Genomic DNA, 144179 nt, shown 5'->3' on the forward strand with positions numbered 1-144179 from the left:
AGTGACGTGGTCAACATTACCTTGTACAGCAGCAACTTCTCTGACACTGAGATTAGGGTTATCGTCAACTGCATGAAGAATTGCCTCGTCCATTGCAGGTGTCCTCGTCGTTCTAGGTCTTCCCCAGTTGCGAGTTATAGGCTGGAATGTTCCATGCTCCCTGAGACGGCGATCAATTGCTTCGAACGTCTTCCTGTCGGGACACCTTCATTCTGGAAATCTGTCTCGATACAAACATACCGCGCCACGGCTATTGCCCCGTGCTAATCCATACATCAAATGGGCATCTGACAACTCCGCATTTGTAAACACTGCACTGACTGCAAAACCACGTTCATGATGACACTAACCTGTTGATGCTACGTACTGATGTGCTTGATGCTAGTACTGTAGAGCAATGAGTCGCATGTCAACACAATCACTGAAGTCAACATTACCTTCCTTCAATATATATACAAAGATGATGTGACTTACCGAACGAAAGTGCTGGCAGGACGATAGACACACAAACAAACACAAACATACACACGAAATTCAAGCTTTCGTAACAAACGGTTGCTTCATCAGGAAAGAGAGAAGCAGAGGGAAAGACAAAAGGATGTGGGTTTTAAGGGAGAGGGTAAGGAGTCATTCCAATCCCGGGAGCGGAAAGACTTACCTTAGGGGGAAAAAAGGACAGGTATACACTCGCGCGCACACACACACATATCCATCCGCACATACACAGACACAAGCAGACATTTGTAAAGGCAAAGAGTTTGGGCGCCCAATATGCAAGCAGAATATGTCTGCTTGTGTGTGTGTGTGTGTGTGTGTGTGTGTGTGTGTGTGTGTGTGTGTGTGTGTGTGTGCGCGCGCACGCGCGCGCAAGTGTATACCCGTCCTTTTTTTCCCCCTAAGGTAAGTCTTTCCGCTCCCGGGATTGGAATAACTCCTTACCCTCTCCCTTAAAACCCACATCCTTTCGTCTTTCCCTCTCCTTCCCTCTTTCCTGACGAAGCAACCGTGGGTTGCGAAAGCTAGAATTTTGTGTTAGTTTGTGTGTCTATCGACCTGCCAGCACTTTCGTTTGGTAAGTCACACATCATCTTTGTTTTTAGATTATATGTGTGTGTTTCTTTTTCTGATGAAGGCTTTGGTCAAAAGCTAATGTGTATGTGTCTATTCGTTGTGACTGTCTGCAACTCCACATGTCATCTTTATGGTGAGTAGCGGTCTATCTTTTCCTTACATTGGACATTGATACGAGTTTCTATACTGTGCTAATGACAAGTACACCTCTGTTGTGTGTTAATTAAAATTGCTTTCAATGCATTCAATTATGCAGCCACTAACTCAGGTTTTTGCATTAAGGCACAGTGATTTAAAAAGATAGCCAGAGTGAGCAAAGCACTTGCAACACTCGTTAGGCAGGGTGGCAGATGTGAGTGGCTGTGGAGGATTGATGTGAAGGAGCTGTGGCTCACACAGTGTAATGTGGTGTTGCATGTTGAGAGATGGTGAGGCACGGCATTCAACAATAGAGCGGCACACTGGAGAGCAGCCTGGCCATTGACAAGAGTTCAGGTGGCACCTAAAGAAGCCGTTGGGAGGGGGAGAATTCGGCCGTTGGCTAGATGCCTTCAGTGAGTGTGGAAATCAACCTTACCAGCTGACAATAGCAGGTGTGGGCCAGCTATCAGCAGCCTGCTGAGTAACAGCTAGATAACAAAGTGATACACTCAGGTAGCATGCGAGGAAATTGAGTTTACAGCACATCGCAACGATTAAGTGTTGCCGTGTGTGCGGCTCCTGTTTTGATATCCCAGTAGTGATTCCTTGAGCATTTATCTATGCAATGTAAAATGTGCTCATAAATACGCGATATAATTTTTTACTTGTGGTATTTTTTCTTTTTCTCTTTGCAGTGAAGTTTACTGAATTTCAAAAGCTTCTCTGTAACATGGGACTGGGTAAAGATTTTTTTTTTTTTTTAAGGGAGACGAAAATTTAATAGTTATGGGTGGCTGGAATTCAATAGTAGGAACAGGGAGAGAAGGAAACGTAGTAGGTGAATATGGATTGGGGGTAAGAAATGAAAGAGGAAGCTAACTTAATCACAGATAGCACTTGGTTCAAGAATCATGAAAGAAGGTTGTATACATGGAAGAAGCCTGGAGATACTAGAAGGTATCAGATAGGTTATATAATGGTGAGACAGAGATTTAGGAACCAGGTTTTAAATTGCAAGACGTTTCCAGGGGCAGATGTGGACTCTGACCACAACCTATTGGTTATGAACTGTACATTAAAACTGAAGAAACTGCAAAAATGTGGGAATTTAAGGAGATGGGACCTGGATAAACTGACTAACCCAGAGGTTATACAGAGTTTCAGGGAGAGCATTAGGGAACAATTGACAGGAATGGGGGAAAGAAATACAGCAGAAGAAGAATGGGTAACTTTGAGGGATGAAGTAGTGAGGGCAGCAGAGGATCAAGTACGTAAGTAGGTAAAGACAAGGGTTAGTAGAACTCCTTGGTTAACAGAAGAAATATTGAATTGAATTGATGAAAGGAGAAAATATAAAAATGCAGTAAATGAAGCAGGCAAAAAGGAATACAAACATCTCAAAAATGAGATCAACAGCAAGTGCAAAATGGCTAAGCAAGGATGGCTAGAGGACAAATGTAAGGATGTAGAGGCTTATCTCACTAGGGGTAAAATAGATACTGCCTACAGGAAAATTAAAGAGACCTTTGGAGAAAAGAGAACCACTTGTATGAATATCAAGAGCTCAGATGGAAACCCAGTTCTAAGCAAAGAAGGGAAAGCAGAAAGGTGGAAGGAGTATATAGAGGGTCTATACAAGGGCAATGTACTGGAAGACAATATTATGGAAATGGAAGAGGATGTAGATGAAGATGAAATGGGAGATATGATACTGAGTGAAGAGTTTGACAGAACACTGAAAGGCCTGAGTCGAAACAAGGCCCCGGGAGTAGAAAAAATTCCATTAGAGCTACTGACAGTGTTGGGAGAGCCAATCCTGACAAAACTCTACCATCTGGTGAGCAAGATGTATGAGACAGGCGAAATACCCTCAGACTTCAAGAAGAATACAATAATTTCAATCCCAAAGGAAGCAGGTGTTGACAGATGTGAAAATTACCAAACTATCAATTTAATAAATCATGGCTACAAAATACTAACATGAATTCTTTACAGATGAATGGAAAAACTTGTAGAAACAGACCTCGGGGAACATCAGTTTGGATTCTGTAGAAATGTTGGAACACGTGAGGTAATACTGACCCTACGACTCATATTAGAAGATAGATTAAGGAAAGGCAAACCTACGTTTCTAGCATTTGTAGACTTAGAGAAAGCTTTTGACAATGTTGACTGGAATTCTTTCTTTCAAATTCTGAAGGTGGCAGGGGTAAAACACAGGGAGCAAAAGGTTATTTACAATTTGTAAATAAGAGTCAAGGGAAATGAAAGGGCAGCAGTGGTTTGGAAGGGAGTGAGACAGGGTTGTAGCCTCTCCCCGATGTTATTCAATCTGTATATTGAGCAAGCAATAAAGGAAACAAAAGAAAAATTCGGAGTAGGTATTAAAATCCATGGAGAAGAAATAAAAACTTTGAGGTTTGCCTATGACATTGTAATTCTGTCAGAGACAGGAAAGGACTTGGAAGAGCAGTTGAACTGAATGGACAATGTCTTGAAAGGAGGATATAAGACAAACATCAACAAAAGCAAAATGAGTGTAATGGAATGTAGTCGAATTAAATCAGGTGATGCTGAGGGAATTAGATTAGGGAATGAGACACTTATAGTAGTAAAGGAGTTTTGCTATATGGGGAGCAAAATAACTGATGATGGTCGAAGTGACTGGCAATGGCAAGGAAAGCGTTTCTGAAGAAGAGAAATTTGTTAACATCGAGTATAGATATAAGTGTCAGGAAGTCATTTCTGAAAGTATTTGTATGGAGTGTAGCCATCTATGGAAGTAAAACATGGACAATAAATAGTTTGGACAAAAAGAGAATAGAAGCTTTCGAAATGTGGTGCTACAGAAGAATGCTGAAGATTAGATGGGTAGATCACATAACTAATGAGGAGGTATTGAATAGAATTGGGGAGAAGAGGAGTTTGTGGCACAACTTCACAAGAAGAAGGGATCTGTTGGTAGGACATGTTCTGAGGCATCGAGGGATCACAAATTCAGCATTGGAGGGCAGCGCGCAGGGTAAAAATCGTAGAGGGAGACCAAGAGATGAATACACTAAGCAGATTCAGAAGGATGCAGGTTGCAGTAGGTACTGGGAGATGAAGAGGCTTGCACAGGTTAGAGTAGCATGGAGAGCTGCATCAAACCAGTCTCAGGACCGAAGACCACAACAACAACAGATTTTTTTTGGTCATACAAAAACTTTTGTCACTTAAAATAGTTACCTTATCTGGACTATATGGTTAAAGTCAATAACAAAATGTAGGGTGAAAAATTTTGAGAGATATGTTTCTGTGTATTTTTCTTTCAGCATGAACTTTGATATTTCTGCATTTTGAGATGGATTGAATCAACATATAATTAACTGTGTTGTAGCAAGAACAAACATCATTTATGGAACACAGTACTTTATGGAGCAACACGTAAGATGCAGGTTGTGTACGTAGTATTGAACACATTGACTGGACAACAGTAATACAGTGTTAAGAATAGGCTGAGCACTCGTTTGTGAGTGCTTAAATAATGTTGTTTCTTTGCCAGCTCACAAGATCATGTGAGGGGGCCAACCCAGGTGGCCTGTGAACTGTATGGATGCACATACTCTGAAATCGTGCGTCTCATGGACGAAGCTACATCACTCCTTCCTTCTAGGAATGGGAAAACCACATACATACATAAAAGAGCTAGGTTCAGAAAAATGCATGGTACAGAATAAGAAGCACTGGCACTAAAAAATCACTGGTACCGAAGGGGGAAGGGGGGGACTGATCTCACAAGGCACTGATATTATGAGTCACGAAAAACACCAATGATGGTGCTGACGTCCATTTCATTCCACGATGATGGTGGCTGCTGTAGCATGGTGGGCAGGCACCTGTGAGTAGGGGCAGAAGTGGTGCGCGACCAGGGATGGCATCTCTATAGTAACATCCTCGTTGAAGTCAGTGGTTGGCACTGGAGGCGTCAACGGGGGTGTTGGAAAGATGACGGCTGCACTAGACCCAGCAACGGAGGCAGTGGTGGCATAAGGTGCAGCAGTGACTGCACGGATATGACAGTTGAGGACTGGGTGCAGAGGCAGGAACCCCAGACGGTGATCTGTCATGCAGTGATTCCCTCTGCAGCATGAACTGGACTGTCTGCAATAGAGTAGGCGTCGCTAGCATTGGGGGCGGGGAAGGTGGGGGGGGGCTCCAGAACAGACCCCACCACATGTGGCCACAACTGGTGGAAATGATGGAACATCAGTCCATCAGGAGAGCAGATGATGTACAGGCACCGGTTCTGGTGAAGAGCAATGCTGGCAGGAACCCGGTTTGGCTGGCGGCTAAAACCTCGAGCCCAGACAGGCACACCCAGTGGGAACTGTCGCGGAACCAATGTCACTGGTGGATGTGGCATAGGATGCAGCTGATGAACGCAGGTCCAGGATTGGTATCCACGTAGCAGCTCCCTGGGCTCTCCCCCCCCCCCCCCCCCCCCCCCCAACAGAGTGAAATGGTACAAACTCAAAAAGCAGTCTAAAGCAACTTCAGAGGACCTGCCATATACATACTTCCACATCTGAGTTTTAAACATCCAAACTATTTGTTTGGCCTCACCATTATACTGAAGATGAAATGGGTGAGCTGTGAGATGGCGTACACCATTAGCCTGGTAAGAAGATGCAAATTATTGAGTAACAAACTTGAGGTCATTATCAGTAATCATGGTCTATGGAAATCCCTCAGTTGCGAAAGTCTTACGAGACGGCACGACTGTGGGGTCGGGGATTTGTCCGAAATTTTGTGTGGCGAAAGAGGACCCCTAACACCTCACGTGGTTAAAATATTAGGACGCAGTACCCGGAAACTTCTGGGAAAAATCGATCCAAAGTTTCTTAGGTGCCTTATGAGTATAAAATGTTAGTCCTTTGCCGAGCTTCCATCTCGCCTAGATGGTTCAGTCGGCTCTCAGCTGTGGCAGCGTGCGGACAGCCCCGGGCGTTGGCCAGTGCTCCGCTGCAGGCGTTGTTTACTTCCGCGTCGTAGCTTGAAGGCTTGTGTCCGCCCACCGTGAACAACATCTCGAGCGCTTACCGCCGCGCGACCCTTAAAGTTTCCTTCCCAGCTGAACATGCGCGACCTAGTGCACATGAAGCTGAAACGTTCATACATGAAGAAGTTCGTTTAGATCCTAACCACGTTATCGGAATCCATTTTTCGATCATGAGTAGTGTCGTTTATATTAAGGTGACAAACACCGAGGTGTGTGAAGATGTTATTCGCCACCATGCCAATGGACTTAAGTTCAAATACTATGATGGTCACGTTGGAGCTGTAACACTTGAACTCACAGAGTATGGTCAACGCACGATTAGTGTGTTTGAACTACCATTTGAAGTGCCGAAGGACGAAGTTGTCTCTGCGTTACAACCATACGGTAACGTCATCGGTTACGTAGAGGAAAAATGGCAAACCTTCACGACCTACCATGTCCTTAATGGTGTGTGTCAGGTCAAAATTGAACTGAAAAAACATATACCATCATACCTGACAATTGGTGGGGTGCGAGCCATTGTCATGTACGACGGCCAACCCCGAACATGTGCGGGTTGTGGACAAGAAGACCACGTCAGATCCACCTGCATGCGACGCTGCCTGATCCAGACGCCGGTCGGTGAGGAAGCGTCCCCAGCGGTGATCACTCAGATCCCTGTCACATATTCCAAGGTTGCCAAGGAAGGTAGCACCTCTACACAGGGTCTTCCGGCTCCATTGACGTCGTCTGATGAGGTAGATGCCACCGCTACTGAGATTCCTTCTGAGGTGCCGCAGACGCCAGGTCCTGACCTGCCGAATCTTCGCAGCACTGTGAATGAAACTGCTACTTAGATGGACGTTGATTCGGGAGTGGTACCTACTTCTGCTTTCCTTCAGACTGGTCCAGAGTCAGACAAAAGCCATCCGCAATCAGACTCTGAACGACATGTTCGAAAATAAGGGTCGACACGAAAGAGAAAGAAACGTAGCTGTACACTCCCTGATGAATCCATTCTACGGATGGATACCAGGAATGCAGACCCGAAGATGGACAACAAAACGATCTTTGATGACCAAAAGTCTGATGCGAACGACCCGCCACAGGCGACCACTGGCAACGAACACCCCTCCTTACTGGCGCCGTCACCCCCACAGATCGACGTTGAAGAGAGCCTATCCACTGAGCCGAAAATTATGTCTCCTCTCCACGTGGATGATGTGCACAGCCGATGCCCTCCCACATTATCAGTCTCCTGGGCGGACGACGTGGAGATTGAAGGGACTGGGGTGGATGGTGCTGATGATGGGGTGCCCCCATCGGTTGCGCCCGCGCCCACAAACTATACACAATAGCAACCTCTTCAGTGGCCTGGCAAGATTGACGACCTCTTGCTCCTGAAGAAGGAGCCCCACCCGTGCCTGTGGGACTCCAACACCAGCATTATCGTGTCGCAACAATTAACCTCGCGACCATTCGTGCACCCCACAAACTAACGCTGCTCCGCGATATGATTTATGATGCGGACATAGATATTGCGCTTTTTCAGGAAGTGCATGTCGCCAATTTTTCACCTCCATATGGCTTCACGGCGCATCTTTCGCCTGCTTCGGACACTGGTAGTGGTGTTGCCATCATCTTACGAGAAGGTCTTCCTGCTGAAGATGTCCTATACCTCCTCAACAGCACAGGTATGGCTCTTACTCTCTTTGGTGTACGCATCGTCAACATTTATGCACCGTCGGGCTCCAGCTACCGTCGTGAACGCAATGCCTTCTTCGCGAATGAAGTGACACCCCTTTTTATGGGACCACACGATGAGTGGGTCATGGGTGGAGACTTCAACTGCACCCAGCGACCTCAGGATCAATTGCCGCATCACTCACCATGCGCAGCTCTGGAAACGTGGCTACAATTTGTCGATACGTGGAGACATGTTCACGGTGATCTTATGGGCTTTACGTACTACACTGCGCACTCCTCTAGCCGACTGGATCGCATCTACATCTCGCAATCCCTAATTCAACACACTTGACAGGCTGAAATCTGGCCTGTTGCTTTCTCAGATCATGAGGCTTATTTCTGTGATATTGTTCTCACAAGACAGGCAGTATGGCACGGACGTGGTTTATGGAAACTGAACACGGCACTTCTTAATTCACCTGACTGTCGACTTCTAATAGAAGACACTTGAATCACATATAATAGACACCGTCCCACGTATCCGTCTACCATATCCTGGTGGATCCAGTGGGAAAAACCTGCTCTTCGAAAAACTTTGATCCGGTATGGCAAAGATGTTGTAGCCTGGAGGAAGAGCACTATGGACTTTTACTACAGGATCCTACGAGAATGCTCCACGATGCCAGCCTCCCCTGAGTACCGTACAAGGATGAACCATGCTCCAATCTCATGCGGAGGCATTTGGAAGGAGCGATGGTACGATCTCGTGCTGCTGATCACATGCCTCATGAACATCCATCGATGTACCATATCATCCAAGAACGCTAAAATCGCCGCCGAAAATTGATTCACGTCCTAACAGACCAAGAAGGGTGTCGCTACGTAACCCAATCTGCAATAGGGAATGTGCTTCACGCCCACTACCAGCAGCTCTATGCCGCAATTACACATTCCCCAGAGTTGATTGAGGAAGTCTCACAGCTCAACTTCGGTGGTATCCCAGGAGATGCGGCAATTGACTTGATGTCAGAGGTGACTGATGAAGTCCGCAATGCGATCCGGGCAGGAACCATCAATCGCTCCCCAGGACCCGATGGTCTTCCCCTCGAATTTTATCGCACCTTCCGTGATTTGTTAGAGTCCACCTTCACCTCCATCTGTTGGGAACTGATGTCTCCGGAAGTACCTGTGCCAGACGCTTTCATGGAAGGAATTATTATTCCTGTACATAAACCACATGGTGGCAACAATATCAGTGATTATCGGCCCATCACCCTCCTTAACAGTGATATGAAAATCTTTACTCGCCTTTTGGCGGCACGAGTGAAAAACGTTGCCCGATATGTTGTGTCGCCAGACCAAGCATCTTTGGGAGGGGATAATAATATCCGCACAGCTTTATGCCACTACAGGGATATGATCGCCGTTACCAAGGCACAACGCCTGTCTGGGGCAATTGCGTCTTTGAACTTTAGTCAAGCTTTTGATAGGGTTGACCATTCATTCCTTACGGTCGTTCTCCACCATATGGGTTTCCCAGTCGCCGTTATCACGGTAGTGATTCGCCTTCTGCGGGGTGCCTCATCTAGGATTATGTACAATGGCAGAGTCACTCCTCCGATAAAAATAGGTCAATCCGTACGTCAAGGTTGCCCTCTGTCAGCGATTTTGTACGCCTTTTCCTTGTAATCCTTGCTATGTGGACTAAGACAACGTTTGGTAGGGCTGTCCATAGATCGCTATCGATTCTGTTGCATGGCCTATGCTGACGATGTAGTCATCTGTTTACGTAATGCCGACGAGGTTCGAGCTGTTTTGACGTGGGTAGCGACTTATGGTGAGGCATCGGGTAGCTCTTTAAACGTAAGTCACAAGTTATGTTCATTGGCACGGGACTTCCCGTGGAGTGCATTACACCTCTCACCACCGTTGATACCATTCGCTGTTTGGGAACAGATTTTTCATCTGATCTCCGGCGTTTAGCCACCATCAACTGCCGACGCCTCCTTTTAATGATCAGAGCAGGTCTTATGGACCATCACCTTCGATCCCTAGATATTCTCCAACGAGCTCGATATGTAAATATATATATCGCATCCAGAGTTCCGCATGTAGCACATGTTCTACCTTTTCCGCTTACTGTGGCACGTCGCATGTTGGCAGCGATGGCATCTTTTGTCAGTTCTGGGCTGTTGTTCAAAGTTAACTATGCAACCCTTACTCTTCCCCGTGAACGAGGTGGGATAGGTCTGTTTCACGTGCCGGAAAGAGCTCGTGCCCTATTTGTCAGCTCCCAGATGACGGTATGGACACGTTGCCCAACGAGCCTCACTGGTCTCCTCCTGTCGGGATATTCGCCGGTCTCACTGTCAGCCCCAGTGATGATCTCGGATGTTCCGGCCCAGTTCCATTATATACGATACTTCTTTCTTGAACTCAGTTATCTATGCCTCGCCTTACCAAGACAACTTTTACTCAAGACAAAGGCAGTATACAATGTCCTCCAATTAGGTCGTCCACCTAACCCGACTGAACAAAAGTTCCACCAGGTTGACTGGCGTCATGTATGGCGCACGGTGTTCGACTGTTACCTTGACACGAATGTTCAATCTGTCTGGTACCTAACTGTCAATGGTAAGCAAATCAACCAATTTCGCCTTCATCGTATCCACCTCGCCCAATCACCTCTATGTTCCAAGTGTGGAGTGCCAGACAATGATGAACATCGGTTTGTTTGTGGACCGGCGGCAGAGGTTTGGCACTTGGTTCGTCGTATTGTGGCTTTTCTAACGCGGGACATTCCGGATCGGATTACTCCCCTTTCATTATTATTTCCGGAACGTGACTATTTTCCTCAGACAAAGACCAATGCTGTGAATTGGATTCGCGGACATGCCATTCACTGCCTATTTGGACAAACTGTAGACTCTGTACTCGATTTTTGGACATACCTCAATGACCGTCATTATGTCGTTGTCCGTCACCCAAAATACAGACAATTTTTCTCAAACTTCCTTGGGAGTGCTTTCCACGAACCGCCTCGCAGCTGGAATGTGTTAAGCCAAGAGAGAAGAAGGTTTCCTGTTTGTACCAATGAACATTTCTGAACAATTTAACAGAACACATCAGTTTCGAGAAGACGTGACTCAACATATTACCAGCGGGGCACAGAAGGCCTCTGATCAATAACAAACAGAAAAAAAGGAAAGGAAAAGACAAAAAATAAAATAAAAATAAAAACAATAAAAATAGAAATAAAATTCAGGAAAAGGAAGATTTTGTTTTGTTTGTAAGGATAGCCCTAACCTTGATTTCCTATATTTCCCCTGGTATATAGGTAGCTCTCTGGAGTAGGTTTAGTCAGGAGCCAACGCCTGAAGCGGACCAGACTTTTTTTTTTGTTACAGGATGAAAAGTGGCGGTGGCACTTAAAGATTTTTTTTGTAGTTCAAAAAAAAAAAAATTAAAAATAAATAAAAAAAATTGGTTAGCACTTGGACTCTTATGCCACAGGTCTTGGGATCGATTACTCCTCTGGCATTTTTTTTTCTTCTGTTTCATTTTCTTTTGTTATTCCACCAATTATTCAGAAAGTTTCCCAAACCTAAATTATCTTTAACAAATTAGCTACATTATTGAATAAAAATTATTTTCTTTTTGTCCAACAACACAATTCATGGCTGTGGGTTTTCCATTTTTCATTGTAAAGTATAAGAGGAGAAACATTGGGTTTTTAATCAGAGTAACAAAGTCGATTGGGAAACATTCGTCGATTGGGAAACATTCAATTTTTATACATATAATAATTATAAACAAGAACCGCAGTGGTAATTATCGTAAAAACAAACAAACCAATAATTTTTGTGACATCTTGCGCAACATATAAAAGCGGAATTTTTACAATCAAAGAGCGATAGTAATACATCTGTACAAAAACATGACCCATTAACATTTACGAAAATGTTTCGAGTTTCTGATAATTTTGAGGCAAACCAGGCATACTGAATCATGTCTTGGAATGTTGGTGACGGTAATTGATGGTGAACGTCGGTACCGGTTTGAATTACCGCGATCGACGGTTTAACATCTGCATGTGCTTGTAGGCTGAATAAGAGAAGTAGGCTTGTCTCAGCTTAATGGAATAATTTATTTACGAAACCCTGCGGTCGGAACAGACAATATTACACTGCAACCGATAACTCGTGCGAATGCATGAGAGAAGTTCAGTACGGTAAATTATTCCGTATCTAACACACTTGGATTCACGCTTTCGTCACGGAGTAGAAAGTGAAACAGAAATCAACAATCAAAGAATAAAACACAGAACAAATGTTGCTTGTGTATAGCGTCTCTGGCGTCCAGCGGGAAGGTTTCACAGCACTGTAATTTCAAACACCCGAGCATGTTATGGCGCTGGACGATGACAGAAGACGCCACAGTGAATTATAGAATTAATTTTTATACAGTCTTCCCGGGAATTAATTTCACAATTCTCCTGTAACAATGCGCTGCAATTTTGCAAGCGCTTTATGAAATTTTTAAGTTGCCTGTAAAAGTAAACATCACAAGGTTGCACCAAAGAAGTGCATTTTGGAGGTATGACTTTTACAGACCAAGTTGGCATATTTTCGTCATCTTGAAAAATTGCATCATATATCTCCAGATTCGTTTGACCTCCCCAAGAGTGAATGAGAAGTGAATATTTATTCTCCCCGATGTAAGATTTTAAACATTTCCAGAGAAAATCCATGTATAAAACTGTTGTTAATTTTCCAGACTTCGATGATGTTACGATGACGTTCGTAAAAGTATTGGCATAGCCATCTATTAATTTGTGAATACGAGGTCCGAAATGATTGGTCGCTTCTTGTAAACATATGAAGACATGTGGCAGCAGTTTTCCGGATAATGTTATTGAATATTGTGCGGTGTACGAATGCGTCACTTTATTCAAATCCGACTTTTTCACGAAAACTGTTTTACTTCCCTTTTAAGTGAGAGTCCTGTTGAAAACAGCTTGATATTGGCATCCTGAAACAATAGTATTTTTAATATTAAACAATATTCGAATGTGTATGTAAATATCTTTTTCTATAATTAAATTTTAATTGATATATTTTACACTGGTAAAAACATTTTGTACGCAGAAAACATGTATTTACCTGTTTGCTCAATATTTATCACATAATCCTCATGGTATTGAGGGATTAAACAGCACGTCTGCCAACGAAAGGTCTCCGCAGACGCCTGGATGTCGTCTTCCATTGACGCCGCTTCTTTTTTCGAAACCAGTTTCGTGATCTTGCATTGTGAAATTCTTTGCTTCTGTTTAAATGCCGTGACCCTTCGATCAGACGCCTTGAATTTGAAATCGACGAATTGTGCAGCCACAGCCAATGCCCTAAATTTCTTGTCGTGACTTGCTGATATTGCTGTCTTGCTTCCACAAAAAGGTCGTAGGAACATGAATCTATCGCCTCAAATTTATCCATTCGCGTACAACCACTTTTAATATCTTTGACCATGTGGGATGCGCTTTAGCAATATTCACGACTTTGACTTTGTAGGCAATGGGAATCATGTCACTTTTAAATCTTTTCGGTGACTGTTTATATTCGTCTGGAGACGAATCACTTTGTGGCACTTCGAGCTGTTCGTCGTTCTCCTCACATTCTTCGCAATCCTCATGAGCGTGAATTATTTCCTCTTCGGCTACGAATGTTTTTTCACTCAAAAGTTCAAGTGTATTATTACAAAGTTCTCCGGCCAATAACAGTGCATCGCGAGAGATTTCTTCCGAAGATGTCGATGCAATTAAATTATTTTCCGTCAACAGCTTTTCATAATACACCACTGCGTCCTTCAATCGTAATTTTGATAGGTCACTATGAATGGATTCTTCAGGAATTTCTTCTCCTATTCCAGATGAGCCAGCAACTTCTTCGGTCGACATGTTTAACCTCGGATCGGAATAAAACGTCGAAATTTGAAACAGGCACGTCTGTTCACGACGAAATCGAAAAACAAACTGCCGTTTAATTCTCACGGCTCGCGAACAGTCCTATGCGCAGATGGCCGTTATAATCCCAAGGGGACCATTACAAAGTCCCCTGAAATCCCATAAAACGAAATAGAACAACGAGCACGAATATTTTTCAGTGAATGAAAAGCTTTACGTTCTTGAGCTAAAATAATGTTTTAAAAATAATGTAGGTTTGAGAAACTTTTTGAATAATTGGTGGAATAACAAAAGAAAATTAAACAAAAGAAAAAAAAGTTCCAGAGGAGGAATCGATCCCGAGACCTCTGACGTAAGTGTCCGAGCCCTAACCACCTAGGCCAGACGGCGGTTCGGCGATGGGCTAACATTTTATACTCATAGGCGCCTAAGAAACTTTGGGTCGATTTTTCTCTGGATTTTCCGTGTAGTGCGTCCTAATATTTTAACCACGTGAGGTGTTAGGGGTCCTCTTTCACCACATAAAATTTCGGATAAATCCGCGACCCCATGGTCGTGCCGTCTCCTTGTTAGTCAGGGCCAAAACGGTGGCTGCCGTGTACATGGACAGACAATGTGCCACATAGGGAAGCTTGGGATAAGTGTCCACTACAATGATCCAATACTGATTTACAAAGAGCCCAGTAAAATCCACTTCTAGACACTCCCACGGGTGGAGTGGCGTTGGCAAGGGGGGAAAAAGATACCCGTGGGTCTGCCTGTTACTGAACACAGTGAATGCAAGTGATGATAAGCCATGTAATGTCCCCATTTATGCCGGGCCAATACATATGCCGGCAGGCAAAAGCTTTGGTGTGAGAGGTCCCCCTATGATGGACACACAAAAGCCGCAATACATTACAGGGTAAGGAAGCAGGAATCACAACCTGGGGTGCAGCATCCTCCGTAGCTAACAAGAGAAACCCATCAAACACAGAAAGGCGGTGATGGAGGGATAAGTAATTACGCAAGGGTTCTGAGGAATAGCCTGGGAGTTTTTCCAGCCGACTAGGCTGCGCAAAAGAGAGGACTCGACTAAGTACAGGATATGTAGCTGATGATATCATGGCACTGGTGATGGGAAAATCATCAACTGCATTCTAGTTCTCAATATCTACAAATAAAGCAACTCATCCTGATCAAACGCTGGGTCCAGACTGATTGGAAGGTGAGATAAGGCATTGGCGCTGGCATGTTGCACCGCCACCCTGTAATGGATCTGATATTGATAACAGGAGATGAAGTGAGCCCACCATTGCACACATTGCATTGCATTGTCCAGCATGGTAGCTGAAGGGTTAAAAAGAGCAACCAATGGCTTGTGATCCAGGTTTAAATGGAACTTGGAACCATAAAAGTAGGGCCAACAACATTGTTAAGGCCTACTTTCCAATCTGAGGATACTGCTGCTGAGCGGGCATTAAAGTCTTAAAGCATAAGCAATGGACTTTTCAGACCCATCCATGTACTGTACACCAACACCACCACCCCAAGACCGTGCTGATGGGCATCTGCAGCCAAAACGAGATGCTGAGCTGACTGAAAAGGAGCCAGACACAGGCAGATTGATGCTTAGATTTAAGCAAAGCAAACACTCAGTCACAAACTGGGGACCACAAAAAAAGCACATTTTTATGCAAAAGCACATGTAGTGGTTGAGCAACAGTGAATGTGTCTGGTAAAAACTTATGGTAGTAGGTAAAAACTTATGGTAGTACACAACTTTACACAGAAACACCTGCAGTCCCTTAACGGGGGTCGGCCGTAGCAAAGCTGCAATCACATCAACATGGTGAGGCAACTGTTGGGAAATCTCGAAGCCTAGGTACTCAATTGAAACTGAAAAAACTGAGATTTGGCAAGATTGCACATGAGACCTGCAGACTGCAAAGCAGAAAACAACAATCAGATATTGCTAAGGTGGTCTTCTGTAGAAAGAACAGCCAGACAACGATATTGTCTTTGTAAGAGATGCAGCCAGGTACAGAGGGTGTCAGCTGCTCTAAAAAACACTGAAAAATTGTGGGTGCACTAGCGACGCCAAAAGGCATGTGCTGGTATTGGTATAGGCCGAAAAGTGTATTGACAACGAGAAAGCACTTAGTGTCCTCATAGAAGAGGAGTTGGACGTACGCTTCCGACAAATCAGTCTTTGAAAAATAGTGGCCCCTGTCAATTTTGCGAGCAACCCATCAGGGTGGGGCAAAGCATGTGTATCTATCAAGGACTGCATTAATCGTGACACTGAAGTTGCCACGGAGGCAAAGCTTATTTGTTGGCTTGTTAATAATGACCATCGGTGGAGCCCATTCACTGGGAGAGATAGGCCAAATGACACCAAGTGACATCAAATGGTCTGATTCAGCCTTGACAAAGTCGCGCAACGCAACAGGCATCTGTCGGGAGGGGGGGGGGGTGTCAGGTGGACTCTTTCATGGTAATGGTAATGTGGGCATGTAAATCAATAATGTAACCTCACCCATGGGAAAACGGAGACGAAAACGCAGAGCAGAGGGACTCCAGTTGTTGATATGGAACTTGATCTGACATTAAACTTACCTCAACAATAATGGAATAACAAGAAAGGCGAGAGAGCGAACAACAGATTTTTAAGAGAGGGGAACAGAGAACTGAGCTAGGATTAGAATCTCCTGCTTACTGTAGCTAACCAACTTCCGTGAAACCTGTGTAAGGAGAGGGCAGCCCAAGACCATGTTCATTTACTGAAGTCACTGCAGCTCCTGTGTCCATTTGCATTTTTTGCAGTTTATTAAACACACAAGCCAATAAACAATTTGTTTGGGGGAAACAGTCAATGTCCATCAGTATTCCTCGGTTCAGCACATTTGAAGAGGAGTTACACACCGATGCGATGTGGCCTTTCTTTCGACATTTGTTGCAAACCGCCCAATGTTTGGGGCATGCAGCACGCTTGTGTTGGATGCAGCAGTACAATCAAGACAGGAGGGGGCTGTTGTGACGTGGCCTACTGCTGTTATGGCTGTAACTGACACTGCTCAATGCGATGCTGAGTTGAAGGCTGCACTGCTGCAACAGCTTCCCTGTCATCCCAAACACTTGCAGCTTGCCTAACATAGGTTGACTGAGCAATTTCTGATACATCCCTCATGCATCCATATGATTGCCTGTGAACCGTGACACTTCAAAGGACTCTGCTACACTGAGCACTTCCATAAGCATCTGATTCTCACACTGAAGATCTTTTTTGTGGACTTCCCTATCCAGGGCAAGACTAATAATAATATCATACACCATGTCATCAGCATAGGATTCGCAATGGTACTAGTGACAAATTTATAACAATAGCTCAACCCGTGTAATTCTGCAGCCCAAGCTTTTTCAAATTGGTTCAGGCATTCCTCACTAAAGTAAAATTCTACACACACTGCAATGAAATGCATTCTGTCACAGTAATAGGTTGAGAGAAGCTTGCACATTTCATCAAATGGTAAGCTGGCTGGTTCTTGCAAAGGCGCAAGTTGGCACAACAACTGATAGATTCACAGTGAAAGCCAGGAAAGAAAGAAAGCCCTACACAGCTTTGCATCACCCATGCAGAAAGCCAATAAATGTTGGCATAACCATGTATGGTACAAGCCCCAGTCTTCAGACAATTCATCAGATGCCGGAAAGAGTGACAGTTGCACTGACGGGAGAGTAGCCTGCCGCGAACATGCAGATGCCACTTGATTGAGAGCGGTGGTGAGAGTCTGCTGTCATTCCATAAAAGCTTGCTGATGGGCAATGAGGTGTTGGAGTATTTCTTCCATCAAGATGTTTGTCAGGTGACTTAGCACTGACACTAACGCATGGAGAAAATGTAACGCCGACTCCTCACCAGGTTTGTCATAGCAAGAACAAACACTATTTATGGAACACAGTGCTTTATAGAGCAACATGTAAGATAAAGGTTGTGTGTAATACTGAACTCACTGACTGGACAGCATTAACACAGTATAAAGAATAGGCCAAGCACTTGTTTGTGAATGCTTTCTTTGATGATTCACCAGAGGGCCAACCCAGGTGGCCTCTGTAGGCGGTCTTGTGAACTGATGCACGCACGTTCTCTGAAATTGCATCGTGACTGAAAGTACATCAAACTGTAATTTTCAATGTGATCTTGTGGTGTGAAGAATTTTGGAAAATGTGTTTTTCTGTAATTTTCTTTCAGCATGGGCTTTAATATTTTGTAAATTTTGAAATGGACTGAAACAAAATGTAACTATAATCTCCAGTTGGATATTGTGGTGTGAAAAATTTGGAAAGATGTGTTGGTACATATTTCTCTCTCAGCACGAACTTTTATATTACAAAAATTTGGAAACAGATTGGAACAACAGATAACTGTAACCTTCAATTTAATCCTGTGATGTGAAAGTTTTTCAAAATTGTTTTGCTATGAATTTATCTTTCAGTGCCTCTTTATCATCCAGGCGCCCAGGTATTCTGCCGTCTTCTCAGGACTATGACAATAGCGGTTCTCGCCTCTGCCGAGGTGTCAATGGAGGACTTCCATGCCCTGCACCATTAAGCATGACACAGTCTGACATATTCAGAGTGGAGCAGCCATGTTGGGCCGGTATGCCATGGACTAGGAAATGCGAGATTCTCCTTGAGGCAGCTGTCACAAGAGAGGTGCACACTCAGTGCTAACACCCACCAAAAGAGGACGGTGACTTGTATTACCTTCACTTGCCATCAATGCTAGCAGCTTCAGAGTCCAATAATTGTAAACAAACAGTACTAAAAAGTTCTTGTAACTACAAACTGTCTTCTCCTGCTGCTCCTACAGCAATCTTTGGCAGATAACTCTGTCATAATTAACGTCAAAAATATATCTCATCCTGCTGAAGATGAAGGCTTAGAATCAGGTACGGATGTCCTACACAGCAATATGAAGACATGCCTAATTTAAAGTTTTTTAAGCCTCTATGATTGTTTCCCTTATCCTTTCTCCTCCCTTTTCATTTTATTTTGGTCTAATGCAAACTTCTTTCAGTGGTAAGTAGGCGATATGGATAAATACATTTTGGCTCAAGATGCTATTCAGCATCTGATAGATCAAGTAGCTCAATTGCAGACAGGAGGAGGAGGACTAAGGGAGAAAAGGAGGTAAAGGTCACCATCCTAGTGCACCTATCCTTGATATTAAACACCTCTTTTAGTCATTCCATTTTCTGGGTAATCAGGAGACGATGTCAGAGTATTTTGATAATCTGGATACAGCCGTTAGATTGGGAAATTGGATTAATGAACAATTACAAGTTCAGCTACAACAAAGTTAATGAGACACACTAAGCCATATGTAAAGTGCCATGAGAAATTAAGAGAAGCACAGTCATTTGATGATCTTAGGACAGGGTTGGTAGAAAAATAATAGTTACATTATATACTACTATGAGCAGATTAAAGGGATACCCCAGAATCACGGGAAATCAGTAGTTTTCTGAAGTACATTCACAAGATTAATATCAATATATATGTGCTCAATGAGAATGATAATGCAAATAAGAGCATATTACAGGAAGCTGGGCGGAGAACACCTGATACATTTTTACAGGGTTTACATCCAGACATGTCACTTAAGGTTCATATGGAATTCCCAAAGACTATGAGTGAAGCAGTAGAAACTGTGATACTACCTGAAATTAATGTAGTCAACATGGAAAGTGCCTGTATTGGCATGGAAGTATGGAGAGAGGCACAGAGTACTGACTGTGAGTGAGCAGTTGGTTTGCTAAACAACCACAATTCAGCATGGAGGATGGAGTTCAATTCTAGCTGGACATGGTGGTCACAGAGCAACAATATGCAGAGTGGTGCAGAATTACTAGCAGATGACGCACAAAAAGGATGTCAAACATTATGTAAAGAATTGAGTCCCATGCACTCAAAGAGTGGAACTCTGTCATCAAAAGATTACACTGAAGAGGTTAACAGATGCAGATAAACCTTTTCAGATGATCGGTACAGATATACTCGAACCGTATGCTCAAACACCAGCAGAAACCTTTATGTGCTAATGATAATAGATCATTTTTCAGATTTTGTGTCCACAGTAGCAATGCCTAGCCAGCAGGCAGAAACAGTGGTTTAAGTGATGGTTAACAAATGACACTAAAGTTTGTAATACCTTATCTGTTACATTTTACAAAGGACCCTATCAAGTGATAAAAATGATATCACCTGTTAATGTTAAACTGTGCTTCCTACTTGAGCCATGGTAGTTCAAGTATGTCATATACAACCTTTTAAAAGAATTCCTGAAGCAGTTTCTCCATTGCCAGCAGCATCTTCAGAAGGAGGTTGGGAAGCACCTAGAAAGAAGGAAACGAAGACTAAAATTAGGCAATAAATGTAAGATACTCCTACAGTCAATCTGGCACATTGCTATGAACTCAGGCCATGAACAGGAATAATCAGCTAATAAGAGGATTGGAAGATAACTGATGATGCAATGCGTTTGTGAATTTTGTGTGCATATGTTATGTTTATGTTTCTGTTGGCTGCCTCAGTATCTGGGTGCCCGAGCACTCTGCCACCTTCTAAGGACCATCAACGTAGGGGGACCAGTCATCCCCGCCTCTGTTGAGATATCAACGGAGGACTGGACTCATTGCAGTCCGATGTATTCACAGTGGAACAGCCATGTTGGGCCAGTACACAACAGGCTAGGAAACCTGAGTTTCCTCTTGATGTAGCAGAGGTGTACACTCAGCACTATCACCTAAGGACACCAGGCCTAAGACACTGTGATGTTTATTAGTCTCGCTCACCATCAACACTAGCAGCTGTTAAGTCCAATGATTGTAAATGAACAGTAATAAGAAGTTCTTGTATCTACAAACTGTCCTTTCCTGCATCCATCTTTCGCAGAGAACCACTGCCCACACCCAACCATCCTAGAAATTCCAATGTAATTGACAACAGAACTGTTCTCGTTCTGCTATGCCCATTTTAAAATATTTTCAGATACAGGATTAGATACAGACCTTTCACCAACAAAAAAAGTACTAATTAAAGATGTCTTGACTGACACCAATGTCTAGGGGTGGCGTGGGAGTGCGAGGTGAGGGGAGAGAAAAAATAAAGAAAGAAAGATGGAATTTCTATAACTTCACTTCAAGTGTGTGTGTGTGTGTGTGTGTGTGTGTGTGTGTGCGCGCGCGCACAGTGCACCAAACACTCCTAATGATGGGTGTCTGCAGTGAGTGATCCATGCATGCGCCAATGGCACACATCATCAGCAACTATGATTGGAAGGGCACATGACCATCAGTACTGGAAATTTGCGCAGTGGCACAGCGCTGCATGGTCTGATGAATCTCGATACATTCATCATGCTGATGGGAGGACGCAAATCTGTTGTCTTCCAGGGTACAGCTCCTTGACACTGCAGGACAGAGACAAGCTCCGCAGTGGCTCTATTGTGCTCTGGGTAATATTTATGTGGGCATCTATGGGTCCAGTGGAGTTTGCACAAGGCACCATGATAGCCAAGGAGTATCATACACTGATTGCAGATCACATACACTTGTTCATTATGATCATATTCCCCAACGGCAGTGATATTTTTCAACAAGATAACCATAGACCTTGCTGATGGTGGGGAGGCTTGCATGTCTCAGCGATATAGACGTACTGCAGGTGCAACCACAATGGAGGGGTATCTGTTGAGAGGCCAGACAAACTTGTGGTTCCTGAAGAGGGGCAGCAGCATTTTCAGTAGTTGCAGCAGCAACAGTCTGGATGATGACTGATCTGGCTTGTAACAACAACCAAAACAACCTCGCTGTGCTGGTACTGTGAACAGCTAAAAGCAATGGGAAACTACAGCCGTAACTTTTCTCGAGGGTGTGCAACTTTACTGTATGGTTAAATGGTGATGGCGTCCTCTTGGGTAAAATATTCCAGAGGTAAAATAGTTCCCCATCTGGATCTCCGGGTGGGGACTACTCAGGAGGATGTCATTATCAGCAGACACAAACCTGGCATTCTACAGAAAGGACTGTAGAATGTCAGATCCCTTAATTGGGCAGGTAGGTTAGAAAATTTAAAAAGAAAACTGGATAGGTTAAAGTTAGATATAGTGGGAATTAGTGAAGTTCAGTGGCAGGAGGGACAAGACTTCTGGTCGGGTGAATACAGGGTTATAAATATAAAATCAAATATGGGTAATGCAGGAATAGGTTTAATAATGAATAATAAAAAATACAAACGCAGATAAGTTACTACAAACAGCATAGTAAACTCATTATTGTAGACAAGATGACCACAGTAGTATGAGTTTACATGCCAACTAGCTCTGCAGATGAAGAGATTGAAGAAATGTACGATAAGATGAAAGAAATTATTCAGATAGTTAGGGGAGACGAATACTCAATAGTAGGAAAAGGAAGGGAAGGAAAAGTCATAGGTGAATATGGACTGGGTGAGGAATTAAAGAGGAAGCCGCCTGATAGAATTTTGCACAGTGCACACCTTAATCATTGCTAACACTTGGTTTAAGAATCATGAAAGAAGGTTATATATGTGGAAGAGACCTGGGGGCACTGGAAGGTTTCAGATAAATTATATAATGGTAAGACAGAGATTTAGGAACCAGGTTTTAAACTGTAAGTCATTTCCAGGGGCAGATGTGGACTATGACCACAATTTATTGTTTATGAACAGGATATTAAAACTGAAGAAACTGCAAGAAGGTAGCAATTTAAGGAGATAGGACCTGGATAAACTGAAAGAACCAGAGGTTGTACAGAATTTCAGAGAGAGCGTTAGGAAACAACTGACAAGAAAAGGGGAAGAAATACCGTAGAAAAGGAATGAGTAGCTTTGAGAGATGAAATAGTGAAAGCAACAGAGGATCAAGTAGATAAAAAGATGAGGGCTAGTAGAAATCCTTGAGTAACAGAAAAGATATTGAATTTAATTGATGAAAGAAGAAAATGTAAAACTGAAGTAAATGAAGCAGGCGAAAAGGAATACAAATGTCTCAAAAATGAAATGGCTAAGCTGGGATGGCTGGAGGGCAAATGTGTGGATGAAGAAGCATGTATCATTAGGGGTAAAATAGATACTGCCTACATCTGGTGAGCAAGATGTATGAGACAGGAGAAATACCCTCAGACTTCAAAAAGAATATAATAATTCCAATCTCAAAGAAAGCAAGCATTCACAACTATCAGTTTAATAAGTCACGGTTGCAAAATACTAACACAAATTCTTTACAGACAAACAGAAAAACTGGTAGAAGCTGACCTTGGGGAAGATCAATTTGGATTCCGTAGAAATGTTGGAACACGCGAGGCAATACTGACCCTACGACTCATCGTAGAAGGTATGTTAAGGAAAGGCAAATCTACTTTTCTAGCATTGGTAGACTTTGAGAAAGCTTTGGACAATGTTGACTGGAATTCTCTCTTTCAAATTCTGAAGGTGGTAGGGGTAAAATACAGGGAGCAAAAGGATATTCACAATTTGTACAGAAACCAGATGACAGAAGAGTCGAGGGGCACGAAAGAGAAGCAGTGGTTGAGAAGGGAAAGAGGGACGGTTGTAGCCTATCTCTGATGTTATTCAATCTGTGTGTATATATATATATATATATATATATATATATATATATATATATATATATATATATATATATATAAAAAAAAAAGAGATAGAGGAGGAGTTAAAATCCATGGAGAAGAAATAAAAACTCTGATGTTTGCTGACGACATTGTAATTCTGTCAGAGACAGCAAAGGACCTGGAAGAGCAGCTGAACAGAATGGACAGTGTCTTGAAAGGAGGATATAAGATGAACATCAACAAAAGCAAAACGAGTGTAATGGAATGTAGTCTAATTAAATCGGGTGATGCTGAGGGAATTAGATTAGGAAATGAGACACTTAAAGTAGTAAATGAGTTTTGCTATTTGGGAAGCAAAATAACTGATGACTGTCATAGTAGGGAGGATATAAAATGTAGAGTGGCTATGGCAAGGAAAGTGTTTCTGAAGAAGAGAAATTTGTTTACATTGAGTATAGATTTAAGTGTCAGTAAGTCCTTTCTGAAAGTATTTGTATGGAGTGTAGCCAACTATGGAAGTGAAACATGGACGATAACTAGTTCAGACAAGACGAGAATAGAAGCTTTTGAAATGAGGTGCTACAGAAGAATCCCGAAGAGTAGACGGGTAGATCACATAAATAATGAGGTGGTACTGAATAGAATTGGGGGGAAGAGGAACTTGTAGCACAACTTGACTAAAGGAAAAGAATGGTCAGCAGGACACGTTCTGAGGCATCAATGGGTGACCAATTTAGTATTAGTGGGAAGCGTGGAGGACAAAAATCGTAGAGGGACACCAAGAGGTGAGTACACTAACAGATTCAGAAGGATGTAGGTTGCAGTACTTACTCGGAGATGAAGATGCTTGCACAGGATAGAGTAGCATGTAGAGCAAACCAGTCTCTGGACTGACCACCACCACAACCAACAACAACAACAATAATGCGACATGTCACCAAGGCCAGGAGTGTGATGGAGTGGTTCGAGGAATGCAGTGGTGAGTTCCAACTGATGTACTGCCCCCCCCCCCCCCCATTTCAACTGCCAGATCTGATTCCAATCAAACACATCTGGTAAGTGGTTGAACATGGCATCAGTGCTCCTTGTCCCCACTGGAATTTAAGAGAATTGGGTGACTTGCACGTACAGTAATGGTGCAAACTCCCTTCAGCGGTCTATCAGGGCCTCTTTGCTTCCACTCCGTGACATGTTGCCACAGTTATCTGTGCCAAAAGGTGGACATACTATTAGTTAGGTGGTCACAATGTTTTGGCTGATTGGTATCTTTGACACATTGCAATGTACCACACACTGTTTTTGTCCTCTTATTGCAATTATTTTACCAGCACCAATGAGCAAAGTGCAAACCATCAACAGTAGTCCAGAACTGATACCAATATATCTTATCATCAAGTGATGTATTCGCTGGTTCATATAATTTTGTCTGGGGGCTCATTATCAGATCGGCTTATATGCTCTGTTCAAGAAAATTAAGATATTAACACTTCCCCAGTCACCTGTCTGAAACCCACAAAAGTCATACACTTTGGATTCACCTAATATGGCTCGAATTTCGCCAGTAAAAAGAAGAAACACTCTGTGACAGTGTGTAAAGCTAATGGTAATATGACATTTTTATTATATAATCTGCTCCAGAACTTAATCTGAGACACTGATGGAAATGAGTATACACCAATAACTTAAGTCCCTAGATGCAGAATTGTGCGTATGGAAGTTACAAGGGTGGTTTGAAAAGTTCTCGGAACGGAATAGAAAAACGTACTTACATCACTGAAAGGCTTTTTATTTTTCAATGTAGTCTCCTAGTAGATTAATGCACTTGTCGAACAATGTTCCCATCTCAAAAATGAGTTTCCTCCAGGTCTGCAAAATAGTTGTCAACACCAGCTATCAGTTCTTCTTTTGAAGTGGATCTCCATACACCAAGAAAAAAATTTCAGTTTTGGGAAGAGATGGAAGTCTGACAGGGCCATATTAGGTGACTAAGGCAGATACCAAACACCCGCTTGGTCTTCAGTCCGTCAGTCAAGTAAGAATCCACCTGAAGTTAAGCGGTATAAACCAGAAATTCGATCGAATTGTAATACTATGAAGGTATGGTACAACTGAGACATTCAAAAGAATATTGAAGTCACAGTAGAGAACTAGTTTAAAGAGAGAGCAGTGAAAGCTTATGAGTTGGTGGGTTGGGTTGGTATGTCAATAAGAGAGCAGACAAGGGCTCCCTCATTGCTCACCTGTGGTGATGGGAACCCCCCCCCCCCCCATCCCACCCCAACTAGATACAGGACTAAGACAGTAACAGAATAAATAATGCCTCCTAGCTGGGAGCCTCATAATATTAAAAGTGTGGAGGCTAAAAATGTAATGATCATCAGTTGGACTGACAATAGTTAAATAAGGTAAGAGGTGAATAGGTGGAGGGAAGGCAGATCAAGGGGAGGGTTGGCAATTGTCACCTCGTCACCTGCAGCTCAGTGTGCTCTCTTAAATAACGGTCCCACCCATGACCTGTTATCATAAAAGCGTTAAACATGTGAACAGAACACACTCTTTTGGAAGAAGTAAAAACTTATTGATCGTTACTCTATAGCGGAGATGTTGAGTCGCAGACTTTTTCTAATTCAGAAGGCCTTTTGGATTACTTGTTTGGCAGTCTTTTTATTATTCCTCAACACAGTTATATGGTCACCAGCAATTTATCCTTTTCATAATATTGTCATTATTCCATCCAGGATTTTCCATTCTTTAAAAACCTATTGAACTACTCTTTAGGCAACTAGTATCAACGATAAGGTATTGTTAAGGTCTTGCCTTCACTGGAGTGCTACGCCTAAAAAATTAAATAGGGTGCTGCAGAAAAAAGGGCAAATTAAATCTAAAATACAATTAAAATATAATACTGGGAGGACAACCACAGCAGCTGGCAGAGGAGGTATGGTTAAGGGTTTCCTGGGTGCAGCATACTGCAGGAGACATCCCATTCCCAACCTTCCTGTCTCTGCCCCTAAAGCAGCTTAAAACATTATATACGAGAATGAAAACTACTTTTTCAGAGGGAATGGAAAATCAGTTCAACTATCAACATCTAGTCTACCAGTATTAGAAAGCCATGCTCAGCATACAGCCAGTAGGATGGGGCATTCACCCATCATCTGAGCTACTGCCTGTAAGGTCCTTCAATCACAATATGGGAAGCAGCTCACAACACAAAATAAAACTACGGGTCACTCTGGTATCCTGAATGCAGAGGCAATATAGGATGGTTGATTGCTTCCGGGAGGAATGGGACAGCCATGCAGCCAAGGACTGCTTTATCCCACATTACAGAGAAGCTTTCGAAATACAATAAACATAAACAAAATATAAATTAAATAAAGTTCACTGCAAACGGAAAAAGAAAAAATACCACAAATAAAAAAATGCCTGGAGATACTGGCAGATTTCAGATAGATTATATAATGATAAGACAGATTTAGGAACCAGGTTTTAAATTGTAAGACATTTCCAGGGGCAGATGTGGACTCTGACCACAATCTATTGGTTATGAACTGTAGATTGAAACTGAAGAAACTGCAAAAAGGTGGGAAGTTAAGGAGATGGGACCTGGATAAACTGAAAGAACCAGAGGTTGTAGAGAGTTTCAGGGAGAGCGTAAGGGAACAAATGACAGGAATGGGGGAAAGAAATACAGTAGAAGAAGAATGGGTAGCTTTGAGGGATGAAGTAGTGAAGGCAGCAGAGGATCAAGTAGGTAAAAAGACGAGGGCTAGTAGAAATCCTTGGGTAACAGAAGAAATATTGAATTTAATTGATGAAAGGAGAAAATATAAAAATGCAGTAAATGAAGCAGGCAAAAAGGAATACAAACGTCTCAAAAATGAGATCGACAGGAAGTGCAAAATGGCTAAGCAGGGATGGCTAGAGGACAAATGTAAGGATGTAGAGGCTTATCTCACTCGGGGTAAGATAGATACTGCCTACAGGAAAATTAGAGAGACCTTTGGAGAAAATAGAACCACTCGTATGAATATCAAGAGCTCAGATGGAAACCCAGTTCTAAGCAAAGAAGGGAAAGCAGAAAGGTGGAAGGAGTATATAGAGGGTCTATACAAGGGCGATGTACTTGAGGACAATATTATGGAAATGGAAGAGGAGGTAGATGAAGATGAAATGGGAGATACGATACTGCGTGAAGAATTTGACAGAGCACTGAAAGACCTGAGTCGAAACAAGGCCCCGGGAGTAGACAACATTCCATTAGAACTACTGACGGCCTTGGGAGAGCCAGTCCTGACAAAACTCTACCATCTGGTGAGCAAGATGTATGAGACAGGGGAAATACCCTCAGACTTCAAGAAGAATATAATAATTCCAATCCCAAAGAAAGCAGGTGTGAAAATTACCGAACCATCAGTTTAATAAGTCACAGCTGCAAAATACTAACACGAATTCTTTACAGACGAATGGAAGAACTAGTAGAAGCCGACCTCGGGGAAGATCAGTTTGGATTCCATAGAAATATTGGAACACGTGAGGCAATACTGACCCTACGGCTTATCTTAGAAGCTAGGTTAAGGAAAGGCAAACCTAGGTTTCTAGCATTTGTAGACTTAGAGAAAGCTTTTGACAATGTTGACTGGAATACTCTCTTTCAAATTCTGAAGGTGGCAGGGGTAAAATATAGGGAGCGAAAGGCTATTTACAATTTGTACAGAAACCAGATGGCAGTTATAAGAGTCGAGGGACATGAAAGGGAAGCAGCGGTTGGGAAGGGAGTGAGATAGGGTTGTAGCCTCTCCCCGATGTTATTCAATCTGTATATTGAGCAAGCAGTGAAGGAAACAATAGAAAAATTCGGAGTAGGTATTAAAATCCATGGAGAAGAAATAAAAACTTTGAGGTTCGCTGATTGTAATTCTGTCAGAGACAGCAAAGGACTTGGAAGAGCAGTTGAACGGAATGGATAGTGTCTTGAAAGGAGGATATAAGATGAACATCAACAAATGCAAAACGAGGATAATGGAATGTAGTCGAATTAAGTCGGGTGATGTTGAGGGTATTAGATTAGGAAATGAGACACTTAAAGTAGTAAACGAGTTTTGCTATTTGGATTTGGGGAGCAAAATAACTGATGATGGTCGAAGTAGAGATGATATAAAATGTAGACTGGCAATGGGAATGAAAGCGTTTCTGAAGAAGAGAAATTTGTTAACATCGAGTATAGATATAAGTGTCAGGAAGTAGTTTCTGAAAGTATTTGTATGGAGTGTAGCCATGTATGGAAGTGAAACATGGACGATAAATAGTTTAGACAAGAAGAGAATAGAAGCTTTTGAAATGTGGTGCTACACAAGAATGCTGAAGATTAGATGGGTAGATCACGTAACTAATGAAGAGGTATTGAATAGAATTGGGGAAAAGAGGAGTTTGTGGAACAACTTGACTAGAAGAAGGGATCGGTTCGTAGGACATGTTCTGAGGCATCAAGGGATCACCAATTTAGTATTGGAGGGCAGTGTGGAGGGTAAAAATCGTAGAGGGAGACCAAGAGATGAATACACCAAGCAGATTCAGAAGGATGTAGGTTGCAGTAGGTACTGGGAGATGAAGAAGCTTGCACAGTATAGAGTAGCATGGAGAGCTGCATCAAACCAGTCTCAGGACTGAAGACCACAACAACAACAATCATATATTTATGAGCACATCTTTACATTGTGTAGATGAATGCACAGGGAGGCACTACTGGGATATCAAAATAGGACCAATATATACGCCAATACTTAATTGTTGCTATGTGACGTAAACTCACTTTCCCTCCACTCTGCCAGGGTGTATTGCTGCATTATCTAGCAATGACTCAGCAGGCTGCTGATAGCTGGCTCACACCTGCTATTGTCAGCTGGTGAGGTTGATGTTCACACTCGCTGAAGGCATCTGGCCAGTGGCTGAATTCCTCCCCTATCCATCGGCTCCTTTAGAAGCTGGGGTGACCACAGTTAATATGGACGTTGCAAACACATTGACGGCGATGTGGAAGAGTTAATATTCAGCACAGAGCCCTGAGGGGTGGCATTATCTCAGACCAGTGGGGAGCTGAGCAATGCACCACCTCCAGCTCAACGCAAGTGTTGCGATAAAAACTGACAAAAATCTATAGTAAGTCTCGAAAGCCCCAGGCATGGCGCATAAGTAATATATGATGCCAAGCAGTGTCATATGCCTTATGTGGGACAAAATGGACTGTAATGGAATGTTGGTGTTTAGAAACAGCCTGTCAGATTTCTGTTTCTAACCTAACCAGATGGCAGTTGTAGCTCATCCCTCCAGGATACAACACAGATACGGGGATAAAAGGGCCAAGGGTTTAATAACTCATCACAATCGTTGGTCTAACAACCCATAAGAGTATCTGCATGGTTTCAGGACTAGGATGATAACACTGTCTCCCCAATGCGAAGAGAAAACAACTTCTAGCCAAATATGGTTGAAAACCCTGAGTAGATGAGTCTTGAGTCTCACTCAGATGATAGATCATTGATTATCAATCCAATCAGGGCCTGGAGTGAAGAGCCTGAAACTGTTCCAAGTCAGTGACAGGTTCATTATACACTCCTGGAAATTGAAATAAGAACACTGTGAATTCATTGTCCCAGGAAGGGGAAACTTTATTGACACATTCCTGGGGTCAGATACATCACATGATCACACTGACAGAACCACAGGCACATAGACACAGGCAACAGAGCATGCACAGTGTCGGCACTAGTACAGTGTATATCCACCTTTCGCAGCAATGCAGGCTGCTATTCTCCCATGGAGACGATCGTAGAGATGCTGGATGTAGTCCTGTGGAACGGCTTGCCATGCCATTTTCACCTGGCGCCTCAGTTGGACCAGCGTTCGTGCTGGACGTGCCGACCGCGTGAGACGACGCTTCATCCAGTCCCAAACATGCTCAATGGGGGACAGATCCGGAGATCTTGCTGGCCAGGGTAGTTGACTTACACCTTCTAGAGCACGTTGGGTGGCACGGGATACATGCGGACGTGCATTGTCCTGTTGGAACAGCAAGTTCCCTTGCCAGTCTAGGAATGGTAGAACGATGGGTTCGATGACAGTTTGGATGTACCGTGCACTATTCAGTGTCCCCTCGACGATCACCAGTGGTGTACGGCCAGTGTAGGAGATCGCTCCCCACACCATGATGCCGGGTGTTGGCCCTGTGTGCCTCGGTCGTATGCAGTCCTGATTGTGGCGCTCACCTGCACGGCGCCAAACACGCATACGACCATCATTGGCACCAAGGCAGAAGTGACTCTCATCGCTGAAGGCGACACGTCTCCATTCACGCCTGTCGCGACACCACTGGAGGCGGGCTGCACGATGTTGGGGCGTGAGCGGAAGACGGCCTAACGGTGTGCGGGACCGTAGCCCAACTTCATGGAGACGGTTGCGAATGGTCCTCGCCGATACCCCAGGAGCAACAGTGTCCCTAATTTGCTGGGAAGTGGCGGTGCGGTCCCCTACGGCACTGCGTAGGATCCTACGGTCTTGGCGTGCATCCGTGCCCGAGAGAGAGAGAGAGAGAGAGAGAGAGAGAGAGAGAGAGAGAGAAATACTGACCTGAAGGAGGAGATCCAGAGACTTGTTCATCTTTGGTAGCCCAGTATACCATGGAGCTGGGCTCACACCTTGGATGAAATGCCATACATTTCCTAGGAGGAGACACTCACCCCCAAAGTTCCTTCTTATGGCATTTAATAGAACTGTGTGCACGAATGACACTGTATGACCCATTTTGACATTTTGTAGAATCGCTTGGAGTAATGTTGTATATGGCAGTCTGCATCGCCTATTGTAATAATTGACCTGTTTACCATCCAAGGGCAGCACTACACAGTGAGGAGCGAGAGACAGTTTTCCCGTCTCTGTGCGAAAAATGCTGTATGCTACAAGAATGGCAGAGTGTAACAAAGTGACGCTTACTGCAAGTGGTTTGACTCATGCAAATACTGCACGGAAAAGGAAAATTAACTTTGGTAATTTGCAGGATATTAAGAGGAAAAGACTTCATGATGCTGGATTGGAACATAAATCACAAAAAGGAAAATAGTTCTTGCAAAACAGCCTCCAGTGCAGGCAAGTGGGATAGCGCTGTATCAGTTTTGTACAGAGGCATATGTCTTTAGAGTAGCATGTGTGTTCCGAACAGCAGCGTATGTGCCCTGTAGAGGAGTACATAGCTTTAATGATGTACGTTACGTGTATCTGCTGAAAACATTACAGAAAAAATTTGTAATGTCAATAAAGTTAACTATAGTTTTGTCATTATCATCAACAAAAAAGTATACTACACACACTGAGCACTGCTACACTATGTGATCAAATGTATCTGGACACCTGGCTGAAAATTACTTACAAGTTTGTGGCGCCCTCCATCAGTAATGCTGGAATTCAATATGGTATTGGCCCACCCTTAGCCTTGATGACAGCCTCCACTCTTGCATGCATACGTTCAATCAGGTGCTGGAAGGTTTCTTGGGGAATAGCAGCCCATTCTTCATGGAGTGCTGCACAGGGAGAGGTATTGATGTCGGTCGGTGAGGCCTGGCACGAAGTCGGCATTCCAAAACCTCTCAAAGGTATTCTATAGGATTCAGGTCAGGAATCTGTGCAGGCCAGTCGATTAAAGGGACAAAATTATTGTGTAACGACTCTGCCACAGGCTGTGCATTATGAAGAGGTAATCAACTGTGTTGAAAGATGCAGTCGTCATCCCTGAATTGCTCTTCAACAATGGGAAGCAAAAACATCAATGTAGGCCTGTGCTGTGATGGTGCCATGCAAAACAAGGGGTGCAAGCCCCCTTCATGAAAAACACGACTACATCATAACACCACCACCTCTGAATTTTACTATTGGCCTACACAAGCTGGCAGATGATGTTCACCGGGCATTTGCCATACCCACACCCTGGCATCGGATCACCATATTGTGTACTGTGAGTCACCACTCCACACAACGTTTCTCCAATGTTCAGTTGTCCAATGTTTGTGCTCCTTACACAAGCGAAGCATCATTTGGAATTTATCAGCGTGATGTGTGGCTTACGAGAAGCCGCTCGACCATTAAATCCAAGTTTTCTGACCTCCCACCTAACTGTCATAGTACTTGCAGTGGACCCTGACGCAGTTTGGAATTCCTGTGTAATGGTCTGGATTGATGTCTGCCTATTACACATTACAACCCTCTTCAACCGTCGGCGGTCTCTGTCCGTCAACAGACGAGGTCGGCCTGTACGCTTATGTGTTGTACATGTTCCTTCACGTTTCCGCTTCACTTTCACATTAGAAACAGTGGACCTAGGGATGTTTAGGATAGTGGAAATCTTGCTTACAGATGTATGACACAAGTGACACCCAATCACCTGACCACAATCCGCAGAGTGCCCCTTTCTGCTCTCTCACGATGTCTAATGACTACTGAGGTTTCTGATATGTAGTACCTGGCAGTAGGTGGCAGCACAATGCACCTAAAGGACACTTTTGATCACATAGTGTATATTATTAAAACAGAATGTGAAATGTGATAATTCAGTTGAGTATTAGGTAGTAATATTGACTGCCTGATTTAGGATCATGTATGTAATGCAGAATTGTGTTCAAAAGACCAACGCAAGGACAGAAAACTAGAAATTAAGTTCAAGCTGTACAAAGAATATCATGCCTTGACGCATGATGAGAAGTTCATTTACTTGTCAAACTCCACAGAAATAGGTGTGCCAGCCAGACGAAAGGAAGGTTAGACAGACGAACAAGCTACTTTCAAATACAAAGTCCAGTGAAAAACCATTGCTTGACATATTCTGCATCACCCAGCAACTAATACAGACTCTTCAATGTAAACTGAAAGGTGGAATGACCACTCATAAAGACAGTCAAGGAATACATTTCAGTAGGTAATATGCCATATCAAATGACGACAGAGCTCTGATTTGGGAACACATTTCAAGTTTCCCAAAGAAGATGAGCCATTACAGCAGGAATAAATCCTCAAAAGAATGTCTGTACCCCAATCTCAGCCTCTGCAGAAGGTATTGATTGTTTATAATTGCAGTTTCAGACAAAACAGAAGTGCTTAACATCGAACTTGAGAGTCAGTTGCATCATGTAAAAGCTGACAGAGGATACAAAGTGCTAAAAAATGTTTCGGAAATGACTAAAAGGAACAACAATATACATGTTACGCGTGTTGACCTACAACAGGTTTTACTTTGTTCTACATTGACGCATTCTACTGTACTCTGCCAGAGACAGCTGTCGTCATATAATTTCATGGTTCATAGCTTTGTTGCTGGAAACAAAGCACTAAATTTGTGGGACGAATTCACTGCAAGGAGAGGTTCAGCCAAAATAATTTCCTGTCTGCTTAAATTTGTCACACTTGAAGAAGGTATGGTAAATAAACTGATTGTATAATCTGACTGCTGTGTCAGGTAGAACAATAACTGGGGAGTTTTAGTGTTTTATTTCTATCTGGTCAGCTGTAAGTAATTTAAAGAAGTATATCTTCGCAAACATGAAGAAAACAAAGAGAGAGTCAATAAGGGTCCTTTACAATGGAAGCATGTTATTGCTTATGCCTTTGTTGATTCTCAAAACTGACCAGTCAGGAGATGATGATAGAAGACTTCAAGGGCGTAGGTTCCACCGAGTTTGGTTTTCAAAACATCACCTGCTTTGAAAGTTACTAGTGTGCTCTGGATGAAGCTACGTAGTGATGATCCTTAAGGCATAAGCATGTGTTGTAATCACAGTGTGCTGCATCCATGGGAAAGACATTGTATTGTGAAACATTAAGTAAAATAATTTCAGTTGCCTTCTGGTTTTTGGTTGCTCTACAGTGGGGCACTGAAACTTCATAAGGAGAAGAAAAGCAATCTATTGGATATGACGAAATACATGGAGCCAAAATACAGGCATTTTTACGAAAACCTGCAGTGTGACAACTGAGTTTGAGGTACCAGATATGTCTATCAACTTGATAGCAAACTCATGTTCTATTACCTTTTTAAGACCAAAGAAACCCGTTTACAATAAATATTAATTTGTATCTTATTATAGCTTTCTTACTTACAACTTTTGGATTCTAGGCCACCTTATAATTACAGCAGAGAACAGAGTGATCTGGAACAATGCTGTATATCCATTGCCATATAGCATTTTTCCATTTTAATACTTAGCTATTTACAAACAAAAATTATGCACAACCAAGTATTTTCAACGTCTGTATGCACAAAGAAATACATATCTGTTATTACATTACTATTTTGCAATAAAATCTCTGGAATTAACAGTTTTCGTCAAATTCCCAAAAACTGCAAAATGTGCCGTACAGCATTATTCGTCCACCAGCCTCAATTACACAGCAACAAGCCTTTGCACAGAGCCACTTACAAGTGAAAAGGTTTGTCTGTGAAGGTGTCGTCTGACACATTGCTGGAACTTTCAACACTTTTGAATAATTGTTTACATGTCTTTGGACCATGGTGATACTGGCTGGTGGCAGTGTGGTACTTCCCTACAGGAAGTGCACTGAAATCCCTAAGCAGAACACTTTTTACTTTCAAGACTGTTCTCACATTACTTTTGTCGTCATCTGGCAATGGTTTTAAGTTCTTCGTTTTCCTCTTGCGCCTATAATCATGAGCCTATTCCCAGAGACTGTGGTGTTACACCTCAGCTGCCCACTGCACCCACTAACAAAGGGAACACAATAAAGGTGATGCTACATCATGCAACCTTGGAAATGTTGGACTCAAACCTATTTGCAGGTATGAATCAAGCAGTCACTTTGAATAAAGCTAATCACAGCAATGTAGCTGAGCAGGAAGGGCTGCACCACAATTTTAACCATGGGAAAAGACCAAATCAGACTTCTTGATTGCTATATATTCTGCATTCACAATTTACAAAGCAACAGGAAATTAAATACTGAAATTGGCAGGAAAGAGCGCACTAGTGTTCAACATGAAATTTAGATGTTATCCAGAATCAGATAAAATAAAATTACAAAAATGTAGTCATGAAACCCCTAAAAGGTTGAGACGAGTGAGACAAATGCAAGCAAAGAGGCCACTGCATCTCATCATATTGTGCTGACAGTGACTGGCGGTTGTCCACGAGTTCCTCTGTGAAAGAGGCAGACACTACATGTCGACTGCTCCAGAACACCGGCAATACTGAAACATAGTGACCCTGATGGAATCTATTTAAAAACTTTATCCCAGCAAGAAAACACCAGATGATTGTGCCACCCTAAGTGGCCACTACTACAAAAGTTTTGTCTATGAGGGTAATCCCAAAAGTAAGGTCTCCTATTTTTTTTTATAAATACTTAGACCTATTTATTTCTACAATGGTTTACATCAGTTTACAGTTTCAACGTTTAGCTATTTTTCGACATAATCACCATTTCTGTCGATTCATTTTTGTAGATGCTGTGGCAGTTTTTGTATGATCATGTCAAACCAGCTTTCCACCATGCTGTTCAGAAATTTATGAACTACTTCTTTCATCTCGTCGTCAGAGATGAATTGCTTTCCAGCCAAATATTCTTTTAACCTAGGGAACAGGTGATAGTCACTGGGCACCAAGTCAGGACTATAGGGTGGGTTGCCGCATGTGGTCCTCAATCAGCATACGTGGCACCTATCTTGGGCACACCTTCCGGTAGTTCAATGTTTCAGTTAAAATTCTGTGAGCGGTGCTTTGGGAAACCTCAGGAACCAATGTGAAAAGATCATCTAGGATGATCCACTGATCTTCACGCATGCTTTGCTCATTCTTCAACACTGTCTCCTCAGAAATTGACGGTCTCCCGTTCCCTCGTTCGTCGTAAATTTCGATCTGACCAGCTGCAAACTCTCTACATCACTTATGAACATTTTTGACATCCATGCACGATTCACCACAAACTTCCATCAAGTGGCGATGGATTTAAATTGGCGCAGTGCCTTTTACATTCAAAAACCGAATAACCACGCACAATTCGCACTTTGCAGTAACATCTAACGGGAGTTCCATTCTCTACGGCTGCCAAGCCAAGACTGAGTGCCTCAGCGCGGTGTGCGCATGTTTACACACAGTGTGTGAAACACTCTTCATAACAGTGTGACCAACTGCCACACAAACAGAGTACTGTATGTATAAAAAAAATAGGAGACCTTACTTTTGGGATTACCCTCGTATCTTACCAGAGTATTCTGAGGGAGCTCTCAGTTCTGCTAGGCTGCCATTACTTGGCTGGTCCCAGCCACTTACAACCTCCCAGGAACGTATTCCTGCAATGCTGGTGTCATCCTTCAAACCATGAAGCTTCTTTAAAATTTACCTGACCTAAAATTCCTCCTGTACAGACGGAATAATATTAATTAACTTCCATCTCACTCTCATCTCTGGACACACAGAAAATTGGGAGACAGTTTTTTTTTCTCTGTTTAATTTTGATTATAGTTTAATTTCCTAATACAATAAATGTAGTATCACACAAAACACTACATTTCTGCACTTACATTCTTGAAGATTTTATTACCAGACTGATAACTAAAGTATAGTTGTGCAATGTCAACTGTCATAAATGTCTCTGAAAATAATGTAAAAAAACTTTCTGTAAAATAACTACACTCACTGTTGTCAAAAATTTACAAAACATTTTATTTTTCTGCTGCATAGTACATAATACAGAAACAAAGGTCACTTAAAAATTACTCATTTTGAAACTAGTTGTTGAAGAACTTGGATTAGAGTCTCTTGATTGGAACACATTTTTTCAAAAAAGATTGTAACATTTGAAGCAAGGTTATCCACTGAAGCAGCTATCTTATTCAATGCTTCCAATTGTTGTTCTTGATAATGGCTCTGGATGTCATCCCTGTATAACATAGAAAACGGAAAGCTGCAGTAAATATAATTTGTGTGTTTCAGTAAGTCAGTTAGAGCAGTGAAATTAAGTCTTAAATATTTTCCCCTACACACGCTGAACCAAAATTTAGAGAGCCCGAACTTATTTTAACAAAACAAAGTTTATATCATCTTGTCCAAATCAATATCTTTCTTTAAATAAGCGCTGTCAACAGAATAATGATTGGTTAATATTTTCCGTTTTCCTATCATTTAGTTTCTTAACATTTCTGAGCTAAGATACAGCTGGCTGGATACAGCTCTCCACACTACTCTATCCCGTGTGAGTCTCTTCATCTCCAAATAGCTACTGCAACCTACATCCTTCTGAATCTGCTTATTGTATTCCTGTCTTGGTCTCCCTCTATAATTTTTATCCCCCACACTTCCCTCCGGTATTAAATTGATGATCCCTTGATGTCTCAGTATGTGTTCTGTCAACCAATCCCTTCTTTTGGTTAAGATGTGCCACAAATTTCTTATCTCCTCAATTCTCTTCAGTACCTCCTCATTAGTTATGTGATCTAACCATCTAATCTTCAACATTCTTCTGTAGTATCATATTTCAAAAGCTTCTATTCTCTTCTCGTCTAAACTGTTTACGCCCACATTTGTATGCTACAGAATTGTGACTTTTGAACTACACAGCTCCAAGGTATGAAACTCTCATTCATAAATATGAGTGATTATGCTTTTCATATATGTGTTATACTCTTAACTAGTAGACATCTACATCTTCGTGATTACTCTTCTATTCACAATTAATGTCCCTGGACTATGTTGGTTGAACTAAAACTTTCTGTATTCTTTTGGTTCGATATGACATTGTCAAATCGTTGGCTACACCACAAATCCCACAAGACTTCAATTATCTGGAAGAATATTGTGATTCACACAATCAAATGCCTTAGACAGGTCACAGAAAATACCAAACAGTGCTATTTCATTAATGTTTGGAAAATCTGGCAAGTGAACAAGTAGACAGCATTCTCTGAAACACAAACTATGATTTACTATTTGCTAAGGATATTATTGTTGCTAAGGTGGGATACTATTCTACAATACATCACTTTCTCAAAAATTTTGTCAGCAGTGAAACAGGCTGGCAGTTCCTGACATCTCTCTTATCACATTTCTAAAAAAGGGGTTCAAAAATGGCCTATTTCAGTCTCTGGAAAAATGCACTGAGTTAGTGATGCATTACATACTTTGGATACTGCTGGAATTATTGTATGATAACAAATCTTTAGTACTATATGGGAAACACCATCAAAACCAGATGAGCTTTTATTTTTGAGAGAATGTATAATTTTCTTAATTTCAGACGGAGAAGCTGGTGCTACATTCATATGATTGAATTTTATGAGAGTTACCTTTTCAACATACTGCTGTGATTTTTCTCTTGAATTCTTTGTCCCTATGCTTTCTATTACATTTAAGAAATGATTATTAAATCCGTTTGCTACCTGTCACCATTTATAGCCCTTCCAGCCAGTTCAATATTGACATCTTGTTCTGTGTCTGGTTGCCCTGTCTCTCATTTCACTATGTTCCACAAGGCCTTAAGTCTCTTGTCAAAATTTCCGATTTCTGACATTACGTACATGTTTTCTGATTTTTTTAGTAACCCTTCTTGCTAACTTTAAGTAGTTTTTGTAGTGTGCAAATACTGTAGGATCCCTACTTTTACTTGCCAAAAGATACATTTCCCTCTTCCTTTCACCAGAAAAGACTGGACTAGACAGGGCTTTCACTCACACTCACTCACTGGTCATACCGGACCTGAGAGTTCATTACCACAGCAACATATTTTCGCCATATGTCCCTGTCTTGGGCTATTTCCTTCCATTCATCTTCAATACCTAGGCTCCTCAAATCAGCTTTCACATTGTCCTCCCATCTCCGCGCTGCCCTGCCCTCATCCATTCGAGCTATGTGACCCACCCATCGCAGCCTACATTATTTAATAATACTGATTATGTCAGGGCTTGAATAGAGTTCGTGAACCTCTTCGTTATGCAGTTTTCTCCATTCTCTGCTGATGTCATCCCTTTTTGCTCCGAAAATTTTCCTCAAAATTTTGTTTTCAAATACTCGAAACGGCTTTTCATTTTGCACAGTGAGAGACCAAGTCTCACACCCATACAGCATAACTGGTAGAATAACAGTTTTGTATATTCTAATCTTTAAATTCCTAGACAATATCCATGATGAAAGTAATCTATTCAGTGAGAAGTAGCATGCATTTCCCACCCGTAATCTCTTCTTCAGTACGGATTTAATCTCATTTCTTGAAATGATGTCCACGCCTAGATACTTAAACGTGTTCACTTTTTCAAACTGCATGTCTCCAACTCTTAACATTTCCTAATCTGCTGCTGTTGACATTCTAGTAGTAATCATGTATTTAGTTTTGTCTTCACTTATCCTTAGACCTACATCTTCGCTAGCCTTGATTAACGCATTCGCATTTGCTGTTAGAGATGCTTTCCTATCGCTAATGATGTTTAGATCATCTGCATACCCTAATATCTTAATATTTCCATTTAAATCCACACCCTCTGAATTATCTGCTGCTATTCATACAATATATTCTAAGACTAAATTAAGAAGTAGCAGAGACAGGGCACCTCCCTGCTTAAGTCCGTTCTTTATTACAAAGTCTTCTGACTCCAATTTCCCCACACGTACTCTGCCTTTTGTGTTTTTCAAACTCGCTTCTATAAGTCTAACATACTTATTTGGTATTCCAAGTTCCAAAAGAATTCTGTACCATTTTGATTGCAATACTGAATCATATGCTTTTGTAAAATCTATGAAAAGATTATGAACAGGTTTATTGTATTCCCATTTCATTTCCAAAATTTGATGCAGGGTGAATATTTGGTCTATAGTTGATCTGTTCCTCTGAAAGCCAGCTTGGTAATCCCCCACAATATCATCTGCATATGGTGTAAGACTGCTTAGCAGAATATTCGAGAAAATTTCGGAACATACGTGTAACAGCGCTATCCCTCTATAATTACTACAATCCATTTTGTCGCCCTTCTTAAAAATTGGGATCAGAATCGGCTCCTGCCATTCTTCAGGTATCATCTCTGAGTTCCATACTTTCACCAATTTCTGTCCCCCATTTTTAACTAATTCTGCAGTTATGCAATCTGATCCTGGTGCTTTATGGGTTTTCAATTTGTTGATTGCATCTCTTACTTCCTTTAACGTGGGCTCAGGTATCTGGGGTTCTGCTGTATGTATTTCGTACACCCGCTCATTTCCTGCCTCTACAGCAACATCAGGGTGTCACAATGCAGAACTTGTTAGGTTCGACACTGACAAGCTAAATGATGAAAAATTTAGAAGATGTACATCACAGAAATTTCAAATAGGTATGATGCTCTCAGGACACACGAAGATCAAGGCGAGAATGTAAATAAACAGTGGATCACTGTGAGGAATAATATCAAAGAGGCAGCGAAGGTCACAATAGGTACAATTAAGAAGAACAGGAGGAAATCGTGGTTTGATAAGGAATGCAAGAAATTGGTAGAGGAAAGGAGAAAAGCGCAGTTAGATTAGGGTAGAATGGGAGACAGAAAACGAGAGGAGTTCTTGAACATCAGAAGGGAAGTTGGTCGTAGGCTACGGGCAAAGAAGAGGGATTATTTGAACAGTCAAATTAAAACAAAAAACATTAGGGAACTTTACCTAGACATAAATGTGTATAGGAAGGGGTTCAAGGCTAGGACAAATGCACTTCGAGGGGATGCTGGGGGAATACTGACAGACCCCAGTGCTATATTAAGTAAATAGAGGGCATATTTTGAGCATCTATTAAATGTACACCAGACAGGGCTTTGTTTCTCCTAAATCTTTTATGCTCAAAGTGCTCATCATCATTCCCGATGCAACTTGTCTTTCGCCATACTATTACCAAAAAAAGGTACACGAATCTTATATATAAAAATTAACAACTGCAAGATTTTCACCTGACCTTTTAATGAACTGACAATCTTCATCAGTATTTACAACATAACCTAGGCTTGAAGTACACTTTTTTGCCTTCTCATTCCACTGTCTAACTGACTGTTTTTAACATAAATGGTCTTGGTTAGCTTATAGAATTTACCTTCATTACAAAACCATCTGATTGCTGTATGAAAATGGTTTCCTCCAAGATCCCACATAGAAAAACAGTTTTAGTATAAAGATGATTAAACTTTACATAAAGATTTGCAGCTAAACTATAGAGAGATCATAGAGTACTATCTCCCACACGTGGAGAAAAGGTTTCATCACAGTCTATACAAAACTTTGGAGTAAATCCCTTATCAACAATTCTAACAAGATAGAGTGCTGTATCATTTGCATCCCTTTCCAACTACAACATCCACTTATTGCCAAAGATACTTTTACACTTTGGTGGGTCCAAAAGTTCCCAAACACCATTATTCTGGAACCACCATTTCCTCTTCCATTGCCTTCATCCAGTTTCTCTGTCACTCCTTAACATGGCATCTACCAGGTTCACAGGATCTTTGCCCAAACTGGAAACATCACTTACCAAAACAGTGACCATCTCGGTACTCCTTGTGTTTGAGTACATGGGCTGGCCTTCTGACTGGCTGGTCATCATCTGGAGCATCAGGGTCCCTCGGCAGCATCTCAGTCTACCCTATGTCTACCACTGACTGAGCATCCACGATATAGTCTAGGTGTTGATTGGTGTCTGCACTGTCACTCCCAGCAGAGCTGACTTCCACTACTTCCTCTTCCTCATATGAGATCTTCATATCCAGGTAATGTCAGTCTTGCACTCATTCTCCAGATAAACGACACTCCAGCCTTTCACAATATTCTTAGCTTTTTGTGGATCACTTACTATGTAGCCTTTAATCATTTCATCAAACCCTACAAAAATGAGTTTCTTAGCCTTTGCATCCCACTCTGTTCTATTTTGATCTGGTATGTGGATACGGACTTGACCACCAAGTACTTTTAAATTTTTCAAAGAAGATACTTTATCCTTTGGAGTCTTACAATTAAGTGTTCTGTGAAGAGCGTGTTTCTTTATGTGAGCAGCTGTACTGCGTGCTTCCACCCAATACTGCTTAGGTAGATCAGATTCAAATAACATGCAGTGTGTCACTTCACAAATTGATTGTCCTTTCCACTATGCCACTCTGTTCTTAACTACAGGTCATGCTAATCTAATGCTCACTCCAGTTCTCTCTGAAAATTGAATCAATTTTAGAGTGCACAAAATCACTGCCATTGTCTGATCTAACAGCTTTGATTTTTGCATCAACCCCATTTTCTACCCAAGTTATAAACTCACAGTAAAAATTAAGTGTTTGAGTTTTATTCTGGAGAAAAGAACAGAAGTCCTACTGGAATAATCATCAACTAGTACATACATGCACTTAGCCCTGCATCTGCTCCATGGGGACACATCTATATGTAACAAGCCCAAGCATCTTATGAACACTATCCTTCAGCCTCAGGAAATGGAAATTTAAACAACTTACCTAGCACACGATTTATACTTCACAAGTTCAGAATAACAACACTCCAGCTTTATGCCTCTACTCTGTAAACATAACCTAAGTCCACTATCAGCTCTAACATCAAGTTTAGATGGCGTAAGTGCTCCATGTTAGAAAAATTTGTAAAAGCTACAGCATTCTCCATAACACAGGTTCAACATGTTTTTAGTTTATAAATACCATTTTACTTTGATCCAGAACAAAGCAGCTCATGCCTTTTACATTCATCATTTTTAAAAACAACATTTATGCTGTCTCTTTTTTTTAGGTGCAACTGATTACAATTATACTTACAAGTGTTCTGCAGAGTTGTTTCCATTTTATTTACAGTATTTTGATGACCAACTCAGTAGTCTTCTTCAGATGCAGTGAGTTTTGCTGTACATGTACTCACTGCCTGGACCCCAGCCATACAACTATTGCTGATATCACACTGCTATTTACAACCAAGTTCGATTCTCAATGCTGATTATCTCCAGTAAGAGGAAGATAGTGGATCCACTAACTCTAACAGCTCATGATAATGGAAAGGTTCGTCTCGGGATAGATAAACATTACATAGTCATCCAAACTGACAGGCAGACACTAACGGCCACAGCCTCTAGTTCAGAGGTAAGGGGGACCTGCTCACTGAAAATATTAGAGTTACGAGGGTACAAACCCCACCGGACGATCTCTTGTCATTAATGCGATTCATACAGTAGGGCTTGTAGTTTTTCCAGAACAGGGAGATGTGTCGCCGTAAACCATTTTTCCTGAAGTGCTAAGCTAATTACAGAATAAGTAGACAGTAAATGACTGAGTTCGATCAGATGGTGATAGTAGCCGTTACAGTTCCATTGAAGGAGTGTTTGCATCACGTTTGAGAAAGTGGCCAGTTGAAAAGATGGGTGTGATTACTTCGCTACCAGGTCACAGTCTGCCTGATTGAGAGCTACATTGTCAAGGTGCATTGGCTCAATCTTTGCAGGAGTGAGGAGCAGAACTTCCGAAGCCTCAGAAAGTAGTTTATCTTTCTACTTATCCTTCTTATCCTTGTGAGACTTTGATTAACGTGAAGATTTCGCTATTTTATCTTCCAAGACTGAAAAGGACCATACTTTTCTCCAACCTGCAGCCTGTGGCTGCTGGTCCTTGTCTTGAGAGAGGGCACCTTAACAGGTAACCTCCTCCCTGATGATGCCGGAGGATGACTAGGTAACTCTGGCCACAGAGATTGTGTGGGAACCAGCGGTGCAACATGGATAGGGGGTGGGGGAGCTGACACTCCCTCCCCCAACAATGGGGCAGGCCCTGGAATACGACCTTGGTCAGGATGTGTCGTGCCAGACCATTTCATCATGTGAGGTGTAGATTGTGACACAACAGTCGCAAAATTTGAGACCTTGTCAGTCAGATGAAGTCTTTCAAACTTTTTCTTTGCATCTTGGTAAGACAGATGGTCAAGTGTTTTATACTCTTGAATTTTCTTCTCCCTCTTAAGCAGTGAGCATTGCGGTGAATGAGGAGGGTCCACTTCCAGACTTTTGGCACACTGAGAGGGATGGTCACAAGGGCTGCCTTCGTGGGACATCTATCCACATGTCTGAAAGATAGCCTCATTAGAACAGTGGGAGGACATGTCCGAACCTGTGGCACCTAAAACATTTCAATGGAAGAGGAAAATAAGGCCTGGCATAACACTTACAAGACATCACCTTAACCTTGTCAGGCAAAATGTTGCAGTCGAAGGCCAGGACGAAAGCGCCAGTGTCCCCTCTATTATCCTTAGGTCCTTCTAGATGTGACAAACAAAATGGACTCGATGCCATGCCACATTAAGTATGCAACTCTTCATCAGTCTGTAGCATTATCTCCCGATGGAAGTTAAAACCTCTAATTCTTCTGAGCGTGTTATGCGAAAAATGGTGACTGGTTGGCATGCGATGTTTTGATCAGCAAAGATCCATTTCTCATCTTTTCTATTGTTAAAATCTCCCTAAACTGAACTCAATATTTTCATTGAAAAACAGTGGCTTCTTTGAAACGCAAGATCCTCTGTCAGTTTGGGAACAAACCAAGAATTCACTAAACTGTCTACTTCCATTTCTCCTTACCCAAGTTTTGTCTTGAGGCATGGTCAAGATGGAAGTGCATAGGATTGTACGCCTCTTCATCACAACCATTTTTCCTGACTATTGAGACGGCCATGTTGGCACAGCCACTGTTAAGTTTGAACCGTTTCATTGCAAATCATCTGCCACTCACTTTAATTGGAGGCTCTCCCTGTGGGCACCACTTCACCAAGGTAAAAGCCACCTGGCACAGTAACTGTTGCCCAGAGTCCCAGTACCCAGAAGTATATAGGCACCTACTTCTTGACGGACACAGGGAGGTTACAGCACAAGCACCGGCAGTGCACTTCCTGCGCTGTCGGGGAGGGAGGGGCTATCACAGAGGGTACATGACAACCCCACAATGATGGACTGGCTACCACACTGGATTTCGGCTCCAGGGGTAGAGCCACTTGATTGGTAGGTGGGAAATATAACAGTGCACAGGGAAAGTTAATGCACCCTTCCCCAGATGGCCTGCACTTCTGTAAAATTTGGAAAGCAGAGGTCAAACCCAAAATGTGGACCACAATTTAAAAAGCCAAAAAAGATGAGGGGAAAAAATGTAAAAAAAGTGAAAATAGCAAAAACCTTCGAGAATCCAAAGTATAATAAAAATACCAAGGTAAAAAAGTGGCAAAATAAAGAGATTCCTATCAGTCCCCTTTAGGACAGACAAGGAAGGGCCGCAGGTCTATTCTAGCCCCTGACACCACAGATGGGCATAATTAAAATTATACTGAAATAAGGACATCAGAAAATCTAATAAACAGGGATAATGGTTTCAATTCAAATAATGCTTGAGGTCTGGTGCTCAATTTACTGGATCTTACCGGCCATCACATGCACGACAGCTGGAAGATATTGATAGCATCTCCGTTTCAAAGAACATCAGTGACAGCTCTGAAAAGTGAAAAGGCATCAAAGAGAAGGTTGGGTATCAGGAATCAAGAACTCTGCTATAAATAGTGGCCTGAGACCAACAATAGTTCACAGTGTGGTTGAAGTCCACACAACAAGTACATGTAACAGCAAAACAGCAGCACCTGAAGAAGAGGGCTATGTCAGTCACCAAGAAGCTCACTATGAAACATTTGTGCCTTTCTTAATGAAACCAGAAACTACTATTTTGGCATTGTCCACAAACACTAGAGATGGTGTCAGCAAATTTAAGGGTTTGCCATAAGGTGGCCAAATTAGGGAAATCCAGTAGGATGTGGACCATAGACATGCATCACACCAACAATGGGATGGATCCTAGCATCGCAGGATGTGGCCTTGGGTCAGCCGATAGAGAATGGTAGATTCTCTGTGAGAAGCATGAAAGGGGGGGGGGGGGTCTGCCACATGTTCATGGTCCCCTTTATTGCTCAAAGTTGGTTCAGAGAGATCAGGAAACACCAATCTGCTTTCCAAACCTCCAATGACTGACACCACAGCTTCAACCGAAGATCCAGTTCTGGTGCCCCCACCTCCAAAGTAGGATTCCTGGTAGCCAACTTGCCCAACTGACCAGCATGTTTGCTCCATGGGACCTCAATGTGGCCTGGGGTACAAAGAAGATGACTGACTGTCCAGCTGGATGCAGGTCGGAAAGAAGATCATGGATAGTCACAATCAATGGGTGTCGTGGCTAGCACTGGTCAAGAGTCTGAAGACTACTCAGGGAATCGCTGCCGATTATGAATGTTTTGCTGGTGCAAGAAAGAATATGACAGAGGACTCTAGCAGTAGCCACCAATTCTGCAGTGAGTACACTGCATCTGTTCGACAGGAAGTGTAGTTCACTGCACCTGGCATGTAGGCAAAACTGGACCGTCCATCAACCATAAAGCCATCTCTGTATACCACTTCCAAACCAGGAAATACATCAAGGATGGCTAAGAATGGGCAGCAAAAAAACATGGGGTCAACAGAGTCATTCAGTCCAAAGGCTAGATCTAAGGATGGGGTGCACATGATGGGGGGCATAAGTGATTGCTCCTTGACAAGAGACAACAGTGGGGGAAGTTGAATTGCAGAGCATAGACACTGTATGCGAACTGCAATCATGCTCCAGTCCTGAGCCTCTGTTGAGAGAGGTGCGTCTCCCTACAGGGAAAAAGGACACTGTAGCTTAAATGCTCATGGGAGTAGCAAATGTGTATCACGTAGTTGAGCAGGGATTATTGATGCCCGATTGGTAGTGGAGAGACTGCACTTTCCACAAACACGCTTTCCACTGGGCTGGTTCAAAAGGCACCTGTCACAAGTCAGACTCCACGACAGTATATAATGTCCAGCATCCACAGTGCTGATGGTGATGTCGAGCTATATGCCAGATACCCATAATCAGACAGGACAAGATCAGAGCTTTGTAAAGCCACAGAAGTGTAGAGTGGTCTGCACTCCAGCTGGTGTTGCTAAGGCAGCAAAGAGTATTATGGTGCGATCAGCACTTTCACTCCAGTTGGCAAAGATGAGAAAGCCATGTCAACCAGACATCTAAGATAAGTCCCAAAAAGTGATAAGACTCCACCACATTGTGCACCTTGCCACTGAGGTAGAGTTCTGGTCATGGATGGACAGTATGATAGTGACAGAAGTGAATGACGCATGTCTTGAGAGCTGAAAGCTGGAAGCCATGACACCCAGTAGTCAGAATTCAGCAACACCTGCAGTGGAGGAGTTGTTTAAAAGCGAAAATCTTCATCATATAGGGAGGGTGACACTGCAGCTAGACCAATGATAGCCACTAGAAAAAAGGGCACACTCAATACAGAGCCCTACGGGAATCCATTATCTTGTATGTAGTGGGTGCTAAGGGTAACACCAAGTTGGACCCAGAAAGAAGGGTGTGCCCCGTTAGCTGCAGAAGATAGGTGTTTGCAATGCTGGGAACCAAGTTTCCTGGAGGGCAATGCAGAAAACTTGAGAAAAGTGTAACAGACATCTTAGCTCAGCCAGGTAGTGGTAAAAACCTCTATAGTTCCACTGGAGGATCCCACTTTCTGTATCCTGTGGAGGTGTCGAGGGACCAAGGAAGCAGGTCATGCCCCAGGGTTGCCTGGTGGCATAAATACAAAGCAGTTCTGAAGTAGGTTATGTGGAGGGACCCAGTGTCACAGGAGCGATTAGGATCTCTACTTCAAGTACAGAGTTGGATCATGTGAGGTTTGGTAGCATGGGGGCCACTTGAACCTTTTCCGTCTTTAAGGTCTTCTTTTTGTTCCTCTTCTTCTTGGATGATTTAGAGGTCTGTGAGGGCTTGTATACCCTAGTTTCAGAGACAGAGGAGGAATGCAAAGCCCTATGACCAGCAAATTATGGCTTTTTCGGCCACTGGCTGGTATCCATTGCAGATCAGAGAAGACTGGGAGAGGAGTGTTCCAAGGAACCTCTTCCTAGTGACAGGCTGGGGAAGGGTTTCACTTCTCTGGCTGGTGGTTGGGGATCGCCATCCCTGGTGTGTTGGGAGACAACACTCCAGAAGTGGTTGTGGGGGAAACAGTAGGAGGGCACCCAACCACCAGGGAACAGGGATTGAGGGGCCCCAAGGGCAGGACACAGAAGGCATGAAGAACAAGGGTACTGTCACTAGAGAGGATAACACTATCACAGCCACAGCAAACGTCACTGACAAATGTACAGGACACAAACGATCATATTTCTTCTTAGCCTCCAGAATAATTCGAGAGTCTTCTATCTTTGGATTTTCATTTCTGGTGAACACAGAAAATTGTGCTCTCCACAGGTGACAAAGAAGGGGGAGGGGCACGAAGAGAGTTTGTGTACAACTGACATCCACAACCCTGACAGGCAGGTCTGGCATTACAACACCAAGATTTGTCCGAATAGTGTGGATTTGAGGTAAGGCATGAGAAAGGGGACACATCATATTAAAACACAATCACCTTTACCAACGAGTTGCCTTCAAAGGCCAAGATGAAGGCCCAAATATCAACCCTACTGTCCTTTGGTCCCTCGCTAAAGACGACAGGCAAAACACAAACCCCATTGTTCCAAACTGGCACAGGGGAGAAGGGGGAGGGTGGTGGTGGTGGTGGTGGTGGTGGTGGTGGTGGTGGTGGTGGTGAGAGGGGGGGAGGGGGGTGCCAGACAAATTCATTGGAAGTGTCCTCACGACATGTGGTCTACCCACTAAGGACATACCTTACAAAACCTTTGTTCAATTGACAAGTGAGTACTGCTCAACAGTGCGGGATCCTTACCAGATGGGAAACCAACAAAAGAGCAGCACATTTTGTCAAGGTTTTTTTAAGTCTGGAAGACTAGTGAGTCGTGAAGTGTCATGAAGTTGCTTACCTAACTTCCAGTGGTGGATCCAACAAGAAAGGCATGGTTTATCGCATTGTGGTTTGCTATTAAAACCCAGAGAGTGTAAGTTTGTCAAAGGGTTGACTAACATATTACTGCCTTCTAAAAGCATCTTGCAAAAAACCATGAGAGTAAAATTAGAAAGAATCAATGTCATACAGAGTCTTACAACAATAGTTCTTGCAGCACATCGTTTGTGACTGGAAGAGAAAAGGGGGGGGGGGGGGAGAGACTGACAGGAGTACATGTAAATGAAGTACCTTGTATCACACATTGTAAGATGGCTTGTTGAACATAAGATGTCCATGTAATCAGGGAACATAATAAGTTTTGAAGTACATCTGAAGTACTAACAGAATGTATAATTAACACACATGAAAAAAACTTGTTCAAGTTAATAAGGAAGTCACCAAACCAGTTGACAACTTTATGTAACTACTGCAGCTGAAGACAGTGACTGGACAGGCAGCAAGAAAAATTAGTATAGGTGGAAAAATGTGCAGGATTGCTTTTTAGAAAAATAAACAGTTTCAAAAACTAAGCTTCTGCTCTGTGTGTGCGGGAAGTTCACTATCAGTTCTCATTATGGCAATGAGAAATATTTTTAACGTGAATGTTGTTAAAAAACTGATGGTTGCTTAGTAAGTAACAGCATGATATATATTGCGAATTACTATTTATATAAAATCAACAATAGCCATTCAACATCAACTGTTGGCTTGAGGCTGTCTACAAATTTCGCACTGCATTACCACCTCGAGCTGTACATGTTGTCTACTAACACCGTATTAGTCCTGGACAGGGTGAATATGTGGACTCCAGCATCTAATTTCCTCCAGCCATCTATCATCAATTCACCTGGCTACATGTCATGCACACCACCATTTAATAACCCTCCCTCTTCACACACCATAAATTTTAATTGCTAAAATATAACAGTGGTCGAAAGAAATACTCTTTTACAATGCAAAAATACATATCTTTTAAATCCTCTTCAAATTGAAATGAAATGATGTTTGCAATGTGTATGGCATTTCCACTGTATGTGCACTTGATTGTTTATTGTTGGATCCTATGATTGCTGCCACTGGTAGATAATCATTGGATTTGGTAGCCAATGATTTCACGGTTATTCTTTTCATAACAGCTATTGTATAGGTCAATGGTTTTTAAAGTGTGTGCCAAGGCGCACTGTTGTGCTCTAGAACATTTACGGGTGCACGCTGTAATATTTTAGGAAAACATATTGCCAAATATAAAAGAACATATAGCTCCTCAATTTTACCAATTTTACGACAGGTATAATATGGAACGAGTCCTTAAGCTTTGTTGAATAGTTCAGTTTGGTTAAGAAAATAAGATGGCTTATTCTCCTTGTAGTGTCGACAGTGTTCAGAATGTTTGATACTGACTGTCTTCTCTCTTCCAGTGCTGCTAATCTTAGCTATCCAAAAGTAGTGGCTATTTGGGAACTGGGCAAATATATTTCAAAATAATGAGTGATGATAAAGTCATTGCTGGTCCATTGAGGAACATCCCTTACACCACCGAGAAGTGTAAGGAATTCTAGGGAAAGTGTAACTCGCAGTGGGACAAGAAAAATAATTATTGGTATGGCAGAATGCTGCGGCCTATGGCAGAATGCTATGGCCTGGAGAAACAGAATGGTGAGATAACTGTCACATTGCTACAATCATGACAATATGCAATGGTGGGTGTGATTAATTCATTTAACAATAAATGTATCTGTATTTATAAATGTAACACTTTATCCATGATAAAGTTTGGTGTGGTCAACACAGAAACTTATTTGATATGTTGTAAAAAACTTGCAGTCCAAGACTGCAACCATGGACTGTAAGTTTCTTACAAGATAATGCTTCATGGTCATCCATAATTAATAAATGCCTCAAATGCCATTTTCTTCAACTCCTTGCACTGGAACTCCATTACAACAGTCCTACCTTAATTTCACAAGTTTTGATAAAAATAATGTGGTTTTAGCGAACCATTTTTACTTTTGTGTATAAAACATAGCTATCTTAGTCACTGGTCAGTACCAAGAACATAGGCATCCGTGGATGACTGACACTGGTTTTGAAATTTTCCTAACCATCCCCTCCTCTCGCCACCCTTCACCCTGTAGGTGCATGCAAATTCCTTTCGCATGCCTCATCTCATGCCTTCTTTCTGTAACCAAACGGTACGACACTTGTGTCACTCTTTGAGTTTGTAAATAAACACTGAGCTAATCCACAGTGTTATCAAGCATTAATGACATTCTGATCAGATCCAAACGTTCAGAATCAGGAGAAAACGGTGAAAAAATATTTGACGACTGACAGACTTTTACAACGGAAACACTTACGGATATTATCTGACCGTGTCATGCTTTTATTTCGCGGTTGATTTGCCTATGGACATTTTACTTTTATGATGGTAGCCATGCTGAAATTGAGCCTTGTGCACTATGCATGTGATCACAACTTGTCCATAGAATTCTAAAGGTTTCCCAATGATTACATATCTATTCCACCTAACTCTGAGTGGCGCTGCAACAGCACGTAGGAAGTGAATTGCATATCATCATCATCATCATCATCATCATTATTATTATTATTCTTTACTTTCTCAGATGTTAAGTCTGGTTAAAAATGGAACGTGACGCGGACCTTGCTCAAGCGTCACTTCCTTTTAACTGTATGGTATGTGTTATATTGCATTTAGGAACTTTCGGGTAATTGAACATGTATCAATAATTACGGATTTCTGTAGTTGTATATATAAGTTTGGATGTAGCTGTATTCAATTGATGTACTGGTGGATATTGTGTGGTATGACTCCTGTAGTTGATAGTATAATTGGTATAATGTCAACTTTATCCTGATGCCACATATCCTTGACTTCCTCAGCCAGTTGGGTGTATTTTTCAATTTTTTCTCCTGTTTTCTTCTGTATATTTGTTGTATTGGGTATGGATATTTCGATTAGTTGTGTTAATTTCTTCTTTTTATTGGTGAGTATGATGTCAGGTTTGTTATGTGGTGGTGTTTTATCGGTTATAATGGTTCTGTTCCAGTATAATTTGAATTCATCATTCTCCAGTACACTTTGTGGTGCATACTTGTATGTGGGAACGTGTTGTTTTATAAGTTTATGTTGTAAGGCAAGCTGTTGATGTATTATTTTTGCTACATTTTCATGTCTTCTGGGGTATTCTGTATTTGCTAGTATTGTACATCCGCTTGTGATGTGATCTACTGTTTCTATTTGTTGTTTGCAAAGTCTGCATTTATCTGTTGTGGTATTGGGATATTTAATAATATGCTTGCTGTAATATCTGGTGTTTATTGTTTGATCCTGTATTGCAATCATGAATCCTTCCGTCTCACTGTATATATTGCCTTTTCTTAGCCATGTGTTGGATGCGTCTTGATCGATGTGTGGCTGTGTTAAATGATACGGGTGCTTGCCATGTAGTGTTTTCTTTTTCCAATTTATTTTCTTCGTATCTGTTGATGTTATGTGATCTAAAGGGTTGTAGAAGTGGTTATGAAATTGCAATGGTGTAGCCGATGTATTTATATGAGTGATTGCTTTGTGTATTTTGCTAGTTTCTGCTCGTTCTATAAAGAATTTTCTTAAATTGTCTACCTGTCCATAATATAGGTTTTTTATGTCGATAAATCCCCTTCCTCCTTCCTTTCTGCTTAATGTGAATTTTTCTGTTGCTGAATGTATGTGATGTATTCTATATTTGTGGCATTGTGATCGTGTAAGTGTATTGAGCGCTTCTAGGTCTGTGTTACTCCATTTCACTACTCCAAATGAGTAGGTCAATATTGGTATAGCGTAAGTATTTATAGCTTTTGTCTTGTTTCTTGCTGTCAATTCTGTTTTCAGTATTTTTGTTAGTCTTCGTCTATATTTTTCTTTTAGTTCTTCTTTAATATTTGTATTATCTATTCCTATTTTTTGTCTGTATCCTAGATATTTATAGGCATCTGTTTTTTCCATTGCTTCTATGCAGTCGCTGTGGTTATCCAATATGTAATCTTCTTGTTTAGTGTGTTTTCCCTTGACTATGCTATTTTTCTTACATTTGTCTGTTCCAAAAGCCATATTTATATCATTGCTGAATACTTCTGTTATCTTTAGTAATTGGTTGAGTTGTTGATTTGTTGCTGCCAGTAGTTTTAGATCATCCATGCATAGCAAATGTGTGATTTTGTGTGGGTATGTTCCAGTAATATTGTATCCATAATTTGTATTATTTAGCATGTTGGATAGTGGGTTCAGGGCAAGGCAGAACCAGAAAGGACTTAATGAGTCTCCTTGGTATATTCCACGCTTAATCTGTCTGTATTGGCTGTGATGTGATATTATTTGAATTTGTTTGGATATTAAGTGTGGTTTTCCAATATTTCATTACTATGTTTAGGAACTGTATCAATTTAGGATCTACTTTGTATATTTCCAATATTTGTAGTAACCATGAGTGGGGTACACTATCAAAAGCTTTTTGGTAATCAATGTGTGCATAGTGTAGTGACCTTTGTTTAGTTTTAGCTTGATATGTCACCTCTGCATCTATTATCAGTTGCTCTTTACATCCTCGTGCTCCTTTGCAGCAGCCTTTTTGTTCTTCATTTATAATTTTGTTCTGTGTTGTATGTGTCATTAATTTCTGTGTAATGACTGAAGTTAATATTTTGTATATTGTTGGTAGGCATGTTATGGGGCGATATTTTGCTGGGTTTGCTGTGTCTGCTTGATCTTTAGGTTTCAGATAAGTTATTCCATGAGTAAGTGTATCAGGGAATGTGTATGGGTCTGCAATGTAACTGTTAAATAATTTAGTTAGATGTGAATGTGTTGAGGTGAACTTCTTTAGCCAGAAATTTGCTATTTCATCTTTTCCACGGGCTTTCCAATTGTGATTAGAATTAATTGCTTGGGTGACTTCATGTTGCAAAATTATCACTTCAGGCATTTGTGGTATCATCTTGTATGTGTGTGTTTCTGCTTGTATCCACCGTGCATGCCTGTTATGTTGTACCGGGTTTGACCATATGTTGCTCCAGAAGTGTTCCATGTCTGTTATGTTTGGTGGATTGTCTATTTTAATGTGTGTGTTATCTATTGTCTGGTAAAATTTCTTTTGGTTTGTGTTGAATGTTTGGTTTTGTTTCCTTCTATTTTCACTTTTTTTGTATCTTCTAAGTCGTTTGGCCAATGCTTGTAATTTCTGTTTCTTTTCATCTAATTGCTCTATCGCTTCTTGTTGTGAGATTTTACCTAACCTTTTTCGTTTTTTGTCTGATATTTCATTTCTTATAAATTGTGTTAGCTGTCCGATGTCTTTTCTCAGTTTTTCTATTCTGATCTGTAGCCTGTGTTGCCATGCTGGTTTTGTGGGTTTCTTCTGTGTGTTGGTTGGTTCTGATCTCTGCCTAGTGTGTATATTTAGTGTAGTGAGTGCTCCTATATAAACCAGTAGTTGTAACTCTTCCATGGTTGTATTTTCATTTATTTTGTTGTGTATGATTGTGTTGATAGTTTTTATTGTTGTTTCGACTTGTGGGTTATTTGGTGGTCTATGCAAGAATGGTCTAATGTCTGTATTTGTGTCTTTGTATTCTATATATGTCAGCTGAAATTTTTCTTCTGTATCTAACATGTGTGTCACTTCGTGTTCTATTTGTGCTTGTTCTGGTGGCTGTCTTAAGATTTCGTTTTATTATTATTATTATTATTATTATTATTATTATTATTATTATTAGCCATTATGACCTATTTAGGCACCACAACAGTATATCAAAAAATTATAAATAACATCCGCAACCAGTCACTTTTTAATATTTTATCAAAAATGCTTACCTTTCTGTTGTCAGTAAAATATTATGGAAAAGAGAAACAGAGAGAGGAAAGTATCTACAGGGTGGTCCAAAAGTATGGAAACAGTCTGATAAAATCCAAATGGAGTAGCAAACATGGAAACAGAGTTCCTACACACGAGGAACGGGAAGGGGGAAACTTTATAGGCTATTCCACCAACATGGCGGCCACCTTGAAAGCCGCCATCTTGGATTCAACTTCAAAATTTCAAATGGGAATGTGGTCATGTGACATATCAAACAGATAGAGAATTTCACCAGAAAAACAATGCCGTTGTTATTTCAAACATAGCTCTGTTCATTCTCGGGTTATAGCCAATTACTTTCGGCAGCAGTGGGACGCTCGGCAGCGTGAGTATTACGTACTGAGAAGTCATAAAATTGAGTCTGAAACGGTGTAAAGTGACTATCCCATGTGTTTAACTGTTAGGTATCATTTACTCATGCTGACCTTTTAATCATTGTTTCCTTATTTACAGGCTACAAAATGTCCTTAACACATGAAGAACGCATTGAAATCATCTTGATATCAGGAGAAAGAAGCACACAGGTCATTGCTGAGGATTTCAACAGTCGTCACCCAACCAGACAGCCCATCACTCACAGCGCAGTTGCCAAGCTTTTGCCCAAATTCTGAGCAACAGGTTCTGTCGCAGATAAACCTAAGGTTGGAAGACCAAAGTCCGCCACCGATGAAGCAACAACAGTGAGCGTGTTGGCACCATTTAGCAAGAGTCTGCAACGGAGTACTCGTCGCCTGTCACAAGAATGTGGGGTTAGCCGTACCTCCATACTGCGAATTTTATCGCAGCACAAATGGCACCCGTACAAAATTCAGCTGCTCCCAACACCTGAACGAGGATGACCCAGACCGTCGGGCACAGTTCGCAGAATGGGTGACAAAGCAGCTGCAGATAAACCCACGTTTCCCCTATCAGGTGCTGTTCAGTGATGGAGCCAATTTCTTTATCAATGGTGAAGTGAACAAGCAGAATCACAGATACTGGTCCGACACAAATCCGCACTGGATTGATGCTTCCAAAACAGTCGACTCATAAAAAGTGATGGTCTCGTGTGGGGTGCGGGGTACCAAAGTCGTTGGACCTTTTTTATTGATGGTACGTTAACAGCAAACGGTTATCTGAGGTTATTGGATGAAGAAGTGTTCTCCTCGTTGTTAATGGAGGACGGGACATTTACGACATCTTCCAGCATGATGTAGCCCCACCACATTATGGGCACAATATGCGAGCATACCTGCAGGTGCAGTTCCCTCAGAAGCGGATTGGTCGTAAGGGTGCTGTGGAGTGCTGGAGTGCCCACCGTGTTAACCGGATTTGACTCCTTTGGTTTTTTATCTTTGGGGTCATGTCAAAGCACTGGTTTATTCTGTGCAAATACGGGATTTGCATCATATAAAGCAGCGCATTGTTGATTGCGTGTGGTCAAATTCAGCCAGATGTGTTGGTCAAACAAAGTTCATCAGGACTGGGTTCGGAGGATAGCATTAACAATACAACATAATGGACAACATATCGAGCCATCCCTATGACTGTTGGTGGTCTCTCAGGACTGTGCAACATCGGCGTAATGTTTCTTCGGCACATTACACACATGCTGCCGAGCGTCCCACCACTGCCAAATGTAACTGGCTATAACCAGAGAATGAATAAAGCTATGTTTAAGATAACAACGGCATTGTTTTTCTGGTGAAATTCTCTATCTGTTTGATATGTCACATGACCACATTCCCATTTGAAATTTTGAAGTTGAATCCAAGATGGCGGCTTTTAAGATGGCCGCCATGTTGGTGGCATAACCTATAAAGTTTGCCCCTTCCCGTTCCTCGTGTGTAGGGACTCTATTTCCTTGTTTGCTACTCCATTTGAATTTTATGGGGGTGTTTCCGGACTTTTGGACCACCCTGTATACGAGCTGCTTATTGTTTGAACTTGAGCTGTCTGTGACTAAAAGAATTTCATTTCATGTTCTTTGCTACAGATGAGCAGCACAAGTGAATATGATCGTCATTGTTCATGAAGCCTTGCTACTTCTGAACATCAATTCCATTGCAGTTTAGTGATCCAGCAGATTCATTACAGAAGCTTCCAGCAAGGTTAACGGAACTTGAAAATTTGTCGTTGGCAGCACTGTTAACCCATGGAGGCACAAGAATCCAGGACCAGAAGTAAAACGTGTTTCCATCGTTGTGCGCTTGACATTATCGCAGAGCTTTTCAGGTGATATGTCAGAGAGGAATTGTTAGCGTTTGTGGGGCTCGTGTGTTGTGTACAGCGTACAGCTTATTTAAAAAAGTGCTATAAGTGAATCTCGTATGCAAAATACAATTGAATAAAATGGACAGATATCTGAAAGACAAGCATGCCATCAAAGAATCCGATTCTGGAAGTGAACAAATGCTAAGTGCAAGAAAAAAAGCAAAACAGCGGCCTAATCGTGAGTACAGTGAAAGCTATTTCTTTTTAAAGCTATGGTTTCACTTGGACTGGGAGTGAAAATTATCCTTTCCCACTATGCTTAGTGTGTGGGTATAAAATGGCAAATGAATTTCTGCTTCCTAGTAAGCTGAGCAAACATTTTAAAACAATGCATTCCCATTTGCAAGATAAACCTGTAAGCTATTTCCAGAGACTGTCGGAACAGCAAACAAGGGCATTCTTTTAAAAGTGTAATGTCAGTTTCTGATAAAGTTCTGATTGCTACCTACCAAGTCCCTGAACTAATAGCAAAGAGTATAAAAGCTCATACTACAGGTGAGTCACTTATTTTGCCCACTTGAAGGGAAAAAAGGGGGGGGGGGTCATAACAATGCTAGGAAATGAAGCAGCTATGAAAATAAGCTAGATTCCTTTGTCCAATGATACAGTTCACAGGCACATTAATGTCTACTGATATTGAAAAAATGTAGGCAGTAATAAACTCAAGCAGTCTTTCGCATTGCAAGTTAATGATTCAACAGACATTACCAACCAATCACAACTCTCAGCACTTGTCTGTTTCATTGATCAAGATCAAACATTATATCAGTTACTTTTTTGCAAAGAATTAAGTGTGTGTACTAAAGGTGAGGACGTTTTCAACAATTTAAATGATTATCTCATGTCTCAATAAGTGGCAGTTAACGATCACTGCTTTCTTCATAGGGAGGCATAACAGCAAAAACACTGGGAGAAAAATTGAGAGAAGTCTCAGAGCAAGTTGTTCAGACGGTAAATTTTATTAAAACAAGACCTGTCAAAATCCTTTTATTTGAAAAACTTTGCATCAATATGGAGGCAGAATGCAGATGGTTGCTTTTACACACAAAAGTCAGGTGACTGTTGAGGGTGAAAGTACTTACCCATGTGCACGAGGTATGACAAGAACTTCTCATGTTTTTTCAAAGACATGAAACATTTACATTTTTGCAACCTCCTCCAGAGTGAATTTTGGAGTGCCAGACTGCAGTATTTGGCCGATACAGTTCAGCAGTTTAATATTTTGAACATTAGCATACAAGGGAAAGAAGAAAATATCCTCACATCCACTGACAAAATTAAAGCATTTCACAGGAAACCACAAATATGGAAAAGAAAAGCTGTTCAATGTAACTTGAAAATACTCCCGTTGGTAAGGAGCGCGTGCATAAATGAAATACTTCCAATTGTAGTAGATCATTTAATAAGTTTAGAAGAGAAACAGAGTTCATATTTTCCATCCTTCAACACCAAACAGTACAATTGGATTTGAAACCCATTCATGGAAACTTCAGGCGATTTTAACTTAACATTAACAGAAGAAGAACTGGCAGCTATATCTACTGATCGTAGACTGACGATTAAGCATAAGGAATTGTCTCTTGAAGCCCTTTGAATTTCTGCAAAAGAAGAATGTGTGTCAATACCTAAGAAGGCTCTGAACATTTTACTTCAACTTTCGACGTCATATGTATGTGAATTAGGATTTTCTGCCCTCAACAAAATTAAATATAGAAAGAGAGGAACAGTTCAACGTATTAACGAGGAAATGAGAGTTTGTCTTTCACATATATCTCCAAACACTGAAGAAATCGTGAGGACACATCAGGCTCATGTTTCTCATAAACACTAGAAGGAGTGGACACAAGGCATCTTTCATTTGTTTCGCATTATTACTTTTCTCTATAATTTGAATTAATGGTTAGTTCTATCACATTATTTCATTTCAATACATTTCACTTAACAGTTTCTCTTACCCTTCGTCTTGGCAGGGTAGGAGGCAACACGGCACTTGGCTGTCGCATTTGGGTGACAATCGTGCTTGATGAATCTCTCTCTCACTTTTTATACAAAAATTATTTCTTCATATTGTGATAATGTATGTTTTTTATCAATGTAAGTTGTATTTTCTGTAGTCTGGATGTGAAATTCAAAATAAAATGACTTAACTGTTATTTTATCACAGCATTTATTTCCTGTTTTGACTGTTGTAAAATATTCCTCAGAAATGTGTAATAGCGTGTCCACAATTATTTGCGACCTTTTAAATGCACCTGAAGCTCAAAAGTTTGAGAACTGCTGGTATAGGTAGTAGAATTCATCTGCATGACAAGATGAATATTTAGAGAATACATAAAGTAGGAGAAATGATGAGAAAGTGGACGCTATGACCAATTTGAGCGTTAGATGAATCTCTGTGTGTCAGTAGGATGGCCACTAACCCGTAACTATTTGATGGCTCTGAGCACTATGGGACTTAACAGCTATGGTCATCAGTCCCCTAGAACTTAGAACTACTTAAACCTAACTAACCTAAGGACAGCACACAACACCCAGTCATCACGAGGCAGAGAAAATCCCTAACCCCGCCGGGAATCGAACCCAGAAACCTGGACGTGGGAAGCGAGAACGCTACCACACGACCACAAGCTGCGGACAACTATTTGATATTGGAACTTATTAAATAATGAATTTCCAATTTCTTAACAGTCACAGTACACTTAACAATTTTCTTTTTCAAATGTAAAGAAGGACAGCAATCAGTCGCAGATCTAGATTTCGACTAGAACATAGTCATCACCAATGCATTACCAGAAGAGTCATACAGGCATAACCATGCCACGGCATGAACATGTGACAATTGACACTAGTGTTTACACAGGAGAAATTACAGTTTTCTGTGACTGACTGCTGTCCTTTACATTTGACTATTCAATGGTCACTGTGCACCATCGGTATCCAATGGATTCTAATTTAGTTAATTTTCTTTTTCACCGAACATGACATTTCTCACACACTATATGCTCTAAGGCACAGGCTGAAGTGTTTCTTATATGGATATCAGACAAACTAAACCATATTCTCCTGGAATATTGCCTCTTCTTGGTTCTTATTTTATTGCTTCAAATTATTTTTGGAAATTTCACACTATTTTCCTCAGCTGAAATTCCAAATTTCTCTCAAATTATTTTTGTTTTGTTCTTAGTTACAAGTAAATTATTCTGTTGCCATACCACTTTTTGATTGTCATGTTTAAGCTAGGGGTGAAAATGAGATATAGAGCAATGAGGAGTGTGCAAAAATTGGACTAAAAGTGTGTTTGATTGAAATTCTTGATGGTTCCACACGTTTAACATGTAACAGTGCATCATTACAAAACTTTTTCACTACTTATCCCTCTTGCATTTAAGTTTGAATTTATTTTTCCTCATTTCGTTGATGATTTGCTTTATATGAGGAATTATGGTCATTATCCTGTTACAGTATTTGGATTCTCCAACTATCTAACTGAACAAAAACTGAGGAGGATATTAATGTGTACATAATGAATACTCTCCGCAGTTGAGCTCAGGCGCAATGATACTCATTGCTACTCCGTGCAAGAAGGAGCATGCCGTGTTCCTTGTGATGGGGTCACATGGAATTTCCACACCCAATACAGCTAGGCAGCACCAGTGAAGCCTTTGATTGTCCTCCGACTGCAGCATACACCAGAGATAGAGAGGGCAGCCAGCACTTGTGTGGCCTACTGGTTGTGGCACGATGTCCTTGGGTTAGAATTCTAGTGTGGACAAAGTGTTATTTTCACTGGAAGTGTTAGTCTAGCCTGCACTATATTTATTAATCAATAAAACTGTTTTCCGAGGTGTTTTGGATGATAAGGAGAGAAGGGACTTTTCTGTAATTGTTCCTAATTCAAGATTTTATCCTGGTTACCAGCTTATACCATTGAGAAGTCATTTGTGTATCTGTCTTAATGTATAAATTGACTGTGCTTCTCTGTCTGTTTAAGAAGCCCGCACATTATTGTGTATTCTTAGAAATTTTTTAGTGCAGGGTGTGGGCTAACTGGTGGTTGGGAGCACCAACAGCCTGAAAATATTGACACTAGCCCAGTAAAACTGAGCATGCACCAGTTTACAGAACATCCCTCATGCTCTGCGTTGCCAAGTCTGGGTAAAAATTATTGGTTGTATTCATATTCCATGCAGTTGTCTTGAACGGAGGTGTTAGTACTTTGTTAAGTTCTGTTATTACAACTGGTTTCCTCAAAAGACTCAATTTGTAAGCCTCTGATGAAGGTACTGGCAGAAGTAAAGTTGTGAGAATGGGGTGTAAGTCGTGCTTGGGTAGCTCAGATGGTAGAGCACTTGCCCGTGAAAGGCAAAGGTCCCGAGTTTGAGTCTTGGTCCGGCACACAGTTTTAATCTGCCAGGAAGTTTCTCTGGTAAAGGCTCACAACCTTGCAAATTTTTGAGAATGAATGCTGTGAGTCCATTAGCTCTGGCAGCCAAACTGTTTTACTGAAAATGTGTCAAGTTTTGTTAATGGCTCACTGCTGTAAACTCTGATTTGGTGCTCTTGGAGAAATTATGTTTACTGAACCTGGTAGGTTTTAGAACCTTTAAGTGGGGAACGACCCATGAAAAAGTAAAGTAAATTACAGAACAAGTTATTTGTTGCTTAATGGGGTAGAATCCTACAAGTCTGTTTAAAACAATTATGCTCAGATTAAAGTGGGCAAGAACATCCACAGTAATGTAATTTATAGATAAAGTTCTCAATAATTCTAAGGGCAAGTAAGCAACACAACTGGCAACTTCCTGTCCAATACATTAGCCTTCCACAAATTCAATACTCCTAAAACCAGGATACACCCTACCTCATCAAAGGGAAGGCCATCTATGAAATCAATTATGTTATCTAACAATTTTACTGTAAATATTCCACCACATTTTTATGTATGATCAACAAGTAAGTGTACATCCAATGAACGAGCTACCTAACTGTGGCCAACAGTTTGCTTGGCTTCTTTATGGAAGCATTCTGCTCAGCCTAAATAATTGACTTTAAGGCATGGCTTAGCAATGTCTGCCAGCTGGATCCACCAGGATTTTTTAACTCCCCACTTATTATTTGGTTCATTTTCTTCCAACTTTTGCTGTTTCCTGTCCTGAAGCTATCTCTACCCCATTCCTGTTTCCATGTCAGCTCACACTCTGCCTCCTGCATAAGTGCTACGTACTTCTCCTGTAAATACATTCCACATACATACTATGATGTGTCTGAGCTGAGTCTACTTTGGTGCCAATATCTGTTGAGTTTTCTTTGTTCTGTGACATGTGGTAAATAGATGGTGGATCTGAAACTAATTATGGCTAATTCATTCACATGAAATGATGTGCGCAGTATATTATAAATGATCCTGGTGTATGTGTAGCACCACTTATTTTGTTGAGTCGGAGTTGCAAATGACAATACGCTTAATTTTGTACTGTGACTATACTAAAAAGCAGAATTGTGCTATTACATGCCCCAAAATAGTATGTGCACGAAAGAAATCTCTTTGGAGTCAGTCATATGAAGTGCACGTAAATGTAAATATTCAGAAAATTACTTTAAAAATTTGGCACTCCTATGTTTAAGAAAGATGAATAAGTAACAGCTACACTTACTTAATACTGAGTACTGACTAATTCAAAAACATCTGGGTCATTCCATGTCAATTCAACCAATTTGAGAAAATGTTCCAGCTGATAGTCGCAGATTTGGCTGAAATTTAGTGCACCAATGCTACCAAGTGCGGAGCACTCATGTACAAAATTTTAAGCTCCCCTGCCAATTAGTTCCAGAATTATGGCTTGTGAAAGAAAGTGGTGTGACCCGGAAATTGCAACCCGCATCTGGCAATCTATCTTTAGACCCGACTTCAGGTCTTAATAACTTTGGAACTATTCCGCAAGGTCCAGTGAAATTTTTATAACCCAGTAACATCCACTTAGAGAACACACTCCATGAATCAAAACACCAACAACATATTTCTGAGGGAAAATAAAAAATTCCAAAATGTGATTTAAAAAATGTAATACGTTAAAAGGTACATATTGTAGGTGCCCTCTATGCCAAATATAATTCACTCAAAAAGGGTATACATTTTTTTGGTGGTAACCTTAATGTGGCCTAAACACACACAGAACACATCTTGCCCATATCAGTCACACAAACAGAGTTACATGCACATGAAAATACAAAAATTTGAAAAATTACCTGAAAAACATGGATTTTCTAAGTGTGGTAGCACAAAAGGGACAAGTGATATCCAAGTCAAATTTCAAACACTGCATAAGTAGACCATAATATCATATGTGGCAAAATTTCAACTTGTTAATGCAAGGCATTTGTGTACAATAAAAGTTAACAGAGATGTATTTGGTTACATTTCTTTTAACACAATTTAGCAAGTAATAGTGATGATGCAGACAGCTTGTTTCAGATAAAGCTGCAGCAATTGTTGGGAACAATTAGGCAACAGAAAGTTAAACAATGGTAGTTTTCAGGGACAGAATGAGTCATTGTTAGGCAGGAACAACAAAGAAAACAAGCAACAATTACAGGTTACTCATGTTTTTAAGATTCTAGTTCAGAATGGTCAGTACTGTGGTGGAAAGTCAGTATGGAGGCAGAAGAGTGTACTAGTGGTGCTTTTGTTCAAACAAGTTGCAGTATTGGTAGAGCACAAGCATCTGAATGTCATAAAACAACATATGGAACAAAATGTGGCATTCGCTTTGTACTGTATGATCTGGATGAATCGGACCAAGATTTGTTGCTATGGAGATCCGGGATACACCCTGTGGGCACAAGAAGTACAGTTCCAGGAAACTTTCGTGTTTGTTATCATCATATGAAAGTGTTTATGGATAAGTATTCTTTCCTTCAAAGAAGTTGTTTTGATCCATTTCAGATTCATAAGAAGACAGTGAAGTGTAGCCTCAGAGAAATTGATATAAAATTAGTACTGAAAGTGAATCAGTGCATGGGACTTAACATGAAACTTGGACAAAAGTTATGTTCCAGGTGTTTTACACTGCTAAAAAATGAAGAATATTCTGATAATTTACATGACAGTGATGAAGAGTATCAGCCACCTACAACCACAGCACATGAGCAATTAAATACTTCAATGACTGATCTTGGTTCGTCTCCCATGAAGACACACAAAGTTGGGAAGAGAGACAGGCACAGCTATGGTATAAGAAAACTACAAGAAGCTCAAATTGAATTAAAACACAAAATAGCTGACACACTAATGGTGGAAGAGGAAGAACTATCTGCTCCAAAGGAACAGAAATCATGCCAGAAATGCTCTGATTTGGACAAAATTGTGCATGATTTGAAAGAAAAATGTGCCATATCCACACGCCAGAAAAAAGTAGCTATTCTTATCCTTGCACCTTCCAGCTGGTTTATTGACTACACTGCAAAGGAATTCAATGTTTCTACATATATGGTAAAGCAAGCTAGGAAAATAAAAGCAACCCAAGGAGTGCTCCCACAACTTCATCAGGCTTAGGGTAAGCAATTGAGTTCAGAAATAAAGGTGCTAGTGTTGGAGTTTTATGAAAATAATGACTACAGCCGAATAATACCTGGAAAAAACTATGTAACGGTGAAAATGGGAAATGTACGTGTACAGATGCAAAAAAGACTGTTGCTATGCAACATATCAGAACTATATGTAGAATTCAAGGAAAAGTATCCCAATACCAAAGTAGGTTTATCATCTGTTTTTCAATCTCCGGCCAAAATGGGTTGTGCCTGTACGTGCAAGGGGCACACACAATGTTTGAGTATGTGAGATCCATCAAAATGCTAACTAAGCTGATGTTTGCTGCTATAAAGGATTCTGGTCTGGATTACAAAGGTACAATGAAGCTGCTAGTGTGTGACATCAGTTCCTACCAGTGCATGATACACAGGTGTGAAAAGTGTACTGGTAAGGCAAATCTTGCAGAACACATGAATAACAAACTGTATGGTGAGCTCCTTATGGATGACGAACTTGTTTCTTATAAACAATGGACACACATGGATCGCACAAGTCTTGAAACAAAGCAAAGTACAGTGGAAGATTTTGTTGAAATGTGTTGTCAAAAAAACAGACTAACTGACCACACACAGCTTCACAGCAACAGCACAATCGGCTTATCTCCATTTTTGTAAGGATAATTTGAAACAAGATGAAATTATAGTATTACTAGACTTTTCTGAAAATTATGCATTTTTAGTTCAAGATGCCATCCAAGGATATCACTGGGTCAACAGTCAAGCAACTCTCTTGCCATTTGCGATTCACTATAGAGGTGAATCAGGTGATGTGTCTGTCACGAACCTGTGCATTTTTAGTGACTGTTTAATTCTTGATGCCATTGCAGTTCATGCCCACATTCGCGCTGTCATGGCATATGTGAAAAACAACCTGCCTCACATACATTCTGTGCAATATTTCAGTGATGGGGCAGCTAGTCAGTAAAAAAACTGTAAAAATCTCAAAATTTATGCAAGCATTACCATGATTTTCAGATTCACACAGAATGGAATTTTTGCACAACAAGTCATGGTAAAAATGTATGTGATGCTATTGGTGCTACCATTAAGCGCATGGCATCACGAGCTAGTCTTCAGCACCCTACAGAAGGTCACATTCTAACACCTCTTCAATTCTCTACCTGGGTACAGAAAAATATCTCTGGCACACAATCATTCTACGTTTCGAAAGATGAGGTGAAATCAGTCGAAGAGTTGCTAAAAAGCAGACTAGAACACGTTAAAACTGTTGCAGGCACAAGGAGTCATCATCACTTCTCTCCAGCAGACTCTGACAATGTGGAGATGAGCAAACTGTCCGGTTATAACTATAGGTTCATGCACAACATGTGTCTGACTCAGGATTCAGAAGCAAAAGCAGCAACATACAACCAGGTTGCTATGTTATTGCTGTTAATGATGACAAATGGTACTTAGGATGTGTTGCAGAATGCTGTGAAGCAGAAGGTGATGTATTTGTGAAGTTCATGGCACCAGCAGGACCAGCAAGATCATTTCATTGGCCATGTTTGGCAGACAGGTGTTGGATTCCTTTCAAACATATTCTTATGACAGTTCCAGTTCCTACCACAGTGTCAGGAAGGCAATACAATTAGCCACTCAATGTACAGAGTACAGTAGCTAAAGTGTGGGAGAACTTCTGTTCAAAGCACAATCAACTGGTTTTTAGCAGTTAAGGTGCAGTAAACATTAATTATAGGTTGTGTTAATCTGTCAATATGTTGTTTCTTAGTGATAAACAATTGTGGGAGAGGATAAGAAGAGGCAGAACAGTTTACGATATGTTTTTACAAAATTGTGTTGTGGAACAATGGCCACATCACCAAACACATCTGTCAACTTCCATTGTACACAAATGTCTTGCAATAACATGCTAAAATTTTGAGATATCATTATGGTCTACTTATGCAGTGTGTGAAAATTGGCTTTGATACCACTTGTCCCTTTTGTGCTACCACACTTAGAAAATCAATGTTTTTCAGGTAATTTTTCAAATTTTTGTATTTTTGCGTGCATGTAATTTAGTTTTTGTGACTGATTTGGGCATGATGGGTTCTGTGTGTGTTTAGGCCACATTAAGCTTACCACAAAAAAATTTGTACCCTTTTTGAGTGAATTATATTTGGCATAGAGGGCACCTACAATATGTAACTTTTAACGTATTACATTTTTTAAATCACATTTTGGAATTTTTTATTTTCCCTCAGAAATATGTTGCTGGTGTTTTGATTTATGGAGTGTGTTCTCTAAATGGATGTTACTGGGCTGTAAAAATTTCACTGGGCTGTGTGGAATAGTTCCAAAGTTATTAAGACCTGAAGTTGGGTCTGAAGATAGATTGCCAGATGTGGGTTGCAATTTCCGAGTCATGCCATCTTCTTTGACAAGTCATAAATCTGGAACTAATTGGCAGGGGAAACTAGTACTTTGTACATGAGTGTTTCACATGTGGTAGAATTAGTGTACTGAATTTCAGTCAAATCCGAGACTATGAGCTGGAGCCCCTGGTTAAACTGAGATGGAATGACCCATCTGGAGAAGCAGCTTTGTACTATTAAAGTTATACTACACTCACCCTCCAACAGGTTCTTCTTCACTAAGCGACACCTCAACATTGGTCATCATATCTGAAATGCGTAAAATAAAATGTGAGATATATTTATCCAATAAACTATAGCAATTGAACAATACTGTTCAAACATTTAGTAGAAAACACACACACACACACACACACACACACACACACACACACACACACACACACAAACAATGTTGCACACCTGTTTGCTTAAAATGCACATAAACAGTTTATGCCTTATAGAAATAATTTACCCTCACAGCAAACATTTCACTGCATGCATTACAAGTGTGTGAAAGATTACTGCACCCACTCAAATGTCACTTTTCTCTGACAGTGACGTAGTACCCTACCACTCAATTCCTCTTCATTTTCTACTGTGGTTTTCCCATAGGAAAAAATCCATGAGTAATATCCTGTGACCATGCTGATCTATGGATAGAATCTGGACTTACAATCCAATGATAAGGGTACTTCTTGTTCAGCTGTTCACATGCACATTATTTTCAACTTGGATGGTGCACTGATCTGTTGAAGCCGCACCATGTCACATGGCCGCTAAGAGGTTCAGTCTCCAACAGTGAAAACTTATCTCAAATGTCAGGTAATGTACACCATGCAAATGAGATGACAGAAAATAAGGTCATGTTAGTTGATCTTGTAAAATTTAACACCACAAGTTGACAGATAATTATTAGTGATCAGGCAAGTATGCTGTAGTTATTTTCACTGTTCCAGAAGTGGCTACTACAGCAGCTAAAAACATCATCATGGTTGAAGGATGTCTCATAAATGTTTGGCACTGCAGTGCTACAATGGATAATGCATTGGCAGAACTGAATTCTGAAATTGGTTGAGAATGTTCACCAGCACTCTATGTACTGAGTAATCCAAATTCTCAATTTTCTGTCTGTCATGATAAATTTATTCTCATCCTTATATCTGCTGCAAAACTTTCCTCTGTACATTTGTTTGGTTTTATGGGCAATCATCATTCTATACCACACATGAAATGCATTTCTACAGCATCCTATAAACCAAAGTGGAAAGAATAGATAGTTACAGCATGGAGGAAGGGGTGAGCCACAGACAGGCACAATGGAAAAGACTGCTAAAATATTAAGCTTTCAGACAAAGTCCTCCTCCTGAAATAGGAAACGCGCACACGACTACTGTCTCTGGGTGCTTGTGACTGACGTGGAAAGCAATCTGATGAGATGGGTGGTGAGGGTAAGGAGAAGACATGGGGCGGGGAGGGGGAGGGACAGCTAGATGAAAGGTGGGGGAAGAGCCTGTGCTGCCTGTGAGAACATGAAGGGACGTGGTGGGGAGAGGATAGGGCTGCTACTTTTAGTGTGGGGAGGCTGTAGTGGGACTAGGGAGGGGGCAATGGAGAGGGAGAGGAGAGAAGCAGAGAAGAGAAAAAGACTATAGCTCAAGTCATGTTGCAAGGCAGTCCTATTTTCATCCATTTTGTGCATCTCCCACCATTAACTGCTAGTAGCCAATAAGATTCATTCTCTTTCTGAGTTGCTAGCCACGAGTTACAAACTAGACTGCGAGAATCTCGCTACAATATGCTGCGCTGGTGCCGTATTTTGCAACAATGCAGTTTCATTCAAAGAGCAACCAAATTATTCACTCAGATGTCTATATTACTTTCTTGCAGCAGTATAGTTGTGAATGCGTATCTAAAAAGGTTTTAGTGTGATTTCCAAAAGAAAATGTCAAGTGACAGCAATAAACGTGAAGTTCCTCACAAACAACTTTAATTAAACTGCTTGTCTATGGAGTATCGTTTTAGTCGAGCAACTGGTTTCCCGATTTTCTGTCAGAAAGATGACTGTATGCAGCAATCGACTGAAAAAACAGAAGTGACATCTGGCATTTGCAAGGAAGTGTCACAGGCACTTCTCTGTTCCTGATCTAATAAACAATATAGGAGACAATCTGATCAGCACTCTTAGACTGTTTGCAGATCAAGCTGTGATTTCCTGTCTTATAAAGTCATCAGAGATTAAAACAAAATAGACAATGACTTAGACAAGATACCTGTATGGTGAGAAAAGTGGCAATTGACTCTAAATAATGAAAAGTCTGAAGTCATCCACATGAGTAGTAAAAGGAATCCGCTAAATTCGGTTTACAGGATAAAACACATGATTCTAAATTAAATACTTAGGCATTACTATTATGAATAATTTAAAATGCAACTATCACACAGATAATGTTGTGTGGAAAACGATCCAAAGACTGCAATTTATTGATAGAACACTTACAAAATGCAACAGGTCTATTAAAGAGACTACTTATGTTTTTCCACCTTCTTCCGGAATATTACCGTCAATCGTGGGGTCCACAGCAGATAGAATTGATGGAGGACATTGAAAAAGTTCAAAGAACGGCAGCTCATTTTCTATTATCACAAAATAGGGAAGAGTGTGCCACAGGATATGGTACGTGAATTAGAGTGGCAATCTTAAAAAAAAGGTGTTCTTTGTTGCAGCAGGGTCTTCTCATGAGATTTCAGTCGCCAACTTTCTCCTCAGAGCCTCAGCTGTGGGTTGGATGCAATGCCAATGCCCACAACCTAGTGTGGGGGCAGCAACGACACCAACAGTAGAAGTGAATGCCTTCTTGATTTTCTCTTGTGTAACAACTTGGAGGTCCTGAATAGGGGTGACAAACCTAGATTCAGGAACAGCTGAAGGGAAGAAGTAACTGACATAACCTTTGGTTCCATGGTTATGGCCAGCTAAGTCAAATATTGGCATGTGTCATTGGACCACATGTATATTAAATTCAAGGTTGAAATGGGAATCAGACAGACCACGGCAAATAGGAATCCCAGAAAAACTAACTGGGAGGCATATAGGAGGGACCTTGACTTAAGCTTATCAGAAATTAAAACCTCGACAAGGAATCCAGTAGAGTTTGAGGAAGTAGCAGATACTGTAATCTCTGCCACCAGTGACCTCGTACTAGGACAACTACTCAATCACCAAGAAGTGCACAAATAGGAGCATGTCTTGGTGGAACAACAACTTGGAAACGCAAAGAAGAAAGGTACGAAGACTGTTTAACCTTGTGAGACATAAAGGACAATGGGCAAAATATTGTGAGGCTCTTGTCAACTATAACCTTGAAATCAGACAAGCAAATGAGGCATCCTAGAAAGTATTCTGTGAAGAAGTGGAGGGCATGGCTGCTCAAGCCAGACTTCACAAAATCCTCACTAGAGTACCAACTAATCCAGGAGGTACGTTGAGGAAGGAGGATGGGGAATATACAAAGACAGCACATGAAACACTGGAACTGATCCTCAAAACTCAATTCCCTCAATATGCTCTGGCAGATAACACAGACCAGAATGTGATCCCTGAGAGACAATGGTTCTCAGACATTCGAAGAGAGGACCGGGTATCAGCCATGGAGAGTGTCAATTTGAGTAAAATCCAATGGCTGGTGGGAACATACCAACTATTCAATTCACCTGGCACAGATGGAATCTTCCCAGCTCTCCAGCAACAAGCAGGAGAGAATCTTATAAGAGTCCTATGCAGGTTATTCAGGGTTAGCCTAGCAGCAGGAATCATTCCCAATGCCTAGAGGAGAGTGAAGGTTGTCTTTATTCCAAATCCAGGGAGAATTGATCATACCACGGCCAAGGATATGAGACCAATCAGTCTGTTCTCCTCCATTCTTAAAACATTGGAAAAACTGGTTAATGTACATGCTGGGGAGAGGAGGCTAACTAGGGCTCCTCTACATTCAAATCAATATGCACATCAACCACATAAATCATGTGAGAAAGCTCTCCACCAACTGGTTGGTAAGGTGGAGAAAGCACTTAAACTTACAGGAAATAGCCCTCTGCATCTTCCTGAACATCGAGGGAGCTTTTAGTAACACAACCTTCGATTCCACATTTAAGTCAGCAGAGGCGCACGACCTAGGGACTACTATAGATGAATATCAGGGTTTTAACGCTTTATAATATTTATTATATTAAACTTACAGTTATAAATGATATGTCATATGAAAGAGCAACTCAGACAGTTTTACCAATAACCTTATAAATGTTCAATGTGTGCACCATTTGTCACACAGCACACATCAAGTACATAGCCGAGTTCTTCCTAAACGTTGATAAGTGTGTCTTCAGTGATTGTAGCAACAGCTGCTTCATTCCGGTTTCTTAATTCAGCGAGGTCTGGTGGTAGTGGAGGCATGTACATACGATCCTTGATGAAGCCCCGAACGAAATTGCTTGGCGTTAGGTCAGGTGAACATGGGGGCCATGCAAAGCAAACCCTGTCATTGGGCCCCTTGCGGCCTATCCAGCGCTTGGGTACAGTGAAGTTCAACCAATCACATACCTCACTATGCCACTGAGGTAGCACACCATCTTGCTGGAAAATGAAGTTCTCTGGCTCATCATCTTCCAACTGAGGGAAGAGCTATTGCTCTAATGTATCAAGGTAAGAAGTGCCAGTTACAGTAGCTTCACCAAAAAAGAAAGGCCCATAAACTTTCCGCCAGGATACAGCACAAATAAACAGTCACTTTAGGGGAATCTTGTTGCATTTGTACCACCTCGTGAGCATTTACTGAGCCCCAGATGTGCACATTGTGAGTGTTAACATGTCCACTAAGGTGAAAGGTTGATTCATCACTGAAGACAAAATGATCCAGAAAATTTTCATCGTCATGAAACAACATTTCATTTGCGAAGTTGGCACGTAATCCATGGTCAGCCAGCTTTCGAGCCTGTAATAACTGTAAACAGTAAAGACATAGTTGTACATGTTTTCTTAAAACTTTCCAAGCAGTCGAAACGGGAACTTTTAATTCATGACTAACCTCCAGACGGATTTCTTTGGGCTATGAATGAACGACTCTCTCACTCGCTCAACAGTCTCTTCACAAACTCTTGGTCGTCCCGTGCTCTTCCGCTTACAAATCTCCAAATTGATGATACCATCTACGAATGTTATAATCACTTGGAGGATCACAACCGAACTTCAGCCGGAACACATATTGCATAGTAACTACAGATTCCGTCTTTGCAAACTGCAAAACACAAAACACTTTCTGTTCACTAGTTGCCATCTTCGCTACTACAGTTGTCTAGCGGATTGCGGCGGAATCACTGCACGCTGCGCGTGCACACAGGTCCAAACACAACTGTTTACGTTGCTTTTTCATTTGACATATCATTTATAACTGTAAGTTTAATGTAATAAATATTATAAAGCGTTAAAACCCCAATATGTATGTAGGTGGACTAGGGTCATGCTTAGTGGAAGTAAGGTAGAGGCAACCATGATGAATGAAAATATGATAATTAACACCACTAGAGGTTGTCCACAAGTAGTAGTTTTGTCCCCTTTATTGTGGAATCTAGTGGTGAACGAGCTCATTGAGGAACTAAATTCCAGCAGATGACCTTGTCATAGTAATACTTGACAAATTTACTGACACAGTCAGGTTGGTTGGTTGGTTGGTTGGTTGGTTGGTTTAAAAGAGGGAAGGAAGAGAGCAAACTGTGAGGTCATTGGTCCCTTGTTCCCAGTAAAATAATTACACAATGGAAAGAAGAAAAGAAAGGAGACGTACAGCAGAAAAACAAGAGAAAGGAAGAACCAGAAGAATGACAGGAGGACAACCAACACTACTACGGGCAAGAACAGGTAAAGAAAACCACAATGAGAAGCAAGAAACAGGTAGAAGGAGTAAAAAGAGAGCAGATGATTGTGGCTGGCTGGCCACGACAATAAAAAGGAAAAGCCCGCCACTCTGCGACACATTAAAACATCCACCCTCAAAGCATTAGAGTGGACAACACAAAGGACATGCACTAAAACTTATATAGAACGATAAAACCCACCATTGCATATAAAACGTAAAACTAAATTAGCCAATGAGGCGTTGTCAGCTAAAATTAATGGCAACAAGTGCGTCACAGGGCAGCCAAAGAAGGACAGCTCACCAAGATATGCGCCACTGTCAGCCGGGCATCGCACCGACACTGAGGTGGGTCATCACGGTGCAGGAGGTAGCCATGTGTCACCAAAGCGTGGCCAATGCGGAGCCGGCAGAGAACCACATAGTCCTTGCGAGAGGCCTGCATGGAGGACTGCCACACATTCACACTCTCCTTAATGGCACGCAGATTGTTGTGCGTGTTGAGGTTATGCCATTTCGTCTCACAAAGCCGCAAAACCTTGTGGCGTAGTACTGAACGCGGGTCAGGTGCGGAGAAGCTGATCTCCGTAAGTGGTTTCCACACAGCCTGTTGGTAAGCTCGTTGCCTGGGATTCTGACATGACCTGGGGTCCAGACAAATACCACTGAACGACCGGACCGTTCCAGGGCATAGATGTACTCCTGGATGGTCGCTATCAAAGGATGATGAGAGTAGCACTGGTCGAAAGCTTGTAGGCTGCTCAAGCAGTCAGTACACAGAAGAAATGCCTCCCCAGGGCATGAACGGATGTGCTCAAGGGCACGAGATATAGCTAACAGCTCGGCAGTGCAAACACTGCAGCCATCGGGCAAGGAATGCTGTTCAATATGTCCTCCATGGACGTAAGTGAAGTCGATGTGAGCATCAGCCATCGAACCACCGGTCTAAACCACTTCGTGGCCTCAGTACTTGTCAAGAATTGAGAGGAAGTGGCAGCAGAGAGCCGCGGAGTTAACTGAGTACTTAGGGCCATGTGAAAGGTCCAGGTGAAGCTGCGGCCTAGGTGTACACCATGGAGGTGTATGTGAATGGACCTCAAGTATAGGTGGTAAAGGCAAGGACTCCACTTCAGAAAGAAGGGGACGGTGATTCGGATGCTCAGGAGAACTACGAACGTGTGCTACGTCACTGGGCAGCAGTTGTGCATGCCTAACCTGCAATGGAGGCACTCCGGCTTCCACAAGGACGCTAGTCACCGGACTCATCCTAAAAGCTCCTGTCTCTAGGGGAGCACCACAGTGGTGCACTGGATTGAGTAAACGCAAAGCTGAGGGCGCCGCCGAACCATAAACCAGACTCCCATAGTTATGGCAGGATTGAACAAGGGCTCTGTTGAGCTGCAGCAGTGTAGAGCAATCTGCACCCCAGTTGGTGTTCTTCAGGCAGCGGAGGGTACTGAGGGGCTGCCAGCACTTCCACTTAAGGTGACGAAGGTGAGGAAGTTAAGTCAATTGGGTGCCAAAAACCAGTCCTAAGAATCGATATGTCTCCACTACAGTGAGTGGATCGTCATTAAGGTAAAGTTCTGGTCCTGGATGAATGGTACTATGCCAACAGAAGTGCATATCACACAACTTTGCGGCCAAAAACTGGAAACTGTGGGCTAGAGCCCATGACTGCACCTTGTGGATGGCTCCCTGTAGGCGCCGCTCAGCAACACCAGTATTGAAGAAGTCGTCTGCATACAGAGAGGGTGAGGGGCCGGCCCTACAGCTGCTACTATACCATTAATGGCCACTAAAAATAGAGACACTCAATACAGAGCCCTGCAGGACCCCATTCTCCTGGATATGGGGGGAACTATGGGATGCACCAACTTGGACACGGAAAGCACGAAGCGACAGGAAATTCTGGATAAAAATCTGAAGTGGGCCTCAGAGACCCCACTCGTATAATGTGGCAAGGACATGATGGCGTCAGGTCGTGTCATATGCTTTTCATAAATCAAAAAAAGACGGCAACCAGATGTTGGCATCTAGAGAAGGCTGCTCAGATGGCAGACTAGGGACACAAGATCAGTGGTAGAGCAATCCTGCCAGAAGCTGCCCTGACATGGAGCCAGTAGGCCACGCGACTCCAAGACCCAGCCCAACTGCCGACACACCATATGTTCCAGCAGCTTACAAAGAACGTTAGTGAGATTGATGGGCTGATATCTATCCATAATAAGTGGGTTTTTATCAGGTTTGAGCACCAGAATGATGGTGCTCTCCCACCATTTCGATGGAAAGACACCATCGCACCAGATCCCGTTAAAGATGACGAGGAGATGTCGCTTGTAGTCAGATGAGAGATGTATGATCATCTGACTGTGGATCCGATCTGGTCCAGGAGCTGTGTCGGGGCAATGTGCAAGGGCACTGAGGAGCTCCCACTCTGTAAATGGGACGTTATAGGATTCACTGTGGCGTGTAGTAAATGAGAGGACTTTCCCTTCCAGCCGCCATTTGAGAGTGCTGAAAGGCTGGGGGGGGGGGGGGGGGGTAATTCTCCAACGCAGAGGCTCGAGCATAGTGCTCAGCAATCGCGTTTACGTTGGTAGATAATACGTCATTTATGTTAACACCGGGAACACCTGTTGGGGTCTGGTACCCGAAAACATGTTTGATCTTTGCCCAGACTTGGGAAGGTGACGTATGGCACCCAATGGTCGAGTCATATCTCGACCACCAATCCTGCTTCCGTTGTTTGATAAACTGGCGAACACGGGCACAGAATCGTTTAAAGGCTATGAGATGTTCCAGGGAATGCCACTTATGCCGCTGTAGAGCTCGCCAACAATCCTTAATTGCTTCAGCAACTTCTGGCAATCACCAGGGGACTGTCTTTCGCCGGGGGCACCCTAAAGAGCGATGGATAGTGTTTTCTGCCACTTCTCAACCATCACATCTATGTTCCCGTGTGGGGGAGATTCAACAGTTTCCCAGTCCGCCTTGTTTAAAGCCCACCTGGTCAGGTGTTCGTGTGCTTGACGCTGGGGCAGTGACAGGAAGATGGGGAGGTGGTCACTACCACACGGCTGTCATGTGCTCTCCAGTGGATAGATGGGAGAAGTCCTGGGCTGCAAATTGATAAACCAATGGACGAGTAACTACCTCAAGCCACACTGAAATGTTTGGTGGCCCCAGTATTTAAGAGGCAGAGGTCGAACTGAGACAGTAATGTTTCGACACCTCTGCTTTGGCCAATAAGCATGGTGCCATCCCACAAGGGGTTATGGGCGTTAAAATCTCCCAAAAGTAGGAAAGGTTTAAGGAGCTGATCAATCAGAGCAGTTATTACATTCAGGGATACTACACCATCTGGAGGAAGATATAAATTGCAGACAGTTATTTCCTGTGTTGTCCTTATTCTGACAGCCACGGCTTCAAGAGGGGTTTGAAGGGGCACAGGTTCACTACAGATGCAAACTGCATCTGACACTCTATTACAATCGCTACGGTTCCTGTAGTATCCCTTACAACTGTGGAGGGCAGGGGTCCGCATTGCCGGGAACCAGGTTTCCTGGATGGCATTGCAGAAAGCAGGTGTAAAGCTTAACAGTTGTCTTAGCTCAGCCAGGCAGTGGAAAAACCGCCACAATTCCACTGGAGGATGACATCATTGTGAGACTGGGAAGTCATGGAACATTCAATGAAGCAGTTTACATCTCAGGGTCACTTGCTGCCACCGACCTTTTGCCTGAGCAGTCTATATCCATTTTGTCTGAGGGTCTGGCGAGATCTAGGTCCTCAGCAGATGCCAGAATCTCCACCTCATCCGCAGACATAGAGCTTGGAGGTAGCAGTGGTGTGGTTGCCAATGCAATTCTCTTGAATAAATGATGACTAACTGACAACCTAAGCTGCCGACAGGTGTTGTTGATATACCTCGATGTGGACAGCTGAAAATGTGCGCCCCGACTGGGACTCGAACCCGGGATCTCCTGCTTACATGGCAGACGCTCTATCCATCTGAGCCACCAAGGACACAGATGAATAGCGCGACTGCAGGGACTTATCCCTTGCACGCTTCCCGTGAGACTCACATTCCCAACTGTCCACAATTCTACATATATATTGTACCTTATAGACATTTGACCACCCTCTCATTACTCGCGCACGCTTTGCCGGGAGTCCCGATGCCCCAGAGGGATGGGCATCTACCCCTTGGCATACATTGGGAGTTAACGGCGCAGGTATCAGCAGTGTTACCATTGTTCTAATAATCTATCACACATACAAATTCAGGTGCACTGACAACATGTGGAGCTAAGTCTGTTGGCATGAAAAGTTGCACCAACGGACTTAGCTCCACATGTTTCAGTGCACCTCAACTTGTATGAGTGACAGAATATTAGAACGACAGTAACACTCACAGTTCAGTATATATTTAACAACATATTCCGATGCTATAAGTGTCGTACTCATCAGATCTTGTGGGACTCTCTCACAGTCAAAAGGCTGCATTTTGACGACAACATGTACTCAGGTCAGATAGTCTTATATTCTGACAGAATGTAACTTTTACAGTGTTACTTGAAAATGGCTGTGAGGCCAAAATTGCAGTCGTAATAATAAACATTTTGTACAGTCAACGGCGACTATGATGTATTTTAAGAATTGTGAGAATACTTTGTTGGCACCCACCTAATAGGGAGGAATGTTTATCATAATAAAAGAGAAATTAGAGCTCGCAAGGAAAGATAAAAGCATTCATGTTTCATGCGCGCTGTTCGAGAGGGGAGCGGTAGAGAAATACATGTAGCTTGAAGGTGGTTCTATGATCGCTCTGCCAGGCACTTAACTGTGAATTGCAGAGTAATCAAGTAGCTGTAGATGCTTCACAAGTGGTCGAGGAGGTTTATGTCCTGCATTTATAACTTCACCAAATGTGAATCTGAAAGCGATATTTCTATTATTGACATTTTGAAGACTCAAGAATGAACTGCAGAAGCATGTGTTGGCAAGAGAACTGTAAAGAGAATAGTAAACAAGAATGTCAGAACTGTAGAATCCTCACAAAGATTTGTTTTTGTGTCACCTGAAAATCATCGAAATCACATGAAACCTGTAAGACAAATAGATGGTTTTGACAATGATGTTTTAAAGAACTCCGAATCTGAAAAGTATACAGGGTGTAAACTTTCAATTGACAAACCAGAATAACTCGAAAAATAAGCTTCACATGAAAAGATGCATAGAATCCAAAGTTGATTATTTTAGGCGGGACATCTGCTGGTGCTAAAATTAGCCCGCCACCCCAGCGCCCTGGAGGTGGGGCGGGAGGAAACTTAAAAAATTCAAATGGGAACCCCATTTTTATTACTGAATCAGTTTCTACATAAAAAACTATGTACATTTTGTCTTAAACATTTGTTTTGATTCTTGGTAGTTGGCGCTGTTATTCAAGAAAATCCATGTTCTCATTTTTGCATGGAAAATGGTTACAGATAAATAAAAAACACTTATTTACTTCGTAAATTTTGATTCGCTAAAACTAAAACTCTCCCTCTCTCCCCATAGGGCGGGGTTTGAGAGAGAGAAGAGTTTTACAAATGTTGACCCAAATACTAATTTTTTCCGCAGATTTGGATAAGTTTTGTGTGTTTCGTGGTCATGAGGCCACACAACTTTCAATTATCAAACAAATCATCTCACTAGCTAACTAACTAACCAAACATCCTACTTACTAATGAGTGAACTTATTAACTAAAAAACTGACTCACAAACCTAATTTTTAATTAGATTCAGAGTAATCATTCTTGTTTGTTGAGTGGTCTCACAACTGGGGTGCTCAGTTAATTTGAGTCTTTTAATTTTGGGTGTAAAAACGTAGAAATGACATTCATAAATTTATTGACTAAAATCACATATTGTTCACACCTTTACTTTCTTTCAGAATATCGTGGCTGTTATGTCATTTACATTTTTAGAATTATATATGATAATCAATATCCCACTCAGTCCTAATCGATAATCGATGCTCTTATCCAGCCCTTGCTGATGAGTGGCGTAATGTTTCGGAGTGCCACCGATAGGTGGCGCAGGACGAGAAATTTGCCCTTTCTTGTAATAAGACTGGGCTTTAGAAATTATAAGTATTAATGTAATAAACACACTGTATCTTTTACCCATCTGAGCATTCAGACAGCAATACATCATTTATAACGATTGTCTTTTGGGTGACTTATGTTTGATTACCTTGTGTGACTGCGTTCACGGCTTATGCTCGCTACCAGTCGTGTTTGACATTGAGTTAGTATTGCTAAGCGGAATAACGGCAAGCGGGCCGTTTCTTGCTCATAGAAATTCTAACCTGCCTTTCTCACCACCCCCTATCTTTCCCCTCTTGAGATTAATAGGTGGCATATGTCATTATGAATTATCTTTCTGTGGACGAAAAACTTGAGATGGTGTATATTTTTGGAGAAAGTGGGAGAAATTTTGACGATGCAGTCGCGCATTATCTGCACCTTTTTCCTGGGCAAGTGCAATTGTGGTCCTGTTTTGTTAGAGTTATTAAACAATTTCCTGCATAAGGTAGTGTGAACCAGAAATAAAGAACCCGTGCAGCTACTATTTGTGGAGAGAACAATCAAGTGGCAATCCTAGCTGCTGTGGCTCATAATCCACATGCAAGCACAAGAGAAATAGCAAGGCAATCAGGAATTTCACACATGAGTGTTTGGAAAATCCTGAAGCTCACAAATTTCATCCATACCATGTATCCATGCATCAGGAACTACATGGCGATGACTTCCAAAACCGTCTAACGTTTTGTCACTGGGCAGTTCAGCAGATGCAAACAAACCAAAACTTTTTTTGCCAGAGTACTTTTCTCCGATGAAGCAACATTCACAAACCACGGTGAAGTTAATAGCCATAACATGCAGCACTGTAGTGAACAGAACCCACACTGGTTTCGAGAAGTCAACCATCAGCGACCTTTGTCAGTCAATGTTTGGTATGGTATAATTGGCGATAAACTGATCGGTCCATATTTCATCGACGGTAATTTGAATGGCAACAAATATCAAAACCTACTTGAAAGTGAACTGCAAGATCTACTTGAAGACCTGAGCATCGCACTTCAACAAAACATGTGGTTTCAACATGATGGTTGTCCAGTGCATTATTCATTAGTAGTGCACAATGTACTAGATCGACTTTACCATGGTCGCTGGATCGGCAGGGCAGGTCCTGTGAATTGGCCAGCCATATCACCTGACCTTATCTTGCCAGATTTTTTCTTATGGGGTTATCTAAAAGGTATCGTTTATCAGGAAACGCCTACCACTCCCGAAAACATGATGCAAAGAATAAGAGATGCTTGCGCTGCAATTACACCAGACATGTTATCAAGATGTATGCAGGGATTTACAGCACGAGTCAATAAATGCATCGAAGTTGGAGGTCATCACTCTGAACATTTGATTTCATAAAACGGTGAGATGCAAGGGATTTACAGACAACAAGCAGGCCGAAAGTGAGAGGCGAGGGGACTCACTGGAAACAAACACCCCAAAATTCATTGAAAACAAATTGTTCCTTTTCAGGAAACCAAATATTAAACGGGAATACATTCATCTTTAGTTAGCGAGTGGGTTAGTCTTTTCCTCAGTTAGTCTTTTAGTTTGTTTACTCTGTTAGTCAATGAGTTCACTCGTTAGTAAGTAGGGTGTATGGTTAGTTAGTTAGCTAGCTAGTCAGATTATTTGTTTGCTAATTAAAAGTTGTATGGCCTCATGACCAAGAGACAAACAAAACTTATCTGAATCTGTGGAAAAAATTAATATTTGGGTCAACATTTGTAAAACTCTTAATTCCTCTCTCTCAAACCCCATCCTATGCGGAGAGAGGGTGAGTTTTAGTTTTAGCGAATAAAAATTTACGAAGTAAATAAGCGTTTTTTATTTATCCATAAATATTTTCCACGCAAAAATGAGAACATGGATTTTTTTTAAATAAAAGCGCCAACTACCGAAAATCAAAACAAATGTTGAAGATAAAATGTACGCAGTTTTTTTAAATGTAGATTCTGATTTTGCAATAAAAAATGGGGGTTCCCATTTGAAATTTTTAAGTTTCCTCCCACCTCACCCCCAGGGGGCTGGGGTGGTGGGCTAATTTTAGCACCAGCAGATGTCCCCCCCAAAAACAATCAACTTTAGATTCTACACATTTTTTTCGTGTGAAGCTTATTTTTAGAGTTATTCTGGTTTGTCAACATAAAATTTACACCCTGTATAAGAAGGGAATACCCAATATCACAAAAACTTGTTGCAATTATGCCTGAGCAAATTGGTTTCGAAGGTAGCGGTTCGTCAGTGTAAAGAATTATTAATACATTGGTTTTAAACATGTTAAGAAGAGAGTTTTTAATGGAAAGAAGAGACACAGAAGCAGCACTAAGAACATTTTTTATAAAGATGCATGATACAAGAGGAGAAGGTAGTTCTACAGTGTATTAACCTTGATGAAACTAGTGTTGCCAACTCTTAAAAAACGTTCCCCCTGGGATCAATTCGAAATCCCCCTAAATCTTCCTTCAAACCCCCTAAAATTCCAAATAGGCATCTGTGTTTGATATAAACATTGAAATATTAATAAAAAACATTCGGGTAGGAAGAAATGATGATTTTATTTACATAGTCTTATTTCAAACAATGCAACTTACAATCTACATACCCTATTATGATAAACAGACAATGGCGAATTTTTTCAACTAATTCTTTGTGATGACGTTCATTTATATAAAAATAGACATTTTTATGTAAGTATGTGTGATTCATTATTTGAAAAACTCAAGAATGCTGTTTGTTAACTAACTTAGGGGTTAGTAAATCTGAAAGTTAAAACAATAATGATAAGGGGAAAAAAATAATGCACAGTACAAATTCTTCTAATTTAACACGAAACAAAAATATTTCGGGAATGATAAAAATGTGCTCTCATTTTGCCTTACAAAACATTGAATATTTCGTCAAATGCTTGAGTATCATGTTGAGTTTTACAATTGCCTGCATGTTTGTGATCATACATATTGACGGTGAATAATTCAAGCATACGAGTGGATGGAACAAATTTGACACACAAACTGCAGTCTCTTTGCAATGTAAATCTTACCATCATGATACTTCTAAGTACTTCAAAAGACAGATTATTGCATAATTTATTTTTAATTACACTGTATGTCGAAAAAGCATGTTTGACACTTGCGTTTGATATTGGTAGCGTGAGTAGTGCCATTAAAAATTTGGCTATATTTCCAAAACGCTTTTCTCCAGAGGAATCACAATGTTGAAATACTTCGGTATAAAATTCAATGGAGTTGGTTACATTATTTTGCAACCAATTCAAGTCCAATTTTATTTCATTCTTGTTGCCATATAAGCAAGTTCTGTAAATTTTAGTGAAAATGCCAGAAACACACTTTTTTATTTGAGACAATGCAACTTGAGGGTGAAGATTGTCCACCGTCTTCAGAATAGACAAATTATCTGGCAATCTTTTTTGAATTTCTCGCCCCTAAGTCCAGAGAAACTTCTTGCCTGTTCTTTGACATCTGGTAAGAGTTTTTCGTTGATATTTTGTGCAATGGAATGAAACTCAGAGCTAAAATACACTGCTGACGTATACATTAGATGGGACTCAAAATCAAAATCTGCTAATTCTCTGTCACTCACTTTCTGTAGGCTCAATGGTACAATAAGTTTTTGTAGTAAACTATTGAACATCAAAAAGAGATCTTTGAGCAACTTAGTAGGTTCCACGTGGTCACTTTGGAAAATTAAATTCAGTCGCATTATAGTTTTCAGTCCAAATTTTAAGAAGACCAAGAAAGCTTTCGTAAAGCTGTTCAGCCATAAAGCATTTATCTTCCAATTTAGCAATTGGAAATAGCAGTTGTAGTTCTTTCCACTGATATAATATTCTGTTAATTGACTCGGACCGTGCAAGCCAACATGTTCCACTAAGGCCTTGAATCTTTTTTGGTTTTCCAGTACCATTCATAGTTTGGTACAATATCTTATACTTTTCTCTTCGTTTAGGGCTACAGGAAAACCAATTATGTGTTTCCTGTACTAAGAATTCCACTGACGTGGTAATCTCTCCGATGCCTTTTCAGTGCATAGATGGAGTGAATGACAAACACACCCCATACAGTTATGTCACTTATTTCATTTTTAAACAGAGACATGAGTGAACTGTGTTTCCCAACCATGACACACACACACACACACACACACACACACACACACACACACACACACACACCATCAATGGCAATCCCAACCATATTTTCAACTGACAAACCACCTCCTTTTGAGTTTTAATGGCACCGTGCATACTTTTTGCAACAGCATCAATTATTTTTATCAACCTGTGAAAAGTTGTGATCAGTGCCTTTTTCTTTGCACAGAAAAATCGCAGCATAACACACAAAACTTTTTGCATTAAAAGATCACTGCTCTCATCCTGAAGTATGCATGGACCAAGCACATTTTTAATTAACATCGAACATTTAGTACAATGGAGTTTTAGATCCAAAATTGCTGGAGACGAAGGGTATAGCTGTGGTAGTATCTCAATCATGTGGTCCACAGTCTGTAATGAACTGTGCTCTGAGATGAATGCAGCAATTTTCAATTCAGAGACCTTGGTTGTTTCTGACAAAACTGATTTGAATGTTGAAGTCAAAGTTTTGCATGACTTTGCAGATTTCTCAAAGTGCTACAGCCTTCTTATGTTTATCAGTGCTACAGCCTTCTTATGTTTATCAGTCTTTGCACGACCCACGAGATCCTTTTTGTGCGCTTTTAATGTAATTTGACAGTATTTGCAAGTCGCGGAGCATGAATCATTTGGATCAGGTCCTATCTAACCTGTAATATAAATAATATGATATTCAATAATATATAATGGTATTTATCAGTGCAAATTAAACCAGATTGACAAGTTTTAGGCAATTTTTTAACGAGTTGCAAAGACCTCCTCAACTGCCTGGGGAACGGAATAAATGCAAAAATATTAGCTAAAATGAGCTTTCACACAACCTCCGTATCAAAAGTCACATGTGCAAGCATGAAAATATTTAAAATGCTGTGCTGATAGAAATATCCCCATTGTCCATGATCACATTCAGTTATTCTTTTTCTCGGACAGAGTATGATAAGGAGAATATAATATTTCAACTAGAATGCGATTTACTATGTACAATTTTTGTACCAATTAAAAAAAAAGGGAGTTCTGGATCAGTCTCCCAACATTTCACATATTTTTGTTGATATCATTTAGTGTTTTCTTTTGGCATTCTAGAATGAATATAAGCACCAATTCTTAATGATTGATGTTCTTGTTCATTTCATGGTACTTTAGAAAGACAATTACAACTTACTTTACAATTTTAAAGAGTAGATTATGCTGCTACATAGGCCATCAGTTACCTGGCCATGTTATAATCTTAACCATGCAGAATAGAGTGTGCACAGGATAGGAGTATAGGTAGTACCAGCATACTTGAAATCCGTTCTTTTGATAGTTCTGTGTTCTACCGCGAGCGGCGCAAAGATATGCAACATCCACCAATACCAGTACAATAGTGTTTACAAACTGCCTATTGGCTTCTGTCTCGGGTTCTTCGGCCGACGTTCATCTAATGATTTTCCTGACGTTTCGCCAGCACGAGTGGCTGGCATTGTCAAAGCTTCACCCTCCATTGCCGGTGGTGAACTGGAGGGTGAAGCTTTGACAATGCCAGCCACTCGTGCTGGCGAAACGTCAGGAAAATCATTAGATGAACGTCGGCCGAAGAACCCGAGACAGAAGCCAATAGGCAGTTTGTCAACAAGTGGCCACGAAAGGCTCAACAATTTTGTACAATAGTGTTTAGCGCTTGCGCAGTATGAAGCTCTTTCCCGTTACCTCACCTGTCTTTCAACAACATCTTTGCCTCTGTACTTCCGCCTCGACTGACATCTCTGCCCAAACTCTTTGCCTTTACAAATGTCTGCTTGTGTCTGTATGTGTGTGGATGGATATGTGCGTGTGTGCGAGTGTATACCCATCCTTTTTTTCCCCTTAAGGTAAGTCTTTCCGCTCCCGGGATTGGAATGACTCCTTACCCTCTCCCTTAAAACCCACATCCTTTCGTCTTTCCCTCTCCTTCCCTCTTTCCTGACGAAGCAACCGTTGGTTGCGAAAGTTAAAATTTTGTGTGTATGTTTGTGTGTCTATCGATCTGCCAGAGCTTTCGTTTGGTAAGTCACATCATCTTTGTTTTTAGATATATTTTTCCCACGTGGAATGTTTCCCTCTATAAATAAAAACACACTCATGCTCATAAATTAAGGATAATTGCAGAATGTGGTGCCACACAATGTGGCACTACACAAAACTGGCGCTACCAGCACAGGCACATAGGGAACACACACAACACAAATCTGTAAGTCCACAGTATTGGTGGTAAGTTGAGAAAACCATCCCGAAACATATGTGCTACAAAACGCCACTGTTTCCTGGGCATGTACCCCGACATCAATATGGGATATGATCACCAAGCACACGTACATAGGCCACTCAACAGGTTGTCACACTCTGGATCAGATGGTCGAGCAGCTGCTGGGGTATAGCTTCCCATTCTTGCACCAGTGCCTGTCGGAGCTCCTGGCTCCTGAAGTGTCGTAGGGGTTTGAAGACGTGCAGCGGTACATTGACCGTGAGCATCCTAGACATGCTCAATAGAGTTTAGGTCTGGAGAACAGGCAGGCCACTCCATTCAGCTGATATATTCTGTTTCAAGGTAATTCTCCACGATGGCAGCTCGGTGGGGCCATGTGTTGTTATCCATCAGGCGGAAGGTGGGACCCACAACGTCCTTGAACAGGCAGACATATTGGTGCAAAATGACGTCCCGTTACACCTGACCTGTTACAGTTCCTCTGTCAAAGACATGCAGGGATGTACATGCACCAATCATAATCCCACCCGGCACCATCAAACCACAACCTCCATACAGGTTGCTTTCAAGGACATTAAGGGGTTGGTATCTGGTTCCTGGTTCACGCCAGATGAAAACCCGGCGAGAATCACTGTTCTGACTATGCCTGGACTTGTCCATGAACGTAACGTGGGACCACTGTTCCAATGACGAATTACTGTGTTCTTGACACCATGCTTTATACGGGATCTCCTGTGACCAGAGGTCAGTGGAATGCACCTTGCAGGTCTCCGGATGAATAAACCATGTCCATTCAGTCGTCTGTAGACTGCGTGTCTGGAGACAACTGTTATAGTGGCTGCGGCAAGGTCCCGAGCAAGGCTACATGCAGTACTCCATGGCCGTCTGTGGGCACTGATGGTGAGATATCGGTCTTCTTGTGGTGTTGTACACTGTGAACGTCCCGTACTGTAGCACCTGGACATGTTTCCTGTCTGCTGGAATCATTGCCATAATCTTGAGATTACACTTTGTGGCACACAGAGAGCCCATGCTATGACTTGCTGTGTTTGACCAGCCTCCAATCACCCTAGTATTCTACCCCTCATAACGTGTGTTCTTTGAGCCATTTTCAACACAGTCACCATTAGCACATCTGAGAATGTCTGCACACTTACTCGCTGCACCGTACTCTGACATGCACCAACAACGTAGGTCAAATGCACAGCATGGTCATACCCAGAGGCGATTTAAACCCGCAAACCGCCCACCAGAGTGTTGTTTCACCATGTATCAGCATTATCCTTAATTTATGGGCATGAGTGTACGTCTCAGATGTTGCCGACCATAGTGCCGCCACAAGAGGTATTGATTTCGTGTCCACTGCTGAAGCACGCTGTGCACACTCATTTGCTCTAGTCTCCATAATCTCAACTGCTGTCATTCACACACGCTTTCTGCCTCTTTCTCAACCACTGTGCTGCATTATACTTAAGCATGACAGCTGGGCCACCCTGCTGCTGAGCACACCACCCAACATGACATTCTTCATTTCAATGACTGCTTCACAGCCTGTGCCATATGGATCCTTCCTAACAACACCAGTTTTTCTGAACTGCATAGATGGGAACTCTGCTTGCAATATATCCTATATTCCCATAACCCTCTTGGCCTCAACCTTAGTTGGTTATTGTCCTGACCCATCTGGCCCCTTCCCTGTCCCCATTCCAGCACTACACAGCCCTTTATTCCACCAAGGCACCAGTCTTTTTACTTCTCTCCTTTTCTGGTACCACCCCTTCTCCCCTGGCCTCCATCTAACCTCCTGCCTACACCTAGCTGCCTTATGCTCTCTCGACCTCATCCCTGCAGTGTGTGTGTGTGTGTGTGTGTGTGTGTGTGTGTGTGTGTGTGTGTGTGTGTGTGAGACTGATCTCTTTTTGACAAAGGCCTTATAGGCTGAAAGCTTAATTTGTGACAGTCTTTCTGTTGCGCCTATCTGTGATTCAGCATCTCCACTATATGGTAAGTAGCAACTATCCTTTTCATAATATTATTCTGTATGTTAGCAATTAGAACAAATATGATACTGGCACTGAAAAATCTCTTGTACAATGACAACTATTTACATTGCAATTTATCCACTCTCGACCTCTTTCCCATCAAGTTGTTCCAAACTAAGGCATACCTAATGCAAAACAATTAATATGTGACCCAAGTGAAGAGCTCTCAACACATCCTACGTAATGACCAAAAATTCTGGTTGCTAATAATATCTTTCGTTTTAAAAGTTTGATTTCTCATACACCAAGTCTTGGCCAAATAAGCTGGAAACTGGTTCATAATAAAGAAATATTAGTTCAACAAAACAGTTAGTTTACTTTCCAAACTTAAATTATGTCAATTCATATAAAGGTAAAAGCATATGCAATGTTACACAAATTGGAGGATACTAATGTATGCTTATTTCTAACACATCCAAGACAACATAAGCTTTTGGTCATCACACATGCTGTTGCAAGAGATCAGTGATTTACATCTAAAAGAGTTAAGTAGAAGATGCCTACCATTTGATGGTGGCGTAGTCGTCTAATTGCTTAGTAGACATTAAAAATATTATGACTGGCACAGAAACTGTAATATTTTTAAGATTAGCAGTCAAAGTCCTCACAACACAGTCCATAATGGATGTAACAGTTATTACTATGTTTTCTTAACTTTATGTCTAATGCCTACCTGACACTTCATCACCTTCTTGATACAGAAGCACCTGCTGATTCTGCATAACTTGAACATTTTGACAATGCCTTGCCCCAGTAGCATGTTTCTCAAGTTCACTTTTACCTGCATTCATTGTTGTATTACATGCTAAGCACCTTGCTTTGCTTGGGTTAGTTGGATCTCTAGCTAACCAATCTCTAAATATATCAATATTCAACCACTCAGATCGGAATAACTTTGGTTTGCCTTTCTTTTTGTCTACACTGTCACGTATTCTTCTGGACTTAAATGAATTACTACTGGTATAGTAGTGCGCTTCATCCTTTGATGTGCTTCTTTTTCTTCCTGTTTTAAATTGTGATGGTCTGTTAATGTAAGTATCACTTACATCATCAAACTCTTCCAAAGTATCTTCATCCCATTCATCATCAGTTCCGATACCATCTGATATTTTATCATTAGTTATTATGTCAGACCTTGCATCTGTTTCATCTCTCACATTTTTTCTTAAACTTTGCATTGATACATCAGTCTTCAATCTCTTTGGCACTTGTTCTATATGAAGCACTTCATTTTCACGCAAATCTCCACTAACTTCACCTTGATGATCAATTTCTGATACTACTGTTAACTTTTCATTATTGTCAATACTCCTTTTAATGTTTGCACTGAAAACAAAAGGAAGAAATATTATCAGCAATAAAATACAGGAATGTGTTACTTAATAAATTCACTTATTTGCAGTTTTGTTGCAAACACAATTTGTGTCACATCATAAAGAAGTCAAACACAGTGAACTGTGTAGATTTTATTTTTCAGTTGTTTACTAGATCTCTAAAAAGGATGTACAGTTATGTTAGAAAGAACACTATTTTCTTATGGATTACTGGCATAGTGTCCACTGCTTCACTCCCATAGACTGCATGGTCTGCAGAGACTTTTTTGTTCATGGTTAATCAAATTTTTATGTTGTTCACAAATTACAACACCTTTTAAGCTTTTCGCACTAATTAAGGCCACATAAGCATGGTCTTTTCCGAATGTACTTCTGACCAAAAAGCGATTCTGGTAGCTGGAGTCCAAAGTTTTTGTTAATCATGCCTTTTGCATTCTTGTGGAGATATTTCTATAGTGACTTTCATCCCCTAACAAATATTTCTTTATATCTAACCAAGATGTGAAACACCAATTTTCATAAATTTTGCTTTAAATTTTTTTTAATGTAACGAAATATTTTCTTAAAAATTTTCATCTCCTATTGCATTCCCTTAGTGGTTGAATTTCCACAAACAAACTTTTTTTTTTTTTTTTTTTTAATCAAGAAATCATATACCAAACACACATTATTTTCTTTTCTGACCGAGAAACTAAATGCCACGTTTATGCAGTTCTAGCTTCAAAATTCTCTTACTAGTGTCACTTTCAAAAAGCTTTCATCCCCTATTTGAGGCCCCTTAGGTGTGGAATTTTGGACAATTCCTTCTTAAGTGGAGCCTACAGTAGAAGATCCACATCCTCTCCAAACTTCAGTTTTCTATCCTTAGCACTTTGGACTGGGCGAAGATGAGTCAGTGAATCAGTCTGACAATTCCATCTGCTTAGAGGCTGAATTTCCAAAAACAGTGAAAAACTTATTAATTTTTCATCTTTAATTGAGATGTCAAACACCAATCTTCAAAGATTTAACTTCAAAAATGCTTTCACAGTGAAATATTTTTATGAAACATGTCAGCTCCTATTTCACCCCCTTAGGAGATGAATTTCCAAAAAGAATTGCATGCTTCTGGTGGTGGTTGTTGGGATGTTTAAGGGGGACTATGCATGCTTCTGTTTTACTTGTAACAGAGAAGCCAAATACAAATTTTCATACATTTAGCTTCAAAAATGCTTGCACAATGATGCTATCTTAAAAATACTTTAACAGTTCCTTATTGGTTATATATTTAAAAAAACTTTCACCCACTATTTCACCCCCATTGGATCAAATTCCAAAAAATGCTGAAACACATATTTCTTTATTTCTGACCAAGAGACCAAATACCAATTTTCACAGGTCTAGCTGCAAAATTGCCTTAATAGCTTGATTATTCTTAAAACAAAAACCCTTTGCCCCTATTTCAACCTATTAGGGCTGGATTTTCGAAAAATCCCTTTGTAACGACACCTACAGTATAAGATACACACCTGCAAATTTTAAGTTTCTATACTTAGCAGTTTGGGCTGGGCGATGATGAGTCAAGTCAATGCTTTGCCTTTTATATAAATGAGGGTTGGAACTTTAATAGTGGCAGCTATTTATTTACAGCTTGTAAAAAACAGATACGTATTTCAAAGTAGTCGCCCGCAAATGAACAGCATAGAGACAGAAGTGATGATACTTTCTGCAGGACCTGACCATTATTTTGCAGGACAAGGCTCAAGCACAACAGTGCAAGCTGTTACTGCTTTGTTTGACTGAAAGGGCTGCTTACTACTATACTACCTACTGCACTCCCCTGACTTAAGCCCTCGTGAGTTCAACTCTATTTCTAAACTGAAGGAAACGCTTCACGGCACTCGATTCAGAACTGCTGCAAATTTGTTGGGCAATAAACCATGCCACTCGAACTGTCACCACAACTGGCACTGCTAAGAGTATCCTACGACTTCCACATCGCTGGCAACAGATTATACACAATGCTGGTGACTACTTTGAAGGTCAGTAAAACCTTGAAACACACATTTATTTTGTACAAGCTGTAAATAAATAGTTGCCAGTATTAAAGTTACAAACCTTGTACATTATTTCCCATCAGTTCTGTACTGCAGTTATCATTATATTACTTTTTTATGGCTGCATATAGCTATTGATGTATATGCTGGATAGCTTCTTCTTTCTTTACTGTCCCTTACTGAGAAAACATTAATAAAGCCACTGAACATGTGAGATACTACAGTGCTGTTGAAATTCCTCGGTATATTTGATACCAGCAATTAAGTTTGCTACACACCCGGCAAATATCTTTAGAAAAGCACTTGCAAAACTTATATTTACAGGGTGTTACAAAAAGGTACAGCGAAACTTTCAGGAAACATTCCTCACACACAAATAAAGAAAATATGTTATGTGGACATGTGTCCGGAAACGCTTAATTACCATGTTAGAGCTCATTTTAGTTTCGTCAGTATGTACTGTACTTCCTCGATTCACCGCCAGTTGCCCCGATTGAAGGAAGGTAATGTTGACTTCGGTGCTTGTGTTGACATGCAACTCATTGCTCTACAGTACGTAGCATCAAATTCATCACGAACGTGGTTTTGCAGTCAGTGCAATGTTTACAAATGCGGAGTTAACAGATGCCCATTTGATGTATGGATTAGCATGGGGCAATAGCCGCGGCGCGGTACGTTTGTATCGAGACAGATTTCCAGAACTAAGGTGTCCCGACAGGAAGACGTTCGAAGCAATTGATCGGCATCTTAGGGAGCACGGAACATTCCAGCCTATGACTCGCGACTGGGGAAGACCTAGTACGATGAGGACACCTGCAATGGACGAGGCAATTCTTTGTGCAGTTGAAAATAACCCTAATGTCAGCGTCAGAGAAGTTGCTGCTGTACAAGGTAACGTTGACCACATAACTGTATGGAGAGTGCTACAGGAGAACCAGTTGTTTCCGTACCATGTACAGCGTGTGCAGGCACTATCAGCAGCTCATTGGCCTCCACGGGTACACTTCTGCGAATGGTTCATCCAACAATGTGTCAATCCTCATTTCAGTGCAAATGTTCTCTTTACTGATGAGGCTTCATTCCAACATGATCAAATTGTAAATTTCCACAATCAACATGTGTGGGCTGACGAGAATCCGCACGCAATTGTGCAATCACGTCATCAACACAGATTTTCTGTGAACATTTGGGCAGGCATTGTTGGTGATTTCTTGATTGGGCCCCATGTTCTTCCACCTACGCTCAATGGAGCACATTATCATGATTTCATACGGGATACTCTACCTGTGCTGCTAGAACAGGTGCCTTTACAAGTACGACACAACATGTGGTTCATGCACGATGGAGCTTCTGCACATTTCAGTCGAAGTGTTCGTATGCATCTCAACAACAGATTCGGTGATCGATGGATTGGTAGAGGCGGTCCAATTCCATGGCCTCCACGCTCTCCTGACCTCAACCCTCTTGACTTTCATTTATGGGGGCATTTGAAAGCTCTTGTCTACGCAACCCCAGTACCAAATGTAGAGACTCTTCGTGCTTGTATTGTAGATGGCTGTGATACAATACGCCATTCTCCAGGGCTGCATCAGCGCATCAGGGATTCCATGCGACGGAGGGTGGATGCATGTATCCTCGCTAACGGAGGTCATTTTGAACATTTCCTGTAACAAAGTGTTTGAAATCACGCTGGTACATTCTGTTGCTGTGTGTTTCCATTCCATGATTAATGTGATTTGAAGAGAAGTAATAAAATGAGCTCTAACATGGAAAGTAAGCGTTTCCGGAGATGTCCACATAACACAGTTTCTTTCTTTGTGTGTGAGGAATGTTTCCTGAAAGTTTGGCCGTACCTTTTTGTAACACGCTGTATATTAGACGACAACAAATTCCTCTTTTCCAGAAGTAATTTTCATGCTATAGCTGGTTTGCATTTTATACCCTCTTTATTTTAGTCACCATCGGTTATTTTGTGCCCAAATAGCAAAATTCAGTGTATCATTTCCTAATCTAATACCCCCTGCATCATATGATTTAAATCAACTTCATTCCAGTACCCTTGATTTGCTTTTGTTAAGGTTCATCTTATATCCTCTCAAGATATTGCCCATTCCATTCAACTATTCTTCCAAGTTCTTTTCTGCCTCTAACTGAATTACAATGACATTGGAAAACCTCTAGTTTTTATTTCTTATCCCTTAATTGTAATTCCAAATTTCTCCTTTGTCTCTTTAACTCCTTGCTCAATGCACAGATTAAACAACATATGGGCTTGGCTATTACTCTTTATCACTCTCTTCTTGACCACTGCTTACCTATCATGTCTGACTCCTAAGTGTAATCTGGCTGCAGTACAAGTTTTAAATAACCTTTCATTTCTTGTATTTTATCACTGATACCTTCAGAGTTTCCAAGAGTGTATTCCAGCCAAAAGCTTTATCTAAATCTGCAAATGCTTACATGCAGATTTGCCTTTCCTTAAACCATCTTCTAAGATTCAGTGATAGTGTCAATATTGCCTTAGGCATTCCTACATTTCTCCGGAACCCAAACTGGTTTTCCCCTACGTCAGCTTCTACCAGTCCCTCCATTCTTTTATAAACAGTTTTTGTCAGTATTTCACAACCATGACTTATTACAATGATGGTTTGGTAATATTCACACCTGCCAGTAAATATCTTCTTTGGAACTGAAATTATTACATTCTTTTCGAAGTTCAAGAGTATTTCACTTGCACTTATCTTAAAAAGTACGAGGGATGATTGTAATTTAACATCCCGTCAACATCATGGTAGAGACAGAGCACAAGCTCCGAGTCTGGAAGGATGTGGAAGGAAACTGGCCTTGTCCTGTTCAAGGAAGCCATTGCATTATTTGCCTGCAGTGATTTAGGGAAATTGTAGAAAACTTTCATCTGGATCATTGGATGGGGATTTTAAAACTGTCTTCTTTCAGAATGCAAGTACACTTTGTTATCCACTGTGCCACTTCACTCTGTCTCTCTATCTTGCACACCATATGGAATAGTTTTGTCATGGTTGGCTGGCCCAAGGATCTCATTAATTCCATAAATGTTGTCTATTCCAGGGGTCTTGTTTCAACTTAGGCTCTGTCAAATTCCACTTGCAGTATCGTACCTCCCAATTCATATTCATCTACTTCCCCTTACCTTTCTACAATATTAACTTCAAGTTCATTTCCCTTGTACAGCCCTTCTACATATTCCTTCCACCTTTCTCTCCTCTGTTTAATACCAGCTTGCCAACTGAATTTTGACATTCGTAATTCAGATGGCTGTCTCCCTTTTCTGCAAAGATCTCTTTAATTTTCCCTATAGGTGACATCTGTTGTCTTAGTAATGCATGCTTCTACAGCCTCGCATTTCTTGTCTAGCCATTCCTGCTTTGCCATTTTGCACTTCCTGTCTAATCTTTTTTTTGCCAGAGACATTGAACATAGACAAAGAGGGGATAGAACAAATTGTTACAGGTTTGTTTGAGCCATGGGACAGTCTCATGGAAATGCCGAAGAAACTGATCTGTCAGGAACTTGAAGATAGACACCTACTAAATCACAAAAGTCTTGAGAACCAATATGAAGTGAAGAATATATTAGAGTATACGTAGGGGCCACAAAGATCCACCATGCATCCCTCACAGCATACATGAATGGTCTTATGAGTGGTACAATGGGAAGCATCTCTGCCATGCACTTCACTGTGGTTTCCAGAGTACTGACGTTAATGTATGAGGGCGTGCTGAGAAGTAATGGCTTCGAATGTTTTATGTGAAACTCAGGAAGCTTTTTAAATAAAACAAATATTATTAACATTCTACATCTTTATTCATGTCTACATTTTTATTTCTCAACATAAGTCACCTTGGGGACAAACGCATTTCTCCCAACGAGAGAGCAGTTTGTTCATACTATCACTACAGAATGAATGTCTTTGCTGACAGAGAAACAATCTCACCTCTGCTTAGATGGCCTCATCGCTATCAAAGTGAAGTCATCAAAGGTGTTAAGTTTTGGAAACAGATGTAAATCAGATGGCACCACATCAGGACTGTATGAAAGATGAGTGATGACAGTGAACCCACGGCACTGGGTAATTGCAGATGTCGCAGTGCTTGTATGTGTCTGGCACTGTCATGTTGAAGGAGAATTTGAAACATTATTACAGCATACTGTTTCTTATGCACCATCATAGTCACATTGTACACTGACATGTTACTTGGTACAATTTGGAACCCTTTGCTGGCAGAAGGCTGCAAATATGTATGCATGAAGAATAAAGATGTAGAATGTTAATAACATCTGTTTCATTTAAAAGTCTTCAGAGTTATCACACAAAAAATTTGGAGGCATAACTTTTCAGCACACCCTCATAGAATACCAATGTCTAAGCAACTCACAAGCGTCAGTAAGGCTGCAGACAAGTCTACTGAAGTTGCACTAACCTGCCAAGACCCAAAATGTTTGGCAAGACATACATCCAGTGTTGAATGTTGATAGAGCTATGCTCACAGAAGTGTCAGCACATGTATCAGAGCAACTCAATCTCAGATCTTGAAACAAAAATGACCAGTTCACACACTGATAATGTCTAGAGCTTAGCTATCTCAAGTCAGTTTTGCCACTTTGCAGACAGCGTGGCCATAAAAGCATGCCAACTGACAGGATTTTGGCACTTTTTAGAGAGTTCATGTGGGCTTTTGGGGAGACAGGGAAGGGACACAAACAGTTTAATTAGTTTCCTGCTAACTCTACAGCACCTTAAAATTTCCCAGGAGAGTAAGTGTGTGGTAAAGCTGTGTTACAATCTTAGTAACAGCTGCTTAATCTAAGGCACCTTGTGGAGGTCAACAGGGTTAGCACTTCATTACACTGTGCGACAGTTGTGATAGCAAATTTCTTAAGACTAAAACAAAGAACACATGGGGAATCAATTGTTGGCATTTTCAGTCAGTCATGAGGCAGCAAACGCATGCAGGACACATCATCACTAAGGAGTGTCCACTGCAGTGGACTGTGTACATGTGAAGCCTCATAACTGATTGAAAATGCCACAGAAGCAACCATTAACAGCTGTACAATGTAGTGGACACTATGTGGTACATGGTTAAAGGAGCTCTATATTCATAGAGTTTTCCTCACTAGCCATTAATCTTATTTGTAGTGTAAATAATTCTGTATTATTGGAAAGTTACATAGGCTATGCAGTGCTCACCAACTTCCTTCAGTACCATTTTACCTCACTCACAAAATTTCAAGATTGATGGTCTGGAGAGTTTTGATCAATTGCCCTAGGTCGCTGTTGAAGTTCCAGTTTATCACATAGTGGAGGCAAATAACTAATGGCACACAACTGAACTGTCTATCTGCGTAAAGGGAAGACATGGTGTAGTACCTACTGCAAACTTCCCTTTCACACTGAAGATAGCAAACTTTCAAGCAACTTCATTTGTGCACTATTATTGCAAGTACTGGGATTTACATTAGCATTACTTAGCAATTACTGTCTTAAGGTTTTTTATAAATTAAAAAAATCAGAAGAAGAGTATCCTGAATTTTGTAAGCTGCATTTCTTTGCTGGCCTACTTTTTTTCTGCCTCAAGTGCTTCACGTTTCACTCCTCAATGTACAAACACTTTCCCAGATAGGATGAATCACACTGCAGATGAGCCATGCCGTGGGGGCTAACAAATTCTTCCAAAATTGGATCCTCTATATTTTATGCTAGTTATCTTTTCTTTACATGATAATGTGATCTACCCACTGGGCACCTCAATGACATGGCTTAATAAAACAAATTTTTTGCCTCTGTATACTGCCCTTCAATAAAACTTTACCATGTAATACACTATTTAGTTTCAACATTATTGTCTTCTGATAGGATCAAATAACAACAGTATATACCACAAAGTGGTAGAAGCTTATTTTATTTAGTATATTAAATAATGCACCGCAGTACATGATCATCATATATGACACTATGAATTAATGTAGGCCTTAACCTGTTCTGAACTTTTTATGTACATACATTATAATTATCTTGCATAGGGTTAACAGAACATGTATTCATGATTCAAACAACTTTGCTAATAACAATAGGTAGGCTACAACATTTGGCACCCTTTTGTAAAATCAAAGTGAAACAGAAAAAACACAAAGCAAGGAACGAGTTGGAGGAAAGCTGAGCTGAGAAATACTAAAGATGGTGGTAATTTTTGAGCCATATGATAAGCACCTAGGCAGCATCTTACCTGGACGAATTTGAGCCATGTGTCAATGTTACCAGATTTGTGCATTTAACTATCTGTGTCACTGCCGATGTTGGAATATGCTTCAAATTGACTGTAAACAAAATACAACTTTTATTATGAAACTACTACGCACGTCCAGGGCGCCTTAAGATATATTTACAGAATAGCAGCTCATTGGACACCCAATCTGAAATTCTAATAACAATATTTCCGTGATTTTTTTGTTCAACAGCTCTGCAGTTGTCACGAGGCCCACGAAAATCGAGTAAACTGCTTTATCTACAATAGACCTTCAACAAATTATCACATGTACTTCCTACACATCAATAAACAAAAACTATATAGATATTATAAATAAGGGAAGTATACGTCGCTTTCTTGCCCAGTTTTCAAACAAATCATGTCACCTACATATTTTTACTGAAGTTGTTTATTAGCCCATGGATCATATTTTACAATATTTGTTGCTACGACTTATTAAAGCCATTCACTAAGCCTCTGTAGGAACATTTGGAAGATTCCTAACCATAGGGAAAGTATAACAAATTATGCTGTTATAAGAAAACTGAATTATTTGTGCTGCTCGAAATTAAAATACAACAGAAATTAAACTTTAAAGCATGTGTCACACAGTGGTAAATTTTGTGTCTGTTCAAAAACGGACGGAGAAGTTTCTGTGCAATTTCCCTACTCTACATTCGAATTAAGTTCTACACCAAAAGACGTAATTATTTCGTATGAAAGTTGAAGTAAAATAAACAATACCTCTACGCAAACACATGCCAAGATATGATACGTCACAAGACACCTTTCCTTAAATATTTCACGTCTTTTGCTAAAACAATCCAAAACTACCTTTTTTCAAATTCAGATGCTGTTCCTGCGCTGGCAAGGATACCACATACTGCACACCATTTTGTTCACCGCCTTTACTCATGACAAATAAAACTATCCATGCAAACACAAAATACAGTGCGTAATATAAAATTTAGTTTTAAAATTCTACACTTTTTTCTGCAAATGAAATTATACAGTTAACAGTGGTCGAGTCTTTAACAGAACGAAGCACATTGAGGGAAATGAAACGCCAACTTTACCAGAGATTATGATTAAACATGCGCGCCACTACGGTACCGTCACTGATGACAGAAGAGTATAAATATATACAATAATATTCGACAACAAATGCAGTATGCACGTTTTTGTACGGCAATTATTGGTAAGGAAAATACCAAGTGATGTAATCACTTTTGACGATTATGTCCTATTGGACATGCATTATGTTTGTCAGACAATGACAACTTTTTCACAAGTTTTGGCGTAGCATCCTTAAGTCGGTTTCACACACGCAACGAAAGTGTCGCCACAGGTAATGGCATAATGCAATTGTAAGACTATTCTATGTGTGAACTCCCAGTTTTTAGTGGCGCAACTTAAGAGACGCAACTTTTGTCTCGCCACAAAAAGTTCAGCTTGGTTGTAGTTTGTTGCGCCACTTTCCTACCACCAATGCTCCCTGATTGTTGTATTTCGAACCACGAGCTTTCCGTCGCAGTTACTGTACTCCATTCGATTACAGTGAGTTTTTATTTTATTTCTGAAAAAAAGTGAAAACAGTTCACTTCTGGAGCTACAAAAACAGCTACCTATGTTTGATTTTCTGTACCAGCAATGTGTGTGTGTGTGCGCAATGTTTCCAAACCAATGACATATACCACAACCTTAATAGATTTTTGTATAAGTAAATATATAAACTTAATATATGTAACTAAAAAAGTGAGTTGTATAAACTTCGTGGGACCAGACATTCTATAAACTGTGGGTTATATGCAAGAAATTGCTCCAGTGTTCGATGTGGCAGCTCTTAAACTAAAAGTTAGTTGTTTGAAATGCCTAGTATATCGACCAATGTACAAGTTTCTAAAATTTTGGAAGATTGGCGTGTCAGCAGATGATATTTACACACCAGCTGTTGGTTAGTATGCCACTGCAGACAGAATTTTCGTCTCTGAATGTTACTTCTATTTATAGATGTTTGTGGCCCCTGATTTATCCCTGTGCGAGTTCTATTTTCAGATCCAACATTTGGGTTTCGTCTTTCTTGTATTCAATTCTTTCACACACCTAAAAGGCCATACCTGCACTATAAGATTAGTATCCGCTCACATGATTTCACCCAACGCTATATTGAAAGCTGTGCAACTATGGAGAACTCTCGGCATCCTGTATGCAACTTAAGAGACGATTTACAAATGCGTTTACCATTGCACACCACTCCACACTAAGCCAGGTTCACAATGTAACAAAAATGTTGCCACATCTAATGGCATACTGCAGTTTGCAAATGTGAACTCCCAATTTTTAGTGGCGCAACTTAAGAGATGCAACCACAAAAAGTGCAGCTAGGTTTTACTTTGAAACTTCCTGGAAGAGACTCGAACTCGGGACCTTTGCCGTTTGCAGGCAAGTGCTCTACCAACTGAGCTACCCAAGCATGACTCACACCCTGTCCTCACAGTTTTACTTCCGCCAGTACCTCGTCTCCTACCTTCCAAACTTTAAAGAAGCTCTAGTGAGAAGCATGCAGGACTAGCACTCCCCAACCTTGATGTCAAGCTCATCTGCTTCGATTGCCCCATTTGCTTGTATACTCCTGTAAGTTGTTTTACCTCCATTTATGAAAAGGCTACAACACTCCCTCCCCCCCAAAAAAATATTTGCATGCCTTTTCTATCTCTAAACATATCCTGGTTTCAAGGTCCTTTGCAAATTTGCTTGTGATTGGTAGAGATGCATCATGACCAGATTTACAGCTTCTGCCATGTCATTTACATATAGAAGAAAAATAATGGCCCCATACTGAGCCCTGCAGTACACCATATTTTGTCTTTTTGAATGCTGAGAACATATTTTCGAATGTGTTGCCCTTTCTGTATTTTATCTCTACATGTTGTTGCCTACTTTTGATAAATGTTTTGATAATATTGTTTTCCCTGCATCTTATGCCACTCTGGTTAGTTTGTGTAACAGGATTCTGTGGCATACACAATCAAAAGCTTTTCATAGGTAGAGGAATAAACTAACTTGTTCCTGTTTTTCCAGTGCCCTGACTACATAAGCTGTGAAATCTGCCACAGCTGTCTTTGAAGGTCGATCTTTTAAGATACCATGCTGTGTACTATTTATTATGTTATGTTTCTCAATGAAATTTACTGTTCTATCCTTTTTGCCTGTTTGTACAATTTTAGACAGTACAGATGTGATGGCAATAGGTCTGTAGTTGATGGGATTCTCTTTGTCTCCTCTTTTATATATGGGGATCACTTTGCTTTTCTTTAGGCAGTTTGGAAATATTGTTCCTGTAGTATTTGATTTATAAGGAATGTGAGAGACTTACTTATCTATTTAGAAATATGCTTAATTGTTTTAAGAGATATGAGATCCAATCACTCTAAACTTTTCTTTTTCAAGGATCTAATTATGTTTATGACTTCTGACTCATTTGTAGGTGATAGGAATATACAATCTGTTACCATTTTGGAGCTTGTTATGTTATTTACTATTTGGATGATTTGGTTTCTGACCAACCCATCCACTACATCTATGTATTACTGACTGGAAATATCAGACGCTTCATATGGATCATTTAGCAATGTTGCTACATTTTTAGGTTGATATTTATATGAGCTGGTACTTCTCTCTCTGGATTCCGACCATTCGATCTATTCCTAATCGATAACTTTCGACGGAAACTTCTTTGTAAACTGTAACCTAAAATTCTGTGGAATAAATAATGGTTCTGATGTAACAAAACAGACACTTCCATCCAGCGTATAGACAGTATATGACGCTTTCCGTATAAATATTTTTACTTGTGCTTACTTTATCAGCTTTCTTTGTGTAATTCGAATTTTCATATTTGATTTCTCTTTTAGAAATTATCTACAGCTTTACTAACATCTATCGAAATCAGAACAGCCTCTTAGTCACAGTGATGTAATAGGTCTAGTGGGGGATAGTTTTCATGAACTAATCCTGTGTAACCTGATATGAGAGCACTATTGGTCTTAATTTTGACACATTCTTAGAAAACTTTTTGCAGAAACTGGTGTATTTCAGACGAAGTCCATGCTCAAAGTACATCGACTCTGATAACTAGTTTTTCATATAAGACGATATTTAATTATTATTATTAAATAATCAAAACATCGATATAGATACATCGATAACTGTCACGATACTATGCTTGGGGAAACACCAATTACAGTTTTGTGATCCTGTAATTAAAAGAAATCGTTTGACATAGATCACAGTAACATTCCATTTGATTTTATTTTGGCATCTTTTCTGTCGAGATTTACGTTTATATGTTTTTAGTCCTTCTAGCCCTCTCATTTCAATTTGGTTCAATCAGTTGCTTGGTCCAGTGTTCTCTAGTGGGTAGTCTCATTCAGCTTGGTATCAGTTGATTTATTTATTTAATCCGGTGTAGAATACATCTTGTGTCTATGTTCACAGATGTACATTGTACCCATGATCCTCAGTGGCTGAGGGTCAGCATTAAGCTGTTGCCTGCAGACACCAGGAATGGAGTGAGCTTGTGTGGTAAGCATTCCAGGCTGTTGGCGCATTTGTATCAGGTGCTTGGACTGCAGCCAAGTACTGCTTTGGTGCTAGCAAGGCAGGCCGCAGGCCTAACCCAGCCGTGGGTGGTGACAGAAGTATAGGCATCAATGGAGTTAATACTGGCCTGGACATCAAGTTGGTGGCACCTGCTGACAGTAGATGCCGAGCAGCTTTGCGCAGGCCCTCAGCCCATTGGTGCTGAGGCTGAACCCCTAAAGCAGGCAGTCCCATAGGATGGTGAACCGAAAAGGCTGCTCCAGCAGATGATGGGTGAACAAAGATGCCTCTTCAGCTCATGGCGGCTTCCCACTAGGCAGCTGTCACTACTTCGATTCCTGTTGCTGACCGGATGGCCAGTATTTATACAAGCCAGGGGTGGGTCTGCTGACAAGCAAATGCCCCAACTGTGACAAAGACCACTAACCACAATGTTGCATTTCAGTAATACCATTGGTCATCAACTGAGTGCTCATGCTGGTGAACTGAAGCATGTATGTTGGTGAAATGCTGCGTTAGCTGATTACTGCAAGCAATGAGATTTTGATAATGAGTGCCTGCCCTATTTGGCTCTGCTACATTCTTTCCAACTCTGAGAATTTGGCCTCCCAAATTCCATGCTGCAGTTGAACCTGGAACTTTACTACTTTTCATACAGTTGATGCTGAATAAGCTTTTCACTGACTCTTCAATTTTCTGTTTACATTGACCACACTGTTAAATTTCTACAGAGACGCATTTAGAACTTTCCAATTGCTATGTTGTTTCTTCATGAATGTCGACATTGTTAGTATAGGCCTAAAGGTGGAAGAACTGTTGGGACAGGATTTGGATGATTCTACACTAGTGGTAGTAAACGACAGTTGCCATCAAGATCATGACTAAGGTGTCCGCCCCCGGTAGCTGAGTGGTTGCCAGCACGGTAGCTCAGCGTGTTTGGTCAGAGGGTTAGCTGCCCTCTGTAATACAAAAACAGAGTTAATCGATCAACAACGAACGTAAACGGATGTCTTATGACGTCTGCCCCGAGCAGATGCAAAAAACCAAAGCGAGCAAAACGAGATTAAAAAAAAAAGCGGTCAGCGCGACAGACTGTCAATCCTAAGGGCCCGGGTTCGATTCCTGGCTGGGTCAGATATTTTCTCCACTCAGGGACTGGGTGTTATGTTGTCCTAATCATTATCGTTTCATCCCCATCGACGCGCAAGTCGCTGAGATGGCGTCAAATTGCAAGACTTGGACCAGGCGAGCGGTCTGCCCGATGGGAGGCCCTCGTCACACGCCATTATTATTTATGACTGAGGTCTGTCTGATGTAGCAATTCCTACTATAGTGAGTCAGTACTGATGCTTCCTGTGATATTGAATTTTGTGTCACAATAGCTGTTACTTCGAAATTCGATTATTCTGGGCTGCCACCATTTGGTTTATGAGAGTGAGAAGCATACAGTCCAAGGGGCGTTTAGGTAGGTTAAGTTTTCATTGGGCAGGATCTTGAAAGGAAGATCAGGAAGGTAAGATAGAGAATATGTGGTATTCAGATTCCTGTAATAGTTGCTGGCAATCGAAAAGAATGACTCGATATGTTACAATGGCTACCACTGATTATCAAACCCTGTATCTGTAGTTCTAGGTGTTCTATGTTACTTAGGCGACTCTGGACATAATATGTGCTAATGGTTTTCAGCGCTTCTTCCACTGAGAAGAGGGAATGTGACACAACCCTATGGAAATAGTCTGCCCATCTTGCAAACACTTCCCAAGTATACTTATATGTTGGATTATCTGTGTGGAACTGGTTAAGGTAGTAAGAGCGTAGAATAGTAGGGCAAGACTCAGAATAGTAGTGATTCTGCAGCGGAAAGCAATGTACTAGATTTTTGGACAGGGGCGATGAGTATGAGGCCCTGCACCCCCAAACGTATGAACTTACTAGAGTCCACATGCTAACGTGATTATTTAGCAGTTGAACAGATGCTCTTTACAGGTCAGAGAAATTCGTATCTGAATCTGCAATTGGGTTCTATCTGAGGTAAAATTGAAGGTCAGCCATATGGTATAACAAGAGTAAAGAACTACTCTCCAGTATCTCCAGTATGGATAGTAGCTCCAATGGGGCCGGTAACTCATTCTGAACATTCTATAGTAGCCCTTCAAGGAACTGTTCCAGTGATAACTGTGACGAGGTAGGTACCCACAAGTAACAGAATGAATTACTCTTGCAGCCTAGCACCTTAATGCGAACATTGTTTATGCTATCCAAAATGGTCCAAAGGAGCCTCGCGACTGTCAAGTGCATGTCAGTTACATCTAGTAAGGTCTTGATAGTGCCTAAGTCCTGATTCACTGTGACTGCTGCCTCTTAAATGTGTGTCATCAGTGCCATGGCCAAAGCATGAAAATGGTGTGTATCATTAACTACATCCTTCTCAAGGCTTGATAGTTCTGTGGGATGCAACTCTAGGGTTCCCAGATTATGTTCTGCGTCCGTCTATACTTGGTGCAAAATGGTGTTCACATTTTCTAAATCTTCCACATGAGCTGTTGTGAATATGTTCAGAATCCACCGTTGCATCTGTCCAGTGCCTCTTCTGCTGATGCCAGACCTGTAGTAAAAGATCCACACCCAATGGAGTTGCAATTGAAGCCATTTGAAGGAGGTCAGTAATAACAGATTTTCTGCCTGAGAGTTTTTACTTTACTTTTAAGAAGTTGTGTAGTCACTTCCAGCCACCATGTCCAGCATGTCTAGGAAGTGGAGCAGCCTTGCATGGTACACATTCTAGGCCAGTTGCGGTGCAGTATTTGATGTATGCCCTGTGGCCAAGCACTGCTATGCTACTAACAAATTAGGCTAGAAGCTTCATCCAGTTGGATGGAAGTGTAGACATTGGGAGTGTGTACCCTAGCCTTAGTGTCTGCCTGGTGGCACGTTGTGGCGTCAAAGATCCAGCCGACTGGTGGCTGGGAGCATCTATATGTGACGCCCTGGCATTAGTGCTGAGGATGGACCCACAAGGAGGGCAGTCCTGTAGATTGGTGAACAGAGATGGCAGGTGAGCGACGATGTCTTCTCGACTTCATGGTGGTGACCAGCTCTACAGCAATTCCAGATTCAATTCCTCTTGCTGATTGGATGGCCAGTATATTCGTCACTGGCATTGTGTGAAATCCTGATATTCTACAGAATGTTTAGGTAAATGGTTCCTAACCTGTTATAGAGGATTGCCTGTCAGTTCCGACTTAAATTAGAACAATCATATGGACAAAAGTGCAGGGAGGGAGAGGCAGGGTCTAAGAAACAATTACAAGATGCGGACAGACTGTCTAAAACCACACTGGAGTTTTGCTGTATGGGGTCCCTAGCAGATAGGTTCGGAAAATGTGACTCCTTTCGAGATATGAGAGTGTCAGAATATGATTCGCCAGTGTCTGTAACCATTAACAGACATATCCATAGGATCCAACGCAAGTACTTGGTTCAGTGGACAGACCTGATTCCAAATCGCTGACAGAATTTCTACAGGAAGCGTAATATTATAGACCTGAAAAGCCAAAAAGGATTTTGTACATTTCTAATGAATTCAATCTAGCACTGCATTTTTAAGTGATTCCTAACATAGCACATCATCTGCTGTACGTGATCACTCTCAATCAACCAGCAGCCTCCCTCGCCTATAACGCCGTGGATATACTGCGGAATCTCTGTTACACTGTCTACATGGCGTCAAGATAGAATGCGTTACATACACAGTTTGTTAGCGTGGAAAATGTCTAGCAGCGGTATGAGGCAGTTGCAAATATAGGCTTAATACCAAGTTGCTTAGCAGAATCACTTTCTAAATTCGGTGATAAATGTGATTTTGTTACGAGCTTAGACAACTGGCGACGTGCACCCGCACTTTTGGTCTATTACACACCCCAGTAATCCTCGTTTATATTCCATGTTACAGTATTTGTGCGGAAGGCCACTTCATTCGGAAGTAACACCATACTTCGAGTTTAAAGCATGTATAGTGTTTAACATTGATATCGGCAGCGACTCATGTCTCTGCCTGTAGAACCAAGACCATGTTTTATGGAGGATGACAGTAACATAGTCGTTGCGATCGTGTTTAATAGCGAGGTTTTTACGCGAAATGTATGTTGCAGGCGGTAGAATCCTTCTGCGGTCAGCTACCTGGTGAGTATAATCCGACTGCTGAAAAAAAAGGATAAATTACTCGTCATGCATAGTGACTCTCATGATCAAGATATTTAATTAGCCTATCAATCTGATATCAATGATGAGCCGTTTGGCGGGTGGAAGCGATGGCTAGGATACCACGGATATGATTCGGGAGTGGGAGCGGTAAACAGACGATTTTTCGTTGCGGCCATCTCTCTTAATGAAATTTCAATCCCCCACCTACACAAGGAGAGACAACCGTCCTAATAAAATCAGATGTATTACCGAATTTATAAAGTGATACGTAGTACAAACCTGATATTCGCAACTTATCTGTGATGTTACCTTTAGAGCCTTCGTATGTGGCGAAGCATTTTGTTACTTTAAGGGAGTTCGAAAGGGAGGAGGCATCCTGTGACAGAGGTAGATCTTAGCACTCCGACATGAGCTAAAATGAGTTTAATATTCTAGTTCTGTGATGCAAGACGTCACAGATATTAAGCTGATTAGAACAGATTTTTTACACGATGAGAGAATACTTAGAGGAAATGTAACCTACGCCATTGTGATGTACAGGATTTTGACAAGTAACGATACTTTAGTGATGTGAAAACGCGTGTGTGCCCCAATTTCTTCTGTCTTCGAAAAGGCATAAAAGGGAGAAATCTACATTTCGCGTGAGAAATTAAAGGTGTATGGTCAACAATGTCACTGTCTCGGATTGGGTAAAGTGGATTTTTTAAACTGGGGGCTCTTTGTCGGGGTGACATTGGTTAGAACTATTGTATACATCCAGGCTGCTGCAGTTTCACTCACAGTTTGCTGTGGCAGGAGTGATCACGATGAGTCGGCGACCGGAAGTAACGTATTAGCTCAGCCTGTGACGGCCGGTTAGGTACCAAGAATGCGCCGACCTTTCTGCTCTTGCCTGCACCAGCGGGGGCTAGTGAAGTGTCCAGTGTGCTGGGTTAATGGTGCCAGAAGCAGACGTGTGTGTTGCATTAGAAGATTCAAAATGGTGTCTGCACTAAACGATTACTCCACCGATGTAAATTGATCGGTTGACTGCTTGGTGACAGTCTCCTTCCGACCTCTGAGCATTCGGTATTGTAGGCGTGTGGATGCTCGGGGATGTGCGTGTAGCTGCCAACACAGCCGATATTTGTGCAGGTCTCCCCTCATTGGCGCTCATGAAACGATGCAATATCGCTGCTGGCTGTGGGTGGTGCTACCGTGGCTCCTGGCAGTCGCGCGTAGGGGGCGCTCTTCGCAGTTGCGAGTTTATGGGATCAGTTTATGGGATATATTTAGTGGAAACACTGTGGTGGAGGAGGATGTTTGTGCTCTCAAACGTTGGTTCATGCAAGACCTCGCATATATTTAAGCGCCACGATATATTTATGGAGGAAATTTCTCTACTTGATTTGCATAATGTTCACACGTGATACTTAAACAGCGAAAATATATTTTAGTGTGAAGAAGGGTCATCGTAAGATGGAGGTGAGCGTTTTAAGCGATCTATTTGACTCTGTAAGTTAAAAACAGTTGATTTGATAGAGTAATGTAAATGGATTATTTCATTCTATTTTTGATATCGAAATTGCGCCAGCTCTCTCTTTGTCTCCAGCATTAGCCAATGGGAGCGCAGTATTCTGAGGAGAGATGGTTCAAATGGCTCTGAGCACTATGGGACTTAACATCTGAGGTCATCAGTCCCCTAGAACTTAGAACTACGTAAATCTAACTAACCTAAGGACACCGCACACGTCCATACCCGAGGCAGGATTCGAACCTACGACCGTAGCAGTCGCGCGGTTCCGGACTGAATCGTCTAGAACCGCTCGCCCACCGCGGCCGGCGAGGAGAGATGAAAACCACTGTCTGCGTGTTTCGAGACAATGGTTCATACAGACAAGCAGGGAGTGGCCTCTTGAGAGAGACAGAGACAGGAAGCGAGTCTGGAATTTGCCGATCGACAGAATTCTTCGTTTGGAGGGCCACAAGATCAAAGGAGGTCGTTGTTCAGTCAATGGTCGCTGGTATTTAGTGACGTGATCAATAATTAAGACATGGGGTGGTTTTGACCTTCTTGGTGGGGATCTGGAGACCCAAAGCAGTGGCTACTATACTGCACTTTATTCCATTAATAATCTGTATACCACTATTGTTGTCAGTGCAATATGATTGTAGTATGTTTCTCGATCTGTACAAAATAGTTTCCCACTAAATGCCTCCTAATTTGTACATCTACAGAAAGTGGTGGACATTGCACTGGCAGCAGCCATTTGGTGGATATTTTCGGTAAGAGCCAATCAGAATTCTCTGTTCACAGGAAGTTGCATGACATCAGAGAGTCACAAGACATCCTATGTGTGTATGTGTGTGTGTGTGTGGGTGGGGGGGGGGAGGCATAGGAGTGTAGGAGTGTCTACAGACTGGTTGGAATCATATAAGGGAAGAGCAAGGTATGTACAGAAAGTTCCATGACAGCAGAGAGTCACGTGATGTCTTCTTTGACGAGTGTTCAGAGACCAGTCAAAGCAGACTAGCTTCCTCTGGTTTGGACGGGTGGTATGCTGTTCCTCACCCACTATTGTGGCTTTAGAAAATTCACCGCAAATTCCAGTCATTTTCTTCATCTGCAAGACAGTGCTTCGAACTGAAGAAGTATCTTTCAGACATCCAGTCTGCTGTGGGTTTCGAAATATGTCATGAGCTTTTAGATATGTAATTGTTGTGATTTTCCTGTCTGTGCTTAGGCACCAGTGTGCTTCGAAAAGTGAGGAAATAAAAAAGTAAGTTCCTTAACTTCCCTGACTCCAGCAGCAAATATAAACTAAGTTTACTCAGCGTATCAATGCGCGATCGGAATAAAATAACGTCGCAATTGTTTACATATTACATACTGCCTTGTCACCCACAAATTGTTTAAATAAACAATATTCCATACACTGCAATCAATTTCCCTACAAATTCTTTAAATAAATATATAAAATATATTCCAAATATTATCTTGTATCCCATAAAATGTTTAAAAAGACAACATTCCACACATTACCTTGTCTACCGGAATTTGTTTAAACACTATTCCCTACACTACAATAGATTTTCCGCTAAATTCTTTAGGTAAATAAATGAACTATATTCCATACACCCCCTTGTATCAATTAAATTGTTTAAATAAAGAATATTCCACAAATTGCTTTGTCTGGCAGACATAATCCATGTAGCTGAACAATGGGTTATTGACCTGTCAATCAAAAGAGTACAATAGGTTAAGTGGGGATTATAAATTTGGCAACATTGCAGGAGTAAAATGCAGGTTGGCCTACTACTAACCGCATTTCGCTCCAACACAACACTGGCGCGAAATCACAAATGGTTCAAGTGGCTCTGAGCACTATTGGACCTGAGGTCATCAGTCCCCTAGAACTTAGAACTACTTAAACCGAACTAACCTAAGGACATCACACACATCCATACCCAAGGCAGAATTCGAACCTGCGACCGTAGCGGTCGCGCGGTTCCAGATTGTAGCGCCTAGAACCGCTCGGCCACTCAGGCCGGCGAAATTACAAATGTTCCAGAATGTTTTGAACAGATCTCGTACAGAATGACCAGTACCATTTATGCAAAGTGTTAAAAGGGCACAAGATGAGAAGCCTTTATTAATTAATACACATTTGAACCTGAAACTACAAAACTACTAAATAAATCACAGGATATTCTTGCCAGAAAACAATGAAGACAGAATTGAGGTTGAAGTATTTTTTACGGTAAGTACTCACTTTTCTTCTTCCTCAAAAAATACATTTTGACAATTTGACCTTGTACATACATTCCACGATTTAAAGAAGAACGTGAAGAGAATATTGTTACTGGTAAGATGCGAAGGAGAGCTGCATGACTCACTTATTGCAACTAGGAAGGCTAGAATGACACTCTGAATTTTATGAATAAGACATGCATAAGAAAAAAAACCTGCAGATTGTGAGGGACCCTGAATGTTATTTTCGTACACTGGATTATCCACATAATCAGCCATTGGCATAATAGAAAATTATATAAAATTTAAATTGATTCATAAGTTATATCACAATTATTCTGATGGGAAGCTTGTTTGATGTCATGAGAATGATGAAACAAGCTATCAATAGGAAAGAAGCAGTGTCAGCTGAATTTATGAGTTTTGTTGAGAGTTTTGGAGAGTATTGAGATAGTTAGGCAAGCTATTCGGGTTTTTCTAATTTATTACTTCATATGTTGGCAACACAGACTAAGCCTAGTGCAAGATATCATTGATTTTGTACTGAACAATAATAAACCAACCTTATTCAAAGTTTTGTTTGTTATTTGTAAAGTTAATAAACATTTCTATCAAAAAATTATGTTGTCGACCTGCAGACCATTACAAACAGACCACAAGATTCGAGAATCTCATGATAGAGGCTCACTTCATGTAAACTGAACAAGGAAACATCGGTAGATTTCAAGTTCTGAATAGCTTACAACTCTAATGGTACAGATGTAACAAAATTAGATAATGTTGTATGGAGGGAGCTACATGGAATTTACGACTGTATCCTTTTGTAGGTGACGCAGGTATCATGGCACATCCGACCAGCCAATAATTCACCTTGGTATTTCCGACCAGAGGGTACCCCTACTGTTGCAGCTTGGGTGGACAATTTAGGCTATGCTCTTAGGTTCCCGACTAATCACACCATCGGAAATCGATACGGTGAAAGGGTACAGTACCGCCTGACATTGAAAATAGGTACAACATACTTCATTATTTTTGTCAGAACAACACATTTTTTTCTAATAATAACTCAATTTCAATTAATACAGCGAAGCCAGATACCAGTGTGGGAAAGAATGACAATTTATTTATTTAATTGATCACATGTGCACTCCCACAAAATAAACGGTAAGAAAACTTTTCCAGTAGGTAACCATTGTTGCTCTGGACTTCTGGCTTCTTTTCTTCTTTGATGGAGGGCTTGATCAATTTCTGTCCTGGTATATCCGTTTTTGATGAAGGCTGACCGTAGGTGATTCAATTCATCTTGTAAGTAAGCCGGCTCGCAGATTTTGTTGGCTCTGTCCACCAAGGTTTTAATGGCACCTCTTTTTTGCCTAGGATGATGGTTAGATTCCTTGTGGAGGTATCGATCCGTGTGAGTGTTCTTTCTATATACCTTGTGGACCAGCGTCCCATCCACCCCTTTAATTGCTGACACATCCAGGAAATTGAGTTGACCGTTGCTCTCTTTCTCCATCGTAAACTGTATCTTCGGGTTAATGCTGTTCAGGTGCACCAAGAAGACATCTAATTCTTCTTCACCATGAATCCACACTACAAATGTGTCATCAACATAGCGGTACCATTTAGCAGGCTTTTTACTGGCAGTTTGCAGCGCTCGCTGTTCGAAGATCTCCATAAATAAATTGGCAACAGCTGGGCTGAGAGGGCTTCCCATCGCCACCCCGTCGATCTGTTCGTAAAACTCGTTGTTATACTGGAAATAAGTTGTCGTCAGGCAGTGTTTAAATAAAGCCACTATGTCAGTCGTAAAAATATCTGCTATATAAGAAATAGCTTCGTTTACAGGCACCATGGTAAACAATGACACTGCCTGTCGGTGTGGCCGTGCAGTTCTAGGCGCTTCAGTCTGGAAACGCGTGACCGCTACGGTCGCAGGTTCGAATCCTGCCTTGGGCATGGATGTGTGTGATGTCCTTAGGTTAGTTAGGTTTAAGTAGTTCTAAGTTCTAGGGGACTGATAACCATAGATGTTAAGTCCCATAGTGCTCAGAACCATTTTTGAAACAATGACACTACATCGAAGCCTACAAGAATATCACTTGGGCTGACGTTAATCACCGTCAGTTTTTCAATAAAATGCGCCGAGTTTTTAATGTAACTGTCCGTTCTGCCGATGTGTGGTTGCAGCAAGCAGGCGAGATATCTGGCCACCTTTTGTGTTGTAGATCCTATGGCACTCACAATCGGTCTCAACGGGACCTGTGGTTTACGCACCTTTGGGAGTCCATAAAGTCTGGGTGGATAAACTTCCGTTTTGCTGAGTTGTTTTTTATCATCCAAAGAAAGAGAAGATTGTTTCACCAGTTGATTGGTATTTCTCAAAATTTTGGTTGTAGGACCCTTCTGAAGCTTTTTGTACGTAATGGGATCCAAAAGGTCACTAATCGTCTTGTGTAATCTCCGGTGTTCAGGAATACCGTAGCATTTCCTTTATCAGCTGGAAGTACAATAATGCTCTTATCCGCATTGATCTCCCTCAGTTCCCTCCTTTCCGATTGAGACAAATTGCTGGTAGGTGATTTCGCCTGGCGTAATTTTCTGGCTGCTTCAGTCCTGATTTCATCAGCGGAATGCGATGATAACAAACTGATTTCTGCCTCCACATTCGCTATAATGTCTTCTGTAGGATCCTTTAGTGGCGCGACTGTAAAGTTGCCTCCTTTCGACAGAACTGAATGTTCCTCTTTTGTTAATTTGTAAGAGGTCCATGATTAAGGAACTTGTTGTTAGCGCACTCGAGCAGATGTATTTACGATGGATTGCTCACGCGCTGCCTGCGATATCTAAGCTATAGGAGAATCTCAGACCAAAGAGCAGTGTTGACTGCAGTAGGAACTGTGTAGCAGTAGCAGTAAGTAGTTGCTAGCGAGCAGTCTGGTCTGGTGTATCGTGTTGGCTAGGCCGGTCGTGGTGGAGCGATGGCGGAGCCTGAGCGTTGTAGTATAAGGTAAAAGCAGCCTCACGCATATGTAGTATTGTTATATCAAGTCCCATGTAAATGTTTTAAAAAAATTTCTTAATAATAATCTTTCTCATAAAAAGCAACTTTTGACAATAATTCATTTCAATTTAAAGAATTTACTAATTTCTCCAATCCTTGGTCATGCTGATTATTGCGAAGAAAAATCAGTTCTTTGTTTTTATACATGACAAATCTATCGGCCAGCATTGCACTGAGCTGCGCCAGAAAAATTTCTTATAGGAGCAGATATATACGCGTTATCCGACGACCTAATTGAGGTAAGTATTTTCAATTTATTCAGTATGATCTTTCAGGGCCATGACGCAGCACTGCTGACGTCCAAAATTTACCAGGTTAAATTGACAGTCAATTATTGAAAGGTTATAAGTGAGCGACAATTTAATTGAGAGGTTAGTCACATTGTATTATTGGTAGGTTACGCTAAATGTCAATGTTATGGTTATATTTTACTGTTGGGAGGTTTCGAAACTTTTACTGTTGAGAGGTTACACTAAATGTAAATATTATTCATATTATTTTATTTATTGTGGGGAGGTTACACTTGTCGACAACCGGCCAGGATCGTATTTTTGTGAATTTATGAGAAGTAGTCAGTTACATATCTGCTCATATTTACTTAATTTTAAATATAGTTTGCATCTGGCGCAAAGCATTTACTAACTTGTCACTCTTTCTTTCACAGATCATCAGCAATTTATTGCTCTTCGTTGTAATTGTATTTCTTCCATTTTTGCTTTGTCTTTGTTTCATTTTGTGCTGAACTTTGATTTGTGAAAATGCCGCGAAAAACTGCTAACAGTTCATCGCGATGTGGAATGAGTGAAACAGCCGATTCGAATAATTTGACCGATAATGCTACCGACACTCAGGGTAATAGTGATAATCCTCTATTTACCGACAATCAGTGCGTACCGATCACTAGTACTGATTTAAATCCTAATGATGAGCAAACAAATTCAATTATGTCCACAGTAAATTTAACAATTGATGATGCGGTACGTTCCGTTACAATGAACGCTGCCTTGCTTGACACACCTGATTTGCAAAATTTACGTAGTGAACAGATAATTGTTTCTAACAAAGGTGAACAATGTACTGAAAATATGTCAGATTTATTTGATTCCGGTGTAGTGACCAACAGTGCACATCCAATTGGCAAGCCTTTTCTAGAATCAGACAATGGCCAAATGGTTACACAAAACGTGACACATGCAGATACATCATCACACAGCACAGAGCATACGGCAGCTAAGATTGGCATGAATAAAGTTATGGCATTATTGCTACAACTTAATGAAAATCTCAAACAACAATTTAATGAAAAACTTAAACAGCGGAATGAAATACTAGACAACCATTTCAAACAACTTAATGAAAAACTCAAACAGTGGAATGAAAAACTAAACAACAATTTCAAACAAATTAATGAAAAACAAGACAACAATTATAAACAACTTAATGAAAATCTCAAACAGTTGAATGAAAAACATGACAACCTTAATGAATCGAACAAACAACTTAATGAAAGTTTCAAACAGTTGAATGAAAAACATGATAACCTTAATGAACAGAACAAACAACTTAGTGAACAGATTACAGCCGTTGCCGTGCAACAACATGATACTAAAGAACAATTATGTGAGGAAATTAAGGCTTCTGTTAGGAACAGTAGTGAAGAAATTAAATTTGTTGCACAAGAATTAAATAATACACATGTAGCCACAGCGAAATTACTTAGAGATGAAATTAGTGCAGTCGCTAAACAATGTTCTGAAAACGTAACGCAGTTACGCGACGAGTTTAAATTAATGTCACGCACTCTGAATGCGAAAGTCGATAAGGAATTTGAACAACAGAACAGCCAAATTGACGAACGTTTTAAAGTGACAGAAATTAAAAAAGTTTCAGCCTCTAACACGACACAGCATACGCCACATTCCGAACATTTGTCACACTCACACAGCCAGTGTAACTTAGGTAATTTACAGAGAGTATGTGACTTAGACTCCGAACAGACAGATATAAATAGATTCTCATGCAATCCTGAACCTGCTCAGACATTCAGAGATGATAATTTTGATTACAACACTTTCTATCGCTGAGAAAATTTAAGGTATTTAAGAATGACAGAACACAGATACATTATTTGGACTGGATACGACAGTTTGCTTGTGTATTTTCTCCAGCTCGGCCTGTAATGCAGAAACTAGAATTGGACTGGATACATCAATTTACTTTTAAAATTTTCACCGCCATTGCCTGTAACGCAGAAACTAAAATTTATTTGCAGCGCGTAATTGACCTCAGGGGATTCATTACACTTCGATGAATATGTGCCGTAGCGTGCACAGGGCCCCGAGCCGTAGTAGTGCTATTTCATCTTTAGTTTTCTGCACTGCTGCCTTCTCTTCTACTATCCTTTATATCTATCAAAACAGCTCTTCATCTATCGATCTATCTCCAATTAGGAATGAGTAAAGAAACCTGATGTGACAAATTTTACCTGAAAGTGACAATTTTCATTAGATGCACCAGGAATGACAACCACCAGAACTTTAATAACAGACAAAATTTTAATTATCATTATCGACAAAACTATCAGCAACAGGAAACAAATTTTGGTAACAATAGAGGTTTTTCTCCACAACAACAACAAAAACCAGCCTGTTAGCATACCTAACCAACAATGATATCTACAAGGTCAAACAAGCATTAATGTTTCGCCGCCTAGACGTATAGCGTCGGCTCCACCAAATAGTAACGCACCGCAACAAGGAAATCACTACGTACAGAAGACGCATCATTTCGATTCCTATCGCAACGCGCCGTATAGCAATGATTATCATGACAGACGTAAGAGTAATGAGCACAGTTTTCAGCGTAACAGCCGGTCTTACCAGCAGCAGAATCATCCGTAACAACAGATTATCATGAATGAACCAGACAGTAGATATCATCCCGAACCTAATACATCAGGAAGAAATAACAGAACAGTACAAATAGTCGAAATGTCACAGCATCCTCCCGCAAATAACAGCACGGCAGATAGAATTTGACTAGATACAGTACAAGTTGCATCCTCCAGCAACGTAAGCAATCCTTCAGATACACAGAGTCTTGTTCACGAAAATGTTATTACTTTTGACGACATCTGAGACACTCTTTGCATGAAAAACCAGTTATTAAAAAATCCATTTCCCACCCTGTCGTTGAAATAAAGATCGGATCATCCACATTTTCAGCAGTAATCAATCATGGATCACCTATGTCAGTTATAAATGAAGAAACCTTCAACGAATGCAACAAAGAGAATACCTATCCTACGTTACCATTAGGCAAAACTAAAGTAAAACGAGCAGTATCTGGTAAAGGAGTAGATGTAAAATTACAGACACACTTATCGTTATGAATTGCAGGTCATAAGTTTCACTCCAATTTTTGGATTGTTCCCTTATTGACAACAGACGTTATTTTAGGTACGAATTTTTTGGTACAACATGATGCAATTATTGACTTTCAGAATTCCTATTTAATGTTAAAGGATGAAAATATACGAATGGCATTAGAATTTCAGCACGCTTTATCTGCAGAAGAACAAGCAATTAATCGAACAGAGGTCATTTCGACATTGCGTAACATAGACTGTCATTCAACATTGTTCACCGATACGTACGTACACAACTATTATACACCAGACGAAGGCGACTATGACGTTAAGCAAATTATTTCTGATAAAGTAAACTAAAGCAGTGCAAATACAGACGACGAACGTACAGAGCTACGCAAAATTCTTTTACGGCAAGCTCCAGTTTTTGACAACATCTCTGGTACTATGTCCGGTTTTATGTATGAGTTTCAAGTTAAACAGCACGACACGTTTAAAGCCAAACATTATCCCATTCCGTATATTCACAAAGAACAAGTTAAGAAAGAATTGCAAGCTATGCTTGACCAACGAATTATTGAACCGGCAGTTAGCCCTTACATAAACCCGCTCCATATTGTTAAGAAAAAAGATGGCTCACTTCGCCTCGTACTTGATTCGCGTCACATCAATGACATTATTATTAATGAAACAGATCGCCCGCAGACACTAGAAGAACTTTTACAGAAATTTCATGGTACTGCTATTTATTCCACATTAGAATTGAAATCGGGATTTTGGCAAATTCAGCTCCTACCGAACTGCAGAAAGTACACAGCAGTTCTCTGTTTTGCTGACTTTATCAATTTTGCAAATTACCGTTCGGTTTAACTATTTCTTCAGCAGCATTTATTCCCGATTTGAATACTATACTTCCTACAGAACTGAAAGACAGAATCACAACATATGTAGACGACATCCTTATCGCAGAAGCTAACTGGTCTGAACACAATCTGATTCTTGAACAACTGTTGCAAACATTTCGTGCACAAGGACTGACAGTTAATCTTAGCAAATCACACTTTGGCAAAACTTCTATAAAATTTCTTGGACATGTAATTTCAGCAGAAGGCATTGCGCCTGACCCAGAAAAACTTCAAGCTATACGTGACATTACTGTTCCAACGACGAAGAAACAATTACACAGCTTTTTGGGTTTAATTAACTTTTTCCGTAAATTTATTCATTACTCTGCTTTAGGCACCCCTATACTATGCCAACTGACGGGTAAAAACGCTATTTGGTCCTGGGATAGCCAAGCACAGTCTGAAGTTGTCAATCTAAAACAAGCTTTGTTGAACGCACCTCTTTTATCACATCCAGATCTTACTAGAAATTTTTCCATTGCCACCGACAGTTCTAACACCGCTTTAGGCGTACACATTTTTCAGGAAATTGAAGAAGACGTTACTACGGTAATTAAAAACATCGCCTTTGCAAGTCGCATTCTGTCACCTGCTGAACGCAATTATTCTGTCACAGAACTTGAAATATTATATGTTGTATGGGCATTTACGAGATTTACGCATTTTCTTTATGGAAGACATACCACCGTTTACACAGATCATAGAACTATACAGTTTTTACTTTCCGCAAAATTTACACACGACAGGTTAAGCATATGAAAACTTTATTTACAGGAGTTTAATTTTACAATTGTTCACATTCCTGGTACACAAAATATTGTAGCAGACGCACTATCCGTTCTCTCAGCAACAATCAGCAAGACGTCGCAACCAACTTTTGCCAAGCAAATTCTAGCGTCATGTATATTCAACAAGTCGCATTTGAAAATTTCATTTCATCATCATTACGAGACATAGCACAGGAGCAGAGCAAAGACAACGTGTGGAAAGAAATTAAACACCTTTGGCAAGATAAGAATAATGTTACCATTAGAAACCATTACACTGTACGCAATAACATTCTGTTTCGCCGCTCTCACCCTGACAGCAACAACTGGTTATTGTGCATTCCTGACGAACTTGTTAACAAATTAATTTGGTATACTCATTTAAGTTACGCACATTATGGAGCCAGAAAATGTTTTCTTATACTGAGACAGAACTGTTATTTTGCGAACATGGAGAAACGTATTCGACGAGTTTTAGCGTCATGTAAAATCTGCCAGAAAGCTAAATCAGACTCGACTTCACATATTCCTCCGTTACATCCCATTGTACCCGTTAAATTGAGACACATGGCCGCTGTAGACATTTTTGGTCCGATTCCCAGAACTAATAGAGGTTTTTGTTACATCTTTGCCGCTGTTGAACTCACTTCGAAATTTGTTACCTTCACTCCGTTACGCAAAGCTACTGCTAAATCTGTTTCGAATGCATTTGTAAAACATTTTCTGCTGCATGTAGGACATGTAGTGAAAGTAATTTCCGACAATGGACCACAATTTTCGATCTGCGATATGGACACGTATGTTACGAGCTAGAAACATTTCTCCGATCTATATATCCAGGTATCACGGTTCTTCGAACCCTTGTGAGCGACTGATGGAAGAAATTGGTAAATTATGTAGAATATACTGCCATAAAAACATGATTGGGACACACACATACTCTCATTCCAGGATGTAATTAACTCCATACCAAATGAATCTACTTTGCTATCTCCGACTGTTATATTGAAAAATGTTGAACCACCTAACAAAATTAAAGAATTAGTATCCTTTCCTACATCTCGTCGACTACGCCACCATGAAATAATTGACATTGCACTCAACAACATCAAACGTGCCGCAGAGCGGCGGAGGAGACAGCAAAAACAGGTTTGTACACGCCGTGACTTTCAAATTGGACAGAAGATATTAGTACGCATGCATTATTTATCCAACAGACGAAAGAGTAGATGCAGTTAATTTGAGCTTCTATACGCAGGCCCATATAGAATTCGAAGCATTCCTCACCCTAATGTAGTGCACTTCGAAACTTTGAGAACCAGAAAAAGCAAGGGCAATCACCACGTCTCCAATATTAAACCATTTATTGAATGAACATAATTTATGATTTATCACACTGTAATGCCATTTCCTGATATTTATATGACCACTTAAGCAATTATATATATGTGACTACTTACTGATGATGATTATGTTTTTTCTTGGCAAGTGCCCGGCAAGGAAAGGTTAGCAGGACGTTTTTCTTGTCGTTACACATCAGACCGAGCGCGTTTTCCATTTTTTTGTGTATGTATGATTGTTTTCCTATCGAAATTAGAATTTTTGTCTGTATCCACTATGAAATGTTTAAGATGTAACAAACACCAGTTGACATTGACATTTTGCCTTATGATATCTCAATATCTTGACTATTCTACATTTTTTTGCTACTGCATTATGAGACTGTGTGTACATTTTTTGCACTTGAAAACTGTCTATGTTTTTGACCTAATACGTTTTCTGTCATGCTACGCTGTATGCTTAATTATATCACTAGAAACAAGTTTTCATTTAATGAGTATATGATTTAAATGCAAGATATTAATCCTTATTCATCATTTTCAGAAAGCAATGATGTATAAAAGAAATAAATTAAAGAAGCCACAGTGGTTTACTATGAAATGGAAATTTTACCATCAGAATGAAGGAAAGAAAATGCAATATCTTGTCATGAAGAGTAAATGGATCAGAATTAACAAGCATTAACCAGAATATACTATACACATCGTATGATAGCAGTCTTGACTAATTGTTTTTCTTTCAGAATACGAGGCAATTGATGCAGGCTGTCAGACAGAACTACAGATGTTAATTTTAGTGATGAAATATGCTAGAAGTAAGAAACTCTATACTATATGAAGTAATGAATGATAATGAATAGTTGTATGAAGTAAATGGTAATATGAATAATGAAGTTTCTATTTTTTGCAGATGATAATAAATGATGATGAATAGTTATATGAAGAATATGCTAATATGAATAATGAAGTTTTTCTTTGCAGGTGATGATAGTGATGAAGATATGGTAATATGAATAATGAAGTTTTTCTTTGCAGATGATGATAATGATGACGTTTATATATTTACTGTTGGTTAAGAAATGCTATGTAGTTATTTAAGTATTTGTTGCAGTTCCTTTTGACAGCATATCTTATGTCGCATAGTATAATGACTGAATGTTTTGGAAAAGACAGCTAGAGTATATACATATTGAGTACACGTTTCATTACCTGTTAATTCGAAGTTTACTACTTTTCAGCATAATATACATTTTTTCTTTCAGCTCAATAATCCATTTTGTATTTTTTCCAGGAGAAGCTTTTCATGATATTAATATGCTATAAACACTTAGTTATGAAACCTGTTTTAATACTAGCATTTTTTTACCCATTTGTGTGTATCATTCAAGAATGTGATCAGATATACTCTATTTGTTTCATAACCCTGCTACAGCTGACTCATGACGAGTGACGTTATTAATCCTTATTTCCAGCAATAAGTCAAAAGTAAATATTTTCATCCGCAGCAATTAATTATCGATCCCAACACAATGCATTGCTATCAAAACAAAAAAATCTTATTACCAGTCCCAACTATTACCGGTATACAACTAAATAATGATACCAGTTGAAGTTATATTTCTAGTTCCAAATATAATGTAAAATGTCTCAGATGTATTGAATCCAATATATCTATGTATCATTGGACTACAGACCTTGAGTAATAGTTACAGTGTGTTACATTTTTAAATATGTCCTATGTCACTTGAATGATGAGTTCTGAGTAATACTGAATGATGTTTTGTAATAATGCATAAATGCTATACCAATGATTACTATAATTAGATGAATTATGCATAAATGCTATGCCAATAATTAACTCATTTTGAATGATAACTTGTGAATAATACTGAATAATGTTTTGTAAAACTATATGAATACTTTGTAAATGGCCAATGAGTGCCAATAATTACTGCAATCAGATGAGTTATGAATAGTGTTTTGTAATACTCAATACTTGCTACATGTTTAGTAACTGGCAAATGAATGCCACTGCTTACTGTAATTAGATGACTTATGAATAATGTTCTGTAATACTCCATACATCCTACTTAAATGCTGTGTAAATAGCCAATGAATGCCAATAATTATTCCGATCCATTGTTACACTAGTGTAATTCTATGATGACTAGCATAAGACGTAATGTATCCTTCACCTTCTGACCTAATTACCAGTAATTACTGCAATATCCACATGTCCTGTCCATCCTCATGATCATGGAGCAATATATTTGGTTTTTGCACTAATTCTACGTTGATATAAGAGTATGGATTCTACAAGAATGTGGTGTTGACATATCGAGCTGTCCACCACCTTAAACGATGGAGATGCCATTATGGTCCTACTGTTTGGTGTACCTAATGTACTACCAAAATGATAACACACAATATTAATACAACATTTCAGTGTCTTGGGAACACTGATAAATACTTCAGGGAAGAGAAATTCAGACTGTCTCACTTGGTGTTGTGCTTCTGTAGAAAGATATGGACTTTCAGTGCAGCTACATGCAACCTACTGTGCTACAACCATGATGCAATCCTTCCCATTCCTTTCCCAGTTCTTGTAAAATGGTAAAGACTTATACAGTGCGTTTAAATTCTTGTAAAATGGTAATGACTTTCACAGTGTGTGTGCACTTTATTTCACTCCTTGATATGTTTAATTCATGTAAAAATGCCAAAGAGTTTTACAGTGCGTGTGCACTTTATGTCATTTGTTAATATATTTTGTACTCAGTGCATGTGCACTTTATTTCACTCCTTGATGTGTTTAATTCATGTAAAAATGCTAAAGAGTTTTAAAGTGCGTGTGCACTTTATTTCACTCCTTGATGTGTTTAATTCATGAAAAATGCTAAAGAGTTTTACAGTGCATGTGCACTTTATCTCATTTGTTAATATATTTTGTACTCAGTGCATGTGCACTTTATTTCACTCCTTGATGTGTTTAATTCATGTAAAAATGCTAAAGACTTTTACAGTGCGTGTGCACTTTAGTTATTTAGTTCTTGTAAAAAAAATGGAAAGACTTATACAGTGCGTGTGAACTTAATTTCATTTGTTAATACGATCAATTGTCCTAAATATGTTTAAGACTTCTACAGTGCGTGTGCACTTTATTTCACTCCTTGATTTGTTTAATTCTTGTAAAAATGCTAAAGACTTTTACAGTGCTTGTGCACTTTATGTCATTTGTTAATATATTTTGTACTCATTGTGCATACATGTTGTCTTTCTTAATATGTTCTGCACTTATCAATAATGTATATACTCTGTGCTGTAGCCTTAGTAAACTAAATAGATTATAGAAAAATTTGTTGCTCATGGCAAGTCCAGTTGACTCACCATCGCTGCCGAATTTTTGCCCCCCCCCCCCCCAGTGGAGGGTTATGTAAGAGGTCCATGATTAAGGAATTTGTTGTTAGCGCACTCGAGCAGATGTAATTTCGATGGATTGCTCACGTGCTGCCTGCGATATGTAGGCTATAGGAGAATCTCAGACCAAAGAGCAGTGTTGACTGCAGTAGGAACTGTGTAGCAGTAGCAGTAAGTAGTTGCTAGCGAGCAGTCTGGTCTGGTGTATCATGTTGGCTGGGCCGGTCATGGTGGTGCGATGGCGGAGCCTGAGCGTTGTAGTATAAGGTAAAAGCAGCCTCACGCGTATGTAGTATTGTTTTATCAAGTCCCATGTAAATGCTTTAAAAAAATCTCTTAATAATAATCTTTCTCATAAAAAGCAACTTTTGACAATAATTCATTTCAATTTAAAGAATTTACTAATTTCTCCAATCCTTGGTCATGCTGATTATTGCAAAGAAAAATCAGTTCTTTGTTTTTATACATGACAAATCTATCGGCCAGCATTGCACTGAGCTGCGCCAGAAAAATTTCTTATAGGAGCAGATATATACGTGTTATCCGGCGACCTAATTGAGGTAAGAATTTTCAATTTATTCAGTATGATCTTTCAGGGCCATGACGCAGCACTGCTGACGTCCAAAATTTACCAGGTTAAATTGACAGTCAATTATTGAAAGGTTATAAGTGAGCGACAATTTAATTGAGAGGTTAGTCACATTGTATTATTGGTAGGTTACGCTAAATGTCAATGTTATGGTTATATTTTACTGTTGGCAGGTTTCGAAACTTTTACTGTTGAGAGGTTACACTAAATGTCAATATTATTCATATTATTTTATTTATTGTGGGGAGGTTACAAATTCTCTCCCAGACATATTAATCAAAGTTCGAGAGTTGCCAGCGACTGATGTTTCACCTCTGCCTTTCTGTAGGCCATCGAATTTCCTCTTTTGCCTATTAGATGCCATTTCTGCACTCAGCTCCATGGTCCTGAACGTTAGACAATCCACCTTATTCCAGTCATAACACTGCATTATGTTACTGACGCCCGACATCCCCTAGCAATACCTGGGGTATACAAATTTCCATGCAGTTGTGACATGTATGTATTGGAACAACGAAAAGCAGTGTAAACACCCGCTTAGTCGAACATAAAAGAAACTGTCGCTTATGACACATCGAAAAATCGGTCGTAGCTGAGCATGTTTTTCGAGATGGGTATCATGAAATTAAATTTAATGAGACAAGCGTTCTAGCATGAACATCCCATTATCATGCGCCCATGTATAGAGAAGCAATAGAAATTCGCAAACACCATAACAATTTCAATAGAAAAGTGGAAGTTTTAAATTTGGACAAAATATGGATGTCGACGTTGCGCCAGCAGAATGACAGTCGATTACTCTTAATCGAGAATGATGACGCCTTCCAAAGATAGGCATACCGTCGGCATCACGTGACGAATGGTGGTGCCCTCTATGCGCTCTATAAATGCGAGAGTACCTGAAGCCTCAGTGGCAGTAGCCAGACGACCTCTGAAGATGTCTCTCGCAGATGGAGACGAAACGTCAGGTGGAAATTTTATACATCGACCACGGCCTCTCAGCCCCGAAGTTTTAACTGAAGAGCTTTAAATTTGTTGCAAGTGAAACGAGCAGTAATGAAATTTATACTCCATCTGGTCACAGATATTTGGCGATCTACGTCTGAATATGTCGCAGTTTACAATGACATGGTTATTCAGGAAGGTAGGAGCACAGTTTAAATTAGTGTGCATGAAACCAAGAGCTGTATTGTTTATATTCTTGCTGGTCACAAATATTTGGCTGTTTATTTTTGAATATATGTTGAGAGGCACCCACATGCCTTGCTCATACTGTGGCATCAAGCAGTCAGGCCTGCAAGATGAGTGGTCTGCCAAGCGAGTGGATTCATTCTTATTTATCGAGTTACATGAACTCTCGTACTCACAATTAAGTTACAAATTACCCTCCTGTAAAAATAATACGTAACGGAAACGCACATCTGACTATCAGTAATTTACAGAACTCTGAATGTTCACTACGCACTGGCAATACCACATTTTCTTTCTTTTTTTTTTTTTTTAACGGCTTTTATCAACACGTGGCCCTCGCACTGAATATGAGTGGCGCACACATTATAAATTCTGGATATCATGACAACATACAATTCGAAGGAAAAGGCCACCAATCTTTTTCTTTTCACTATCTTATTTATTCCGATAAATTCTATAACCTAAACACACAAATTCTATAACCTACAACAATAACACATGAGAAATTCCGCCCAGTGGGCATGGCTTTACATTGGTGATTCTCTATCTTATGGTCTCGTAATTATTTAACGCTACATTGCACTTTCTGGATAGGATGGTGGATCTTTTATTATTTCTCACACTTCGACTCTCACAATCATCATCACGAAACTTTCCTCCAGACCGAGCAGTACAAAAGGAACACACATAACCCACTACCTCTGAAACTACCTTGCTACTCTCCCATACAAACCACACATACTTAAATTACATGACATACACCACAATACAACATGAAATACAACACAGGGAATAGTCGCCGGCCGCGGTGGTCTCGCGGTTCTAGGCGCGCAGTCCGGAACCGTGCGACTGCTACGGTCGCAGGTTCGAATCCTGCCTTGGGCATGGATGTGTATGATGTCCTTAGGTTAGTTAGGTTTAAGTAGTTCTAAGTTCTAGGGGACTGATAACCACAGCAGTTGAGTCCCATAGTGCTCAGAGCCATTTGAACCATTTTTGAATGGTCACAACGTTATCACTTTCAGCTTTCCCACTTCAATTAATATTTATCCCAGTTTCACACGACACTGCCCCACCTCGTAATTCTACTTTCCTACTATGAACTCTGGAGATATATGCACGTCTTCCTGTGCAATGCAAGCCAAGTGGCGTTGCTGGATAGACGGCTGACTCACCTTGTTTCTCTCTCAGAGTATTATAGTTTGAATCAAGCGTCACACGGAAACATATCTCGCAAAGTAATATTAAGAACATATTCATCACACACACGAGTCCTCAACTGATACCATGGACGAGTACTTCTCTTTATCCTTTGTCTCATACACAGATTGAGACTCAAACAGTACTCAACACGTGGAAGTACTCGCCTCTAATTTCAAGTCCTGCACACGCTATTTCTTAAATATTTCAACTTATAGTACACACGCTAGTAATTCAGCTTAACTTCAGCACACGGAAGTATTTCAACTTATTGCTACACATGGTTTCATTGTGACCGTTGGTCACTTCCAAAGATTACTACGATCCCATTAATATTACCTGCCTGACATTTAATTCTCCCCACAAAAAGTTCCTGAAGTAGAGAAATTATTATTTCAAACTACTCTTAAATATTCCACATGCATACCATGTCTCCACTCTTTTGTCTTTATGGAGCACACCTAAGACAGGTCTTAACAGCACAAGATCCAGCGGCAGAGTCTTGAAACATGGCCGTTCTTCAGGTTCTCTCGCACCTATGCCGAAGTGGGGGAGCACCTTGCTACCGTATTGGTCAGCCACATTTCAGGCGCACAAAGCTCAGGTAAATTTCATCTCTTTGGTCCCACCAAAGGTGGCCAAAGGATCGTCTCAAAGATGATCATCTATTCACATTCACTATCTGCGGTTAGCAGACGACCATACATTCATTCATTTCACAGATCTCACCAAACTGGATGTAGGGATTTACACTCCTGGAAATTGAAATAAGAACACCGTGAATTCATTGTCCCAGGAAGGGGAAACTTTATTGACACATTCCTGGGGTCAGATACATCACATGATCACACTGACAGAACCACAGGCACATAGACCAGGCAACAGAACATGCACAATGTCGGCACTAGTACAGTGTATATCCACCTTTTGCAGCAATGCAGGCTGCTATTCTCCCATGGAGACGATCGTAGAGATGCTGGATGTAGTCCTGTGGAACGGCTTGCCATGCCATTTCCACCTGGCGCCTCAGTTGGACCAGCGTTCGTGCTGGACGTGCAGACCGCGTGAGACGACGCTTCATCCAGTCCCAAACATGCTCAATGGGGGACAGATCCGGAGATCTTGCTGGCCAGGGTAGTTGACTTACACCTTCTAGAGCACGTTGGGTGGCACGGGATACATGCGGACATGCATTGTCCTGTGTTGGAACAGCAAGTTCCCTTGCCGGTCTAGGAATGGTAGAACGATGGGTTCAATGACGGTTTGGATGTACCGTGCACTATTCAGTGTCCCCTCGACGATCACCAGTGGTGTACGGCCAGTGTAGGAGATCGCTCCCCACACCATGATGACGGGTGTTGGCCCTGTGTGCCTCGGTCGTATGCAGTCCTGATTGTGGCGCTCACCTGCACGGCGCCAAACACGCATACGACCATCATTGGCACCAAGGCAGAAGCGACTCTCATCGCTGAAGACGACACGTCTCCATTCGTCCCTCCATTCACGCCTGTCGCGACACCACTGGAGGCGGGCTGCACGATGTTGGGGCGTGAGCGGAAGACGGCCTAACGGTGTGCGGGACCGTAGCCCAGCTTCATGGAGACGGTTGTGAATGGTCCTCGCCGATACCCCAGGAGCAACAGTGTCCCTAATTTGCTGGGAAGTGGCGGTGCGGTCCCCTACGGCACTGCGTAGGATCCTACGGTCTTGGCGTGCATCCGTGCGTCGCTGCGGTCCGGTCCCAGGTCGACGGGCACGTGCACCTTCCGCCGACCACCGGCGACAACATCGATGTACTGTGGAGACCTCACGCCCAACGTGTTGAGCAATTCGGCGGAACGTCCACCCGGCCTCCCGTATGCCCACTATACGCCCTCGCTCAAAGTCCGTCAACTGCACATACGGTTCACGTCCACGCTGTCGCGGCATGCTACCAGTGTTAAAGTCTGCGATGGAGCTCCGTATGCCGCGGCAAACTGGCTGACACTGACGGCGGCGGTGCACAAATGCTGCGCAGCTAGCGCCATTCGACGGCCAACACCGCGGTTCCTGGTGTGTCCGCTGTGCCGTGCGTGTGATCATTGCTTGTACAGCCCTCTCGCAGTGTCCGGAGCAAGTATGGTGGGTCTGACACACCGGTGTCAATGTGTTCTTTTTTCCATTTCCAGGAGTGTATTTTGTGGGAGTGCACATGTGATCAATTAAATAAATAAATTGTCATTCTTTCCCACACTGGTATCCGGCTTCGCTGTATTAATTGAAATTGAGTTATTATTAGAAAAAATGTGTTGTTCTGACAAAAATAATGAAGTATGTTGTACCTATTTGCAATGTCAGGCGGTACTGTAGTCTTTCACCACCGGCTACCCATGCAGAAAAAAATGGCATGGTACTATCATTGCAATGCGAGGGTAGTTCCGAACATCTTTTTTTTTTAAGAAAACTGTATTAGAACAAACGTAGCAAGTCATCAAAATAACCAGGAGAAGACCTTAGCCCCTGGTGACCTCAAATAGACGACCAAATGCTGTTACTTTACCAAATTATTGACACAGTTGTTGCATTATTGTACTCTCCACAACCCGGAGTAACGTACACATAAAATTTACAACAATCCACATAACAAATAAAACATTACATCATACAAATAAAAAATAATGGTGAGATAAAATATTGGTTAGTTACGGAATCTCCGTTATTTTTATGAGTAATCCAAACTTCAATAATTCTAAAACAAATAAAAAAATACTAATTGTACTCATAAAACTTTAAATAGCTCACCGTCCAAACACAGAACAAGTAATCTGACATTCATAAATTGCGTTGTAATAATCTTTATACGGCAAAGTCTAAATACAAAATCAACAAAGGAAAAAAATTGCGTACACTAGTTCCATGTATAATGTCAGGCTCCATACCATTACTCTAAAGTATACATCAAACGTACAGAGAAATAAAACTGAGAAGAAAAACAATGATATATACAACAAGTTACATACTGGTTACACAAGACATCATGTCATACCTCATTAACTATCATCACTTAAGCAATTGCCACCACTACTCGACTGTGAGTTTAACCTTATCCTTGTCCACCAGTACAAATACCTGCTGCTGAGCTAGTCAGTCCATCAACTTTGATCAATATACGCAATAAATAGTTAGCAATAAGTGCTTGAATCCACCAGTAGCTCTCGTATCTTACTCTACTGCTCATTTCTCTGTTGTCACACATTTAGATGACAAGAACTTGCATTTCGACTAGCCTTCTTTACACTTTAATGTGAAATATCACCACTGTGATAATGAAAATAAGTGGCTTCAGTCAACACACCAACAAGATCATTACTGTCCACGACATCAAAATGCATCAGTTAATTCCTATATTTGTTGTGCAATGCAAACTTTTGTTCCCTGTGACAAACTTACTGACCAATGCAACAAGAGCCACTACGTTAGTATTCCGCCACTGGCTAATAATTAAAGTATCATTGTACCAAATATTCTAATAAACATGCTACGTGAACTGGTAACCCAGAACAAACAAAAAGAACACTAACTATTCTAAACACAAATGTTAATGAAATACAATTACACTTGCTGTCCCTTCTGGAATGAAACATATAAAAAAATTTACATAATTACAAGTACAAATACATTATTCCCTATCTCGCGAGTCACACGGAATCATTTCATTCTGTGATTTTCTTGGGGTCAAAAAGTTGCTGACAGGTTCCCTAGAAACACTGTCTCGGTGTCAAAGCTCTCCCATGGTTACCCGGACGAAAGTCTTTAAGTCACTCAAATCGGCATTTTGAACACACACTGAACAGTAAACTGTATCTCACATTAAACACAAATGTCATAGTCACTCTCAGAGTACCATCCACACGAATCTGGTCGTCCAGAAATGGCCCTACAACTACTATTACCCACGGTTCTGTCCTTTCAGTTCATGGTGTAATTAAAAGTCTTAAGTTCCAACAAACAGCACTTATTCCCGCGCCAATTAAAGAAATGTCTCCTACTACAAATGCAAATGTCAATGTCCCACTTTAGTTTCTTGCGTTCATACAATAATTAGTCACCAAACGACAACTGTCCTCTTTAAGTATACCAAGCATCCCACCTACAATTCACAAAGCACACTTAAAAAGTCACTGCCAAAAGTTTATAGATCCCACAGTTCAGTGGTCAAGACAAAACAAAACAATCGTCCTGTCTGCTAAAGACAAAATCTTTTCCACCACTCACAACGTGGAAACACCAGTCTTTCACTTTCCACCTTATGGAGACATACGAGCAGTCATCTTGTTTCAGGGTCCACAGTCCAGTACTAGTTAACAGTTGCTGGTAAAAAATGCCCGCCGGACTCTGCTGTGTGTCATTGATTCTACCGTGGCTCCACCGCGCGAGCCGTTGAGCAGAAGAAACCACCCGCTGTTGCCTCCGCGGGATACCTTCCCCAGTCGTAAGGGTGGCGGAACTTATGAATGGCCAGTGGTACGTGCGTGTCGCCTCAGGCCGTTGATCTGCTGTAGCGGGCGCATGGATTGTACCCTGACCGGCAGTGGAGTGGGGAGTGCCGCGGCTCTGTCGCCTCTCCCATGCCGACGTCAGCTTGGCTTACGTGGTACGGGCGCGTTCTGTGTAGCCCCTCAGCGCTACGACACCCAATCAGTCAGACCCTTCCATGCATCTCGCAACATTACAGACAAAAGGATATTCTTACAGTATTTAATACTCATTGATTACATGTATGATCTATTAGATACATTGGCAATAAAAGAATCTTTGTTCCAAAAAACGTAAAATCATACACCCTAGTTTTCTAAACATACAACATCAACATTTATCCCTTTTCTATATACAGCCCTCACTTGTGCTATTGATTGTACCTGTCATCCCTCATACAAAACATGAACGTGTCAAAAAAAAAACAAGGAATAAGAAACAATCTGTACAGCTCATAATTACAGTATCAAATAGTAGACTACTCTAACATCCTATCACAGTGAAAATATTAGAAACTGTTTATTCTAAAACTACAATATACAGTGAACCTTTGTGGTTGTGACAGACTGAAATTAATACCCCTTGGAAGTGTTCTAACAAAAAAATAAGAAATAATCTACACAGCTCACAATTACCTACCACATGTTATTAAATAGTAAACTACTTTAACATCCTAACACAATAAACATTTTAGAAACTGATGACTCTAAATCTACAACATACAATGCACCTTTGTGCATGTGACAGACTGAAATTAGTATCTCTTTATATATTTTACCTTTTTATTATATATAACAACATTTCTAGGACATGTATGAACCATCCACATGATGTCAGATCCTGACCTGCCATCGAGGTTCATCCAAATCGAACAATAAAGCACAATAATGTTTTAGTTATGGAACGGTAGCATCCCCTTTACAGGAGTGTGCGCATTGATCACACTACTCTACGACTCTCACTCACCAGACATCACATTTTCCTTCTCATTCAATCCATTAATACACTAACAGAATAGGTCTAGAAGTCAGCTAGCTTTAACACCACCACACTCACGACAACATACCATACCTTTGCTCCCTTATACTCAACCACATAACACATGAAGCTGTTTCGGAGATAGCATTCCAGTCTCCGAATGCGTCCTTCCACTCTGGCACCTCTCTCCATCGGCTTACCTCCGCATTCACTTTACCGATTATTCATCCTGCTAAATATTAACTTAGAAATGCGACATTTCATCTAAGAACAAAAAATACACAAATTATTCATCCTGCAAAATAACTGTACACATTCTTGGTACCGTTTTGAATAGTTATACTGGCACCAGGCTTCAACAACAACAACAAAAATTACTTTTTTTCATGTTGCAAATGTTATGGTAAGAATTAGATTTCCACTTATATTACATCTTTCGTCAGTATTCCACAACGTTCACCACCTGGATCTCATACTCCCTTTATGTCCCTTTCCGTTGTGCAGTTGTCCTCATCTCTTCATTCGTATTTCGGCTCTCCGTCCGTCCATTACTCCATCATTTCCTGGTCTTCCTTCGCCATTTGCATCAATCTCGATTGCAGCATACCCAGGCCTCTCTGTAACATACATCTAAGACATCTCCACATTATCAATTCTACTCACCTTTATTTACCACTGTTTCATCACGTCGAATCTCTCTTTATTAATCACACTGCTTCACGTCGCTTCTCTCCTTAAATATCACCTTTATCAACTACTATTTATTACATCGCTTCTCTCATTATCTACCATCTTTATCCACTCATTAATCATCACGTCATTTCTGCTTGATCCTTATTCATATGACAAAAAATACGTACATACACCACTCTGTCGACTCCTGTTCATGACTCATTCGACCAGTCTATTCCGTCATACTTCCTGACATCCCACCTGAAAATTGTTATGTTCGATTTGACACTGCACAACGTTACACACCACAAATAAATACACTGACTATCTACCATAAATTGCCTACTTTCGATCTATCCTTAACATTTCCATAATTTGATGTTAGAAATGTGATGAAGCCCACGAGATTGTTTTCCCTTGATCGTCTCAATCAGTACAGCATTTTCATGGACAATCCGCCTCACTCTGAATGGTCCACTATACATAGTAAAGAATTTGCTAGTTAGGAATCTGAGCTTACATGAAAATTAAATGTGTGCAGAGAGTATACAAGCTGGGAGAGATGGGACAGCCCAAGTGTTAGAAACTTTGGTGCTAGTGGCCTCTTTCCCCAACACCAGATTCCGAACAACCATACGCAGCACTTCATTATAACTGTCACCACGACAATGACATACTATAGATCAGATGGCATCTAATTTAAAAACTTCGATCACATTACTGATGTTACCTGTAACAGCAGTATAAACGTACCCTATTCCATACAGATCACAATGCTGACTTTTTACATTACGTGTTAAGTACCTGCAATAGTCAAATCGCACTAATTAAACTGGACTCATTGGCACTATTACATAACTTTTTTTTAGCAACTTGTTTGTTTTGAGGAAACAGTCCTTTTACTTTAGTGTTCGAAATAAAAATTTGCAAATTTTGCTCTGAGAGACCAGCCTAACAGATGCCATTACTGGTGTTTTATTCTCTGATTAGAAGTATGGTATTTGCATTCCTACATATCAGTAGAGTATGTCTGATACATCGACAATTTTCATTGCCAGCAGCATGTGTTTTAAAGCAAGATGTTAAGGGCTGATATGTTGGATTAGTTTCTCCTATCCTTCAATCCATTATGACAAGAATGAAATGCCAGGATTCCATGCTCTCCTGTCATTCTGACAGTTTCTGCCGTTCCTATCCTCGACTCTGTCTGACCTATGAGTCGTGTCTCCCTCCACAATGTTGTTCTCATTACCCAATTCTTGTAACAAATGCTGAAATGACGCAGAATCGTCTAAGCCTCTGCTTGCTATCGCTATATCTCTGCGCAATTTCACTGGCAACTTCGCTATACAGATCCCAATGAATTCCCCAGGTTCGTATGGCACATCCAAATACCTATTTCGTCTCAGAATTTCCTGATAGCACGACACTGGATCTCTTATACCACCTTCGTTACAATTTGGCATCATCAATATGCTTTGCTTAACCTGGTCCTGCTTACTTTTCGACCAGAATTCATTTAAAAACTTGTCACAAAATATCTTGTAGCTACTACAGTCTTTAATAACTTCCTGCATTTTCGCTCTAGCCTCGTCCCTCAAATGGTTACACACAAACTTCATTTTGAGGAGCGGTCCCCACGATGAAGGTAATGAATCTTGAAATTGAGACAGCCACAGGCATGGATGTTGGTAATTATCAGGATCCGGAAAACAAGTGTACGTTTGTATCGACACGAAGTGCCTCCTACATTCTTCTTCCACATTTATGTTTTCCGACCTTGGCCTATACCCAGTTGGGTTTGCCACCTGTTTTATCCGACACAACCGTTCTTCTAACTCTCTTGAGTTCGTCTTCCTCCTTCTGCCTATTTTCGTTTTTTGAGTTTATCTCACTCTCCCTCTGCAGTCTACCTGGTGGTGTTTCAACTTCGCTTCTGCACGCTAATTGCAACTGTGCTAGTTCTTCCCTATGTTTCCTATTTGTTTCTAATTGTGTCTCTTTAAACTGTAATAGTGATTGTATCTCCTCCTGGTCGGCATAAACCTCTCGTTGCGTACTGTCAGAGCCTGTTTCGCCTCTTATACTGATCTTTTCTACATCTGCGCTAATCGTACTCATTCTGACCACTACCTCCGCAACTTCATCCCTGAGTTTATTTAGCGCCACTTCCTGCCGGGTGACTTGAGCTTCCACGCTGTCTAATGCCCCTTGTTTATCTGCACGTAAGTCCTCCACTATCTTTTTGATTCGCTCATCTGGCAACACGTCCCTACGTTCTGTAATATCGCTCTCTATTGCACTTAATCGTACCTCCAAATTATTGGCTTTTTCTTTCACAGCATCACATACTTGCTTCAGTGCATCCAGATTCTTCTCCCCCTCATCTAACCGATTATTAACTGCGGACAGATGCTCATCGATAACTGTGTGTAGCTTCCTCTTTGCCTCTTTATTTCCCTTATCCATTGCCTCCAATCTTTCCTTATTTGCTTCCAATCTTTCCTTAGTCTCCCTATCTCTCTCCTTATTATCTCTATCCATCGCTTCCAATCTTTCCTTATTTGCCTCCAATCTTTCCTTATTATCTCTGTCTCTCTCCTTATTATCTTTATCCATCGCTTCCAATTTTTTCTTATTTGCCTCCAATCTTTCCTTATTATCTCTATCTCTCTCCTTATTATCTTTATCCATCGCTTCCAATCTTTCCTTACTATCTCTATCCGTTCTCTGTAAAAACTGCAGTAGCACATTGTCATTTGCTACTTTCAGTGCACTCACCTTGTTCGCCTGAGAAACCGTAGCTTCGCTAAGGGTAGCTTCACTTTCACTGCATACCTGACCTAGTCCCGCCTTGCCCGCGTCGTCGGGAAAAGCCCCCGTTTGTGGACAAAGCCCGCCGCATAAAGGATTACCTAGCCGCGGTCCGCTGAACAATTCAGCCCCTTCCGAGTGTTTGCCGTTCTCGCTCATTAACCCAAGGTCGACACCTACTTCCTGCTGCACTGCTACGTTCACCCCAGAATCACTATTCTCCATGGTGACTACACTTTTCGACTGCGACCTGGTTACTATGGACATTACGCAAAAAAATTATGCAATGATCTTCCAGCCTTGGACGATATAGCAATTAATTACATAAAAAAATAAAAGATCCTCACCAATCCAGAAAGAAATTGCAAACAAAAAAAAATTTTACTTCTTAGCGCTATCACAACATATTCCATCAAAAAAATAATAAAATCTTAACAGCAAACCCTAACAGCAAAATATCCTGGCAGGGTCGAAATTATGAGAGCCACCCACATGCCTTGCTCATACAGTGGCATCAAGCAGTCAGGCCTGCAAGATGAGTGGTCTGCCGAGCGAGTGGATTCATTCTTATTTATCGAGTTACATGAACTCTCGTACTCACAATTAAGTTACAAATTATCCTCCTGTAAAAATAATACGCAACGGAAACGCACATCTGACTATCAGTAATTTACAGAACTCTGAGTGTTCACTACGCACTGGCAATACCACATTTTCTTTCTTTGTTTTTTTATTTAATGGCTTTTATCAACACGTGGCCATCGCACTGAATATGAGTGGCGCACACATTATAAATTCTGGATATCATGACAACATACAATTCGAAGGAAAAGGCCACCAATCTTTTTCTTTTCACTATCTTATTTATTCCGATAAATTCTATAACCTAAACACACAAATTCTATAACCTACAACAATAACACATGAGAAATTCCGCCCAGTGGGCATGGCTTTACATTGGTGATTCTCTATCTTATGGTCTCATAATTATTTAACGCTACATTGCACTTTCTGGATAGGATGGTGGATATTTTATTATTTCTCACACTTCGACTCTCACAATCATCATCATGAAACTTTCCTCCAGACCGAGCAGTACAAAAGGAACACGCATAACCCACTACCTCTGAAACTACCTTGCTACTCTCCCATTCAAACCACACATACTTAAATTACATGACATACACCACACTACAACATGAAATACAACACAGGGAATAGTCACAACATTATCACTTTCAGCTTTCCCACTTCAATTAATATTCATCCCAGTTTCACACGTCACTGCCCCACTTCATAATTCTATTTTCCTACTATGAACTCTGGAGATATATGCACGTCTTCCTGTGCAATGCAAGCCAAGTGGCGTTGCTGGATAGACGGCTGACTCACCTTGTTTCTCTCTCAGAGTATTATAGTTTGAATCAAGCGTCACACGGAAACATATCTCGCAAAGTAATATTAAGAACATATTCATCACACACACGAGTCCTCAACTGATACCATGGACGAGTACTTCTCTTTATCCTTTGTCTCATACACAGATTGAGACTCAAACAGTACTCACCACGTGGAAGTACTCGCCTCTAATTTCAAGTCCTGCACACGCTATTTCTTAAATATTTCAACTTATAGTACACACGCTAGTAATTCAGCTTAACTTCAGCACACGGAAGTATTTCAACTTATTGCTACACGTGGTTTCATTGTGACCGTTGGTCACTTCCGAAGATTACTATGATCCCATTAATATTACCTACCTGACATTTAATTCTCCCCACAAAACGTTCCTGAAATAGAGAAATTATTATTTCAAACTACTCTTAAATATTCCAAATGCATACCATGTCTCCACTCTTTTGTCTTTATGGAGCACACCTAAGACAGGTCTTAACAGCACAAGATCCAGCGGCAGAGTCTTGAAACATGGCCGTTCTTCAGGTTCTCTCGCACCTATGCCGAAGTGGGGGAGCACCTTGCTACCGTATTGGTCAGCCACATTTCAGGCGCTCAAACCTCAGGTAAATTTCATCTCTTTGGTCCCACCAAAGGTGGCCAAAGGATCGTCTCAAAGATGATCATCTATTCACATTCACTATCTGCGGTTAGCAGACGACCATACATTCATTTATTTCACAGATCTCACCAAACTGGATGTAGGGATTTATTTTGTGGGAGTGCACATGTGATCAATTAAATAAATAAATTGTCATTCTTTCCCACACTGGTATCCGGCTTTGCTGTATTAATTGAAATTGAGTTATTATTAGAAAAAAATGTGTTGTTCTGACAAAAATAATGAAGTATGTTGTACCTATTTTCAATGTCGGGCGGTACGGTACCCTTTCACCGTATCGATTTCCGATGGTGTGATTAGTCGGGAACCTAAGAGCATAGCCTAAATTGTCCACCAAAGCTGCGACAGTAGGTGTACCCTCTGGTCGGAAATACCATGGTGAATTATTGGCTGGTCGGATGTGCCATAATACCTGCGTCACCTACAAAAGGATACAGTCGTAAATTTTATACATCGATCACGGCCTCTCAGCCCGGAAGTTTTAACTGAAGACAACACTGGCCGTGAAAGCCTACATTGTATGATTAAACGCCTCTACGGGGAGGAAGTGTCAGTTTTGGTTCGGCGACTGGAGGGACTGCGCAAGAAGAAAGCACAACAACTGTGTACGCTTACTTTCCTGCTACGCTGCCGGGACACCGCGACAGTGCCGATGTTTCTGAAGGTGGGGAGAATGTTTCACTCAGCCCAAGCGCATCGTATTTACAAGCACATGGAACTAGCGATGCTACGTGAACGAATTCACCATACGCGTCGAAAACTAGCAGTAAGGTGTTACATCTCCATTTATCTATCAGTAACATAATGCAGTGTTATGACTGGAATAAGGTGGACTGTCTAACGTTCAGGACCATGGAGCTGAGTGCAGAAATGGCATCTAATAGGCAAAAGAGGAAATTCGATGGCCTACAGAAAGGCAGAGGTGAAACATCAGTCGCTGGCAACTCTCGAACTGTGATTAACATGTCCGGGAGAGAATTAACAAAAGAGGAACATTTAGTTCTGTCGCAAGGAGGCAACTTTGCAGTCAGGCCACTAAAGGTTCCTACGGAGGACATTATAGGGAATGTGGAGGCAGAAATCCGTCTGCTATTATCGCATTCCGTGGATGAAATCAGGACTGAAACAGCCAGAATATTACGCCAAGCGAAATCACCTACCAGCAATTTGTCTCAATCGGAAAGGAGGGCACTGAGGGAGATCAATGCGGATAAGAGCATTATTGTACTTCCAGCTGATAAAGGAAATGCTACGGTTTTGCTGAACACCGAAGATTATCACAAGAAGATTAGTGACCTTTTGGATCCCATTACGTACAAAAAGCTTCAGAAGGATCCTACAACCAAAATTTTGAGAAATACCAATCAACTGGTGAAACAATCTTCTCTTTCTTCGGATGATAAAAAACAACTCTGCAAAACGGAAGTTTATCCACCCAGACTTTATGGATTCCCAAAGGTGCATAAACCACAGGTCCCGTTGAGACCGATTGTGAGTGCCATAGGATCTCCAACACAAAAGGTGGCCAGATATCTCGCCTGCTTGCTGCAACCACACATCGGCAGAACGGACAGTTACATTAAAAACTCGGCGCATTTTATTGAAAAACTGACGGAGATTAACGTCAGCCAAAGTGATATTCTTGTGAGCTTCGATGTAGTGTCATTGTTTACCATGGAGCCTGTAAACGGAGCTATTTCTTATTTAGCAGATATTTTTACGACTGACATAGTGGCTTTATTTAAACACTGCCTGACGACAACTTATTTCCAGTATAACAAAGAGTTTTACGGACAGATCGAAGGGGTGGCGATGGGAAGCCCTCTTAGGCCAGCTGTTGCCAATTTATTTATGGAGATCTTCGAACAGCGAGCGCTGCAGACTGCCAGTAAAAAGCCTGCTAAATGGTACCGCTATGTTGATGACACATTTGTAGTGTGGACTCATGGTGAAGAAGAGTTGGATGTCTTCTTGGTGCACCTGAACAGCATTAACCCGAAGATACAGTTTACGATGGAGAAAGAGAGCAACGGTCAACTCAGTTTCCTGGATGTGTCGGTAATTAAAGGGGTGGATGGGACGCTGGGCCACAAGGTATATAGAAAGAACACTCACACCTCCACAAGGAATCTAACCATCATCCTAGGCAAAAAAGAGGTGTCATTAAAACCTTGGTGGACAGAGCCAACAAAATCTGCGAGCCGGCTTACTTACAAGATGAACTGAATCACCTATGGTCAGCCTTCATCAAAAACGGATATACCAGGACAGAAATTGATCGAGCCCTCCATCAAAGAAGAAAAGAAGCCAGAAGTCCAGAGCAACAATGGTTACCTACTGGAAAAGTTTTCGCACCGTTTATTACTAAGGTTACGGACCGTGTCGGGAAAGTTCTGGCCAAGTATGGGGTCGAAACAATCTACAGACCCACCAAGAAGATTAAGGAATATTTAAGAACTGCAAAAGACGCCCGACATCCCCGAGCAACACCTGGGGTATACAAAATTCCTTGCAGTTGTGGACAAGTACATATATTGGAACAACGAAAAGAAGTGTAATCACCCGCTTAGTCGAACATAAAAGAAACTGTCGCTTAGGACACATCGAAAAATCGGCCGTAGCTGAGCATGTTTTTCGAGATGGGTATCATGAAATTAAATTTAATGAGACAAGCGTTCTAGCACGAACATCCCATTATCATGCGTGCATGTATAGAGAAGCAATAGAAATTCGCAAACACCATAACAATTTCAATAGAAAAGTGGAAGTTTTAAAGTTGGACAAAATATGGATGTCGACGTTGCGCCAGCAGAATGACAATCGATTATTCTTAATCGAGAATGATGACGCCTTCCAAAGATAGGCATACCGTCGGCATCACGTGACGAATGGTGGTGCCCTCTATGCGCTCTATAAATGCGAGAGTACCTAGAGCCTCAGTGGCAGTAGCCGGACGACCTCAGATGTCTCTCGCAGATGGAGACGAAACGTCAGGTGGAAATTTTATACATCGACCACTGCCTCTCAGCCCGGAAGTTTTAACTGAAGACAACACCGGCCGTGAAAGCCTACATTGTAAAATTTAAAGCTGTACTCTTACGTTCCTGGGTAACTATACCCTTGGAAAACGCACAATATTCGCAAATAAAGTCAAACATTTGTGACGAGCAAGTATACAAATGTCAGTCAGCCCAATGCACACGTAATCATAACACTTTTTAAGCTGTAATCTTAGGTTCCTGCCTAACCACAGCCTCTAAAATCGAGACATATTCGTAAGTAACTGGCCGCAAACATGTGACGAGGAAGGCTATAAATGTCATAGCGGCTCGTTCCACACGCAGCACTTTAAAAGCCATAGTCTTAGGTGTCTGCCCACCTACACCCTCGAAAATCACGACATATTCGTAAATACAGCCATATATTTGCGAGCAGCAAGACTATAAGTATCAATGCTGGCTGTTTCACTCACAGTAATTTAAGCTGTGGTCTTAGGTTTGTGCCTAATTCCACCGTCAGAAATCACATTTGATTCGGAAATAAACGCAAAGTATTTGCTAGCAGGAAGAATTTAAATGTCATTGCTGTTCGTTTCGCTCGCAGCAATGTAAGCAGTACTCTTTAAGTTCCTACATTACCACACGCTCGGAAAAAGCGATGTATTCGTAAATGAGTAGTCAGATATTTGCAACTAGCAAGGATATAAATGCCATTGCTGCTTGTTTCATTCGTAGCAATTTAAGCTGTGATCTTAGGTTATTGCTTAACTACACCCTCGGATATTGTCACATATTCGGAAATACTGCCAAATTTGTAAATGAAAACAATATAAATGCCACTGCTGCTCGTTTCACATGCAGCACGTGTAAAGCTGTAGTCTTAGGTGTCTGCCAAACCACAACGTTGGAAATCTCGACATATACTGAAAAAACAGCCAAAAATTAGTGGTCAGCGAGAATAAGACTGTAATTCTGCATGTTTTATTCTCAGGAATGTAAGCCGTGTTCGTAGGTCGCGGGTTAACTACAGATTCGCGTTGGATTGGATTGTTTGGGGGGAAGAGACCAAACAGCGAGGTCATCGGTCTCATCGGATTGGGGAAGGACGGGGAAGGAAGTCGACCGTGCCCTTTCAAAGGAACCATCCCGGCATTTGCCTGGAGCGATTTAGGGAAATCACGGAAAACCTAAATGAGGATGGCCCGACGCGGGATTGAACCGTCGTCCTCCCGAATGCGAGTCCAGTGTACAGATTCGGAAATCGCTACACATTCGTTAATAAACTCTTAAATAATGGTATCCAGCGTGACTACAAGTGTCAGTGCTGCTCGTTTCAGTCAGAGCCTTTTCGGTTGGACTCTTAAACCGTTCGTTATTCCACGGCACATCTATCATATACAAGTCTGCCACAGCGCAACACGCGTACAGGTCTGGAACTGCCGACTTTTGGTTCGCCCTATGACACGATATATTTTTTGGCTGCGGTTACACTGGAGCGGTGCGGTAAGAGCAGAGCAGCGCTGCCATAACAATCCAGTGCTGCTCGCTGTCAGCGTGTTTGGATTCAGTGCAATCAGGAAGGCGCGGAACAGAGCGGCACAGAACGGCGCTGAGCGAATTAAACGAGTTTGTTTCTGAGCGCGGCCGCCTGAGTGTTCGAGTGATTTCGGTTGCATTCGGGCAACGTCGCCAGCTTTTGGCTGTCGTGGGCAGCAGAGGCGGTACTGTTGCTGGCGCTTGTGTTTATTTTGTTACTGTTGAGAAAATGGCATCAGCTGGAGCCTCGATAGCAGCAATTTTTGCTCGGCGTACTTTTCTGGAAGCGGCGAAACAGCCGTCTTCACAACTGATTCAATTTGGGCAAGTTATCTGATGAGTTAGTAGAGCAATTACAAACTACAAGTACAGAATACATTTCCTTATTCTCTTATTTCTTTCACTGTCTTAAAATGAGAGGCGATAATAAAATGGAAGTAGAATAGAAGACAAACAAATGAAAATCATATTTTATTTTGTGAGAAAAGTTCTCAAAACCATCTCATTTCAACAACATCTCTTGAAGACTTATTGAAGTTTCGTCGTGTCTGGTAAGTGCCTTCCAAAGAACATTTGATTTCTACTGTATGTTGCTTAGCGACACTCAGGGATCCCTCTAGGTTAATGACAGTGTTGTGCAGAACATGTACATTTCACATCGACAGCAAACGCTAGTGAAGGTTCTACTGACTTCTAAAATACGCCCCACTTAGCACCCATTCTTCCAAAAGAACATTCAGTTAATAGTTGTGGTAGGAAAAGTGGTAGGAAAAGTGTTTGTTGAAATATTTTTTCCCTGGATCTAAAACACATCGACTGTAATATTTGATTAATGCCTCAACAATGGATATACTTGATCTCCAATAAGTACAAAAGGCAATATAACAGATTTGGTAGTGGAGAGTTCGCCGGAATATGAGTCTCCCCTTCTTGCATAATGCGAAATATACTAACTACAATTTTCTCTTTCCTTCCCATTGTTTATAATGAATTTCCCTTGAAGACCTGCAATGCTTGTCCTGTGATTGATTGAAAATGCTTATAACTATAAAACATTATACTAGAATTTTCTGAGCATTTTAGACAAATGTGTTTTCTTTCAACATCATCGGCTAAATTTGGAAAGTTCTGTGTGCTGTTAAATCATTTACAGTATTTAGAAAATCATCTTCAGAAGGTGGAGTGGCTGGAGGAAACCCCGAAACACTGGTAATTGACTCCACAATTGTTACAATGGCTGTGAATCCTGCTGTGAATGTCAGAGCCATGTCACGAAAACTTCTTCTGGTTTCTATGAATCTGTAACAATTTTCATTTCAGCAGTTGTCAATGACCCTTAAAACTTACATTATTCCACTGAAAAAACTGTAGTTACTTCTAATTTATCGCGCTAGATAAGGAAGTTACATACAGTAAACATACGGCGACCTGCTCTCCACTTTGCGTGTTATCATTTGCAAAAATCGTGTTTCGATATCTCAAAGCATTTATGAAATACAATGATGATATAAATCTTTCATTCTTACTTTATCATCTGGTTGCTCGTGCTGAACGGAGTGTGCTATATAGAACCCATTTTCTTAAAAATGGAGTGAATTCTAGAGCTCATCCTAAGTTTAAAGAATAGCTAAATATGTTAACTACATTTGGTACGCAGCAACGTACTACCTAACGTAAACGAAACGCAAATTAATGGCGACCTCTACTTTCCATTGAAAGCTATTCGAGTCTGTTGCAGTACTTAAATTAATTTTGAAATATCACAATAACTATGACGATTAACGACATGATAAACGGTTCATGATGAAGCTGACGCACAAAGTTGTGAAATGCACGAGAATAACTATGACGATTAACTAAATAATATGCAGTTCACCATGAATCTGACGAATAAAATTATGAAATGCCTGAGAAACTTTTTTTTTATTTTTTTACCGAGTAGTTTATTTAAAGTCGTTTGCCGTCTACGCAGTGAAGTGAACCTGATGGCTGCCGCACGTTGAGCGTGAAAGCTAATATTTTTGTGAAGCTGCTATTTACTCGTATTGACATTTCTGAGAGGTGTAGCTTCGTAGTGCAACTATAGTGAAATTGAATTATGATTACACAGAATTATGGACCAAAGTGTTCGTTTTACGTCAAACTGGAACAAGCAAACAACCAATGTTCATCCATGTATGCATTTCACAGAGGCTTGAACAAAGAGGACGCAATTATCTACGGAGGAATTGACGTGGTTGTGTTCGCCTTAGTAATTAGGTGAAGGGCAGAACGAAGGTATAATGCCAAGAGTAGGAATTTAGTTCGACTCTGGCTGCAAGGAGGGGTGAAGGCAGGGACACATAGTCCATGTTAATGAAGGAGCTGAGGCTCAAAGGTCATCAGAAATTTAGGAACATTGTCAAAATGGATGCGCCTTGTTTTGACAAGCTGCTGACGATCTTACATGACGCGATTCGTACAAGTGGCATAGCAAGAGGGAAACTATTTCACAACCGTGCGACCACAAACATGCAAAACGGCTTGTACAGTCGTCACTGGTTGCGGCAGG

At 40.9% G+C, this 144179-nt stretch overlaps 1 protein-coding gene across 2 annotated transcripts; it reads right to left on the reverse strand.

Moving 5' to 3' along the window:
- Positions 1–37207: 37207 nt before the first annotated feature.
- Positions 37208–98728, reverse strand: LOC126263716 (uncharacterized). Of its 2 annotated transcripts, none has more exons than XM_049960860.1 (5): positions 98497–98728; positions 97642–97732; positions 88679–89331; positions 67771–67822; positions 37208–37450 (listed from the first exon to the last, which is right to left on the reverse strand). In XM_049960860.1, exons 1-5 carry the CDS (start codon positions 98576–98578, stop codon positions 37288–37290), a joined length of 1041 nt encoding a protein of 346 aa, XP_049816817.1. In that variant the 5' UTR covers positions 98579–98728; the 3' UTR covers positions 37208–37287. The 2 variants fall into 2 exon arrangements, with proteins under 2 accessions (XP_049816817.1, XP_049816818.1); XM_049960861.1 differs by having other exon boundaries at positions 98407–98524.
- Positions 98729–144179: the final 45451 nt, after the last annotated feature.

Source organism: Schistocerca nitens, chromosome 6 (assembly GCF_023898315.1).
Source record: "Schistocerca nitens isolate TAMUIC-IGC-003100 chromosome 6, iqSchNite1.1, whole genome shotgun sequence".
NCBI lineage: Eukaryota > Metazoa > Arthropoda > Insecta > Orthoptera > Acrididae > Schistocerca > Schistocerca nitens.

Coding starts and splice junctions, on each gene's coding strand:
- LOC126263716 (XM_049960860.1), bottom strand. CDS start 98,578: ATGAGTAAAGGCGGTGAACAAAATGGTGTGCAGTATGTGGTATCCTTG. Junction 97,733..98,496: donor GCATCTGAATTTGAAAAAAG/GTAGTTTTGGAT, acceptor TTTTGTTTACAG/TCAATTTGAAGCATATTCCA. Junction 89,332..97,641: donor CATGGCTCAAATTCGTCCAG/GTAAGATGCTGC, acceptor TTTTGTTTTCAG/TGCAAACATTAAAAGGAGTA.